At 37.7% G+C, this 144,179-nt stretch overlaps 1 protein-coding gene across 1 annotated transcript; it reads left to right on the forward strand.

Annotated features, from left to right (window-relative positions):
• Window positions 1-8,057: 8,057 nt before the first annotated feature.
• Window positions 8,058-112,746, forward strand: LOC122787203 (myeloblastin-like). The gene is made up of 5 exons (XM_044053793.1): window positions 8,058-8,181; window positions 34,294-34,447; window positions 63,249-63,390; window positions 65,802-66,029; window positions 112,229-112,746. The coding sequence occupies exons 1-5, from the start codon at window positions 8,127-8,129 to the stop codon at window positions 112,376-112,378; spliced, it is 729 nt and encodes a 242-aa protein (XP_043909728.1). The 5' UTR covers window positions 8,058-8,126; the 3' UTR covers window positions 112,379-112,746.
• The last annotated feature ends 31,433 nt before the right edge of the window (window positions 112,747-144,179 follow it).

Below are 144,179 nucleotides of genomic sequence, written 5' to 3' on the forward strand. Positions count from 1 at the left end.
CTTATTCACTCACCTCCTATGAAGATCATACTCTGCCTGCACATAACCATTACATCATACAAACTTTACCATCGTCTTTCACATGCTCCCTTAACCACAGTAACATAACAAGTACCTCCAACTATATACTACCAAAATATCACAGAGCAACCCACATTATGTACTTCAATACCAAAAAAAACTTTGAATAATCTCTATAAACTCCCAAAAGCTATACACTACCCCCAGCAGCACCCCCTACTAGACGGTGATATTCATCCTAACCCTGATCACACCAATATCCTTGACAAATTAACAGTGCCAATGGTTTCTACAATAACAAAACCATCTAGTTCCCTCTTGATAGCTCACCTTAACATTAGAAGTATCAACAATAAAATTTCCCACCTACATGCTCTCCTTGAAATCCACAAATTTGACATTCTATGTATTAGAGAAACTTGGCTAAAACCATCCACTCTAGACCAGGAAATTACCCCTCCCGGCTATAACATCCTTAGAAGTGACCGTAAAATCAAAAAAGGTGGAGGTGTAGCCATTCTCTATAAATCTAACCTCAGAATTTCACCCTTTAACATACCTCAATTATTAGATACCAAATCTGAACACCTATCTATCAAACTCCTAATTAATAACTCCAAATCTATCTATCTAATTTGCATGTATCTCCCCCCAGGTAATAATACCAATACTCTAGAAAACCTACCTAGTAACCTCTCCACCCAACTACCCCAAGAGACAATTGTACTAGGTGACTTTAACATCAACTGGTCCACTTGCAATTCTTCCAACCCTACCAACCACATAAACCTCTTTGGATTCTCACAGTTAATAACAACTCCAACTAGAATCCATAAACCTAGCAGTAAAGAAACTACTCTAGACTGGATCCTTATTAATAGTCACCATGAAACTTACACTCCAGGAACCCTTCCTGACGATATCAGTGACCATATGCTTACCTATATCATTAGACAAAAAAATCCACATTTCAAATACTCACAATATCAAAACCTCCTGCTTAAAAAAATTCTTCAATCCAGACAACTTCCTAAATGAATTACAAGCATGTGACTGGTCACCACTAACCCATCTTGAACTTGATGAGGCTGTCACCTACTTTAATACTAACTTTCTTAAAATCCTTGACTACCATGCACCATATTGCTCCACTAGAATAAGAGCCAAATTTGCACCATGGCTCACAAAACAAACTAGGCAAAAGATACTCCTCAAAAATAAAATCTGGGCTAAATGGAGAGCTACCAAATGTCCATCAGATCACCTCCTTTTTAAACAGCTAAGAAACGCCACCAAAAAGGATATTCTTAGAGACAAAAAAGACTGCTACCTTCACCTACAACAAACCAGTCATCAAACACCTCAAAAATTTTGGTCAGGAATAAACAAACTTCTTCAGCCAGGTCACACTACTACTCCAGACCCAGCCGGTTTCAATGATAAAAACTCCAACCTAATCCCTGATGCCTTTAATTGTTACTTCACAGAAGCCATTCAAACCCTAGCCAATTCCTTACCACCCTTCACTGCTTCCCCACTAAAGAACTCCATAACCTCATCTCCTACCTTTCAAATCCAACCTGTATCTACATCTCTCATCTGTAAGCTACTTCAAAAATTGAAACCTTGCACATCTTCTGCTGACCATCTCCCATCTGAATATCTCCAAATTGCTGCAAAAGCCATAGACTTCCCCCTCTCTATCCTTATTAACAGAACTATCTCAGAAGGCAAAATCCCTACTTTATGGAAAGTATCCCACATCATCCCTCTATATAAAGGTGGACCTTCTAAAGAGCTTTCTAACTTTCGCCCTGTTGCTTTACTCTCCCCATTAGCGAAGATAATGGAAAAATGTATTCAAAAACAACTACTTAACCACTTACTACAAAATAATCTACTAGCAAACTGCCAACATGGCTTTAGACCATTCCATAGCACATCGACTGCACTCTTATCCTTTACCGACTCTATAAAAAAAACCGGAATAACAACTCTTTTTCCTCTGCACTATTTATTGACCTGTCAAAAGCCTTTGATATGGTCAACCATAACTTACTTCTAGAGAAACTAAAAGCCCATTCTCTTGATCCTCACGCTATACAATGGTTCAGGTCTAATTTGGAAAATAGACAGCAAGCAGTGCTTTGGCATAACAATCTGTCTTCACTACTCCCAGTAAATATTGGAGTACCCCAAGGCTCCATCTTAGGTCCCCTACTCATTTCCTTATTTATCAACAATCTACACATGAATATACCTCAAGCCACCTGCATTCAATATGCAGACAACTCCACCTTAATCTGTACAGCCAAGAATATAGCCTCTCTCCACTCCCTCACCCAAACTGTTTTTCATAATGTTGAAAACTGGTTTATGCAACACTGCCTCCTCCTCAATCCCAAAAAAACTAAACTACTCATTTTTACTCCATCTCATAAATTACCTAGCCCATTCTTCTCTATAACCTCTAACAATGGCACCTACATAACCCCAGATACTACAACCCGCCTACTAGGTGTAACAGTTGATAATCGACTTGGCTATGATGACCACATCAACTCCACCATAAAGTCTGTTAACAAAAAACTTGGTACCCTCTATAGAATTAAACCCTTCCTTACCCCTTCTGCAAGGAAAACTATTGCCCAGACCCACCTCATTTTCACCCTTTTCTATGCCTCTGTTATATATACCAACCTATCCAAAAATAACCTCTCTAAACTCTCTACCTGTTATAATAGCATAGCTAGATTTGTCACATGCTCCCCCTTTAAAACTCACCACTGCAGAAACCTCAAACAACTTGAATGGCTAGAATTGCAAAACCACATACTCTGTCAACAACTACTCATCACTCAAAAAATCCTATACCACCCTAAGAACACCCCTATCCTCACCAATCTAATTACATCATATAAAAATCTAGCTACACTTTGCTCAACTAATAAACTTCTAGTTTCCTCTTTTAAATCTAACAACAAAGCTGGTGATTCACTTTTCTCAAACACTGCAGGTAAAAACTGTAATCAGCTTCCCTCTGAATTGTCAACCCTTGCTTCAACTTCCCTCTTTAAAAAACATCTTAAAGAGCATCTGAAAACTCATTGGCTTTGTCCATGTACTAACCCAGACTGATATCCTTTTCCCCTTCCTGCTCTATTCCTCTAACCTATGCCTCCAAAACTAATTATTACTCTTTTCTTCACTACATGACGATCAAATATAACTTCTTTCTTTCTTAACTGAGTTGTGCTCATAGCTTCTAGTGTGTTTGATATATTGTTTAGTATAACTTTTACTAAAATGTTTATAATCTATAATTTTTAGTGTTCTGTTGAACAATGCTGTTTCTGTATTGTGCTTTTATCATGTCCTTGTATAATTTTATTTTGTCACTGTTTATGCTTGGAGCTTTTCTCCCCGGGCCTCTACTGAAAATGGACATATATCCAGCTAGACTAGCCCGGTCAATAAATGTAGAAATAAAAATAAATTAAATAATAAATAATAAAAGAAAATGACAATATGAAACATCCATTTATAGTAAACACCAGAGTTTCTTTCACAGGAAATATTAAAAATAATACAGGCGGGCAGGTCCACACAGTTACAGAAAAACAATACTTAACTAATCTCACTATATTTTCCTGACAGATATAAAGAATTATTATTCCCTGATTACTTACTAGAGCAAAGCAAGATGAAGTAAGTGAGAGATCCTTCTTTGTCAGGTTACAAGAGCAGACTGCCATGGCACTTCTGTCTCACATAATATCAAAACATTATTTCTGTATAGAATGATATCACATGCATCTGGTCATCTGACTTCTGGTTCCCTTGCAACCCTCCCATTGCTAGAAACTGCCAGGATTTTGAACCTACATGTCAATAAAACACACACAGGAGCATTGCTCAGATCTAGTGCAGGTCCTGGAAGTCATAAAACAATTGCAAACTTCTACACTTCTCCTCCTACAGAGACAACAAACCATGCTTCTTATAGATATTGCATCTCTACAGTTCAAATGTGAGATAACATATTTATGACCTAGGCCCAGTAATTTAATTTTCTTACTATTTCTCAGAGTTACGTGGATTGAGATTAACCTCTTCTCTTCCAGTATCGTCTGTTACAATATATATATTTAAACAGAATAATGCATGTACATTTATTTACTACACAGCAGGGTACACTTTTGATACATTTTTAATGAAAGTGGGTTTACAAATGCATTTTTCAACATAAGTATCTGTACAAATCAGCCTGATATACAAATGACATATAATTCTTTACAAAATTCCAGCTGGCTATGTTGGTATATGTTACACATCCACTGCCCTACTTCTCCTGGCATAGCTGGCAATACCTCACATTGTCACACTTGTATAAGATATAGATAGTCTGTGAAGCTAGTTTTAGCTTATGACATGATGTTTTTCAATAAAGCATACTAAACCGATAAAAATTAAGCTAACTTTCCAATATATATTGTGATGCTGACTCATCACTGATGTATTACTAGCCTCACTTTTGACATAGTACAAATGAAATGTAACTAGTTTTTCTGTTTGCACAGGACCACTAAATCACCACTGAACTATACCTTGTATCCCCAATGTTAGTGTTTATGTCTGTACGGTATCATTAAATCACCACTAATATCTAACTAGTAATGCAGCAGATAACATTGTTGCTTCACAGCAAGAGGTTCTCTGGTTTGATTCTTGGCTGATGTGCCTTCTGTGTTGAGTCTGCCTGTCCACCCTGTGTTCATGTGGATTTTGTATGAGTGCTGCGGTTTCCTCTCACACTCCAAAGACATGCAGTAGATAGTTTAGATACTCTAATTTGTGCATTGGTGTGAGTGTATGTGCATGTGAGTGGTATGGAAGAACAACTCCAGCAGTGGTAGCCAACCAGCAGTGTGAACCTTGGCTCTAGATGATTGTCACTATTCAAGTGACACCCAGACCCCATGTGTAGAAAATGGGAAAAATGGGTTGTGGATGGATGGATGCAACTAGTATTTCCATGTAAACCGTGCCACTAAATTACCACAGACATGTAACTAGTCTTCCTGCCTGCATAGTATCAGTAATTCCCCACTAAATTAAGTCCTCCAGCACCCTCTCTGTGAAACCAGTGCTTCATGTCCCTGCCCCAAGTAGCTGACACGCACACTCTGACATTTAATTTTCACATGCACACACACACCTGGGAAAGGCTGGCACAGATCAGCTGTTGTGCCCCATTCTGCCCAGACTACAAGCTAGTATCACTGCCACCAGTCAGTTACTATAAGGCTCTTAAAAGTGTATCCAATTATACAGAGTAAAGTTAATATTAATACAAATGGCAATGTTGACCAAACAGCAAGGCTTTCAGGAGTGGCCAGATTAATCACCAAATAAATATGCACAAATACTCTCAAAGCTTAAGTATTTTCTATAAAGGACCAGCCACAATGAAAAGTTTAAATATAATTATAATAAAAGAACCAGAAAATACTAAATATCTATTTACAGTAAACACCAGAGTTTCAGGCACAGGGAATATTAAAAATAACACCAATGGAATGTTTCACACAGTTACAGAAAAACAGTATTTAGCTAGTCTCAGTATCTATTTCTGATTAATCTAAAAGAATTACTGTTCCCTAGTTAAGTTACTTACTACCACAAGACAAGATTATGTGGGTGAGTGGTCTTTGTTGTCAGATCCAAGGCAGAACGCTGAGAGCAAACTCCTACTAATATCTAAATATTATTTCTGGGTTACAGAATGACATCACACACATCAGGTCATCTGACTCTGTTTCCCAGAAACACTAGAAGCTGACAGGATTTTAGTACCTATGTGTTACCATACACACAGACAGAGCTTTGCTCAGATCTCCTGGAAGTCATAAAACCATATCACTCTTCCCATAGGAGAACAAGCTATTTTCTAGCACAGACATGGCATCTCTGGCTCCATTCAAAACTATGGGATAACATCTTTATGGCTTAACCCATAAAGTAATTTAATTTTAAGAATATTTTGCAAAATCAGGTGGATTAAGATTAACCTCTTCACTTCCATTGGAAGAGGAGACTAAATCTGTTTAGATTGCTGCTGGTAAGCTGCCCTTTCCATTTCCCTTTTCTCACTCCAAAATATATCAAGTTTTTTTCAAATTGCTCCAACTTTTCTAGCCTTTTCTACCCATTCTGGCTACTTTGTCTCCCCCCCAACACTTTCTCAGTGAAGAAATACTACATAAAGTCCAGGATGAATTTTGTAAATACTACATAAAGTCCAGGATGAATTTTGTTTCTCCTGGTAGGCATGCTTCCTCCTACCTAAGCTGTCTTTTGTTTCCTGTTAAATACTGTCACACTTCCTGCTATTATTTTGTGTTGCTGAAACATACATCTGTCTGTGTACTTGCCAAATGACTAGTGCTCCATTTCTCTATACTTCATTTTGTATAGTATTTCCTCTGTCCTTCTCACCATCATGCTTGCCTTCCTCTGTGCCTGGCCACCAGTACTTTCTTCCTGGAAAGCTACCAGACTGGTATACAGTACTATGGCTCTATTATCACAAAGACGTGATTAGAGAGATACCACCATCTCATCCCTGGAGGCTACACAAATGATGTGCACTGTAATACTTGACTTACCTCGTTTCTACTCTTTCACTCTGATTCTGATTGGTTCTACCTTCTAATAATAAACTCAAGGTCTTTCCTTTGTTCTTAAGTTTATACCCTTAGACAAAACATGTTGCGTACACTTGGATTCTCTTTCACCAAGTGAATCACCACATACCTTGAAAGGGTGAACTGGAGCTGCTTGCTACCTTTCAGACCATTTCTCTGAGCTTGTAACCTCTAATTCTCATGTTAGAGATCCCCTCCTCTCCACAACATGGTGTCCTCATTCAAGAGGTTAGTCCAGCTTTCTTTGCTTTGTGTGAGGCCAGTTTCATAAGTATTACCCATGCTGGCCTTAGAACAGATCCTTGCTCGACATGCCTGACTCCTTTTTCCCCACTGAGAGCTCTTTCCTTCCTTCCTACCACCCACTGCATCCTATCCTCCATGAATCCAGGTTACAGAACAGTAGAACATCAGCTAAGACCAAACAACAGCATTTTCAGTCTGCATGCTCTTCTTGCAGTTTGGTAATCTGCCTTTCCCTTTTAATACACTTGTGTCGTATAAAACAATGCACTTATACTGATTTACAGCTATACAGTATTGTTGTGGTATAGCACAATTCATTAGCAAATTTATTTTAACAGTAATTACTGCTGTTATTAAAACCTACAAGTTCTGAAATAGTTAGGCATGTTTTTCTTTGTTGTAATGTTGCCTTTGCCACAAATGTTTTTGCTTAGTTTTATTGTTTAGTAGCAATTTATTAACTTTTTTTTGTAACTCCTACTATGTAACCTACAGCTGCATGTTTGGTAATGGTTGTGCCAGGAATATAGCCTCATTCAAAACTGAATTTAAACATGATTAAATAAATAAATAAATATATACATACATACACACACACACACACACACACACACACACACACACACACACACACACACACACACACACACACATATATATATATATATATATATATATATATATATAGAGAGAGAGAGAGATGGATAGATATAAACACACACACACATACATATATATATATCTATATATATATATAGATGGATAGATATAGCTATAAACACACACACACACACACACACACACACACACACACACATATATATATATATATATATATATATACATCCACACACACACACACACACACACACACACACACACACACACACACACCCTGGGAAAACAAACATACTAACAAGGAGCAGGTTTGCAAAAACTGTAGCTCTTGTGTACCCTCATTTAAGCTCAAAACACTTCTCTGTCCTTACCAGTTATGATTGCTGTAAGTAGAGGATAACCTCAGTGGTGTAACAGTTCACATTTCGTCAGGTTTGTGGTTTCTTTGATATAAAACTCAGGAGGTTGCAGTGGTAGTAATTCTGGTTGAATGACAAGGCTGGCTTCAAAACATCCACAGGCACATTCTGCAAGATGAAAGTGTTTGTGATTTTATTCATGCTTGCTGTCTTCTTTTCGGAAAAGCTAGGTAAGAACCTTATATGGTCAAACTGAGTTGTTATGGTAAAAATGTTTTGGGTATTTACCTCTTGTGTATTTCTAGAGTAGTCAGCACATGGTATAGGTTATAGCAACCATGCTTGATGAAAGGCAATATGGAATTTTGCATTTGACTGTGTGTGTGTGTGTGTGTGTGTGTGTGTGTGTGTGTGTACACAAGTCAGATATTATTTATCTACATTTTTTAACTCTCATTGGAAATAAATAAAATACATATAGCAAGATGCGTACAAAATGACTAACCAGAAATCATACTGGAAGCTGTGACAGCATGTTTCAGATATGACATGGGGGGCATTCATGGAATTTAATATATATTTTTTGATAGCTGCCATGAGACTCTTATTTTTATTTGAAAAGTACCTGTAGGGTCAAAAGATACTTTGATTTAATATTATATTAAATAGGCAATACGACAACAACATAATATCTGTCCATTTTCTGACACCTGTGTTTCTGTTGTGGGGCTAGAATCTATGGCTTTGTAAAATCACTGTCCCAGAAATGAATATGCTTTCTATTGGGCTAACAATATCATTACAGAAGAGAGATGGGCCTCAGAAATTCTATCACATAACTGAGAAGGAAAGGTCAACCACCAGAAAACAAAACAGTGTGGGATTGCGTAGCATTGCTAATTTCATTATAAAAGTACAGCTAGAAATGCATATTCTGTTCTCCAAGTGAACCACGTTGAGGTTTCAGAAGGAAATCACTGTTGATGTACCCAGATCCAATCAAGCTGCTGTCCAAACCTGAAGTTACAGCAAAACTCTTATGACAGGAAATGGAAACAGTGTATTAGCCACACAGCTCTAGGGACTTGCATAGCTAAGATAATATCATGGATAGGATTAGCACTAACACTTGTATGTGTTAGCAGAGACTTTGAGTGGAAAGGTATTTATGTTAGGGTTGATCTATTACTGTTCTAAAGTCTTTAATAATAATATTGATAACAATAATATCTATTTGTTAGCCAGGTAGCCCCACTGGGCACACAGTCCTTTTTCAGAGGTGACAAAGTAGAATGTCTGGTTAAGTGACTTGCTAAGGTCACACAGTAGGTAAATAAGGGCTGAAGGGCACTGAACTCCTTACCATAGGAACTACTCTTCACAGACCTAACCCTCTATGCCTGTTGCTAGTTTAAATCTTTTAATACGCACAACTGTGATCTGTGCAACAGGATGTTTAAAATGTGTGCCATAGAGAGTTACTGCAACCTGGCAAAAACAAGTCAATCTATTTTGCCAAAGCATCATTTTGTGTTGTTTTGTTTTACTTTGGCTACTACTATAACTTTTTGTGCAATTTTCTCTGTCTCAGTTTGCATACTGTCAGAATTTCTTTTACATTATTTTGTGGTGAACTGAATCCCAAAGATTGTGCTTTGTTGTTACTGCAGAACTTACCAAGCTTTAAGGTTTGTTTCATTTCTTATTATCTACTGCTCCTTCCCCCTTTGAACTGTAACAAGAAATAGCCTGTGGTTTTGTAAAATTACTCTGCTTGTTATGAAATCAAACATCAGGAAGCATATTAAAACCCCAAAAACAGTTGCAAAAAATATGTAAGCAACCGCTACTCAAAAGAGACTCCACTGATGAAATGCCTTTGGAAGCAGTAATCAGACATGTCAGCTATACATTTTGGAAAGAAAAATATAGATTTTACACTTTTTTAATTTTATTATCACCTCGGGATAATAATCCATGCAATAGACAATGCGCAGCCCCATTTATTCTACATGTGCTATCTCACGTTCAGCTCTCCAGTCCAGGGTATGGGGACATCAAATACAGCTTTACTCATTTAAGGCAAATACAGTCACAAGAAAATCAAATAATTATGTTTTTTTGTGATAGGTTTAGGCAGTATGTGTTACCATACTGCCAGATAGAGTTTTGTGCATTCAAGGCAAATATAGTCACACAGCAGAATTTGCAAATGTCATATTGGTCATCCCAGTATCCTAATAAATTAGGAAAGAAAAAAAAATTGGATAGGTATAGTTTTATATGTGAGACATTTAGGCAGTATAATAAGTTGCCACATTGCCATGTAAGTAAAGTACTTAAATTTAAGTTTATATTTCTGTTTTCCACAGATTTTGCTTTCTCTCTCTTTATATGAATAATAAACTGGTGATACAGGATTTGCCCAAGTGATAAAACAAAGCCAGACTGCCTAAATCCTTCATTACCTACAAATGGGTATAAGTTATTGCTATTATACAATTGTATTATTTAAATAAAGTGATAGTTTAATAAAGATACTTCTTATTTAAAAAAGGTCAAGAATTGAATAATTTCTGTAATGTTGCTTAGGTTATATGATATATAGCAATATATAGGTTCATAGGTGTGCACTAGGCTAATGGCCCTGGAGCCTTTACAAACCTAGCCCATAGAAGTCCCCTGGCATCGTGCTGCCTGATGTTAGTTCCCAGTGCTTCTATCAAGTAGAGTCACTGGAGTGATTGCCGGGGTGAACTTTCTATTTCCCATCCACTCATCAAGACTTCTCTTGAAGAGGGCCAGTGAATTTCTCTGCTTGACATGTATGGGAAGTCTATTCCAGAGCATGGGCAGTCTCTGGGTTATGAACATGTCCCTCCAGCATGTTCTGTTGATTGTGGTAATGAGGTTGAGGTCTTTGGAGCGTGTGGTGTGGAGGGATTGGGATTTCTTCAGATGTAGCAATTCTAACAGAGCTGGGTCAGACATGGCTTTGTAAGTCAAGCAGAGATCACCTCTTAGTAGACAATATGAGACAGAGAATATCTGAAGTTTTTTGAGCCTGTCCGAGTAGGATGTGTGTTTATGGCCTAGGATCCTCTTTGTGAGGTACTTTTGTGTCTTTCCCAGCTGTTGCATGTGTCTAGTAAGGTGCATGCCAAATGGGCATTATACTCAAATTGGCCTAATGAAGGAAGAGTAGAGAGAGATGATGACCTCTTTCTTCCTGGATGCAAAACCCTTGGTAATGAGATGTGCCACATAGAAGGACTTTCTGACCACTGTGGCAATGTGGTGATCGAAGGAGAGGTTGCTGTCAACCTGTGTCCCCAGATCTCTTATAATGCCTTCAGTGTTCAGTGGGCTCCCAGTGATGAGGTAATTAGTGGGAACTAAGTTTTTCCCAAGAGGATGACAATGCATTTTTTGGCATTAGGCTTAAGGCCATGGTTTTGACACTAGTCACTGGTCTCAGTGAGGCCTTTCTGTAGAATGTCTACATCACTTGCGGAGTTATAATGGCTCTCCAGCTTGCACTCGTCTGTGAACATGGTTAGCCAGAGTCCCTGCGTGTTGGCCTGGACTTCTGAGAAGTAGATGCCAAACAGGAGAGGACCCAGGACCAATCCCTGTGGGACTCCACTTGTGACTGGTCACCAGTCTGACTTGGAGTCTGCTACTTTCACACTGTGGGTTCTTTCTGTGAGCCAATTTGCAACCCACCTAGTGATATAGGGGTTGATGCCTAATTTGGTGAGTTTATCAATAATTCCTGAGTGAGAAATGTTACCAAAGGCCTTGGCCAACTCGAGCCTTGCCCTCATCCACAGCTCTGGTGACTGACTCAAAGAAGTCAACCAGGTTGAGCAGGCATGATCTACCTTTCACAAAACCAAATTGCATGGGATCTAGAGCTTGGAGATTCCTTATATCCTTGTTAATTAGGTCCATGATGATGTGCTCTGCCTTACATATCAGACTTGTCAGGCTAATGGGGCGATAATTCCTAGGCTCTGTAGTCGCTCCCCCTTTATGGAGAGGGATGACTGCAACAGTGCGCCATTCAGTAGAGACAAATTCTGAGGTGAGGCTGTGATTTAATAGGGCACACAGATATGGTGCCAGTTCACTTTGTAGTTCATGTAGAACACATCCAGGGATATTGTTGGGTCCCATGGAAGTTGTATTCTTGACCTTGGACAATGCAGCTTTAACCTGTGCTGCAGTAATTTTGGGTGCCTGTCATTCCTATGGTATTGTGATTGGACCTTTGGGGGGGAGCGGTAAAGTTGGCATTGAATCTGTCGGCCAGTATGCTGGCAATATCTGTTGGCTCCGTATAGGAGGTACCATTGTGCAATAACTCAGAGCAAACCTGGGTATTGCCGTGGAGATTCTTGATATAACAATAGAAGACTTTGTGGTTGTTTTTAGTGTCTGCTGCAATTCTGCCTTCATAGCTGGCTTTAGAGGGTTTGATGAGAGATCTCAACTTTTTGTTGAGGCTAATAAGGGAGTTTTTCTAGTCTTGGGTCTTCACCTTTTTCTGCAACAGTTTCTTCCTTCTGTTGTAGAGTTTATTGATGGCAGGGGACCACCAGATTGCCTTCCTTTTTTGGAGGAGAGCATCTTGGTTCTGTTGGGTATGGCTAGTTGCATGCAATTGTGTATGTGTTCATACAGTGCATTGGTGTATGATTCGGCAGTCATGCATCTATTTTCCATTGACATGGGTGCCATGAAGTTAGCTAACTCTGTTTTTAGGATCCCAAAGTCAGCTTTGGAGAAGTTTTTCATGGTGGTTACCTTTGTGGGGGGTGTGGGTGAGGTGTGGCTTTCCATGGTGATTAGTTTGTGGTCAGAGCTGACCAGGGAGGCATTGACTATTGGTGTAGAGCAATGGTTGCCCATGTTAGTAATAACCAGGTCAAGGATGTTGCTTACTCTAGTGGGGGTAAGAATGAGGTGGTCCAGGGCATTGGAATTAATGAATTTCAGGAACTTTGGGCCAGTGTATTGGTGCATGAGTAGTTTTCCCAGTTGAAGGAGGGGTAGTTGAAATCACCTAGTATGAGAGTGTTGGATTGGACCCTAATAGTTTCCAGGGTGCTTAGGAATGTGGAGTGACAGTCTTGGGACATGGTTGGGGACCTATAGCAGGTGACAACCTAAATCGCTATCTTACCCAATGTTAGTTGTACCTGAAGTATCTCAGATGTGTTATGCTGGACTACTAGCCCAGAGGTGTGCATATCCTTTCATGAATATGGAAACACCACCACCTTTGGAGCTTTGGCCCATGTTCTGGGGCCGAAAGGTGTGGAATGAGTTATAGCCTGGTAGTGCAGGGGTGTTTTCTGCGGCTTTAAATCAGGTCTCCATTTCGAGGAGTGCTTTGAGTGAGTGCATCTTGAGATTTAGACTTCTAGCATTGAGCAGCATGATCCTCAGATTGCATTTATTTATAGCTGTTACAGTGGTAATTTGGTCTTTGAAACATCACCTAAAAAGGCACTATAGGGGTAGCAAGAGCCTTAACCAGTATCTGGAAACCCAGGGGTGACAGATGCAGGCCATCTCTGGCAAAGCATCGAGGTCTGTCAATCATGTCATCCCAAGCAGACAGATACTGGTTACCCTTAGAACAACACCAGAAACTTAGCCAATTGTTGAAGTCAATCATTTTCTGTTTGTACTGCGGTACAATTCTGGGTGACAGTAAGATGTTGCTCAGGGCTAGGGTCATACCTGCCTGGGCCACATAATCCAAGAGCTCCTCCATGTCTTTTTTCATATAGTCCAGGGAGGTGTATCTCAGATCATTCACACCCACATGTACAGTATGTACAGTATGTATTTGTTATGGAGTGACCTGAGTGTGTGTGTTATGTGTTGGATTCTAGCACCTGATAGACAGCTGACTGTTACCTTCTCCTTATTCAACCTAGTAAGTGGGACATCAGTGTGCCTCACTATCGAGTCAGCTATGATTAGTGTATTGGGCAAGCTGTTTTGCCTTGGGGGCTTAGGTTGAGCGGAACACTGTGTAGATGAGGTATGTGTCTTGTGGTTTGTGCTGTGTTGTGGTGGTTGAGTGCATTTCTGCCTTGGAGGTCTCTGCTGTTTGGGTAGAATTCTATTGAGAGCCTGCACAAAGGTGGGTGTGTGGTTTGTGTTTTTATGTGAGAGCTGTGATGGTGGGTGTTCTGGAAGGCTATGTGTTGCATGTGGTGTGGTGCAGGTGTTGACCTTCTCCTCTTGACCAGCTATTCCGTTCTTGGTTTGAGAGTGCGTGACTTCCAATTTGGATATATAAGTGCATATTTCACAAGTCTGAGTGTTGGGAGGTAAGAGGAAAGAGTTGTCTATGTACATGAGCCAGTTGCTACACTGCCTCAGAATGGCCAAGTTCACTAGGTTAATAGAAGAATGCACAGGGAACTGACCATTAGACATGCCAGGAGGGATGGTCATTATTACTAAGTACCAGAGCTATTTCTTTATATATTCCTTTTACAGGAAAAATGTCACTCAAGGTGTCTGAGTCTGTACAGAGCACTGCCAAACACTTGAGGGGAAACTAATACGTAGACCCTGAAAATTTAAGGATGAAGTATTTAGGCAGATATTGAAAGAAATCAACTGAAAAATAAAGAATTAGTTGTCAAGAATGATGAAAAGAGGGGAGTCGCATGGATGTCTACTGCCTGGCTACTACTAATGCTGGTCTCAGCACAGCTTCGCTCTGGTGGGATACAATACTCCTTTGCTTCTTCTCTCACCAGAAGCAAAATGTTAGCACCAATACCAAGAAGAGAAGCAGGCCATGGCCTGTTTGGTGATATGTGAAGTATAATATTTGTAAACATGAACTTGTTAATGCAGTTTGATTACTTTTATATAAATGTAAATTTGCCTATGTCACAAGTAATAATTCAGCAAAGGTGTTTAAAAAAGACTTTTCTTATGGACTTTATTCCTCTTCTGCCTCTTCAGTGTTCTGAGGGATGATTTAATGGCATACTATGAATGTGCTGGGCATATACATATCAAAGCCTATATGGTTGTTGTTGTTGTGTCTTTAGGCTTTTCCCGGTTAGGGGTCGCCACAGCGGAACTCCGGTCCACTAATGATTGGTAGTTGATTTTTACCTGCCGAGTTACCAGCCCTGATGCACAACCTTCAACAAAGGTATGCCCATTCACGCATGTCTCCACGCAGAAGACGCTCTAGCTGAGAATCGAACCCGACAGCATCTTACTGTGAGGTGACAATGCTACCGCAGCACCACTACTGCGGGTATCAATCCCTGTATGGTATGGTATTTAAATGCAGTTTCTATCACAGCAGTTTTTAAAGTAATCAGGAGAAAGTATGTGCGTTTTCCTTCCTGGTGTGTCATGAGTTTTTTAAACCTGTAATTACTGCATGCTGTCCTACTCTGAGGACTAGTATTGATGTATGTGGGAGGGTGGGATTTTTTTTTTCTTTTTTGGGTAGCTTTTGGTTTTCTGCTTAGGGGTGCAGAGAAAATACTGAATGTAGCTTCTTTGGGTGTGGGTCTGCAGATATGGGGGATTTCATTGTGATTACCCTTGTTTTTCAGGACTTTTTCAAACTATCAAGGCTGTATTTAGTATTGTCACACTGATTACGGTATCTAATCAGTCGGTTCTTTTTGAGATGCCCTGTCACAATTTTGAGGCTTGATAGTGTGAGTCCTGAAGCTAAAAAAACAAAAACAAAAAACAAACTTTAAATACAATTCACAGTAAGGAAGTATGACCTAAAGAAGCCTCTGTTAACATGGAAAATGTTTTTAACAGGTGAGTCGCTCTGCACTATCATGATAGTAACTGCACTCCAACACTCTCACCACTTATATATTCAATCTCTGAAGCTCCTATACATCTGAGAAAAGGGAATTTTCCAGGTTAGTGTAACTTATTAATTGTACTTAAAATGTTCTCAGCTCCAAGAATTCTACTCACTGTCCTTGAACTTGGACGGCAGCTCTGTTTTTGAATTATGCTGCTTTCACTCTGTAGTTGCCTTTCTATAGCTCTACCTGAGAAATGGTTAAGAAGACGACACATAATTGTAACACATTAAGGCGAGAATGTGTCCTTTTATAAACACTTCTCAGGGAAAAAACATACAAGAACAGTAACTAGGTGAAAGGAAATATATTTTCTGCATGTTGTGGCAAGAATGTGGCCATTTTTTTAAAGAAGTGGGCATGTGAAAATGACTTTGCCTCTGATAAGGAGAGAGAGATGCAAGCAAACAGGATTCTTTGGGCTAGAAAGAAGCTTATATGAAGAACTTCCACTGATTATTCTTTTATTGTTTTGCAGTGTTATCCAAAGCATATATTTGTTTAACATTTAAAATGAAACACCACTGATGTGGTACATTTAGTTTATGTTTTTTACAGCCCTTCCTGAGATTATGACCTTGTTGTGATCAAGTGGTTTGCACAACACTGTGACCCTTTGATCTCTGTTATCTTGAATTTTGTGCTCCTGTGGGCTAGTCTTGTTAAACTATTCAGACAGGAAGGGTCGGACAAACAATGATTCAAACAGTGACACCACTGATGTTTAACTTAAGGATTCAGAAATCCTTCTGTTGAGAGAAACAATGAGATCCCCTCATGGCTCCAGGTCTGGAATGGCATTCACCAGCAAGCACCTGTTGTGTGATTCATGTAGCCAGGTCTGCCTCATTCTGAGAAAAGGATGAATGGCATCACCCTATGAGCTTACAATATGCAAGGAGAAAGGTGAGGATTAGGTAAATTATGCAGCTAATCAGACTGTATAGCATGGAGCTATTCAGAGTATGTAATATGTAGCTTCTCATAGCATGTAGCATGGAGCTTCTTGGAGTATGTTGCATGAAGCTACTCGGAGTATGAAGCATGGAGATACACAGAGTATGTAGCATGGAGCTATTTAGAGTATGTAACATGTAACTTCTCATAGTATGTAGCATGGAGCTGCTCTGAGCACGTAATGTAGAGCTGCGTGGAGTATGTAGCAATCAGACTGCATACAGTTACACAGAATATTCAGTATTCTTGCAGACAATGCATGCAATATTAGATAGGATTGTGATGACCGTGCCCTGGCCCAACAATCAAGGAGCCTCAATCCTCACCACTAACACCAGGGAGGTTGTCTCATAGAAGAGAAAAGGATAACTAATACACACAGTAAAGTACAATTTCCCTTAAGTGCACACAGAGATCACAGTCAATCTGGGGCTGGTTGTTCCCTTGCTCACCAGGTCCCCAATTAGACTCCCCACTAGCACAGCTATAGGGTCCAGGTCTCAGCCTAGCTGGGCAAGCTAAAACCTCCAGTACCCTCTCTGTCCAACTAGTGCTTCGTGTCCCTGCCCAAGTAGCTGACACGACACACACACACTTTGAGATAAGTATTTATACAACTTCACAGACACTCCTGGGAAAGGCTGACACATATTCTCAATCTGTGCCCCTTTACCCAGACCATATGGTAGTAATCCCTGCTGCCACCCAGCTAATAATATCAGCTGCTAAAAGGCCCTTAAAAGGGTGTCCAATTATTACTGTGCAATATTATTATCCAATGGTGATGTGACTATTCAGTCTAGGCTTATTGGAAGGGCTTAGACAGTAAACTATAAATATATAATGTACTCTAAAGCATAATTTATCTCTACATAAACCAGCCACAGGTAGAAGGTTTTAAAAATATTTAATAATAAATACTTAAAACACAAGACAAAACTACTATACCACAGAGATATCTAAGAGTTCAGAGATCACACAGAAACTTAAAATAATACAGTAGGACAGGTCTGATTTCAAAGAAAAATACCTAATTAATCTTTACTAGCTTTAACTATTCCTAAAAGAAATCACAGTGCTAAAACTTACATGTGAGCATAAGGCAGAGTGCTGATAAATTGAATATCAAGATCCAAATGCTCCAAGTCACTTGTGAGAAATAGTATTTAAACATTAGTAACAAACATGTCTGCTGATTACCTCCCAAATTACATCATGTTGACACTTAGGTTTTCCCAGGCAAACAAATTGCATTATTTAGCAATCTAACACATGCTCAGAAACTTACAACAATAAAAGACATTTCACATGTATACTCTAAACCAGAGCAATAAAGCACATTCCACATGTAAATTCTGGCCCTTAACTTTAGCCTTAAAACAATGGGCATGAAACCTTCATCCAGACTCACTGGAGCTGAATTCTAACATGAAAGGGTCACAACATGCTTCACTGGACCAGTAGAGTGCAATGTTGTCACATATTTTGCAGTTCCACATTTCACAGTATTCTTTAACACTCAAGAAAACATGACTGTATTTTTACATTTATTTACAAATGCCAGAATTATATCAAATTATATTTAACTAGGCTGGCAGCCTTCGCCCATCTCTCCCCAATTGTCACAAGGATGTCACCTGATTACGCTGCAGTTGTCCTGAAAAACTTCAAAACTCACATGGGAAATTGTGACGCTTGATGGAGGAGCATGATGGGATGGGGGGGATGTGTGTTGCTTGTTCTCAACCTAAGTGGCAAATTATTTTCAAATTCTGTGTTACTCCTGAGTGGCCTATGACTAGCACCATGTTTGAGCACAAGGATACCCTTAAGTATGCCTGGCATGAGGGCACCATGGGCCAGGGATTAATGGCTATCCTTATCAGAGGCACAGCTAAGGTAGGGTGAAGGGAACAGCTAATCTGGGTGCAAGGCATTACAGGGCACATTTTACCAATGCTGATTCAAAGGTAGTGTAGTACTGACATTCAGAAATGAATGGCGATACTGTATTTGTAGTTATGACTGAAGCACTGAAGTGCTTCATGAGTGGCGTGTAGCTGTAGTAAGCTGCTTGTTACATTTGTAGTGAGTGGTTTGCTACAGTTTTCTAAGAAGAAGATTTTTTTTTCTTTTTGATTCACAACTTAAGAGAGGATTTTATTTTGGTCTTCAACTTTGACTTGAGGGGAGCACCAGATGCACAGGATGCCATATAATCTAATTGTGATTATTCTGAACCTTGTATTCATATCGTCAGAGCTGATGCCTTGTATTCTAGACAGGGATTCATATTGACTCACTAAAGGCATTCAGTCAGAAATAAAGTGCTGAAAACTACCAGCAATTTCAATGCAAATATATATATATATATTTATTTGAAATGGGCACCCCCCTTGCACTTCCCATGTGGGAGTAGAATGCCACACACTCCTAACTTATATAAACATAGATGCACACACACACACACACACACACACACACACACACACACACACACACACACACACACACACACACACACACATATATATGAGGTTGCATAACAGTGGGGGAAAAGTGCAACCTCAAAGATCTCTAAAAGTGTTTTTTTCTTTCTTTTTTTATTCTACTGATCAACATTCAGTGTGAATGCCTTCAAAAGATAAACTGTAACCCATGAACAATTGTGTCAAAATAGATGCTGAGCTGTCTACTGTAGTCATTTGATGGATAAGTTAAATCAGAAGGATGAAGTAATGACTTGACATACATGGAAAACCCAAGCTGGTAGTAATGGAGTCCTAGGAATGATGATGCTTCTCTGCAGGTTAAATTTAATTCCTACCTCTGGACAGGTTTCTCCTGTTTACCTGTGGAAATTAGAGTCAAGGAATCTGTATGAACCCTTTTCAAAGCCTCAGTAACTGATACAGTGACAAGAAGCCCTATCCAAAATGTGTTCAGTGACTTTCAAGACAGCAGCCCTACAACTTTGCTGACCTACAGACAACACCATTCATGGAAGCCATCACTTGAAAGACAGCTTTCATGCAGTGTAGCAGGGGCTGGCTATATCTGACTGATATGTGATGAAAGGCCATGAAGGTCAGCCCCTATGACACTGACCAAAGAAAAAGGGACGTTCCCAGAGATTTTTTGTTTTGATTCTGGTCTTTGTTTACATTTTCAGTCTAGCTTTTTGAGAATGCCACAGCTTTGGTGCTTACAGGAAGTTTCATTGTCTTGAAATTCCATCTGAAATTGCAGTTGTACTTATAGCAGCTCTCACTGAATCATTCATTAGTTTCACCTGTGCTTTTTATCCTCAAAGAAAAGTTGCCTTTAAGGAATTTTATTACCTTACAGGAAAGTATATGATTAATGCAAATCTAAAACATTAGTTAACAAAGTTTGTTGTTCATTTCATAGGTTCATAGGTAGGTACTAGGCTATTGGCCCAAGGGCCTATACAAGCCTAGCCAAAAAGGTACCCTGGCTTTCACCACAGAAGCAGAGCCACAGAAGTGATCCCCGGGGTGAATTTCCTATTACCCATCCAATCATCAAGATGTTTCTTGAGTGCTAATGTTTCATTTCATATTTTATTTTGTGCGGATTTCTGAATGTGTTATGATGTCATGCATGACTGCCACTTGCTGTGTAGAAAGCATCAGAATGATTCAGAATGATGCAAGTTTCAAACAATAGTAGAAGCAGTCTTCTTTATTTTTTCATGTTTTGTTTTTTGGTCCCTGAATACTAGCCAAGTGTAATGGTTTTATGACCTGCTGTAAAAAAAAAAAAAAAACGTGGACGACACAGGCAATAGTAATTTTAAATAGTGAAGTCCAAAAGTTACTGTCACAATGGGGGCTGTACAGTATGGCAACCTATGATAGTTATATATACTAATTCTGAGATTGTTTTACTACAGAGTAAGGGGAATACATCAAGAGACTGTTAAGAATGAGTATTTTGACTATACTGCTGACAATTACACTATGCAGAATAAATAAAGGAAATAAAGATTACACTATGCAGAATAAATAAAGGAAATAAAGAGTTGCACAATTAAGCTAAGCTTTTTGACGAGTTCATAAAAAGTAAACACTGAGAGTCTTGCCTAACTACCCCACCACAAACACACAGAAAAATGTAATAACCTTATTGTTTCCCAGTGATGGGGACTGAAATGTTTGACAGGAACTGAATATTATTAATTATGTTCACCAGAGGGAATAAAAACAGGGCTGCATAAAGTAAACTGAAACCAGGAGTAGCATTGATGATGATGTGGTAAGTGGGTGATGACAACTGGGAGGTATCGGGTCAAGTTTCTTTAGGTCATAATTTTAGACTCTGGGATTGTCCTTTTAAGGCTGGTTGGGGGGGGGGGGTTGCCAGGCTAAGAAGAATCACTTTCAGATGTACTTAAAGTCATTCTGCCAAACTACCTTCTGAGTCAGGACATATACCTAAGCTATTCTTAGCAAGAGTGAAGAAATATTCTCTTTGTGAGGATCAATGTCTGGAAGTGGAAGGAAACTTTTGAGGAACTTCTATTGAATCGAGTGGATGTGCTCTCTTACTAGGTGGCAGTGCCAGAAATGGGTCAATATTAAATCAGCGAATGCTTAAAAAAGCGAATGCTGATTTATCGACCCCATGTAAGCGAAAGCTTACAATCCCAAACACTTAGCACAGCGATTTTTTTCCAAGGAAAAAAAAATCGCTGTTCCACAAAAAAAAAACAAAAAACAAAAAAACAAACAAACTTTAAAACATTACATAAAGTGGGGGCCTTTACTCCCCACATCCCCCTACTTAAATATACCAACTCTGAGATCGCACAACAGTGATGAAAATGGCAAAGTAACCGAAGTGGCCAAGCGATTTCTTTCCCAGGGAAAAAATCACTTATATGCCATTTTGATATTTTGCCATTTCATGCGTTCAAGTTAGATCAAGACGCATTCAAAAGAATGCATCTTCGATCACATAATAGGAACCTGCCAGAAACAACTGCTGGGACTGGACACAGTCCTGTAGATTAGTTCAAAGACATGATTAGATAACTCTGCTATGACAAGCCTATGAAAGTGGCTAAGATCCAACTGGAAGTGCTGAAGGCACTAGACATTTTTGGGGGCCTTTGTTGAAGCATATTTTTTAATGTGGCATGAAAAGCAAGAGCAGTACTTCTAGATTAGCAAATTTGTACTGTGGTCACTGTTCACAAAAGGGGTACAGGCAGATGTGTTCCAGTTGTAGAGGGATTATACTCCTTAGCTACATCAGGGTGCCACAAAGATAATTCATCTCATGGGTAAGGCTCTTGATTCAGGAAGAGCAAGTAGGATTTCCTCCTGGCTGTTGAGCATTGGCTTTGCTCTTTGTCCTTGTAACGTTATGTGAAGGCTTCTTGGATTCTACCAGTGTCAACACTTGCTTTGTGGACCTTTTTATCCTGGAGTATCTTGTGGAAAGTGGTACAACAGCAGAGGTCAGAGGCTGCTGTTGGTTATTGCTCAGGTCCTGTATTTGTAGTAAAATGTGTTCAGAATCTCATTGTTAAGCTGAATGTGTTCAAGATAAGTAAGGAACACCACAAAGAGTGCATCTTGTCTTCCATTTTGTTTGGGAACCATTTGGAATTTTCAATATCAAGGCATACTGAAGAGCTGAGAGTATCTAGTTTGGGGACATAAGCATTTGCTATGTTTAACCTTGCCTGTCTCATACTTCTGTGCTGTAAAGTCTATATACATATGTATTGTCGGGTGGCATGATGCCAGGGCACTTCTATGGGCTAGGCTTGTAAAGGCTCCAGGGCCATTAGCCTGATTTGTACCTATGCATATATATTTATTTTATGACTATTACACTGTATTATAAAACAAACTTGTCAGTTAGACTGCTGCAGGCTATCATGTGATCGCAAACTTTTTAAGTTAGTAAATATTCCTGTTATCAAATTTAAAACTGTACAGCTTATAGACATGCATTTATAGATATACATTTTTATTAGTGTGTTTGTAATGTAATGCTTTCCATTGTGCTTTTTTTCCTCAAATTGTTGAAACAGTTCTCCCTAGGCCTATTCTAAAAATCACTTTTTTTGTTTTCTGCCAGATAATCTTTCCCAGTAAATAAGTGCCAATAACTACAATTTGAGGGAAAAAAGCACAGTGGAAAGCATTACATTACAAGCATACTGATGCAACAACTGGAAAGGCCACAAAAATACCTCAGTAAGAAGATTCTAGGCCTTAAACACATGCCCTATAATGACAGACTCAAAAAAACTCCAGCGATACTCAGTCTCATACCGTCTCCTTAGAGGCGATCTCTGCTTAACCTACAAAGCCTTGTCTAACCCAGAGCTGTTAGATATGCTGCATCTAAAGAAAACCCAATCCTGTCATGCCACATGCTCTGGGGACCTCAACCTCATCACCACAATGAACAGAACATGCTGGAGGGATAGGTTCCTAACCCAGAGACTGCCCATGCTCTGGAACAGACTCCCCATCCACATCAAGCAGAGCACCTCACTGGCCCTCTTCAAGAGAAATCTTAACAAGTGGATGGGAAATAGAAAATTCACCTCGGGGATCACCTCAGCTGCCCTGCTTGATAGGGACAATGGGAACTAACGTCGGTCGGCATGATACCAGGGAATCTTATTGGCTAGGCTTACATAGGCTCCAGGGCCATTAGCCTAGTACACACCTATGGGAGGATGGCCTAATGGTTAAGGTGTTTGCCTTACAAACACAAGGCACACGGTTTGAGGGATAATGGGCTAGGCTTAAAATGGCTCGCAAGGGCAATTAGCTTAGTACTAATCTATGAACCTATAAATAAATAAATAAATAAATAAATAAATGAAGATTAAATTGTGAAGCAACAGCACTAATTTGAACTGCCACTAGGCAGTATCTACTACCTGTTTGATATAAACCTGGGTTGTCAATTTCAGTCTTTCCTGTACAGCTTTTGACTGATCAAAAACCATATCCTTATCAGGTCTGTGGGTCATTACCTTTGTAGCAGGGAAACTTGAATATCTGAAGAGATTTGAGGGTAAGTTGATCATTATGCTATTTAAAATTACCTTATTTACGTGCAATGATTTACTATACTTAAAAAAAAATGAAATTACATTTGCACAGGGCCAAATTCCAAAAGAGTTACACTCAGTTTAAGTCTGCCCTGATTCTGAAAGACCCGCATCTATAAACACAGACCAGATTCCAAAATACCCACTGTCAACCTGCTTTCAGTGTATGTGGTCACATGCTGAGAGCAAGTATTTTGGAATTAGGGCCACAGTGCAACATCTGGAAAAACACAAATACTTTTTAAGTGTAATTTCCTTTTATTACAGTGATTATATTATAATTGTTAATGTTTTTATGCATATGTAAAATTGAAACTGATTTTAAGTACAGAAACCTCAATAAAACGCAATGACAATATGGATGGCGCAGTGGTGCAGCGGTAGCATTGTTGCTTCACAGCAAGAGGTTTTCTGTTTCGATTCTTGGCTGGGGTGCCTTCTGTGTGGAGTCTGCATGTCCTCCCTGCATTCGTGTGGATTTCCTCTGGGTGCTTCAGTTTCCTCCCACATTACAAATACATGCATCTGGAGCATTTCTTCCCAGGCCTCTGCTGAAAATTGGCTTTGTTCCAAGTCGGTCTTTTCTGGTAAACAAATATTAAATAAAATAATATTTTAAGTAAAGAACTACAAGTTACAGTGAATAAGTGACTTGGCCTAAAATACCAAATTCTGTTAAAATCGCATGCTTTGCTAATATTCAGAAAGTCCAGATATTTGATTTTTTATATTTTTCCCAGAAAATAAATGAAAATTGGTGCCCTTGCTCATTTACCTTTGTGATTTATAATCATGCAAGTTATATACATAAACTGGAATTCACTGGAAACAGTAAATGATTCCAATAGGAACAAAAAGGTAACTTGAGTCACTCAAATAATTGTTTTATGGTGACATATTATTTAAACAAAATTTGTTTTTAAGTATTTAATTTATTGTGTAGTAAAATTACAAAAATAAAATGTTACGTAGTGTGTGTGTGTGTGTGTGTGTGTGTGTGTGTGTGTGTGTGTGTGTGTGTGTGTGTGTGTGTGTGTGTGTGTGCATGATGGAGAAACGGGGTGCGAAACATAGTCAGGTATAGAGATGGATGTTAGACTTGGAAAAAAAAAAAGCACAAGTCCTACTTGCCTGCAACAGCAGATGTTTGTAGAACAGGCATTCAGGTAGTAGTTAACCTTAGGGGAACCCCTGCTCCCTTTAGGCACCACTTAGAAAACCTCAGCCATTTGTAAACATAATATTTTTGAGTAGCAGGTTTTCTAGCCACCTTTATAGGTTCATAGATTCATAGATTAGTACTAAGCTAACTGCCCTTGCGAGCCATTTTAAGCCTAGCCAATTATCCCTTGTGAGACTCAAACCCTGCACCTTGTGTTTGTAAAACAAACACCTTAACCATTAGGCCACCCTCCCAACCCAACACCTGCTGTACATCCTCATGAAATAAGTACCTGAACAGAGTCAAGACTGAATCATCTAGACTGCCAGTTGCATTTGCTCCAAATTGAGGTGCACCAGTCGCACCTGAGACTGTGTGAGCAAATTCAGATTGAGGGGAAATATGTGTTAATTGCACCTTGGCCAATACCATTAGAAGGGAGAAACAACATTCCCTGGACCAATATGGGGTCACCACAATGATCTTTGGCATTTATTTCTGAATGTTCAGAAGTACCTTGTAAATCAACGGAAAGGGTAGAAATGCATACAGTAACATTCCTGTCAAAGGGAACAAGAATTTGTTCTCCAAGCATGGCTGCAAGGATGTCTGGAGCAAAATTTTTCCGGCTCTCTGTTTTGAAAGGAAGTGAACGGATCCATTTGATGGTTTTCCCTACATCTGGACTAGATCCGGGAACAACACTGCCTTGAGCTGCCACTCGTGGGTCTGCCCAGGATCTGCTTAGACTGCCTGCCACAATGTTTTGCTCTGATGGGCTATATGATGCCTGAACAGTCAGGGAATCCTCTAAAGTCAGCTCCCAAGCCATCATTGCCAACTAGCACAAAGGATAAGACCTTGTACTTCCTTGTTTTTTTGAGGTACCTCATCATTGTGGTGTCCATAATCACAAAAACAGGACCCGGAGACCATAGATGGTGAAGCACTTTCAAGGCGTGGAACACTGCTAACATTTCCTTGCTACTGATGCACTTCCATGCATCCTTGAGCATCCAGATGGCCTGCATCTGCACTCCCATTGACACAGCTTCCGCAGCAAAGTTGGAGGAATCTGTCTGGACAGATTGTGATAGAACAGGTGGGAAGAAAGGAAGTCCTGGATTGACACTCAACTGCTCTCTCCACTGCTGTAACTCTTGTTTGATGAAGTCCAGTACTGGGAACTGGGCTTCCAGGGAATGTAAGTGTGGCTTCCAACAAAAACATACATACCACTGAAGTTTCTTCATCTGGAGATGAACCAGTGGTATCATGAGAAGCATGGATGCCATCAGTTTTAGAATTTTTAGGAAATCTATTGCCAAGGCAACATTTATCCTGGAGAATTTCTAAGAAGTCATCTGGTAGAACAGGACCTTATCTTTGGGAAGAAAGTCATTTCTTTTGTTATTGTTGATTACGCACCGCAGGAAGATAATTCTTTGCAAGGGTGCCAGGCACAACTTTCGAAACTTCAACTTGAACCCTAACTGGCAGATTTCAAACACATGAATATAGACTCTGCAAAGGTCAGCAAGACATCCAAGTAAGGAAAAAAGTGAATGCCAAGAGTCTGGTAGTGAACCACCACCAGAGTAAGGCATTTGGTAAACACCTGAGGTGCAGTGGATAACCCAAAAGGCAATGCAGAGAACTGATAGTGTGAAATAAGCACACCAAATCTCAGATATCACCTGAAGTGATGAGCAATAGAGATATGATGATAGATATCCTTCAGGTCACCATGAAGCAGTGGTCTGGCAGAAGAGGATGCACTGTCTGCAGGGTGAGCTTCTTTAACTTGGGGACCTTGACAAAAGTATTCAGAAAGGATAGGTCCAACACCTGTCTCCATAAATGCTCTTTTGTGGAGACCAGGAAAGTTCTGGAGTAGAAACATTTCATTCTCTTCAAAGAAAGGATTGGCTGTATAACCCAAGTCCAGAATTTGCAGGAGAATAGGAGAGAATAACAAAGTCTAGTCTATTGAGTAAGGGGAACCCTCATAAATGGAGGCAGATGTTCCTTCCACTGCTGTCTGTAACCTCTGTCAATGATGTTGAGCATACATTTGTCAGAAACCACTAACAGCCAAGCCACCTTGTTGAGAGCTAACTGTCAAGATGGGGCACCCAGAGGGAAACTTGGGAATGATGAGAGCTACGCCATGGCATAGTCATAGGTTTGTAGGGGGTATTCTTTTTGGGAAAGGATCTCCTCTTGTTAGGTTTGGAATTTTCATCCTGCCATTTCCTTTTGGTGCCTTGTTTTTTGTTCATCGGGGACTTCTGTTTATTGGGCTACCAAACATGTAACTGCTGATTTGGGGGAAACTTGGGGATATGGAACATTTTAGACACCCTTTGCATCAGTTTACATCTATCACCCCAGTGTTTCAGGAGCTGATTAGCTGTTGTAACAAACACACAATCAGAATCATTCATAATCTCATTTTAACTCATCAGAAAAGTTTTTGCACTGCAACCAAGCATACCTCCTAACCATCAATGACATCACTGCATTTCTAGACATAATATTGGCCTCTTTCAGGACAATCTTTAAAGCATTTTAGGGGAAATGTATCAACACTGGCAACAGATTTATGTACCCCTGACTTCCTCTGCATCTAAAGAGTTTGGTTCTCTAATACCTGAACCAGACGCTGGTACTATCCCTGAGGATGTGTCTGACCCTTGTGTCATGCACAGTTGTGGTACAACCACCACACCAGGGGACCTGGAGTCAAAACAAGGTGAGTCATCCAATAGCCTGCCTAAGGTTACTGTGGAGTCTCGAGTTGAAGGCTAAGGCAAATTTCTTGACTTACTTTTATGTTTTTAGGTGCACAAGAGATATATGGTGGTGGTGGGGGGGTATCAGAAGTCAAGGAACCAAAACTAGCCAAAGCAGTACCAAATAATGGCTGCATGGTCAGACAGTAAAACAGGAACAAATTCCACTATTCTGCTTCTTAATAGCAAACTAAAGTCTATTTCTGCAGGAGCAATATTCTTAGCACTGCACTGAATAAAATGACAGCAGTTTTACTAACATAGTACAAAGCACAAACTATATGCATACAATTCTCCAAGTTTTGCCCAAAAGGAACAGAAACAGTTTAAACAGTATTAGAAAAGAAGGAAAGCATAAACCTATGAAAAAACGTGTCTGAAATGTTTAACATCTAAAATGAAGCCAGAATAGTGATTTCAACAAGAAATCAATTAAATGCTGTAATCCTGCTCAGTTACCTAAAATAATCATAACCTCAAAAAAAGAAACTGCAACATCAACAAGATTTCCTGGCAAAATTTCTAAATTAAGCTTTTAATTAACACGAGGTAATGACAAGAACTGAAATAATCAATCTCATTTGAAGTAACTATCACACCTAACCCCACCCCAACTGCAACTAAACTAAAAAAACTTCTCCAAACCATTATTATAACTTCTTATGGCATGGTATAAATAGCTTTATTGCACCTCTTCCCTCGGATGGAACTGGCAACTATGCTGAGCTGTACACCAAAGCTTTATACAAACACCTGTATAACTGCATTGACTCAGCCATACCTGATAGGACCAAAACAAGCTGCTCAAGGAAGAGCAAACCTTCCTGGTGGGCAACTGCCATTAACAGGCTTTACAATAAGAGGAAGACATTGCTGTCTAAGAGTAGGAGAGAACGAGCCCTCCTAAACTGGAAACACTCTCTCCTCAGGTTAAACAAGCAAATAAGACTTCTTGTGAAGTCCTCTACAGCAAATTATGAGTCATAATTAGCTTCTTCAGCAAAGGACAACCACAAGGCATTCTATAGTTACATCCATAACCTAAAAGGAATGGCCCAGATTTGTGCAGAACTGGTAGTTCATGATGCCACATATACTGAGCCTGTTGACATAGTTAACCTGTTGGCCAACAGGTTCTGTGAAAACTTCACTCCCCTGTCCCCACCACACTTACCCCATGACATCCCTACCACCTGCCCCTACCTTGTATCTCTAAAGAGTATGTTATAAATGCCCTCCCTAAGGCCAAAACACAGCATCTATGGGACCTGATAACATCCCAGGCTGCATACTACATGGGCTCCAACATGAATTAGCAACACCACTGGGTACTCTTTTCAATCCTAGTCTAAGCACTGGCTTCATACCAGCTGAATGGAAAACAGCCACTGTTATTCCCTTGCACAAGGTTGGTGCTTCCACTGACCCTGGGAACTATAGTGAACAACACAAGCAAATAAAGAAACTAAAAAAAAAAACAAACAATGGAGCTGCCAATAACTGCAGAAATATTTAATAGTGTTCTGGTACCTTGGCTAAAGTACCATCAAAGGAATATTTTCAACACTACCATGCATTTTTTTTGTTACAAAAATCTTTAGTTGAATAATAAATAACAAATAATCAGCCCTTAAAAGAGCTAACACCATGGCCATACAAACCCAAAGGCCTACACATTCTCCACTATAGACAGATCTTTTTTAATGTACTTCATTTTAACAGAAAAAACAGTTGAGGAACTATAGACATATTAGCCTGACTAGCCTTATCTGCAAGGCCATGGAACGAATCATCATGGACCTTATCAACAAAGATATAGGTAGTCTCCAAACACTTCACCCTACTCAGTTTGGATTTGTCAAAGGGAGATCATCCCTGTTAAACCTGGTGAACTTCTTCGAGAAGTCACCAAGGCCCTGGACGAGGGGAAATCTGTGCATACAGCCTACCTGGACGTAACCAAAGCATTTGACACTATCTCCCACTCGGGCATTATTGACAAACTCTCCCAACTAGGCAACCCTTGTATCATTAGATGGGTTACTAACTGGCTCACTGATAGAACTCATATAGTCAAAATAAGGGAATCTACCTCTAACAGCAAACCTGTAACCAGTGGTATTCCACAGGGATCAGTCCTGGGACCTCTACTGTTTGAAATCATTTTCTTCAAAGTACAAGCAAAAACTAAAGATCTGTGGCTGACAACGTTTGCTGATGACTTCAAACTGGGAGCGGTCATAGAATCTCCAAATGATGTCAACATCCTACAAGAGAGTCTTACACAAACAAATGATTGGTGCCAAAGTCACGGCCTTAAACTCAATGCAAAAAAATGTACTATAATTCCTTTCAGTAAAAGCAATGTTCCAGCTAACTACCACATCAATAGCAACACCTTAGGTACGCACTCAGTGGTGAGAGACCTGGGCACACAAGTTGACAGCAACCTTATCTTTGACCACCGTGTCTCCACAGTAATAAGAAGGGCATTCTATATTGCTCATCTCATACATAAGGGCATTGCCTCCAGAAAAAAGAAGTTATTACCTCCCTGTACTCTTCCCTCATCAGGCCAATAATTGAATACAATGCCCCTTTTGGTATGTGCCTTTCTAAGCATCTGCAGCAATTGGAGAAACCACAAAGGTTCTTCACAAGGTAAATTCAAGATCCTCATCATCTGTTCTATGAGGATTGTCTAAAATCACTGTCACTTTATTTTGTTTCATACAGACTATTCAGAGGTGATCTCTGCCTTGCATATAAGGCAATCTCTGACCCTGCATTATTGGGAATGCTTCATATCAGAAAGTCAACTGGTACACAGGTTACTCATTCTAAAGACCTTAACGTGGTATGTGACATTAATAAAACTTGCTGGAGGGACAGATTTGTCTCCCAGAGGTTACCATACCTTTGGAACAGACTTCCACTTCATGTCAAACAGAGCACCTCACTGGCCCTCTTCAAATGCAGTTTGGATGATTGGATGGCTGACTGTAAATTCACCCCGGGGGTTCCACCTGTGTCAATTTTAGGAGGAATAAGTGGTCATGGAAATAAGGGTAAGAATTTGGCTAGGCTTGTAAGGGCCCTAGGGCCATTAGCCTAGTAACTTCCCATGATCCTATGAGCCTATATGACAGCCTTAGTACAGAAACTCACCTAAGCATTCACAAATGGCCATAAAACACGTTTGAAGGGTTAATAAAATCAACAGAAATCAACACTCAACTTAAAATAAAAACTAGAAGTCTTATACTGTGCAGTCAAAGTAACACCCAAAGGATATGCCAAATTTCAAAAAACAGTCAAAACAGCAAAATACACAATTCAGGCACTGACAAAAAAGGAGATGTGTTATATATTTTGTTTATACCCTCTGGTAATTTTGCTGCTTTTTCTTATAAACCAAACTCCTAAATAAGCCTAACATTGTTAATGCAGAACCAAACTTTATTTTTATTTTTTTTTTGCAATAAGTTAAGCCACTCCTAAGCCTGTCACATTATACAGACATATATAACTTACGTATACTAATTCCATAGCTACAAAATGATTCAGTCATTTACCTATTCATGATTTACTCAGACATCACCAAGTTAATTCTGGTAATACTCATATTTTATGGTGTAGTTTTTTTTGTAGCACTTTTACTACACTTAATTACTTAAAAGGGAACAGATATTATGTGGCCTTAAATTATATTGACATAACACTCACTAAATTCTCCCACCTTTAATCATATACTTACCTGCCTTCTTACTGTTTCCTGGCAGCAATTAGTTCCTTGTTCAGTTTTCTTTAATTTATCTTCCATCTTTTTCCTCTTATCTATTATGCTTTCCAATTTCTAATTATGTACTTTCATCGCTACTGATATACCTTATATACTCCTTTTCTTAACTAAAAGCTGATATCTTATATAGTCCTTTTATATCCTCTGGTAATGTTGCTGCTTTTTCTCCTAAGCTGAATAAATACACACAGCACTTCATTGTTCTTTAAGTACCGTTGCTGTGAAATATTCCACTGATTATAATACAATGTTTGTATTTGTTTCATAATGAATCCTCATTATTAGTTCTTGGCTTATATTATGCATGCAATTGCAAACTTTGGAGCTCTATGTATTTATTTATACTTCTATTGTGTTTCAGTTTTTTGTATCTATTACTAATTAACCTGAGATTTTCTGAGTGGATCTTCACTAAACAGGTGTTACCTGACTAGACTCTCCTGATCAACAACAAATTAATAGTAAGACAGGTATTACCCTTGTTGTTTTCCACAAATTGTATAAAGTGACTCAGATGTCATCACCTTTGTCTTCCCTTGTAAATGTAAAGCATTGGAAGTTGCATTGCTTAAACATTTCTGTCATTAAAATGACACAGTGTATCGAACATCCTCAGCTTTTGAACTAAAACTCAGAAGATCTCATGTATGCTGCTTCATCTGGATTAAATCTACACTTAATTAAGTGAGCTCTCATGAGCTGCTGCTGCTAAAATAGTGCCATCTTAGTGACCTCTGCTCCATTCATCCTTTACGCATTCATTAAATGGCAAATCTCACTTCAACACAATGTTCTCTACCACACTAAAAATAAATTATTCCCCAGAGTTTTACAAATCAGAAATGTTACTCCTGATGCTAGAAATGATGTACTCTATGCTGCTGACACTAGCAACCTGGTAGAAAACATTTAAAGGAATCGCACTGCCTAAAAAGCATGCATCAGTATGCATTTATTTATTGGCTATATAAGAAATGTAGAGTGAGCTATGTTAACACTGTAATCCATCAATACATTTTATATTAATCTAATTTTATGTGATCAGTATTGGCAGTTTTTTACTATTTTGTTTAGATGTTGGAACTGTTTGCATTGCTATTGAAAGTTAAATGAAAGTACACTGGAGATTTTACTTAGTTGTACTTGGAGGGATGACATGACGAATAGAAAAGAGCCTGACTTTGGCAGCCATGGGCATTCCTAACTTGAATCAAGCAGTGCAATGTGAAGGGGTGGTGAAGAAGTTCAGCATAATGTTTGGGTTCAGAGCTAGGGGGTTGGACTTGAGAAGTGCTGGGATCATCCACAACACTGATAAGGCCACATCTGCAGTGTTTTTTCTAGTTTTCCAGTTCTCTCTCTTTCTCTCTCTCCACCTCTATTTTTTTTCATTCATTAGTTAGCATAGTAATTCCACTAGGTCCAACTGCCTCTTTCCAGGGGGTGACCTGGGTGCAGTGTCTGGCTGAAATACTATCTTGGGGATAACACAGGCAAATCAAAGGTGAGGGATTCAAACCCAGTACCACAGGATAAACTCAGGACTACAGAATGAAGATGATTAGCAGCTCATAGCCTTAATTTCCTGTGTTAAACTTCTTGTTCTGATGGCCATACAGAAAAATAGAAAGGGAGCTGTTTGAAAACATGCAAAAGCAAGTTAACAAAATGATGAAAGGTAGCAGAAAAGCTTAGAATGAGTGAAGGCTTAGATATCATGGTATGAATCAACTCCTTGTGAGGCAGGAAGATTTGATTTGTGAGAATTATATTGTTACAGAACAAGTAGAAGGATTGGAGATTAACTTGAATATTGTGAGGGAGAAGACGGCATAGTGACAACTAGATGTAGCACTCAGGCCTCATTTAAGGTGCTTTTATCGCAGAGGTCATATCTCAGGGTCATCCGACAAATTACCAGAAGCACTGGTAGCCTATCAGTTGAAGGACTCTGTGGATGCTTTGGCTAGTTAAACCAGGGATTGGGGTATGGCTAGAGAAGGGTGAAATACTCTACTAGTCTCAGAAGACTCCGACTTCTTTTAGGACTTTTGTGTATTTGTACTTTTTTCTGTTTTTTTTTTTCCATTCATTGTTTCAGTACTTATATTTTTGGATTTACCATCAAAATGTCATATGTCAGTTACATGACCTTGGAAGGATGAAAGGCACTTTCTAGAGGTATCATGACATTGATTTTAAAAAATGATGAATCCACAAGAGCGAATGCTTGTGTACATCTGCTCTTGTGGATTTGCTATTTTGAATGGAGATTGCACTATAGTGGGGATCTTGAAATTTACCCTTTCGTTCACTGTAGTGTGATCTCGGAGTTTGTAAATATAACTAGCAGGGGCATGGGGGTGCAGGGGGGCTTGCCCCCCTATAAAACATTCATAGCACATAACCGACAGTGTAGGTATTTTTGGTAAAGTCGACATTCCTGAGTTGTTGTCTTTCCTTAATTCACACTTTCAGTTATGTAAATGATCAGTTATTGGATTTTACTACATTTCGGGTCGAATATATGAGCACTCGCACTAGTCAGTTGCCAGATTTTGATAGTAAAGCATGTTTTTGTATGACTGATGAAATGTAATCTGAATAGTTGATTAATCACTGTTTCTTTATCTTTAAGGGACTTTTGGTGCAAAAGTTGTTGGTGGTCATGAGGTAAGACCTCACTCCAAGCCCTACATGACTTCCTTTCAGGTCTATGGAAGACACTTATGTGGTGGTTTTCTAATTAGCAAGAAATGGGTCCTGACAGCGGCACACTGCTTTTCTGTTCAGTAAGTCAACTGACATTCCATAATGTTTGTTTTACTCATAGTTTATTATAGCAGGCTAGATTTTGTGTCACATTTTTATATTATTCTAACCCCAGAACTTCCCATTGTCTGTGGCGTATGTTTGGAATTGGGGAGACAGAGCAAAAACAATGAGAACCGAACACAGCCCTGCAGGTTGAGAAACAAAACTAATATAGCATTAGTTATACTCTGTAGCAATCAACAATACTTGAAACAAAATGTTCAAATATATCCTTGAATTCATTTAAATTAGTGTACATTTTTTCCTGAGAGAAGACTCAGCAAAGAAAAATGTTATTGTAAACTGAAAAAGTCACTACTGCAGTCCTTCTATAATACAAACTTAGAAGGTGAACAAATGACAAAATCATTCTTGTAGGCTAATACAAACTTAGAAAGTATGTTCTTGTAGGCTAATACAAATGTAGAAAGTGAATAAATGACAAAAACATGTTCTTGTGGACTAATACAAACATAGAAAGTGAACAAATGACACAAACACATTCTTGTGGGCTAATACAAATGTACAAATTGAACAAATAACAAAACACATTCTTTTGGGCTAATACAAACATAGAAAATGAACAAATGACAAAAAACATGTTTTTGTAGGAGGAGAAGGAGGAGGTCAACCCTCTTGCTCCCCATGTGATTCCCCCCCAAAAATGTAAATATTCTATTTCTGATATTGTTGCAGATTGGAGAAAGATCAACATGCAGCAATATACACAAAAATGCATTTTTTTTTTTTGGGGGGGGGGTTAAAATGAAATGGTGAGACTGTGTTATGAGAATAATTTAGTTGTAGGATATTGGAGTCAAAGCTGCCCAGATGAGGATGCAGGTAGACTTTCCTCATTTAAAAATATGCGTATAATTCAGCAGTTTTGAGTTACGTATTGCAAATCAGAATCTGTTTACATAAACTGTATGAATTAACATATTCAGAGCTTTGTGGAAACATTTTACAATCCCTAATCTTTTCAGCAAAAAATGTGTACAGCAATTTTGATTTAGCAGATAAGTTTTAAGCAGTTGTGATTCCTGTAGACAGAATGTAACTTTTAAAGACTACTTTTCTGCTTCCTCCAAACCAATTCCTGGACTGACAATGTATCTAGCAAAGTGATGTATTGAACTTTCAGCAGACCTTTTTATGAGAGATCTATTACTGATGAACGTGGGCAGTACCTCTGTGTAAAGTCCGTTCTCAGCAGGGTATGTAGTAATTTTACCCATTCAAGTGCTGCTGGTCTATGCAGAATGCAGTAAACGTGCACAAAATGAGCCACCACTGTGGAGAACAACATCATTGCAAGGCACAGCTTGATGCAAGGAATATGCTGAATAGTCACATGACATAAAAGGAATGGAACACAGAACCACATGATGTAATATTCTGTAGTGCTGTAGCTGTACCTGCATCAATTACTGATTTCTGCTATAACTACAGTGTTAAACTTTGTGCATTCAACAGTCAGAACAATTACAAAGAAGCATGCAAATCAGATATCCTATGAGCTCGCTTTTACAATCTGACCCCTGAATAATGGCTGTGGTTTTGCAGACTCTTCTGGGATATGGAAGTCAGCATGGAGTTTCACTGTATAACTTCTGGTATTTGCAGTCTCTGTGTATTATTTCTTTCATATATTGAGAAACATGATGTTTGTGCCAAAGGCAGCACTTTATATTTTGGGATTTTATCAAGCGTACATGTCTTAACAGTGCAGAAACAGTCTGTAAGACCTAAATGGTACAATATAGCCATCCTTTGTTGTATGCATGTACTTCCCTCTCTAGTTCTGGTTGTGGCATGACTTTGCTTTTACAGTATGTAATTCTCTTTATGCACACTGTCACCAAAATTGCTTTATAATGCATGACTGGTGATAATACAGACATGGAGGGTGTGGCCAAGATGCCAGACTGCTAGCAACACAAAATTTTAGCTCTGCCTATAATACATTATTCTGTCAGGAAATTCTAGTTAATTTGTGAAGAAAACTACTCAAATATATATGAGAAGATACATAAGTGCAAAACTTTTATTATTTTTCAAAAATTAGTAGTGAAATAGAAAGTTTTATTATTCTTTCCTGTCAAGAAGTTTTTCTACAAAGGATTCAAATATGAGGAACTTGAAGAATTCACTTCAGGAGAGTGTGGTGAAAAATGATTCACAAGCTATAATAACAAATATTCAAGAACTTTTTCTCAAAATGGATAAACTGGAAAATAAAATTGACCACATAAAACAGGATTGTAGTAAGCAGTTGGACATTCTAAATGAGGTAATCAAAAAACATTCAGAACAAATATCTTCTATTGAAGAAACTGTAACTGATATGGATAGCAGATTGACTGAGTGTGAGAGCCACAATGATTTTCTTTTGATAAAACTACTAGAAAAACTGGAAGACCTAGAGAGTAGGTCAAGGAGAAATAATATCAGAATTTATGGAGTACCTGAAAAAGAAGGCAATAATATAATACAATTTCTTAACAAATGGTTACCCACAGCATTAAATCTGCCAGAATCTCTTTCATTCGGAATTGAAAGAGGTCACCGGTCTTTATCAAAACCAACTTCAACTACTGAGTCTTCTAACCCTAGATCCATCAGTGTCAGATTTTTGTCTTCCCAAGATAAAGATTTGCTACTGAAATCTGCATGGACAAACCCTCCTATTAAAATAAACGGGAAAAAAAAGCATTCATTTTGACAATGATTACACTTCTTCTGTCATCTCTAGAAGAAAATAATGTGTTCCCTTAATAAAATCCCTCAAAAAGTCCAACATCAAGGCTCAAATACATTTTCCATCAGAGGGTGAGAAGATCTTCAGCTCATTACCGGAAGCCATGTATTTTATCTAAAAGAAAAAAATATTAACTGATATAGAAGATATGGATTGGTCTACACAAAGTCTGAAGAGACATGCAACAAAAATGGATGCACTATCCAAGGAAGGAGCAAATAAAACATTAAAAGACAAATAAGTAGGATATTTGAAATGTAAAATACCTTTACTGCAAAATTCATTACCTAGTTTATTGCTGAGAAACTTCAACAAGTCAAAGGTAAAAATGTTATTTTTTGTGTGTATTATCTGATTGTTCTAATTAATTTACTAATACATTCATTTTCTTATTGTTGTGGTACAAAGCTAATTAGTGGCATCATTGTTATATGATATGTTAAGGAAACTATATTCTGGTATGTGAATAGTGGGGTAATGCTATAGTACACACTAAACATATATTTGTGGTCATACTGTATCGGGATCCTGTGTCAAAATAGACTTTACCATTATTATGTGCACTTAAAGCAACAATGTTGTGTTTCCTTAAATGTATGAAAGAAATGCTCATTTTTATGCTTTGTAATTATATGATTGTTTATATAACTGACTACAGTATGGTAATATCTGACTACAATATAGTAACAGAAGTTGTATTCATGCTGGCTGATAGCTATAAGTTGTTTTATGCTAACTGATAGGTTCAAAAGACATTAATGGTGTTAGTTGTTGAATAGAAGGGAAAAAAATGGCTTTGCTAGCCTGTACAGCCAAGTGACGTCTACAGGCATTTCTGCAGTTACCTCCTACTGCTCCTCTAGGCGTCAAATATTGCCTGTTCATTTTTGCATTAATAATTCCAAAATCATGCTACACACAAGGCATCAGAATATTTTATCTTGAAGCATATATGATGGCAAATGCAATTGTATTGATATAGGACCTCTGTCAATAAGTATTTGTTAGAACTGTAAGGTGACAACTTCATATGTTAAAGGCTGAAGCCACATCCACAGGGAGTTAAAGGTGCACACTCAAAAGAGCTCTACTGGAGGGAATGAGTTAAATGTTGGCCATTAGTGTTTTACACTGCTGAAGGTGCTTGAGCACTTTTTTTTCCTCACAAGGACAAAAAAGCTTCACATTTTGTATTTCCCACTGAAGGTCATTTTTTAGCTTTTGTGACTGTTATAAACTAGCACAAGCAAGTACAAGGGACTAGCAATGAGTTTGAGAAGCCAGCTGTAAGGAAACATGGAATAGTAACGTCATGCGACCTTTCAACCCACGCACAGCTTAAAAATGCAGAAATGGAGCCAGAGACGAATTTCGGAATGAAATTAAGTGAACATTAAGGGAAATCTTGGTTCAGAAGCTTTAAAAGGTACGGAGATATTATAAAGAAGTATTTTAAAGACATTAAAGAGCCAATATTGTGAATATATGTATAATTTAGAGCTTAAAATAAAGAATTAAAGCCAGTGAAAGCTAGTTGTTATATAGGAAACAGTGAGGGAAGGTGGGAGGTAGGGAAGATGACAAATAGATAGAATGCCCTTAAATGAAAACAAATGGTAATGTTAGATATATAAATGGACAGTATGTACAGTAAACATAAATTTTAAATATATACATGTCCTTTTTTATTACTGCAACCATAACCAAGCAAACGTATCTTTTATAAGGACATGTAAAAGTACCTGATAAACTGTAATACATTCACTGCTAGTTGTACTGTAAGATATATTGAAATGATACAGATTTGACAAAGGAGTACAAATGCAGATTTGATAAATGACCATAAATATAAATAGTGGTTATTAAAAAGATCATACTTTTAAACTGTTTAAACATTATCAACAGAGTAGTGCTTTTTTTCATTGTGTATTAACCTTGTACAAATCAGGAACTATATAAGTACTATCTCTCTAAGTTTTTAAACATATAAGGGAACAAAATGTAATTAGAGCCTCACTTCAAGATAGGTTTCATATTTTGAAGATGACTTCACATTGTTACATTAGAGTGGTTGGTTTTATGTATTATTGAAAATGGTTCTACTGTAATTAACTCGTTTGAGGCGGCCACGGTGGTGCAGCAGTTAGCGTTGTCACCTCATAGAAGAGGTTCTCTGGTTCGATTCTCAGCTGGGGTGCCTTCTGTGCGGAGTCTGCATGTCCTCCCTGTGGTCATGTGGATTTCCTCCGGGTGCTCCGGTTTCCTCCCACATCCCAAAGACATGCAGTAGGTGGATTGGACACTCTAAATTGGCCCTAGGTGTGAGTTTGTGCATGTGTATGCCTTCTGTAGAAGGTTGGGCATTGGGCTGGCAACTCAACACCGTAAAAACTCCACTGCCAATCATGAGCAGACAGATGATTCGCTGTGGCGACCCCTAACCGGGAAAAGCTGAAAGAAGAAGAATAACTTAAGTTCATGTTTGATCGGGTTACTTTAAAAATGTTTTATGAATCATACTTTATATAACTGAAGCAGAAGCTAATTGTGATGTAATTGGTGTGCGAGATGTGGAAAGTGGGTGGTTTGGTTAAATTTGTAACCAAACCTGAAACATTATGTTGCATGTTTGTATTTATATATAGTTATTTGTTTCAAAAGTCATTAGTTAAATTTTTTGATTCATCCATGATAAAAAAATTCTTGGAGATATTTCAGACTATTGCATATGAGATGTATTATAGATGTTCTAAATATAATCCAAGTGTATCATCATCATCATCCCCCTTTTTCCCATTTTTCTACATGGGGTTGGGGTATCGTGTTAACTGTCGCCAACTCTCTCAATTCAGTGCCACTCTCCTGCCTTCTTCAATACTCATGCCTGACTGTCACAGACCTTCTTTCACACAATCCATCCACCTCTTTGGATGTCCTTGCTTCCTCTTACCTTCTTCCTGTCTGTCCCAAATCTTCCTCACCAGAGTGTCTTCTGCTTTTCTACATATGTGCCCAAGCTACCATAATCTGTTCTCTTAGATCTTTTCTGCAATTGGAACTACTTTGGCTTCTGCTCTTATATCCTCATTTCTTTGTCTGTCCCACAGTGTGCATCCCATAACCTTTCTCAGGCACTTCATTTCCATCACCTCTAGCTTCTTCAACTGTTCTGCCTTTACTGCCCAGGTTTCTGTACCATACAGTAGTACTGGTCACACTACTGTCTTGCACACCTTACTTTTCAGCTTCTTTGGCATTCTTCTGTCATAGACTATACCTGATACTCTATGCCAGTTGGCTGCAGCCCTTCTGATTCTAGCTTTGACGTCTTCATTCAGACTACCCTTCTCCTCAACTACTCCTCCCAGATACTTGAAGCTGTTTACTTGTTCCACTATCTTCCCTTCTATCTCTATTTTCAGCTTTTTCTAATTTTCCCAATTTGCTGCCATTACCACCATCTTATCTGTACTTAGTTTCATCTCATATGCATTCAGATTTGTATTCCATTCTCCTATCCTTTGCTGAAGTTCTAGCTCAGAGTCTGCCTGTACTGCCACATCGTCTGCATACAGCAACTTTGTTGATCCATTCTCTCCAACCTGTTTGCTAATGTAGTCCATCACCAGTATGAGCAGCAGTGGGCTCAGAGCTGAGCCCTGATGTACATCCACACCCCTCTGTGAGGCCGAACACTGTTTGTACTTGAGTCATTGGGTCCTTGTACAATAGCCTGCACTAATTCTACTAATGCTTCTGGGACATCACACCATCACAGTTTGGGTCTATATTGAATCATCAAATGCTTAGAAAAGTGAACGATAATCTATCGACCCCATGTAAGCAAAAGCTTACAAACTGGAATGCTTAGAACAACGATTTTTTTCCAAGGGAAAAAAATCGCTGTTCCAAAAAAAAAAAAAAAACAAACAAAAAAACCCACTTAAAACATAACATAAAGTGGGGCGCTTCACCCCACCCACACTCCCCAATGTGGGAGGCTGTGCCCCCCACACCCCCCTACTTAAACATCCCAACTCCGAGATTGCACTACAGTAACAAAAACAGCAAAGTAACGGACGTGGCCAAGCATTTTCTTTCCCAGGGAAAGAATTTGCTTATATGCTGCTTCTTCATTTTGCCTTTTTGTCTTTTCAAGTTTGACCAAGACGCATTCAAAAGAATGCATCTTCAGTCATCTAATAGGAACCCTCACAGTACTGCCCAGATCAGCTTTCTTGGGACCTTGTCATATGCTTTCTCCAAGTCTAAGTATGTCCAGTTGGACTCTCTCCTCATCTCTAGCTTCTTCTCAAGTATCTGTCGCAATGCAAACATTGGGTCAGTTGTGCTGCATCCTGATCTGAATCCAAACTGCTCATCTCCCATCTTACATTCTACTACTCCTTGTATCTGTTTATCAATCACCCTCTCCAGAACTTTCATGCAATGTGATAGGCCTCTGTACTGCCCACAGTTGTGGATGTCCCCTTTGTTCTTGTACACACTGGCACAAGTATGCTTATTCTCCAGTCATCTGGGATACGCCTTTCTCTCCACACTGATATTAATACCCTCATGAGCCATTTCTCCCCTATCTCACCCAGCATCTCTATCATATCTGCTGTGACTTCATCTGAGACTGCTGCTTTCCCTGACTTCATCTTCCTTAGTGCTGTTCTTACTAGGGTGGGGCTCCTCTTCTTCTCTCATTGTAGGCTGTTTCTGGGGCAGTACAGCTTCTGTGGGGTTTTCTTCATTCCGAAGCTGCTGGAAATACTCTTTATATCTTCCTTTGATATCCTCTGGGGTGGTGAGCAGGTTATTGCTGGCTCCCCTTATGGAGGGTGTCTGACTATCTTCTTTATCTTTCTGTCTTTGCCTTGCAACCTGATATAGTTTTTTTGTGCCCCTTACGGAGTCACTTTCCAGAAGTTGGTAGAGTGCCTCCGATGCCCTATTCTTTGCTATTGCAACTTCTTTCTTAGCTTCTTTGTTAGCCAAGCAGTAGTCCTTCCTAGCCTGGTCAGTCATTTCTGTCTCCCACTTATTTCTGCACTCCTTTTTTCAAAATATGATGTTTTATAAATGCTTATCGCTAAATGTTAATGGCTTAAATAACAACATCAAAAGAGATGGTTTGCTTAAGTTTATCAAAATCCATAAAGCACAAATAATTTTATTGCAAGAAACTAATTTATTGAAGAAAGATTTAGATAAACTATCCTTTAATGGTTATACAGTCCTGTCTTCTTTTAGATTTATAACAAGAATCAGTGACACCTTATACTGTGGAATGACACTTACATAATCCTTAAAAATATTAAACTAATTTTCAGATAAGGATGGAATGTCAAGTTTAGTGGTGCTAGAAATTAATAGGAAATACTACACGTTAGTAAATTCTTATTGGATCCCTGAGTTAGGAACTAAATATGTGAACAAATATCTGGATACTATTACATTATATGCAATGGGTGAAATTATATTGGCTGGAGATTTCAATTGCTTATTAACAGATAGGGATAAGGCAGCCATGGTGGTGCAATGGTTAGTTTTGCCGCCTCACAGCAAGAGGTTCTCTGGTTCAATCCTTGGCTGGGGTGCGGAGTCTGCATGTCCTCCCTGTAGTCGTGTGGGTTTCCTCCAGGTGTTCCGGTTTCCTCCCACACCCCAAAGACATGCTGTAGGTGGACTGGACACTAAATTGGCCCTAGGTGTGAGTGTGTGTATGTGTGTGCCTCTGTGGAAAGTTGGGTGCCAGGCTGGCAACTCTACACCGTAAAACTCTACTGCCAATCATGAGCGGACAGGTGATCCACTGTGGCGACCCCCAACCAGGAAAAGCTGAAAGAAGAAGAATTAACATATAGGCATACTTCTGGAACCAGTAAAGTTAAATTAACAACACAAGCTAAGAAATTAAATAATTTTACTGCCTCAATGAATCTCAGAGACATATACAATTTAAAATTGCAAAATTCACTTAACTACATACATTACTCATTTAAATTTGGCACACAAACAAATATTGACAAGATTTTCATTTCAAATGGATCTTATTCAAAAATAAGTAACATTTAAACAATGTCATGCCCACTTTCTGACCATAATGCCCTTTTTTAGTTTGTCTGCAAAGAATGATGATTTGATAATTTTACAAACAATCCCAGCATATATAACAATAATAAAAAGTTTTAGGGAATGGATTCTAATGGAAATAGATACATTCATAGAAATCAATAATAATGGGGAGGTAACAAACACTATATTATGGGACGCATTAAAATTTATCTCTATGGTAGAGTTAAAAATTGGTATCTTCAAAAAAGAAAAGAACAGGACAAAGAACTATCAGAACTACAAATCAAAATAGATCAGTTGAAATTAAATTTAAAACCCAATGATATAACAGTACATATGGAAATATCAAACTTAAATAAAAAATACTTAGAAATATTAAATCACAAAGTTGCTATAAACTTAGAAAATTACAATCTTATCCTGTAAACCCTAGGCATTTACATAAATTGGCTAGTAGGTCCAAACAAATCAGTAAACACAACCATATCAATGAACTCAAATATATCAGTAATAACTCAGTAAAAAAAAAAACAACTATTTAAAAGGTATATTAGAAGCATTTAAAATATATTATAGATCAATCAATGATGCATCTTCACCTCTAGAGACAGACAATATAATGGATAATTTTCTTTGAGAAAATATGAATACTAAGTTGTCAAATCAACAAAATAACATTTTAAATAAACAAACAACATTAACAGAAGTGAAAGAACAAATTAAAAACCTAAAAGACAATAAAGCCCCACAATTAGATGGGATAATCACAGAAATATATACGATTCTTCCAGATCACATACTAAAGATCTTATTAAACACTTTCTCCATGGTTAAACAAGAATTAAAAATTCCCCCTTCTTGGAAATAGTCAATAATGTTCCTATTTTGAAACAAGGTAAAGACCCCAAATCATGTTCATCCTATAGACCTATTTTCTTATTAAACATTGATTATAAAATGTTTATGCCCATTTTGGCTAAGAGATTAAAAAATATACTGCCTAATTTAATACATTATGACCAAGCAAGTTTTGCTTTACATAGGAAAGTCCACAATAATATTATTAAATTATTATCTTTAATAGATATTGTGAACAAAACCAAGAAGCAACAAACTGTTATAAGTTTGGATGTAGACAAGGCCTTTGAGTCCATTAGTTGGCCATATTTACATAAAATTTTTGATGGTTATAATTTTCCCCCAGAATTTACTAATTTAGTTTTGAAACTATACAAAGAGTCTCACGCATATATTAAAACGAGTTCATGCTTATCACCATTAAGAATTCTAAAAGAAACTAAACAAGGATGTCCGATGTCCCCATTATTATTTGTTATATTGGTTGAACCTTTTGCTACATATATTAGAAAAAGATACTGAAAGAACAATAGCTCACTGTCTTTTCACTAGCATGAGTATTAGCTTGAATACAAATTGCAAGAATGATATGAAATATAAAGGGTTAATTTAGAAATAGTATAAAATGCTGAAAAATAGATAGTAAGTGTGCTGGCATAGCTTAATTAGATATTGGCATCCATGTAAAGGAGTATGTTATTGAGAAACAAAGTCTGTAAAAATAACTACGCAGATGGCAGCTGGAAGGACATCAGCAAAGTAAAGAGTTGTAACATCTAACAAGATAAAGTTGGAACATCAAGTTTCAGATAGTGCTGGAACACCACGTTTCAGATAATGCAAGACTGAGTTTCCTTGGACCACCAAACTTGAAAGAATCAAGGACAAATCATAAATTAGAAGAACAAAGAAAAGTGTTATACAAAGGAAAATTGTAATACATAAGACTAAGAAAAATATCAGGCTTTTGGTATAAATATGAGAGTTTGCAAACAAGCTTTAGGAATTTGCCATAGAGAGCTTGACAGCATCTGTGTTACATGCTTGTAGATCTGAAAGGAAAATGTAATAGTAAAATGCATATTAACTGAAGCAGTTTGTTTCAATGTATTTATTGTACTTAGTACAATACAGTAATAATACTAGTTGGTCACAATAAATAGTTAAATATACTTTGGTATGCATGTATGTAAATGCAAGTAACAGCAAGAAACCAACAGAAGACAGTATATAATTCTTCAATGGCAAGCCACAGTTGACGGACCAAATGGTTTCTTATTATGACAACTACAGCTTCTTTTTCATTTTATTCAGTTAGTACATCCAGTTGTAGTGCAAATGTATGCCTCCTTCTTATGCACAGTATCCAGTACCAGAACAGTGCATCTCTGCAAGTTCCACAGGTCCTGTACATTCACACAGCTGAATTTGCCAGCTGTGTTTGACCACATTTTGGGAGAATCAACGAAGAACTTTCCACACTTTCTTGACAGGAGATTTGGCCACTTTCCACACATAAACTGGTAATTCTCTTTTTGTTTCTCATTCTACAGCATAGATACCATAAGACAGAAAAGTATAAAATGTAAGATTACCTTTCAGGTAGACAGTAATAGTCCATCACATGTATGGTCAGGATTTAAAGATTGGTATAAACATAACTGTAGCACATGTAGTCATTTACTAAGTACAGCTGATCTTAAACAGCAACATCACTGGTATGACAATAAATGTTTATTGTGCAAGTCATATGAAACTGCTTTCTGTGCGCAATGTTATAAAAGTAATGGTAAACAACCAGATGTATTATATCCTGTCACCACATGTTGTTGTGTCTTTCGGCTTTTCCCGGTTAGGGGTCGCCACAGCGGAACTCCGGTCCGCTAATGATTGGCAGTAGATTTTTACGTGTTGGCTTGCCAGCCTAGCACACAACCTTCAATGAAGGAACACCCATTCACGCATGTCGCCACACAGAAGACGCTCTAACTGAGAATTGAACGGGCAACGTCTAACTGTGAGGCGACAATGCTACCGCAGCACCATCCTGTCACCACATGTAAAATGTTAATTTCTGAGTTACAATATCAGTCAAGTCAGTTATTTACAGACTCTACTGTACATTTTGCTTGACAAAAGTGGCATAAAACCACTGCACATTACAAAACAGATAAGAACAGAGGCGAGGTTTATAGTGAACTGACAAAAAGATTTAATAAACTTCTAAGACACAGTTAGAGTGAGTTCAAAAAGTTCAGACAACATATGCAAACACATTTTCAGAAGTGCATGAGAGCTTTAAAGTCAGCAGAACAGAATACTGACAAATATAATCTGGTTAGTAAAGAGTTAAAGCAACAGCAGTTAACTACGCTGATAGAAAATAATTTATGAAGTACTATTCTACATTTAGAAAATGGTTAAGCATACACAGCACAAGCTTTCATTCAGTTAAAGTAAGGCACTTAAATGGTGATTTTAAAACCATTTCAAATAACAAAACAGTTCTAGGGCATAGAAATCAAATGAGAGTAGTTAAATGCAGAAAAGACATGACGTCACAAGACTGACATGCATGTATTTTTTTTTCACCTAAAAAGGCAGACAGCAAATGTAAATCATGTAAATATATCTGTTTTAAGCATGTGTTAGTTATAATAGCATCACAAATAGCACAGACTCCAGCAAAAACAGTATTCAGAAGCAATATTATGCATAGTTAGGCAAGTTAATGTTTATTACAACTGCATTCTAATATCAAGTTGCAAGTATATTAACAAATGACTGAAGGTACAAGTAAGTGCTGAAGGAGTTATGGGTTAAGTGTCTGGAATGCGCAGAAAGAAAAAAGTAAGTAATGTGAGCTCAAATATTTCCAGGCTGGAATGGGTAGTTACAAGAAATGTTGTATAACATAAAATGTTACTGGTACTGAAATTATTAAGGTCAAGGAAACAAGACTGGTTGCCAGGCCAAATGGCTTACATTTTTCTAAAACATTATTGTTAAGTATTAACGTACAGCATTAAGCAAAAAGCACAAAAGTCTACAAAAATCCTGTTTAGTAATTGTAATAAGATGTCATACTTGTGCATACATGTCATTAATAACATGTTCGCAAGTAAATACTACACCGAGTACAGTCAGTACATGGGCTATGGTATGCAGTGAAAATAAATGATGCAGGTCCCTTTACAAAAAGGGAGGGTACAAATAGGTAGTAGTAACAGTAAATGTCTTTTCAAAGTGGGTAAAAGCAATTCCTAGTACAACATTGACAGTATAGGCAACAGCAAAAGCTTTATAAAAATATTTTTTTGTTTTTGAAAATAGCCAAAAAAATGGGCACATGTGTGAGACCAAAGTGCCACAGTCTAGGTGACAGCCAAAGGGCAAGCAAGCATATATTCAACTCTCACAGCATAAAGCAAATAAAGAATACTGCAATAAAATTATGTATACTACAGGGGGAAGGGCATGCTTTCAATTTTACACTAATTGTGTATACAGTACTGTAAAAGGAACTCAAATAAAGGTGCAAAGTGGTAATACCAAAAATACATTTTAATGTTTCGAGTAATGTAATTAGCAGGCTTCAGTTTAATGTTAGGTTTGAAAACTGGACTGAGTGTACATTACAGCCATGTATATACAAATGCAAAAATGATCTGTATAAGCAAGTGCATTAGGTTCATAGGTAGGTACTAGGCTATCAGCCCTGGGACCTATACAAGCCCAGCTAAAAAGGTACCCTGGCTTTTGCCACCCAAGAAAATTATTTTCCTGTGCCACTGTTGAGCAGCACCACAGAGGTAATCCCCGGGGTGAATTTCCTATTTCCCATCCAGTCATCAAGATTTTTCTTGAAGAGTGCTAATGAGGAGCTTTGTTTGATATAGATAGGTAGTTTATTCCAGAGTATGGGAAGTCTCTGGGACAGGAATCTATCCCTCTGGCATGTTCTGTTTATTGTGGTGACAAGGTTTAGGTCCCTAGAGCATGTAGCTTGGAGGGATTGGGATTTCTTTAAGTGGAGTATGTCCAACAGCTCTGGGTTTGACATAGCTTTGTATTTTAGGCAGAGATCACCTCTGAGTAGGCGATATGCGACGGAGTAAAGCTGGAGTTTTTTGAGACAGTCTGCGTAGGGCATCTGTTTGAGGCCAGTAATCCTCTTTGTGAGGTATTTCTGTGGCCTTTCCAGTTGTTGTAGATGTCTTGTGAGGTACATACCAAAAGGGGTGCTGTACTCTATAATGGGTCTAATGAGTGATGAGTAGAGGGGAACAATGACCTCTTTTTTTCTGGATGAGAAACCTTTTGTGATGAGGTGTGCCAAGTAGAAGGATTTCCTGACTACTGTGGCAATGTGATTATCAAAGGAGAGACTACTGTCCACCTGTGTCCCAAGGTCTCTTATCACACTTTCGATGTTAAGTATACTCCTGCCTATGTTGTAGTTCATGGGTACAGAGTTTTTACCAAAGGGGATGACAATGCAATTTTTGGCATTGAGCTTGAGGCCATGGCTTTGACACCAGGCATCTGTCTCAGTGAGACCCTTTTGTAGGATGTCCACATCGTTAGGAGTTTCGATTATGGCTCCTAGTTTGCAGTCATCTGCGAACTTCGTTAGCCAAAGACCTTCTGTGTTAGCCTGTACTTCAGAGGAGTAGATACCAAACAGGAGAGGACCCAGGACTGACCCCTGTGGTACTCCACTTGTCACTGATCTGAAGTCTGATTTGGAGTCTGCTACTTTCACAGTGTGGGTTCTATCAGTGAGCCAGTTGGCAACTCATCTTGTGAAATAGGGATTTATACCTAGTTTAGTGAGTTTATCTATAATTCCAGATTGGGGTATGGTGTCGAAAGCCTTGACAAGATCTAGATAGGCTGTGTGAACCACCTTACCCTTGTCTACGGCTTTGGTGACTGCTTCAATGAAGTCTATCAGGTTTAGGAGACATGATCTGCCTTTTACAAACCCGAACTGGGTGGGATCCAGAGTATGGAGATTACCAATGTCTTTGTTTATAAGTTCAATGATGATATGTTCCATGGCCTTGCAGACCAGGCTCATCAGGCTAATGGGGTGGTAGTACCCAGGGTCTGTGGTGGCTCCCCCCTTGTGGAGTGGGATAACCGTTGCTATGCTCCATTCAGCAGGCACAAAGCCTGAGGTGAGGCTATGAGTGAACATGGTACTTAGGTGGGGTGCCAGTTTGTTCTGTAGTTCATGTAGAACACAGCCTGGGATGTTGTCTGGTCCCATGGATGCTGTGTTCTTGGCTTTGGAGAGTGTGGTTTTTACCAGTGCAGCCGTGATTACAGAACTTTGCATTCTTCTGGTATAGAGATGGGCTCTTTAGGGGGTGAGAGGGGGGTAAAGTTAGCACTGAACCTATCTGCCAGGATATTGGCAATATCAGTTGGGTCTGTATATTTAGTGCCATTGTGCTGTAACTCAGAGCAGATCTGAGTGCTGCCATTGGGATTCTTGACATAGCTATAGAATGCTTTGTGGTTGTCTTTAGAATCAGTGGCTATTTTGTTTTCGTAACTAGCTTTGGAGAATTTTATCAGGGATCACAGCTTCTTACTGGGGCTGACCATGGAGCTCCTCCACTCGTGGGATTTTACTCTCTTTTGCAAGAGTTTCTTCCTTCTGTTGTACAGTTTGTTTATGGCAGGGGACCACCAGATTGGCTTCCTTTTTTTGGAGGATAGCATCTTGGTTCTGTTTGGGATAGTACGATCCATGCACTCATGTAAGTGCTTATAAAGTGCAATTGTGTAGGATTCACTAGTCATAACTGCATTGTCCATCTGCATGGGTGTCATGAAGTTCACCACTTCTGTCTTAAGAAGCATGAAGTTGGCTTTGGAGAATTTTTTTACCATGGTTTCCTTAATGGGGGGGGGGTGGAGGCAGGATGTGGATATCTAGGGTAATTAGCTTATGGTCGGATCGGACCAGTGAGGCGTTGACTTCAGGTGTGGAACACCGGTCACTCATATTGGTAATGACTAGATCTAGGATATTGGTGCCCCTGGTGGGGGTGTGGATAAGTTGATCCAGGGCATTGGAGTTTATGAATTCCAGAAAGTGTTGAGTTGGTACATGAGTAGTTTTCTCAGTTAATGGTGGGGTAGTTGAAATCGCCCATTATTAGGGTGTTTGGTTGAACCCTAATATTTTCCAGTACATCAAGAAAAGAGGAGTGGGAATCCTGGGGCATGGTGGGTGATCTGTAGCAAGCTACAATTTGGATTGCAGTTTTGCCCAGAGTTAGTTGCACTTGGATAACCTCGGCTGCATTATGCTGAGCAACTAGTCTGGAGGTGTGGATATCCTTAATGAATATGGGCACATCTCCGCCTTTGGTGTTCCGGTCCAGGTTACATGGCCAAAAAGTGTGGTATGAGTTATAGCCTGGTAGTGCAGGGGTGCTCTCTGGAGCCTTGAACCAGGTCTCAGTCACTGCACAGATATCGATGTTCTCCATTTTAAGGAGTGCCTCGAGTGAGTGCATTTTGAGATTTAGACTTCTAGCATTGAGTAGCATCACCCTCAGTTTTTGCTTGCCTGTTCAATTTTTTACAGTCTGTTCTGTACAGTATATAGTAAATGGTTTATCTATGTAAATAGAGTAACAAGTCAAAGCTTGATATTTGTGACATATGTTTTTTTTTTTCAAAAAACAAGACTGTAATGCCTTTGCAATACAATCCTCAAGCATTGTCAATAAATTACTGTATAGGACATCACTGTATAGAGTCATATTCAGATTCATCCAGTTCTAATAGTAATGATTGTCATCATTGTGTTGACATTATAAAACTGTGTTAACTTGCTGCATTAAAAGAAAACTAAATGTTTTGTTTCCTAATGTGTTTTTAGTTAATAACAATATAACTTAACTAAAAGGTACATACTAATATAGACAGTTTTGTTTAAAATAAAACAGAGGGAATGTATACAGTGATAGATATGTTTAAAAATATATAAATGCATGTGCACATCTATTTGCTAGTTAGATGCATATACACATCTGTTGCTATAATATATGTAGAAATAATATAGTTATGCATGTATTTCTGTTTGCTAGCATACATATATTCTGGTACAGCTTGAGACAAGCTGAATGTTCAGTATCTGGAACATGATTCAAGGACTATAGATAAAAATGCAGCTGCGAGACAAGGCACGCACCATTCAACACAGACATCTGCATTTCATTTGCATCATTATGAACATCAAAACAGAGGGAATTACAATATTTCATGAATAAAACTTAGGAAAATGCTACACAAAATAGAACACAAGACAATTTCAATTGTAAAAATCATACAGCATGTACCTTTGGGAGGCTAACATTTAACACAAATATAACAGCATGGTTAGCTAAACATGGTCAGGCATACATAAAAGTAGAAAAAAAACAAAGATTGACATAAACATTTCAGTAAACAGCTCTATCTCTATTAGATGCTATACATTACCTCAAAAATGTACAGTTCTGACAAGGAAAGACATCATGTAAAAATGTCACAGTGTGTAGACAATAACACAAAAATAAGAATAAACTCAACGGGAAAAAGGGTGTGATCTCTACCAATACTCTGTTTACTTGTATAAACAACACAGTAATACAAAAAAAGGACCATGGGTTAAAATACTTACCATTTTGGGTAACAGGCCAGTACTTCATACAGATCAAATGGTAAAAATACCATCCACTTGTACTATGACAGGACAACAATACCAAAAACCAATATTGCACTTCAATATTACATTTCCATGTTTTAAATGCAGATTTAAAAGAGCTTGGTATGAAAACTAGTAAAACAAGATATCTCACAGATTGTACATTTATAAGCATAATGGAAGTAAGTCATTACAAGTATATTTGATAGATTTGATAGATTACAATTTAGTACTAATGTATCTAAAATTGTAAATTGAATAAATGGACAATATTGCCTTCAAATTTCAAAACGTTTGTTAAAGTGGCACCACACTTTGTATGTGTGGTTTCAAATAATCCAGTGTTAATAGTAAAAGACAAAAACAGAAGCTGACACTGCCCATAATTGGTGGGACATATTAAGAGGATGGTCATCATCTGGGACAAAATTGCTAAATTGGTTAATACATCCTGTGTTGATAGTGTTACTGGCCATAATACTAATGACAGCTTGGAATTGTTTTATATGCTGCAGGTTATAAAGAGTTGCAATAACTCAGCAAACCATAATTGTAAACATGAACAAAGTGGTAAATGCTATAAATAGAGATGCTAACAAAACAAATGCAGTCTTTTCTTTAACTGAAGTTTAGTCCGTTCCTCCAAAAATAAATAAAATAAAATAACAGGAAACTGAAAGAATAATAGTTCACTGTCTTTTCACTAGCATGATTATTAGCTTGAATAAAAAGCTGCAAGAAATATATGAAATATAAAGTGTTAATTTAGGAATAGTATACAATGCTGAAAAAAATAAGGTAGTAAGTAATTCATTAGATTTAATTAGATATTGGCATCCATGTAAAGGAGTATGTTATTGAGAAGCAAAGTCTGTAAAAATAACTGTGCAGATGGCAGCTGGAAGGACATCAACAAAGTAAAGAGATGTAACATCAAGCAAGATAAAGTTGGAACATCAAGTTTCAGATAGTGCTGGAACACCACGCTTCAGATAATGCAAGACTGAGTTTCCTTGGACCACCAAACTTGAAAGAATCAAAGACAAATCATAAATTAGAAGAACAAAGAAAAGTATTTTACAAAGGAAGCTTGTAATACATTAGACTTAGAAAAAATATCAGGCTTTTGGTATAAATATGAGTGTGTATAAACAAGCTTTTGGAATTTGCCATAGAGAGCTGACAGCATCTGTGTCGCGGGCTTGTAGATCCAAAAGGAAAATGCAATAGTAAAATGCGTATTAACTGAAGCAGTTTGTCTCGATGTATTTATTGTACTTAGTACAATACAGTAATAATACTAGTTGGTCACATTAAATAGTTAAATATACTTTGGTATGCATGCATGTAAATGCAAGTAACAGCAAGAAACCAACAGAAGGCAGTATATAATTCTTTAAATACAAATATAAAAGGATTTTATTTAAATAAGGAATATTGTCCAAAAATTCAATTTGCAGACAATATTTTACTAACATCTGGTGATATAAACTTTTCCATGCAATATATTATAGATGCTATGAATCACTTTTGGTTGAATTTTAGCCTGAGAATTTCCCAAATAAAACCGAACCACTATTAATCAATAAGAAAATATGAAACATTTAATTGGGAAAATTATATAATAGATTATTCAGTAATTAGTATAAAATTACACGGAAAGAGACTGTCCAATTAAATTATACTAATCTATTAACTATAATCAGTGATTTAACTAAAAAAATGGAACAACATGTTTTTCACTATAAACGACAGACTTACAGTAATAAAAAAATGATTATTTTGCCCAAAATTATATTCTATACACAATCACTGATTTTACCCCAGTTAAAAAATTCTTTAAACAAATAGATTCCTTATTACTTAAATTTCTTTGGTTTCCACGAAAACCAAGAGTAGCATACAAATAGCATGTTAGGAATAGTAAAAGGATTGGATTCCCTAATACAGAATTATACTCTAAATCTGTTATTATTAACATATTACATTGGATAACTTCTATATATACTTCTAGTTGGAAACAGCTGCATGAGATCCATATAGCTGCTACTAGAAATGTTAAAACCCAATTTAATGATTAATTTGGAATCAGTAAAATATACTGAGTACTTTGTGAGTATTGCTTATATAATAAGATATTTAGCCACTTCTCATATGGTATAAATCAATTTTTTGCACCTTTAAAAACATAATAGATAATTGTATTTTAAAACAAACACTCTTTCTTATATTCCCCATAGCCTACACTCCAGATTGTCTGGATTCCTTTAATATTAATAAAATGCCAAATCTTAAAGATAACTAATTAAAATTTTGGCACCAATTTATAGATAAAAACAAAATTCAGTCAAGAAACTTTCTTTTAGTCAGATATAATGTTAGCCAAGATAACTGGTTATGTGTATAATCATTACCATAATTTATTGAATGTAAAGTGAGAGTATCAATAAATCTAGAAACAGATTCTATACCAAAGATTTTACAATTATTTATGTCCTATAATTCGATAAACATGTAACATAAACTGAGCATATCACTCATATATAAAATCTTATGTGATGAATTGCTTTCATTTGACTCAGCTTTTTGGAATTACTCTATAAAGGTTAATGGAGAATCTTTATCAAATGCAAATAAGAAACAGTTACTAAACTCAATAAATAACACCACATCATCATTATATTGGAAATTATATACCTGGAAATGTATTCATAGAAGTTTTTATAGCCCACACAAGATTGTATCTATATCCAAAATTAAAGAAACAAAATGTTGGAGATGTGGTGAAATTCCTGAAGCCAAGTGGGTTCATATGTTCATCAAATCTAGAACTCTTATACATTATTGGAATGACTTTAGACATTTTATAAAAAGCTTTGTGGTCAGATAAGTGCCAAATTACTAGCTTTTTGATCTTATTTAATGTACTTAACCCAAGTGCAATTCCCAAACATCAGTTATTAGTTCTTTGGTCAATTTTCGCTATTGCCAAAAAGATTATTACATTGAATTGGAAAAATAAGCAAGATCTTATGTTTGCTGATTTTATTAGACTAGCAAAATGTGTATGTAAAAAAGAAATGCAAATCATTTGTTATAGAACATGTACTGTAACACATACAAGAATAGCTTGGCAGAAACTGCAAAACGTATTAGATAAATATTAATAGTACCCAATGATGAAGCTAATGTTTTTCATGGATGACTGTATGTAGTGTAAATAGTTGTTTATTCAGTATATATTGTGTGTTTTTAACTATATTGATTGTTAATGTCTAATAGAAAAATAAAATAAAAAATTTTGAGAAAAAAAGAGAATACAGACATGTTATATATAGCAGTTCACATGGAAATTATCTTTCCAGATTCTGTATACTCCTTGAGAGGATTGGTGGGAATAAAAAAATATTGTGCTACAGAGCTGTTTTCATTCATGTGCTGCATCCAAAAATGCCATACAGTCTCAACAGAGTATAGAATTTAACATGTATTTTTCAGACTTTTTCTGGAACAGTTTTACACTTTATGAGAGAGGAAGAGATTTCTCTCATTTACTCTGGCCTAAAGTGCTTTGCAGCTCAGGAAATGGGTGAGAGAAAGTACCAGTTTCAATGCAGTATTTTTTAGGCAAAAAGTAACTGGGCAATTCAGCATCATGGAACAGAAACTGATAGGTTTAAATTCATTGTCTACTTTCTGTTCTGTCAAGTACGGAAACCCACTGAGTGACACTGTTTATCATGAGAGTCAGGGAATGCCATGCTTAAAGAATTGTATCTAGCCCCCAGATACATGTCGTTAACACTAATATGTAGGAAGCAATGCCTTTCAAATTCTGCCTCTAATTTAGTAGCTTTTCCTCAAAAGGCTGGCACCCATAGATCAATACTCTACCCGAATAAGTGAATATAATGAGAACAGGCATGGCAAGGTGACAGGAATGGAATGGTGAAATTACAGCAGTTCAGATTCATTGAAAAGAAGTAATAAACCTGGGTAATGAAAACCTTGAAGAATTACATAATAGGGCAGAGAGTCTAATGACAGCAAAAACTGAATTATAGTCACCCTCACACACACTTCATCCACATAGTCTGCCCCTTGTCTCCCCTACCTGTACCCAATCTGCCTATTCTTTTTTCCAACAGGAGGGTAAGAGTGAAGACCATTCATTTCCCAAACAGAATGAGTGCTGTAAGGCCCATTCGTTCTCATCAGGCATGAGGGTTGCTTATAGGGAAGTGGACCAGACTGCAGTTATGTTGTCAGAAAACCTAATCCCTTACCTTTGTAGCAGTGACTTCTGCAAATGCTTGCTACAGAACATATTCCTGTGTGCTGTCAAACATACTGTTGTTCTCAGTACGTAGGGAAACACCACAGGCATGACTATCCATTACTACTAATAGAATCAGGCATGAAGTCTTCCTCTAGGATAGCCAACCCATCCTCCCCTTGCCAGCTCCAATAGATGCCCAAACCACTAATCACATCTGGGTCATCTGGCTCATAATCAGAACTTTATTCCTTAATGCCAATGAAGCATGATAGAATTTTGATTGAAAAGAAACAGAAAGTAGGTTGTGCTGAAATATTATTAAGCTGCAGACTTTAAGGATAACGCCTATTACTGCATATCCTAACACTTCAAAAGTTTAACATTGGTATATCAAAAATAGTGAATACTAAAACTCACATTTAAAAAAGTTTTGTTGGGATGGTGCCTGAATCCCCCTGATACGAGGGTGCTGCATAATTTGTAATGCAGCTTGTACAGCACATGTCTCATTTTATAATGGGAAACTTAACAGAAAGCTAAGAAATTGGTTACATGAACTCTGCCATGACATTAAACTTAAAAAAGTACAGTAAACACTCTCTAGAAATATACTGAGGTTTGAAAGATTTTTTGAAATGTTTTTATTTTATGTTATCGACCACATGAACGAAGATTTTAAGGGGGAAGTATGTGTGATGAGTTATAATACAGGGAATATCAGCAGCAAATAAGATTAGTCGCAAGTGTTAGTCGAGGGCTGAATGAACAACATTAGAAGAAGAATATTATGTGTATGTTAATATGATTTGTGCTAGTATAAAAAATCAGTCTGAAGAGAGATTTTATGTTAAGATCAAAATGCTGATGGATTTATTTATTAAAGCATCTTTTACTGATTTAGAGCTTGTTTCTTTATTTTCTGCAACACAATTTGAACAGTGTTTTGCTCAGTATTTTTGGTTTATGGAGGTTGGAGATTGTGATTTATTTTGATGTTAAAAAGAGTATCCAACTGATGCAGAGGGAAAGGTAATGAGGTAAGAATTAAAGTTGGAAATATACTTTCCTTAACCACTTTAGTAAATATTTACTATACGTATAATGTTGCAACATTATTGGCTGAAATGATAGCCAAAGTTCCACTGCCCAGTGAGCAAAAAAGTTTCCCCTACCATGGTAGATTACACAGATGATGACTTTATTTTGTGAAGGATATGATTAAGCAGTTAAACCCTGGAGATTTAGAACAGTTTTGCTGAGAGGGTGGGATAGTAACTGACAGTAAAATGGAAGTTTTTTATATCGGTGTGAATAGAAATAACATGAATTATGAAGTGATTTCCTGTTAGTAAGACATTAACATTATCTGAGGGATTAAATTTAGTAGCAGAAATTTTTTATATGAAATTGTTGAAATTAAGTTCAGAAAAGTTAAAGGAGTGGTCAGGAAAAGGGCAGTTAAAATAGCAAGAATACATTTTATTAATGATCAGCTTTTTATTATCAAAGCTTTCATATTTAATATCAGCATGTCTGTTATCTGTAAGGTGAGAGTCAAGGAAGTGTGGTATTTTTAGGGGGCTATAGGGTAACAGACTGAACTCTACAAAGAGATATATTTACTTCACTAAGGTTCAAAAGGGAGATCTTGATATAATAAACCAAAATATTTTCCGTTTTTACTTTGTGTTTTAGGTCTTTACCAAAGAATATGAAAAATGTAGAGTTTAGTGGACCCTTTAGTACAAAAACATGTAAAAATGAAACAGAAGAACAAAAGTGAGAAGGGAAAAGAGTGGATGAATGATCTAATAACATTAGGGACTTGCAGGTAAAGGTATGTGGAGTTAAAATAAAAAAAATATATTGCAGAACTAGATTTAAAAATAATTATTTGCAATAAATCTATGGTTGTACACAAATAAGAAAAATAAAAACAAGATTAGGATTAGACAAGATTTGATTAGTTGTTTGTAATTTAACTGTGCGCATAAAGCATTTTTGGTTAGTGAGTTGGAAATGGCAGATGGAATGCTTGAGTAAATTTTATATGGGAATATATTTAAATAATGGAAAAGAACAGTGGGTGTTAAAAAGGGACACGGCGTTATAGATGCAGTTATATATGTAGCTTGAGTTTTTTTTCTGCTGCAAAAAATAATTACATTGGAAACATTACATTTTCCTGTAATAGTGATCTCAGGAGAAAAAAGAAAATAATGTTTATGAAAGTTGATTGACTGTAGCACTGCTTCTTTTGATTTCTTTTCTGTTTGGTAATGGAAAAATATATATTGTTTGTTTTCTAATTCAGTAATCATATTGTGATTTTGTTTTAAATAAAACTTTCTTTGCCATTTTCCTGTGTTGACAGTGGCAAGTACACTTCCAGGAGAGGGTGACTGTTTGGTTGGATTAAAGGAGAAGACTTTTTTTGGTTGAGATTGTGGAACATTCATCTGGGTTGCCTTCCGTAATCATGGACTAACTCACGTCAGTTACAGAATCAGTGTTGGGTGGCATGAAATAGTTGAAGTCTGCTGTCAGAGGTAAAGTTAGAATAGCAAACTGGGTGAAGAAATACAGCAAGAGGAAGAGGACAACTTACTAGAAATAAATGTTTTGTTGCACAAGCCTGTCTTGAGCTATGTGGATGTACTTTTGGGACAAAACAAAGATCTGGTGAAATGAGCAGAGTGATGTTTTATAAAAGACTATGAGTGAGAACTGGTACATAATTGACATACGCAGTTTAGTTCTAGTCAAGCCATCTACAAGAACATCTCCTGATCTCTGCTAATTTGGGGGCAAGATTATGAAATCATGGAATTAAAACACAAAGTTCATTAAAGTACTGATGAAGTTACATAATAATCGTGATGAACGCTCTTATCTCAGTGAACTACCTTGTTTTTACTGTTCATATTTTAAGGTAATTTGTGAATTTTCTGGTTTTAGTTGTTTACGTGGACTACTAAAAGAGTTGCTTACCTGAACAGTGTTTGGCTTTCTTCATTTTTTGGAGTTTGGAGTTTTTTCTGGTTTTAAAGGTCTTATTTAGGCATATAGAAAACTAGCTAAGACATAGGAATGAAACTATAATGATTAGCAGATAATTGTCTAGTAATAATGTTGAAAACTAGTGTATAGCAGGTATTGTAGGCATAACATATTGCAGTGACATAGTTAGAATAATGGAGGTCATGATCACCCACTGAATGACAACAAGACACTGTGGCCATCAGCAATAACGTGTTGGCATTAGAACGTCACTAAGTCTTTAAAAGTCTAGAATGGTAGGTAGATAGATGGCAGACAGAATTCCATTTAAAAATTCAAAGTTGTACTGCGGTGGTGGTACTGCGGTAGCATTGTCGCCTCACAGTCAGACGTTGCCCATTTGATTCTCAGTTAGAGCGTCTTCTGTGTGGCGACATGCATGAACGGGCATTCCTTCATTGAAGGTTGTGCGTTAGGCCTGGCAAGCCAGCACGTAAAACTCTACTGCCAATCATTAGCGGACCGGAGTTCTGCTGTGGCGACCGCTAACCGGGAAAAGCCGCAAGACACAAACAATTCACTTTGATAGTGGGGGTGGTGCTGAAGTATAGACTGAGGGAGTGGATTTAGACAAAGACAAGGAAAATATATGTGAGTTGCCAAACAAACTAAAATAAAGAGTCTGGATTGTTGGTGGCAGTGGCCATGAAGATGCTGTGTTGTAAGGTGCAGCCACAGCTAGAATGTCATGTATTCTTTTGTGGTTTTACAGAGTAAAGGGCATTACTCTGCTAGAGACTTTGCAGAGGTGGACCAGTAAGATGATCATGGGTCATTCATAGGTTACTGGGCAGGTACATTTCGATCAATGTCTGAACTGATGAGAAATGAGATAAAGTCACCATATTGTCAAAATGATTTGCGTGAGCTGGAGCTAAGCCAAAAAAAGTCATAGTCAAAGTAAACTTTATTGTCATTTAGACCCACACATGAGTGCAGGGTAAATGAAATTTTGTTGCTTCGAGCTCAATGTGCAGGCAAAAAAATATAAAAAATAGAACATTATAAATGTAAAAACAGAACTACAGACTCTATATATGACATTAACACTGACACAAAAACAGAACTACAGACTCTATATGTGACATTAACATTGACACGACACTAGGATATAATTACAATTTTTTGTATGTCTGTCTATAGCAGAACTTAGTATTGCACACTAGATATTGCACTTAGAGGCTTATGCACTGGTAGACTAGAGACCATTCTGTCAATTGCATGGAATGTAGCTTGTATTTCAAGTTATTCCACAAAAGTAATTAAGCATTTGGTGAGCTATTGCACAAATGAGAGAACCTAGTAATGAGTTATTGCACTTTAAGAAATGATATTTGCTTCAGCCTGTGTTGTTACTGACTCGGTGACCTGTTGGCTTGGCTTGCTACTCAGGTTTAATAGTCTGATGGCCAGAGAAAAGAAGCTGTTTCTGAATTTAGTCATTTTGCAAATGTGTGCTTCTATAGTGCTTGCCTGAAGACAAGCAGAAGAATAGTCCCTGAGCAGGCTGGGTACAGTCTTTAAGAATCTTTGTGGCTCTTCAGAAACACAATGCAGAGTGCAGATGCTGTATAGATGGAAGCGTGGACCTCTTTATTCTCTCTGACACGTTCACCACCCTTTGGAGGGCCTTAGATCCATGTCCTTGCAGTTTACATACCATACTGTGCTATTGCTTGTCAAGATGGTCTCAGTGGTGCCTCTGTAGAAGGTTGTGACCATTGAAGATGAGAGACAATGTGATTAGTATTGATGGACCATGACAAGTTTTCTGCGACATACGCCGCTAGGAATTTGGCACTGTTCACCCTTTCCACTGTTTCTCCCTTGTTTGTGAGAGGGAGCTGTGTCACCCAGTTTTTCCTGAAGTCTACATTTACCTCTTTTTTTATGTTCAGAGCTTGGTTATTTTTGTCACACCAGTCAATCAGATGTTTCACCTCCTCCCTGTATGCTGTTTCATTACCATTGCTGATTGGGCCTACGGCTGTGGTATCATCTGTGAATCTGATGATGCGATTAGAGTTGAATCTGATTATGCAGTTGAGAGTCCACATGGTGAACAGCAGAGCACTGAGAACACATCCTTGAGGGAATCCCATGCTCAGTTTAAGGCTCTTTGAAGTGTTATTGCCAATTCTTATCTTTGTGGTATGTCAATAAGGAAGTCCAAAATCCAGGTACACATTGGAGTACTGACCCCCAAGTGAATCAGTTTCTCTATCAGATATTGTGGTATGACTATGTTAATGGCAGAGCTGAAGTCATTGAATAGCAGTCGGACTTAACTGTTCTTGTTTTCCAGTTGAGCTAAGGATGTGTGGAGTGCCATTGAGATGGCATCTGCAGTGGAGCAGTTGGACCGAAAAGCAAATTGGAGTGGGTCCATTTCTGCAGGAAGATTTGTTGTTAGTTTTTGACAAGCATTTTGAAACACTTCATTATTGTAGACATGAGAGCCACTGCACGATAATCATTCAGGTTTGCTGGCTGAGACTTTTTGGGTAGTGGTAAGACTGTTATGTTCTTGAAGCACTTGGGTGCTATGGCCTGACATACAGATGTATTAAATATGTCAGTAAGAACCATGGTCAGTTGGACAGCACAGTCTCTGAGCACTCATCCCAGAATGTTGTCTAGTCCTGCCACTTTCCTTGGGTTTACCAATCTTAGAAGTCTCTGAACATCGGCTGGGTTGAGAGAGAGTGCTATTTCATTTTGCCTGTTGGTGAGTTTTGTAGCCTTTGTGTCACTCCCTTTGTGAAACCTGCTGAAGTAGGTGTTGAGCTCATTATGAAATTCAATGTTATCATCACATTTGTTGGATACCAGACTGTAGTCTGTCAAGGATTGTACCCCCTGAAACAGATGTTTGGAGTCTCTTAGGTATGAGAAGTGATTCTAGATTTAATGAAATGATCAAATGGAAGGTGAAATATATATATCAAACATAAAGAAGCAATTCCTTACAGAGAGAGTGGTGGGGCCTTGGAGTGATTTGCTGGAGAAAATCATGGCATGAAGTCAACTGAAGAATTCAAGGGCTTTTCAATGGGTAAGGGACTGGGGATACTAAAGGACCAGACACAGATTGCTGGCAGACTTAGTGAGGCACTATCTTCTTCTACACATTTGTCCATTTAATAGAAATTTTTAAGTTTGTCAAATAAATTAATGAAGCTCAAGAGAGCAAGGTGCAGAAAAAAGTGATGTGCCTGAACAGGACAAGGGAGGCAGTGGTGGGGATATATAATATAAAGACAGATGGTTGGACAGTTTAGAAATAATAGGAACTGACGGATTTCTTTCATATAGTTTATATACTTCCCATGAAATACTGTAGATCATTTGAACTGGTCTCTTGAACTCTCTTCAGTTACTAAGCTTAACTTACTTCCCTGTCAAAGTAAGTTGTTATGTGACAGTAGAGGTGGGGGACAGGACCCCTGATTTCCTTTATATGTTATATGTGATATTGCCAAAACAGTTGCCATCTTTTTTTTAAATTTGTCAGTAGGGAATGGAGCAAACCACTCCTTCACTAGGTTAAAATCAGATAACGTTTTTCCTCCAACAGTTGAGAACAGTGCACACTTATCAGCATTGTGCGTCTCATATGAACTGATATGAAAACAGTGGCATTATTTCAGAGTTGGCTGCAATGAGTCTGTGAACTTCAAGATCCAGCTACTAATCTGCACATCGATCCCTGATTCTGGGGAGAAAGAAGAGGAAAGAATGCCTTTCTGTATTTAGTATTACCATTATTCATGAAAGAGATAGATTTTACCTTATCTTCATTTATCAAATGAATGCTGATAGCAGAAGTTGCACCTGTTCATGGTTGGATTATTTAAAATGGCGCAGCACAGTATGATGTCTTTTTATTGCTATTTTTTTTTTAGTTAAAATATATATGAACATAAGAAAGCTGATATCATGTTTAATGTGACCAGCTGCATTTACATTTACTTTTTTCATATGAAAAAGATTTATGTGTCTTTTTTTTTTTTTTGTTATCCACAGTCCTGTGGAAACTATCACAGTGGTCTTAGGGGCACATAATATACAACGCCATGAGAGAACAACTCAGCGTTTGAAAATTTCAAAAGTCATACAGCATCGGTTCAATCCCAGGACAATTCGGAATGACATTGTTCTTGTTAAAGTAAGTCATCAGAATTTTCTGTATCTGCCTAACATTTGCTGCTGTGTTTGAAATGTGACGTTTTCTCCATTGTTTACTGTTTCCTTACTTTTTTTATGTGGGGGGGGGGGGGTGAAACATTGCACTTTTTTGTTAGGAAAACTTGAGCATTTTTGACAACAGGCTTTGAATTTTGAAAGCGGGAGGACCAGTACACCTTACCTTGGATTCACTCTTGATAACTGCTTTGTGGTTTTGCAACAGATATATAGACATGTGGTTCGGTTCTGTGGGTCACCAGCTTTATAATTATATACTGCCAGGCTATCTGATGGTGGTAAAAAAAAGTAGCTTGCTTGCTGGCTTCAAATTAGAAACAAGTCTAATTTACTGGGTCCCTATTATTTTAGCAAATGCAATGAAGTGCGAACACTGTTTAGTCGAATGTCATTATGCGAAATGGCAAAATACCAAAAGCACGGAACAGTGATTTTTTTCCTAGGGTTTTCGGGGATTGTGGGTCGATTATATATCGTTCGCAATTCATTGCATTCGCTTATATAATATAGACCCTAATTAACTTGGGGTAGGAATGGACTGTAGGTTTTACTGATGGGAAGTTGGCATAATGGTTAAGGTGTTTACCTTACAGAGAGAAGGTGCAAGGTTTGATTCTCACATGGGGTTACTGGCTGGGCTTAAAATGGTCCACAAGGGCAATTAGTCTAGTACGAACCTATGAAGAAGCTATCTTCTGGTTGACACAGGTGGGTCTATAATCTAGGAAATGTAAGTGAAAATATGTTTTACTATATTCTTCTTCCCTTTTGCATCTTTATGATATCCCCATTATTTTTTTCAGTGGGGCAATGCATGCTTTTATATACATATGCGATGGCAAGGATGCTTTTCTATGTGCCAACCAATCACATCCATTATTATATGGACCACTCTATGCAATGCACACAGTGCTGGTTTTGACATGCATCATGTGCATGCGCTTTCAAACCTTGCCTGCATTGTCTTCAGTCTGCTTAGAGTATGTAAGACCCTTCTGGTAGGAGTTCACTTCCAGGCTCGCACCAGGATGATGATCAGTAAGCAGTAAGGGGTAAGAAACTACGACAACAACAACAAAAAGTGAGTCGCTCCCATTTTCTTGGGCAGTGACTCAAGCACACAGACTCACTAGCTGAACCCAGGTTATGGTTAGGACTAAAACTGTGTGGGATTCATCTCTTTGAGTAGCTGTTTGCATGTTCTAATGCCATGATACATTCTATCCCTTCACATGTGTGCAGCCGGTCAGTGTCCCAGGGGTTAATGAGCTTTAGCAAACAGCTAGTAGGAAATAACTACAAACACTAAACATGCAGTGCCTTACCATTCACTCTCAGTACCCAATTCTTGGTCCAGAACAGGCATGAAGGAAGATCAGTTCACATTGCTGACCCTGCCCTGGGGAATCATCAGCAATATGAAGGAGCCAGGGGTGACACTAAGTATTTGTAGGTTGTGAGGTTGATTGGGACAGTTAAATGTTAACAGACAAATAAGAATGTAAACTACAAATTTTACCAGGAATAAGGTCAGATGAATAAACTTGCTTTTAATTGGAGTACAAAATGTCGCACTCTGAAGAGTCATGAAACCATATAATACAACCAAATGGGGGGGACAGCCATTTGCTACTTTATTTTGTGTCATTTCTTTCACTGTGTATAATAAAAAGGCTACTTTTGCATTATTAACCAGAGAATTGTTAGTTAAAACAGCACACTATTATTCTCTGAATGGGAATTCTCCAAAACTGATTGTGCATATCTTATCCAAAGTAAATAAATGCATGCGTCTAAACAGTTAACAAATGTTGAACATAAAAAAAAAAAACTAGGTATAAATGGCTGTATAAAAATATGGCAACTATTCTAGTATATGCCTAGTTGTAGCATTATTTGATTTCTGTAGGATGAAAATAATGATTGCTTATAAATAATGGACTACACCATTAGCAATTTTTTCACAAACAGTGCATATAATAGCTAGCTGAAAGTGTCGTCTAAAAGGCATTGCCTTATAAATACCATCCATGAACTGGGAGGAATGCTAAACTGGTGGTTTTTAACCTTCACGTTTTTTAAAACAGTATTCCTAGAATTACTATATTAATGGTACTTTAGGGCAACTCCTCCCAGTTAAAATGCTTTTCCAATTCCGATTTTTAGAGTGTTTTTATGTTTCTCTGTTATGAAGTGCTGTCTCACACAGGACTGTTTTTGTAAGTCATGAATTCTATAGCTGATGTGATGTGGATTTCGTGCTTTTGGTTGTTAAAACCTGTCTGTTAGTACTGGTCCACAAGTTGATTATTCTTTTGAACTCGCAGTCAGTCTACACATAGCATAACTGCTTCTTTTTTTCTACTAAACCAGCTTCAAAGATCAGCCCGTCTGAACAAATTTGTGAAACCAATCACCCTTCCAGCCCAAAACAGAAAGGTGAAGCCTGGAACACGTTGTCAGGTCGTGGGCTGGGGTAGGCTGCACAACAATTTGCCCCTCTCTGCCACATTGCAGCAAGTAACTGTATCTGTCTTCAGTCGGTGTAGGAGGAACATGATCTGCACAGGGACCTTTGGGGTACGCAAAGGAGCCTGCAAAGTAAGTATTGGTAGAGATTTTCATTCTGATTATTTTCTAAATGAGATAAGCTTCAATTACAGAGCAAGTGACAGAAATGAAAACAAAATATTCCCTTCTCATTTAAAATCACTTACTGGTAGTCAAAATTAATGAGCATTTGATACTCCAAAGGACACATCCAAAATTTCTCTTCTTTCACTTGTACAGACAGTAGGTTTACTCTTCTGCAGTAGAAATGGTAAAATCTTGACCTCAGGGTTCAAACCAGAACAGACAAGGAAAACTACTGTTTCATCAGAATGGGCGCAAACCTGAATATTCCTAGTCTAACTTAAGTCTTCCTAACTTTCTTTGGTTTTGATCAGCATAACCTGGCATACTATGACCAGTCAGAAGCTGTACTAACAGAAAAATGTGACATCTTTCCCAAAGAAAACATAAAACTTCCTCCCAGTTCGATAACATTTCCCAGTATGGCAATATGTAATTAACCAATAAGCTATTTCAAGTCATGTCTTATTGAGTGGCCATTAACATTCAAAAACAAGCATGCTGATTGGTCAGCCCAACCAGCATGAACATTGTAATTAAACATATACTAACAGAAAAAAAGTCTGGTCGCCTGGACTTTCTTCTATTAATATATGCTAAAACTTTTTTTAGTTTTCTTGACCATAAAAAATATAATAATAAAATTTGAAATCCAGACAATCTGGATGTACGAGTGAGATAGGAGAAAATACTAGGAAAATTAGGTACATTATTCAAAACTAAAGAAATGTACCAAATTTTCCTAGCATTTTTTCCATCCTGTCTCTCTTGTACCTCTAAAATGTCTGAATTTCACCCTTTATTAAAAAAAAGAAAAAAAGGGAGCAATGGAGATCTTTCTTTTTCCATTGCTTCCTTTTCAAAGCACTGATGTACTGCATAGACGTGGGAATGAAAGTCCCATATGCATGCACATCAATAAAGCCCTCTGATATGTAAACAAAGAGGAAGAACACCACACCTCTGTTATACAAGGACATTATTTAAGAAGGGTCTCTATCATATAATCGAACACTGAGAACTTCGAATACCAATATCCCGAACTGAAAACTCCGAAGTGTAAGAAGTACGAAAATCTAAAATGTCGAATATCAGAACTCCGAACAGCAATGGTCGGCCAGCTTCACACCTGTATGACAACGCAACAACACACAAACACTTCACAGTATTACTAATGTGGGGGGCTTTGCCACCCCACCCCACCCCTACTTAAATATACCATCTCCGCACCACAGTGGAGACAAACAGAGTACAAAAGGTCCAACTATGACCATTTGGAGTTCCGATCTTCACAGTTTTGCATTTTTAAACTTCTTACACCGGTGTATTCAGTTCGATATTTTGGTGTTCGAAGTTCTCAGTGTTTGACTTTATGATATAAACCCATTTAAGAAAAATAAGTAATTTTTTTTTTCTTAAATAATGTTATTGTAAAATAGCAATAACCCATGGCTGGGTGTGGGTAATGCTGGTGTACCCACAATTGGCTTTGTTTAGTTACTTGGGCTTCTCCCTCGTGACCATACTAAATCAACCGTGGGTGAATACAGCATTACCCACACCCAGCCATGGGTTATTCCTATAATAACCTCAGTCCTAATGGAATCAGAACATGAGGTAAACCTGAATGCATTTGCTTCATCTAGGAGTGAGGTCACACACTCACAGATGGTTGTAAAATGCGTCCTTAAGTTTTTTTAGCTAATGGTTCTTTTGACTCAGGAGTCTACCTTCTCTTCAAAGCAAAACTATAGCCAATATTGAGAGAACTGCCTTTGATTTTCAGTTTTCACACTTTTCCATTAGTGGCGCCAAAGATTTTGTTTAGAAAAAAGTCTGTGTTGCAACTATTGTTCTATAGTTTCATAACTTCAGTAACAGACTTTTGACTTAATGGTTGTCTAGCAGCATACCTGCTGCTGTCCTGTGTAGAAATGGTTATGTACATGTGGCAGAACTTTGTGGGCTCTGTTCTGACCCCAGGTGAATTAATTAATTTTCTAGTCAGGCACTCTGTGTGTAGGATTAAGTCTAAGAGCAGTTATTAACCTTCCTTCTGTGGTACAGGGTTTGATTCCACAAGCCTTCATTTGCCCACTGTGTGACCATGAGCAAGTCACTTAACTAGACAGGGCTTTGATGCAATTAAGAAGTTGAACTGAGGTCTTCAATGACCTTCTGGATTGCATGCCTAGTAACTACTTATGAATCTCCTTTTGAATGTGTAATTATTTAAAGGGTTGCAAAACCTTGTTCCAGAGGCGAGGGATCTTTTAAATGTACTCTTCCTGAGAAATACTGTGTAGATACCTTTCACCTAATAATAAACCTCTATGTTACAAGTACTGCACAGAGTAAAAAAGATTTGGTGTTAACTATTTTGAGGCAGCAGTGTTTTGCTTTCATTGCTCATGTGTCTCAGATATTGGATTGATAAAGAAAATCATATGCAGAATTCAGACTTTTGCATAAGTAGCACCTTAGTGCAAATGCTAATACCAAGTGTTTTATTATGAGATTGCAGCTACATCTGCATCCCAAACATGTTTAGCCTCAGGCACAGACAAAATAAGTGGCCACCTAGAGTGTAACATATCTAGAACTTTTGCAACTTATTAATTAATTGTATTTATTTATTTTTCACAGAGAGAAAAATGCTGCTGCAGCAGAGCTCCTCGTTAAGGGAGCTGCGGCTGCGGTGCCCTATAAAGAAAACATTTTGCATTACTTAATATCTATGCTTTCTTCTTGGTCCAACCCAAGATCTGCACAATGCTTGGCAAGGCAGAGCTGAAATTTATTACAGGAATATTACCAATGGAAGCAAGGTATTGGGAGCAAATAAGAAGGTTGAGAAAAGTCATAGAGTGGAATGAGGTCAAGCAGAAGTCTGGACTGCAGATTGGAGACTACCTTCCCTACCAGGGATTGATAACAGAATATAGGCAGAGAGAAAGGGATGGGGAATGTTAAAGGAAAGACCATCTCTGGCGGAGTTTTTAGTTGAGTCTAGAACAGGAGCTGCAGTCAAAAAGATAAATTTATAGGACATATAAAATAATGCATAACTATAAGGATCATTCACAAGAGGATAGAAAAGAATGTGAAATGGGAACGGAAAGGTAATATACAAAGGAACAATGGGAGGATACCTATTTGACTCCCAAGTATGCAAGACAATCTAGAAGATATAGGATTTTTGCACAACAGTGTTTGCATAGGTATTTTTATGCCCTAATTAGACTTCAGAGAATTTTTCCACAGGTAGACAGCAAATGTTGCAGGTGTGGTGGGAGAAGAGTGGGGTACTTAGGAATATGTTTTTTGTGATTGCAATGCGCTGGCAGGTTTTAAAAATTCCCTACTGAATACTCTGTTGAAAATATTGGGGGAGCAAATTAGTGTAGCTAAGGAAATTATTATTTTGAGCTGGGATATAGTAACTGAATCTACAGGACATAGTAAGGCCCAAAGGCAGGAACCATAGGACAGGGGGCAAGTGCCCCCACACTTTAAATAAAGACATAAACTATACTCCCAGCTCCTGGCTCAGATTTTTTTTAAATAAAGAAAGCTGTGTCAGAGAAAAGAGAAAGTGTATGTGTTTGCACGCACTCACATGTGTGTCCGGTTGTCTGTGATACCTGTGAGTGAATGTATGCTACTTTTTGCAAGTGGATGTATGTGGATGTGCAAGAGTGCATGTGTATATATGGGTGTGCGCGAGTGCATGTGTATATGTGAGTGTGTGTGAGTGCATATATATGAGTGTGTGCAAGTGCATGTATGTGAGTCTATGAGTTCATGTATATGACTGTAAGACAATACATATGTATATGCGAGTATGCGAGGGTGGGTGCATGCGAGTCTGTTTTAGTGCACATATGCAAATATGTGATTACATGTATATGGCTGTGTATGAGTGCATGTTTATATGTGAGTGTGAGCAAGTGCCTATATGTAAGTATGTGTGAATACACATGGGCATGCATGAGTGCTTAGAGGGTGCAGAATCAGAGATAAGGGAGGTTGCTGCAAAAAAACATATTTTCATTAAACTTTAAAGCATGCATCTCTCAACTGTACAATTTTTTGCAGAATGTCCAGATTTTTGACTCATATTTTTGGTCTGTTCTCCTCGTAAAATTTGTGTTTTTCTGTCAAATAATTGAGGACTGAAATCCCTAAATAATGGCATGCAATTGCATTTCAGACTTCATTTCCTTTGGAAAATGCATGCTAACACAAATCCTGTTATTCTAGCAACTTTTTAAGTTTAGAGCAATATTTAAAATCTGTCCCTACTATTGGCCCTTTGCCTGACCATTATTTTAGGCTTTAACCAGATTTCTTATACTAAGAGGTTGAGAGGTATTCACAGCTATTCAAGGGAAACAATTTTTCATTTTATTGCAATATTCCTTTTTTTCAGTTAAAGCAAAAGCTAGCAATGTAAAATTCAGCAAATATCACTCAACAGATGCATTTATTTATTTTATTTGTCTTTGTTTACTGGGAAAGTCTGACTGGGTAGTTAACATTTTCAGAGGAGGCCTGGGGAGAAAAGCTCCATTTACTTACACTGCATTATACTAAGTTCCAGCGAAAGTAGTTATTAGTATTTCTATTTACATTTATACACAAACAGTAGTTATATTTATACATTCTAAGATTTTACAGAGTGGGAAGTTACTAAAGAGAAAGTCTATCTGCAACTTAGTGGATTGTACAGGCAGCATTTATGTATAAAAATTATTTTGGCATTTCAGTGAGAGGTTGAGAGTTTGTATTTGGAGAGTATCGGACGGTGAACACAAAGTCTTAAGCTTGTGATGAGCATTTGCAGGACCAGGACTGCTTAAGATGCTGTTTAAGCAGTGATTTAAAACTACTGAGTTTGTTGGAGAGTTTTATTTGTGTGGGGATGCAATTCCAGAGTTTAGCAAGGTATTGGGAGTAGAGTGAATCTCCTACAACATTATTTGCCTTATTTGTAAGTAATATTTATAAGTAATAAGAATCTGTAATTAGAACAGAAGTCTGTTGCTGGACAGTAGAGCAGTAATAAGTTTTGTAGTGCAGCGGTTATTATTGTCGCTTCACAGCAAGAGATTTTCTGGTTCGATTCTCGGCTGGAGAGCCTTCTGTGCAGAGTTTGCATGTCCTCCCTTGTGGTTGACTGAACTTTAAAGACATTCAGGTAGGTGCGTGTGTGTGCCTTCTGTGAAGGCTGGGTGCCAGGCTGGCAACTGGACACTGTAAACCCTCCACTGCCAGTCAGTAGCAGACTGGTGATCCTCTGTGGCAGCCCCTAACTGAGAAAAGCTGAAAGAAAGTGCAGGGCATTTTTCTGGATGATTAATGCGTCTGTGTGCTGTAGTTAGTTGTGAGTATGTCAGGTAATTGTGCAGTTTAAACCAGTTTAATTGCTTTTTTCTATGACAATGGTGGGTCCTATGAGGGATATTTGTGGCAAATTTAGCTATTTTATTGTAGCAGGAGGTATTTCTGTGTAAATTCATCCTATCAAGAGACCAAATCTTTCTTTATTGGGAAGCAGCAACTTTGAGAGATCATAATTACCAGTTCATGTGAGGTGAAGTGGTTTTGACCAAAAAGAAACAATATTTTGGAGTGTTTAGTACTGCTCAGGCAACACACTTTTATCTGAGTAATTGCAACAAATATTTTGTTATATCTTGCAGTTGCAGGCCCTTGCTAGCAAACTTAAAGCCACTTGTCCTAATGCTGAAACCCCTAATCCCAGTGACATTCTCTCCTTTAGCTTCCAAAAAGTTCTGACCACTCATTAGAGCCCTAATTAAAAAACTCAAATCAACCACCCTTTCAGCTGACCTCCTCCCTGCAGACTACCTGCAAAAAGATGCTGATGTTATAGCGTACCTGGTCTCTATTTTGATAAACAGAACCATAACTGAAGTCTCTATCCCCTCTATCTGGAAAATATCATGTCATACCACTCTACAAAGGAGGCAGCTCCATTGAGCTGTCAAACTATAGACCAATAGCTATCCTTTCCCCTCTGGCTAAAATTATAGAAATGTGTATCCATAAACAACTCTTACACTACCTTATTTAACATAATTTTCTGGCCAACTCCCAGCATGGATTTAGACCACAGCACAGTAGCACCACAGCCCTCCTCTCCTTTTCTAATGTCATAAATTCCAACCGTAACAACAACAAACTATCTTCTGCCCTGTTTCTTGATCTTCCCAAGGCCTTCGACATGGTTAACCACCAGCTACTCTTACTTATCGTAAATAAAATATCCCTAAACAACCATGCCATACAATGATTTCACTCTTATCTTAGTGGAAGACAGCAATTTGTCCTTTGGCAGGGCAAACTACCCACCCTTCTCCCCATTACCCTTGGTGTCCATCAAGGCTCCATATTAGGTCCCCTTCTTTTCTCCCTCTTTATCAATGACCTCCGCACTGTAATCCCAGACACAACCTGTATACAATATACCGATGACTCCACCCTGATTTGTTCAGCCTATACCCCTACAGATCTTCTTAGTTAAACCCAGAAAACCTTTAATAGAGTAGAAAACTGGATCACTAATCAACAGCTGATATTAAACAATAATAAAACAAAGCTATTGCTCTCCTCCCCTACTCCCAAATCCTCTCAACCTCCGTTTACTATAACATCTAACAATGGGACCATAATCTCACCAGATATGTATACCAAACTCCTGGGTGTTATAGCAGACAACAACCTCAAATATGATATGCACGTAAACCAAACTATTAAAACTGTTAATAAAAAACTTGGCTCGCTATACAAAAACAAACCTTTTCTCACCCCTCTAGCTAGGACTGCGATTGCCGTACCCATCTGCTTTCAACTCTACTCTATACCTCGCCAATACTCACTAACTTGAATAAAACTGATCTCAGCAAACTCTCTAGCTACTACAATCAAATTGTGAGGTTTGCCACAGGAACTCCCTATAGGACACACCATTGCTAAAACCTAAACCTCTGAGGATGGCTAGAACTCCCCAGGATAGTTCGATATAATCAACTTACTGTAGCATTCAAGGTTATTAACCATCCAGAAAAAAACACCCTCCCTTAAAAACATTATCCATCCCTACAAAAACACTAGGCCACTTTGTTCCACTACAAAACTTTTGGTTCAAGCTGTTAAAGCTAACAACCTATCTGAAGAATATTTGCAAATGCAGTAGGCAAAACCTGGAATTCGCTCCCATCTGACCTTACTCTGAACCCCTCCCTCAATCAGTTAAAAAAATCTAACCCAGTATTTTAAAACTCACAGGTTATGTCCTTACTCTCATCTCATCTACTTCCATATCCCTGCAATTTTTATTCACAGCGATATACCTCTTACACTAAATGGTTTGAAAAGAGAAACTGTAACATCTTTGCATATACTCTGTATATAGCTGCACTTATAGGTTTCATAAGAGAAACTGTAACATATTTGTATATATTTCTGAATATAAACTGTATAATTCATAGGCTTGAAATGTGAGACTGTAACTTGTATGTTAATACAGTATGTTTGCGCATATACTGTAACTTGCTTGTCTTTATCTGTTTGTAAGTTTGGAACTTTCCTCCCCGGGCCTCCGCTGAAAATGGACATGTATCCAGTCAGACTATCCCAGTCAACAAATGTAAAGTAAAATAAATAATAAATAAAATATCTCAAAGATCATTACACATAATTCTTAGCTGGTAGAAGTTATTCACGTGTTTTTTTTTTTTTTTTTTTTTTTTTTTTTTTATATAAATGCATCTTTGCCTATGTCTTAAGAAGTGATAATTCAATAAAGGTGTTTGCAACCACAGCAGGCTGGTAATTTGCCTCAGATGCAGCTGACAGACTCTGCTGTGGCCAAGCTGGTTTCTCAGACCACTATCCTTTTTCAATTGATCCCTCTGTGTGGCAAATGCAGCCACTATGCACTGGGGGTTAGAGATGTTCACTGGAGTTTTTGGGCTCCCCTTAGTGGACAAAGGAGAACCACATTTGTTGGTGTTGCAAGAAGGGGCAGGGAAAGTGCCCCTGTTTAAACAGAATGTTGTGTCCATCCCTGAGGAATCTACTCCTGCCATTAAAAATGTGTTTGCCTTCATTTTCCTGTCAAAAAGAAACAGAACTAAAAGTATAGCTTATCCTGCTCCAGTTTCGCTGGACAGGAGTAGTTTAAGTCCAGCACAGGGTCTTGTGCAGGCTCTTGACCTTTCTTATCAGGTGGTTTCTGATAAGAAAAAAAGTGATTCCTCTTTTCTTGAAGAGAATGGAGAAATTAAATCCAGAGAGGAATGTGATGTAACAGATACAGGTTTTTCCCCTCAGAATTCTGATTCGGGCTCAGTGGAGACTATGTCACCTGAATCTCCATATCAATCATTTTCTTTCTCTGAGACTGTTCCAGAATGTGCAAGTGTATTCAGTGGGACAGCATTCAGGTTTCTTAGTCTGCCAGAAAATACTATCAGCTGTTACAGAAAGAATTTCCAGAACCTTCACCCATTTCTGTCAGCTCTGAAGGAAGTATGTGTCACTGTCTGCAATTTTCCTAATACTCAGCCTACTGCCCCTAAGAAGTCCTATTATAATGTATAAAGTTCCTCATTCTTTTGAGTTTTTATACACTCTTCCCAAACATGACCCAGCAGCTATAGCTTTAGTTAATTCACCTGATACCAAGCATTTTAACTCTAGTTCTTTCCCTTTTGATAAGGATGGAAAACAATTTTTAAGTATTTTGGAAATGACTTTGCTTCTGCAACTTTAATTTTTATAATTTTGAGTTGTCAGGCTCATATGCTAAAGTTTATTGTGACTGTGGAAATATGAGGAATGTTTTATCTGCAGTTCCTCCCTGTGAGGAAAAAATCTACTTTGTGTGGTTTGGTTTATTTTATTTTTCAGATCACTAGTCATTTAAAGTATGTTTATGAAAGTAGCTATTACATACAGTGAGGTTGCCACAGGTATTGTGTTGAGAAGGTTTGCTTGGATTCATTGTCAGAACCTCCTAGAGGATGTAAAAACGAGCTTTTAAAATCACCTTTGGAAAGAGATTCTGGTCCCACTGCTGCAAAGTTTATCAAAATATGACGAGAGGATTAAGCTGATATACAGGTAATCTCTCATATATTTTTTTATCTCTACCTCTTTAAAATTTCCAAAGGTTATTTTGTTCCCTTGTCCAAGTGCAGCAAGAAACAAAACAAACAGTCTTAGCAATATGCTGGTAAGCAGACATTAAAAATCAATGGTGGGGAGGTTCCCTAAAAGAAAGCAGGAACCCCCCAGAACAAAGGACAGTCAAAAAATAAAGTCAGAATGAATATGTAAGGGGCCTTGTGCCACCTCCCTCCCTGGCTGTCTCTTATCCCTTCCAGAAAGTCAGATTCTCCATTTTTCTCTCTTTGGCAACAGGTTGTTTCAGAAAAATTGTTTCTGAGACTGACTCAGTGGAAAGAGATCCCTCCTTTGCAGGAAATTATTCCACATCCCCAGACCAACCCCCCCCCTTTGTTCCCTCCCATCCTACAGCACATGCTTTATCAGGAGGGGTGCAAAAGAAATAGTTCCTTCTCCCAGTGGGGAAGATGTTTTTATTCAAAAATGTTTCTGATACCAAAAAAAATTAAAAGAAGAAAAAGAAAATGCCTGGAGATCAGTTACCTTTTTCTTAAACTAGTTTGTGATAATGCCTAAGTTCAAGATCCGTTCACAACACAATCTCTTACCCCTTTCTGCCCCATTTGAGATTTTTTGGTAACATTTGATTTAAAAGATGCTTATCATATTCCTCTCCATTAAGGCTTCAGGTGTTTAGTTTTATGTATCCGGATCATATTATCTATTCTATGCCTTACCCTTTGGGCTATCCATTGCCCCAAAAGTGTTCACAAAGTGTCTAGCTCCAGTTATAGCACATTGCAGGCTACATGGCTTCCACATTTTTCCATATTTAGATGCCTTGCTTATCTATGCAGACTCTTTTTCAAAGTGTCAGGATTCTCTCTCTTTGGTGAGAGATCTCATATGCAGGCTGGGATTCCAACAGAACCTCAGTACAAAGAACTTTTCTTCCACAGGAAAAATATATCTACATTTAGATCTATTACACGGTTTTCCCCTGATCCATAATGCCACACTAAAACAAAAGTATAAGCAATCACAAAGGCCAGTAAAATTCCAAATCCTTTATTCAAATACATGATAGCTTTAGTGCCTAGGCCAGCTGGCCTTCAATAAGTCAATAATTACCTATTAATCCCACTCTTAAATATTCACAACAATTAAAATAAAGAATAAATTAAATAAAAAAAAACAGTCATTCATTCTATTATAACAGCAACTTCCAATTCCAATTACATTCAAACCAGCAGGTGTTAGTGTTCCATGCTTTAAAGTAAACACTGTTTCTTTATAAAACAATTTATTTTTTAAATCTACATTTTTTTGCACTTTTGCTTTTTTCTAAAATGGTACCCGTTAAACAATTAGAATTCCCTCCATGATATAAATTAAAATGTACTGTCAATGGGCTATCAGACTTTCTTATCCTGTATGTCTCTCCGGTGTCCCTACATTCTTAATTTGAAAGTCCTTTTGCTCTCCCTCACATAAAAAGGTTGTAAGAAAATCTTAAAGCATATATAATGTCTTCAGTGTTACAACAATATATATCTCTAGGCCTATATATAATATTATTAATTTTGTTAAAATTCTTAGCTATATATTTACATATTGAACAATCACCACAGGCCAATGTACCCATACGTTCAGGTTCCCTAACTAACATAACTTCAGGTTTAATAAAATAACTATGAACAATCACATCTTTAATACTTCAACTTCTTTTTAGAGAAATAAGTAGTGTATCAAAGAAAATATTAACAAAATCCTTATTTTAGTAAGAAGCCTCAATAAAACCTTATAATACCCAAAACTTTTTCAGTAAAACATTGTAAAATAGATAGACCATTTTATAAAAGGTTTCAGTATCATCATTTGGGCCAACTCTATTTCTCTTACTATACTGAATTATTTTTGTTTGTTCACCTCTCAACAATCTATTCATTGCTTCCATAATGACCTCTTCCTCATAACCTCTCTGTTTAAACATCCCACATGTTTGTAATAATTATTTTTCCATAATTTCACTATCATTACAAAGCCTATTTATATGTAATAACTCACTATAGGGGAGTGATTTTATTAAATGTGGAGGATGACTGCTCTTGCCATCCAAAAAAATGGCTTCCATTTTCGAATTTCCTATGTACTTTAGTGATAATCCTGCCATTTTCCTGTCCCTCCAATTCTACATCTAAAAATATAACTCTCTTCCCCTGTTGTATACCATCAAACTGCAAACCAAATCTGTTTTGTTGTAACTCTTATATAAAGATAGTAACCAATTCTTGACCATCTTTACACAAAAAATCAAATCATCAATAAATGTAAAATACATAATCACACGATTCCTAACAAAATCTAAATTATAAATATATTCTACTTCAAATAAACCCACAAAAGGTTTTGCATACATGATCCTGATGCCTCTGGTGTTACACTTAAAACCACTATGGACTTGGGTTAGCAATGTCGTCTGTGACTGTTGGGGTCCCCTTAATGGGCAAGGGAGGGAATACCTCAGGATTCTGAGTCTCATGGCATCTATGATTCTCATGATACCATTAGCAAGACTCCACATGAGAAAGATACAGGGGTATCTGAAGTCTGTTTGGTCCCAGCACCAACACCTGTTATCCTTTCAGATTCCAGTACTGGTATGTATGAGAAAATAAATCACTTGGTGTAGACATCAAGTACCCTGAATCCAGGTCCCCCCCCACTCCAAAACAGTCACCACAGTTACCTTGCACTTTGCTAGTGGGATAAAAGTGGAAGCTATCTGTGGCAACAAACACAGACACACACATATAAATGTAAAGGAGGGCAACAAAGACCGACACAAACACATAAATCTAAAGGAGAAATTTTCCCTTATCAAGGTACTCAACTCTATAAATCACTTTTGGTCTCCTGGACCACTTCAAGTTGTTATCGACAATACCACAGTGATGTGGTACATAAAAAAGCGAGGGAGAACCAGACTAGACATGTTAACATGGGATGTAGCTTTACAGCAGAATCTCACTCTACTTCCTACATTCTGTCAGAGCAGAACTGTGTGGCAGACAAGATGGGCAGGACAAGGACAGACCTACATGAATGGAAACTAGATTGGGAATCTTCCAAGATCTGATCCATCTGTGGGCAGTTCCTCAAGTAGGCCTCTTTGCCTTCCCAATGAACAATCAACTGGCAAAATTCTGCTCTAGGGCTTCAAGCAAGAAGGATTAGAAGACAGATATCTTTTTCATTCCTTGGACAGGAATATTTCTGTATGCTTTTCTAGCCTTTATGATATTCAAGGTAATTCTGAAGATTGAAAAGGAATCCCCCAAGATCATTGTGGTGGCTCTCTCCTGGCTCAGACAACAGTGTTTAGCCCTTATTTTGGAATTTGCCAGGGGCAATTACCACAAATCTCCTCACAGACTGGATCTAGACACACAAGAACAGAGGTGAAAGACGTAACTGAAAACATAGTTTTTCAGATTGTAATGAATTGGCAGACTTTAAAATTTCCCTGCAGACTACTCTATCAGAAATACTGGGTGAGCAAATTGGTGTAACTAAGAAAATTATTTTTTGATCTGCGATACAGAATTGGAATTGCCTAGACGTAGGCCTTGCTGACTTTAATTCTGGTGGCTGCCAAAAAAGCATTGGCTAGAAAATGGAAATCCAAGTCTAAACCAACTGTACTAGAAGTAGTGACTATAGTAACAGAGATAAAATAACTGGAACTGGGATCTTTAGAAAAGGGTAGGAACAAATTACGTGGAAAAAATATGAATGTTGGGAACAATGCATGCAAAATAATATTTTGAAGGCGGAATGAGGTTTAAGGGAAGCAGGATTTGAATGAGCTTTGTAATGTTTGACTGATAATGACTGGAGTGTTGTATAATGTTTGCAACTGAAAATATATCAATATGGTTGACATGATTGCCAAACATGATAATTTAAAAAAGATGTTTCTTGTTTAAAAAAAAAAAAAGAACGTGGGCATTTTATACACCTCGATCCCAAACAACTTTAACTGACTGCTTGGATCTTAAGGAGTTAGTACCTTTTAGGCACTCGTTTACTGAGGATGTCAGGAGGTACTAATGGGGGCAAGAAAGCCTTCTACTAGAAAATCATATATTAACAAATGGAAAATGTTTTCTAGCTGATGCCACAAACATAACTTGAACCCATTCAGAGTAGAGTTTCACTTGTTTTACAATATTTGTGTGAGTTGCTTTTCTATTTGCCTGTATTACTCCTCTATCAAGGTTCCTTTGTTTGCAATTTCAGCCTGTCTGCCCTTTGATCCCCCTTTTTCAAGGCATTCCCATGTCAACATATTTTTAAAGGAGTCTGCATAAGAGAACTCCAAGAAAACCAGTGGCTCCTTCTTAGAACGTTATCTTTGTGTTACAGAAGCTAACATGTGCTCCATTTGAATCAGTTCATCTGTCTGACTCGAGGTTCTTAAGATGGAAACAAGTTTTACTCCTTGCTCTGACCTCTGCAAGAAGAATATCTGAGTTATATGCTCTTATGGTAGGTCAACCTTATTTCAGTTTCCACATGACAGGGTTTCCTTGAGAACTAATCTTTCTTATGCTAAAAATGGCATTCATATTTACTTAACGCCAAACTATCCATATCCCTGAGCCCCAAAATGAGGGAGAAAGGATACTCCATACCTTGGAGGTCCACAGACAGTTCAGGTAATATCTTAACATTATAAACTTTTTCAGAACTTCTGCTCAGTTGTTCATTTCTCATTAGGGTAAGGAGAAGGGACAACCTGTGTCAAAGCAGACTGTCTCCAAATGGATATCTTGGTCTATTACCTTTTTTATTCCCACTGCAACAAAACTATTCCAGGCAGGGTCAAGCCATACTATGTAATGCCGTGCTTTCGTCTATGGCTTTTTGGGAAGGGTTGAATTATATATATATATATATATATATATATATATATATATATATATATATTTTTTTTTTTTTTTTGTTATTCCTAGCAATCTCTCCTCGGGGCTCATTCTCCCTCTCTCAGATAGCATGAAAGCTCTGAAGATCATGGTGCCCAAACTTGTCTTAACCAGCTCAGCTCAAGCTAATAGTTTGGGTGAGTGGAATGTGCCCTGAAGCTTTGCAAGATATAAAACATATAACTTAGGCTACTGCAGCAGGGATAATTTGAACATCTACTGTTAAAGTAAATTTACCTATACAATAGTACTTTTCTACAACCCAATTTGATTACATGCAAATTTGCATTTTATTTTGATATTTTCTACATTTGGACTGAAAACTCATAATGCAGATTTAAGTTGCAATGTCTGTGACTATGGCTGTCCATATGTGTATATGTCTTTTAATTAAATTCAGAAACCAGCTTTTATTGTCTCCAACATGCTATGACATACCAGGGAAAGCAGAAGTAAGGACACTGGTTTTAGTCTATTTCTAACTATAGTGCTGACAGCTCACTCTATACCGTTTTATTCTGAATTTGGAAATGGCCAACCTATCTTCACTGTATCCACTTTCACTATATAAAGTGTACATTAGGCTGTCTGGACTATGGCCAGAAACAGACTAAAACCATAGAGTCCATGCCATATAGCAATTATAATTGTTCACCACTATGTAGTTCAAGTGTTGGAATGCCCAAGTACCACATAGAAGCCAGAGTTTAACATTGCCTATTAAAACTTCTGTCCTCTTTTCATTTACTCATTCAGGTTTTTAGCACACAGGCAGTCTTTCTGAATGGTATACTCAAAGGCCATGCATTGAGGTGAACCTACATGTCCCATTCACATTTGTAATGGGAGGATGACAGACAGTAGTTTCATTTCTAATTTTACTATAAAATTTATGTGGAATTATTCTTAATGCAACAACAGCTGGCCATATATGCAGCTATTCAACACATATCATATCTGAATATCTTTTATCACAATTAACAGTAGAAGAAAAAAGTAAAAAAAAAATGTCCCTTTCAGGTCACTAGATGCCCTTCTGGAACTCCACTCCCCCAGCCTTTAGCATCTTCCGGCAATTCTGGTAAGGCCCTACCAAGTTTAACACTGTTTGCTATCAAAAAAAGCACCTACTAAAAATGGAAATCAAAATCTAAACCAACCATAACTATTATTTTAAAGGAGGTAAAAGAACTGGAGGTAGGATCTTTAGAAAAGGCAAACAGTAAACTACATAGAAACAATTTAATTTGTGGGGATAATGCTTACAGAATAATGTTCAGAAAAAGGCATGACATTTCACAGAAAGCATGACTTGAGCAAACTATGTAATATGGAAGTGAGTGATGATTATTAAGAAAGAAACCATATAAGCATAATTCATGAAAAAGAAAAGTGTTTGTACTGGATTGTTTTATTTTTTATAATTGCGTGTATTCCTCTGCCACCATGCCATGTGTGACAGTAATAAAAATGTTAAAAAAGATGTAGACAATGAGTCACAGAACCTCAAACTTTCTGTGAATTCATTGTTTCAATTGCAGTAGGTGAGACCAAGAAGAAAGCCACAAAAACTTTAAATAATAGAGGGTAACAGCTATGGTGAAATTTGCAATAGTGTCAAGAGGCTGTCATCATCTGTACTGGAGAGGTTTAAGAGAATGCTATGGCTTGGGTGCAGCTCATGCAAAACAGACTAGTTTCTAGCAGATCATTTTTTCTACTCTGGCAAGCAACCAGATATTACAGGCAATGGACTTTGCAAGACTACCTTGTATTGTATGAAATAGGAGTTGGAAATGTTTATTCTATTGTTGACTTCTACATGTATGAAACAGTTAGATTACATTACTTTGGCCCTTATTAGTAGTACTGTCCATCATTGGAAGTATACACAAAGTTCCTATAATTACTGGATACAGGGAGTCTGCTTGTGGATGAAAGTGACTGACCCTGAGCTATTTTCATTTACTTAAATTAAGTATTATTCTGACTTTAAAGTACTAATATATATTTGTGTGGAGTAAGATAAAGTAGATTATTGTGGTTGGCTACAGTGTGTTTCTGTGAGACAGAGATGAAACAGATTTGTGTGGCCATTTCTGTTATAATTCGACAACAATGTGGAGACAATTAAAGGATATGGGCTGCTTGTAGTTTAAAATGCCTGACCATGCTATCATTTGCTCTAGTGAAACCATTATTATTCTGGTTATGCAGGGCTAAATTGTATTTATGTGAAGCAAATTGGAAGACTTTACTGTGACTACTTATGAGTATATCAAAGTTGAAATGCATTAATGGGGACATTATTTTTATCACAGACAGACATCTCAGGTATGCATAGTCAGCAAAGTGCCTATACCTGTTCATGTGGATGCTGCCTGTGGATGAAAGTTATGGATCTTCCATTTATTTTCCTCAGGTTAAATAGTATTAGTGTGCCTTTGTTTTAAACAAATTTAAATTACATTACTGTAGCCATTATTTTTTCATGCATAGTCAACAAAGTGGCTACAAGTGCTGGGTATGGGGGCTGTTTATTGTTAAAAATGACTCGTGGAAAAATAATATGAGCAATTTTGTTTGTTGTCACACAATTCCAATGGTATACATGGATAGTTGCTGCCAGTCATAGATACACAGCATGGTTCCTTACTCCTGCTCTAAAAGACCTTCCTCTTTAATTCAACTGGCCTTGCTCAGAGGTGTGTACAGAATATTGGTATAGCCAGAGTACATCTGGTTAGCAGTAATAATAATAATAAGTAATTACTTCATAAAATTTGTTGCTTATCTTTAGATATGATTATTTCTATCATGCCTCTTCCTCTTTCTTCAAAGTGTACTTATTCAGCTCTTTTAATTTCTTGTTCTTATGGAAATGGAATTTCTATATCTCCAGTAGTTCAGATGGGTTCTTAGCAGTTGTACACAGAAAGAAAAACTATATCTTTTTTCATGATGTGCCCTACATCCAGATATCGTCCCAGCTTTTCTTCTTGTCTTCTCCCATTACTTAACTCCTTTAAAATGTCTTGCAAGTATCTTGGTGCCTATCAGTGTTTTGTTGTTTTCTCCTCCAGTATATACTTTTACTATGAGGTTTTCTTCTTAGACATGCTTAACACTTGCTGGGAAACAATCTAAGCTTAAACATTTTAGAAGAAGCTCTGATCAGACTTGTTACAAACAACAGTAGCAAAAGGCAAATGAAGTACAACACAAAGGCACATGTTCAAGCTTTAGCTAATACAGAACAATTTTTACTGTATGAAAATACACTAAGTGGTGCAGGGGTTCAGAGGTTAGCATTGTTTTTTTCTCTGTGCTTGGTTTTCTGGTTTACTTCTAGGCTGCATGCTTCTGTGCAGATACTGTAGGTATCCTATATTGCATTCATTTTCCTCTTTTTTCTCTGAAGGGTTTAAATGTCTTGAAGTTAGTCCAGGGGACTAGCATTCCAAACTGTTAATGACTTTCTTCTGGTAACCAAGGGTATGTGGTTTGATTTGTTTGCCTCTATATGCCTGCTGTGTGACTCTGTACAATTGCTTAACCAAGCAGAGCTTGTGGATTACCCTTGAAAAAGGATACTTCTGTCCAGTGCCCGCAGTTGGATAACAAATGTACAAAAATATCATAGGCTGGAATGTCATTTCACTAATCCCTAAGCAGTCTCATCGGAATACATAGTTATCATTGCGGTGTATCTGGAAATTTGGTTTTATGGGTTTTCACTTGTGAGGTAAGGTCAGTTTTCATGAGGACCATGAAAGGTATTAAACAGCTATAAGAAAATGAATGAATGAATGCATGAATACTCAGCATTCATTATGAGGATAAGATGATATTAGGGAATGAAAGATAGAATGAGTAAATGAATGAGTGTTGAACACTAGGTGCTGTGTCCAAGAGATTATTCATTTCAGGGGGTTTGTTATTTCCCTGTGGTTGTGTGATCATGGAGGTTTTCTAAAGTAAATCATATGGGGGTTTCATGGGGAGGGGTTGCCCATTGCAAACGACATTTTAGAATGTTACTTTTATTAATTTATTCAAATGCTTTTCCATGCATTTTTCATTCCATATTTGTGGGTTCCTAATTGCTGTTAATCATTATAAGTGTCTGTCTTTTATCACTTTGTGATGTTTGGTGTTTGTGGGTTTTGCATTCATTGTTTTGACATGAATAGTTTTTATTAGGTTCTCTGGTTTCCTCCACATGGGTTCATAGGTGTGTACTAAGCTAACGACCACTAATACTAAAGACATTCCAATCATATACCAGTCATTGTACTGGCAATACTCCAACCTAGGTGTGTGCGTGCGTGTGTGTGTGTGTGTGTGTGTGTGTGTGTGTGTGTGTGTGTGTGTGTGTGTGTGTGTGTGTGTGTGTGTGTGTGTGTGTGTGTGTGTGTGTGTGTATTTGTGTGTGTGTGTTTACTTTGAAGTATGTAGTTTTAGCAAAATCTTTTATGTATGTCTCTTTATATTGCTAATTATACTGAATAAGAGTTTCACCAAATGTTGTATTCATGTTTTTGTGTAATACGTTGATACATGTTCTTTAATGTCTGAAATGCTTTATGATTTGTTGAACTGCTGCTATAGTTCTGCTTTTTCTAATGTCATATCCCAGTTTGCTACTACAGGAACAGGATGTACGTTTGATGAAGGTGGTCTTTACCCTGTCTTTACGGTTGTGTATCTATGGATTAGTATATTTTAAGTATGGGGAGTATATGATGTGTATGGGTGGGTGTTTAAGCCAACCTGCAAAAATAAAAATTACTTTTAGGTGTTTCTTTTATTTATTTAGTTTTGATCAAACTATATTTTCCATAATATAATGCATTTTTGACAGTTTTGTTTTGCTTTAGATTGATTTATTTCCTAGTGTTCTGTGTTACAACATAAATCTTCTACTGGTGTTTGTGTGTGTGTGTGTGTGTGTGTGTGTGTGTGTGTGTGTGTGTGTGTGTGTGTGTGTGTGTGTGTGTGTGTGTGTGAGTGCTTACATGTGTGTGCTGTACATGTATGCATATTTGTGTCTCCTAAGTTGATCTGGTACCTTTTCCAGGGCTGGTTGCACTCCTTATACCTGTTACTTGCTGGGAGAGGCATTGGTCCCCCTTGACCCTGAATATAATAAAGCGGGCATTGGAAAATAAATGAATGATTGAAAAAAAAGTTTCACTTCACAGGTCATACTCACTATGGTAACCCCACATATACAAACAGGAAATTATTCCACGGGGAAATCATCTAATCTGGCTAATTATTCAACAAGTACATGCATGAGCTTTTACCCCAGTTAATATAACAATCCTAGTCATGATCATGTCTCTTGAGACAAAAATAAATGTGAGGGTTGCATGCACCAAATCCAAATCTTCTCCTCAAAAGGAGGTTTATACTTTATTTATCTATCTATCTATCCATCCATCCATCCATCCATCCAAGCATCCTTCATTGACTATGTTAGTCTCATTAGCCTAGTGGCCTCTCTTTAGGAGAGATTAGAAGTGGTATTTTTGCTTACTAGGGGAATTTTCACCAAGGCACTAGACAGATTCCCCTCCTTTTTCCCCTTTTTTCAGTAAGATCCACAGAATCTCTTACACCCACCTGAGCTACCACCAACTCATAATTAATCCAAACCAAAAGAAAAGCCATTAATAAAAAGAAATGGAAATGACAAAAGTGCAAAAAAGGTCGCCAGGTTTATTGAACATTCTTCACTCTAGTTCCTTGGCAGTTCACTGGTTAAGGCTTTAATTACAGTTAACCACAACCCTGTTTATATAATGCATAGACCCAATTAATCAGTTAAGTGAAATGAAATAAGCATTTATCAATACCAAAAATGTAGATAAACAAACATAAAATTTTTAAAAATTCGATAATAAATACACTTTTCTAATATTTGAATATTTATATCCACTTTCTAGATTAAATGCATGATTTAAACCACACAGAACTAATGTATCATGTCTCATAGTCATCCTAGTTTCTTAAGATAATAAGGCTAACTCCAAATCCCACCATAAAATAAAGTAGGTTTCGTCAATACAGTGAAAAATAAATTCATAACATTACCCTCGTATCATTTCCAAAAATGGGCTGCCACAGAGTTTTCCAATATTTTTCTTTCTAATGCCCCTTATTTGTTTCATAAGTTTAACTTTTATACATGCTTTGTTTGTCTCACATACTATCTTATAGAAGTATATGTACAACCAATACAACACAAGTAAAACCATTATTTGATTTATGCAGCACTCCATTTGTTTTATGACCATGCAAAGTACTCCTCGTATTTGTTCTTTCAAGGTTCACCAACATATTATGAGCTAAAAGGTCTTTAAAATGTCTTCATTTTTTTATAGCAGTTTTCAGAAATAATTTGTTGCAAAGCTAAATTGGAAGTTACAATATTCAAATTTTCCTTAACACCCTCCTCAAAAATTGCAGAAAAGCAGTGTAACAAAATATATACAAGAATAATTTCTAACATTTGTGACATTTTTTACATCTCTCCATTCCTTAATAATAAATAATACCACTCTGTTTCTCTTGTAATTTCTTCTTGGCATTCATTAACTGTACATCAGCATAACTTCTATATTATAACCTCATTTTAATTTTAAAAAAGAAAATGTTCACGTTTTCTTTATCAGAAGTTTTTCTAAAGGCTCTAAAATTAACCAAATGGCAAAGAGTTCACAAAATGGAGGAGAGGAATATGCTGACTAGTTGCATGCAAAAAAGTATTTGCTGCTATAGGTTTCCTGTAAAGTTCATATTTCACTTTATACCCTGCTTGAGCCTCCAAAATAATATCCATTATTAAAATTCTGTTTCCATGTCAAAAATAAGACAATTGCAAATCATCTGGATTTCTTATCAGATTGCTAAAACTCAATACATTTTCAAAACTACCTGTACAAGCAAAAGTCAAACCAGTATAATGCCTGTACAGTATTACATTTCCTGATAAAACTGAGTACCATATATAAAAAGATTTTCAAAATGCCCTATATAGGTAGAGATACACACTGGGGCATATGTACCACATTTTTGCAATTGTATCTTATTGCCAAACAGAATATAATTGTGAGACAGGCAAAATTCTAACAAAGTCAGTGTAGCCCATAGTCTAACAAGCTATTCATTACTTCCAACTCCACCTATGCCAATGTTGGTATACATTGAATTAAGGTCCATAACTACCCACTAATAATCTTCCTGCCATTTCAACATTTTTTAGGCAGAACTACAACTCAGACAGGTGGTACCGTGATTTGATGTTTCATCTGAGGGGGAGCATACACACAAATTTGCCCATCAGAGCTGTACTACTTTTATGTAATGTCATGAGTTTACCCATCAGTGCTGTATTACAGTATCAGTAATGTCACGAGTTTAATCATCAGTGCTTACTACAGTATCAGTGATGTCACAAATTTACCCATCAATGCTGTACTACAGTAGCAGCAATGTCATGAGTTTACCCATCAATGCTGTCCTAAAGTATGAGTAATGTCACAAGTGTACCCATCAGTGCTGTACTACAGTATCAGTATAGTCACGAGTTTACCCATCATTGCTGTACTACAGTATTAGTAATGTCATGAGTTTACCATCAGTGCTGTACTACAGTATCAGTTACATCACTAGTTTACCCATCAGTGCTGTACTACACTATCTGTAATGTCAAGAGTTTACCCATCAGTGCTGTACTACAGTATCAGTTACATCACAAGTTTACCCACCAGTGATATACTACAGTATGAGTAATGTCACAAGTTTACCCATCCATGCTGTACTACACTATGAGTTACATCACTAGTTTACTCATGAGTGCTGTACTACAGTATCAGTTACATCATAAGTTTACCCATCAGTGCTGTACTACAGTATGAGTAATGTCATGAGTTTACCCATCAGAGCTATAATACAGTATCAGTAATGCCACAAGTTTACCCATCAGTGCTGTAGTACAGTATCAGTTACATCATGAGTTTACCCATCAGTGCTGTACTACAGTATGAGTAATGTCATGAGTTTACCCATCAGAGCTATAATACAGTATCAGTAATGCCACAAGTTTACCCATCAGTGCTGTAGTACAGTATCAGTTACATCATGAGTTTACCCATCAGTGCTGTACTACAGTATGAGTAATGTCAAGAGCTTACCCATTAGTGCTGTACTACAGTATCAGTAATGTCACAAGTTTACCCATCAGTGCTGTACCACAGTATCAGTAATGTCATAGGATTACCCATCAGTGCTATACTACAGTATCAATAATGTCATGAGTTTACCCATCAATGATGTACTACAGTATGAGTAATGCTACAGGTTTACCCATCAGTGCTGTAATACTTTTGAGTAATATCATGAGTTTACCACTCAGTGCTGCACTGCAGTATCAGTAATGTCATGGATTTACCCATAAATGCTGTACTACAGTATCAGTAATGTCACAAGTTTACTCATCAATGTTGTACTACAGTATCAGTAATGTCACAAGTTTACCCATCAGTGCTGTACTACAGTATGAGTAATGTCACGAGTTTACCCATCAGTGCTGTACTACAATATGAGTAATAACATGAGTTTACCCATTAGTGCTGTACTATAGTAGCAATAATGTCACAACTTTACCCATCAATGCTGTACTACAGTATTAGTAATGTCACAATGCTGTACTACAGTATCAGTAATGTCACGTGTTTCCATGAATGCTGTAGTACACTATCAGTAATGTCGCGAGTTTACCCATCAGTGCTGTACTACAGTATCAGTAATGTCACAAGTTTACCCATCAATGCTGTACTACAGTATTAGTAACTGCACTAGTTTACCCATAAGTGCTGTATTACAGTATCGGTAATGTCACAAGTTTACCCATTAGTGCTGTACTACAGTATCAGTTATGTCACTAGTTTACCCATCAGTGCTGTGCTACAGTATAAGTAATGTCACAAGTTAATCCATCAGTGCTGTACTACAGTATCAATAATGTCATGAGTTTACCCATTAATGCTGTACTAAGGAATGAGTAATGCTACAAGTTTACCCATGAGTGCTGTACTACTTTTGAGTAATGTCACAAGTTTACCCATCAGTGCTGTATTACAGTATCAGTAATGTCACAAGTATACTCATCAGTGCTGTACTACAGTATCAGTAATGTCACGAGTTTACCCATCAGTGCTGTACTACAATATGAGTAATGACACAAGTTTACCCATTAGTACTGTACTACAGTAGCAATAATATCACAACTTTACCCATCAATGCTGTACTACAGTATTAGTAATGTCATAGTGCTGTACTACAGTATCAGTAATGTCACATTTTCCCATGAATGCTGTAGTACACTATCAGTAATGTCACGAGTTTACCCATCAGTGCTGTACTACAGTATCAGTAATGTCACAAGTTTACCCATCAATGATGTACTACAGTATTAGTAATGACACTAGTTTACCCATCAGTGCTGTACTACAGTATGAGTAATATCACAAGTTAACCCATCAGTGCTGTACTAGAGTATCAAGTAATGTCATGGGTTTACCCATCAGTACTGTACTAAGGAATAAATAATGCTACAAGTTTACCCATGAGTGCTGTAATACTTTTGAGTAATGTCACGAGTTTACCCATCAGTGCTGCACTGCAGTATCAGTAATGTCTTGGATTTTCCCATAAATGTTGTACTACAGTGTCAGTAATGTCATGACTTTAGCCATCAGTGCTCTAGTATAGTGTCAGTATTGTCACGAGTTTACTCATCAATGCTGTACTACAGTATCAGTAATGTCATGACTTTACTCATCAATGATGTACTACAGTATCACTAATGTCACACATTTACCCATCAGTGCTGTACTACAGTATCAGTAATGTCACAAGTTTACCCATCAGTGCTGTACAACAGTATCAGTTATGTCATGAGTTTACACATCAGTGCCGTACTACAGTATGAGTAATGTCACAAGTTAACACATCAGTACTGTACTACAGTATCAGTAATGTCACAATTTTACCCATCAGTGCTGTACTACAGTAGGAGTAATGTCACAAATTTACCCATCAGTGCTGTGCTACAGTAGCAGTAATGTCACAAGTTTACCCATCAATGCTGTACTACAGTATTAGCAATGTCACGAGTTTACCCATCAATGCTGTACTGCAGTATCAGTAATGTCACAAGTTTACCCAACAATGCTGTACTACAGTATTAGTAATGTCACATGTTTACCCATCATTGCTATACTACAGTATTAGTAATATCATGAGTTTACCCATCAGTGCTGTATTACAGTATCAGTTAGGTTACTAGTTCACCCATCAGTGCTGTATTACAGTATTGGTAATGTCACAAGATTACCCATTAGTGCTGTACTACAGTGTCAGCTACATCACTAATTTACCCATCAGTGCTGTACTACAGTATCAGTAATGTCACAAGTTTACCTATCAGTGCTGTACTACAGTATGAGTAATGTCACAAGTTAACCCATCAGTGTTGTACTACAGTATCAACAATGTCATGTGTTTACCCATGAGTGCTGTACTAAGAAATGAGTAATGCTACAAGTTTACCCATGAGTGCTGTACTACTTTTGAGTAATGTCACGAGTATACCCATCAGTGCTGCACTGCAGTATCAGTAATGTCTTGGATTTACCCATAAATGCTGTACTACAGTGTCAGTAATGTCATGAGTTTAGCCATCAGTGCTCTAGTACAGTGTCAGTAATGTCACAAGTTTACCCATCAATGCTGTACTTCAGTATCTGTAATGTCACAAGTTTACCCATCTGTGCCGTACTATAGTATGAGTAATGTCACAAGTTAACCCATCAGTGCTGTGCTACAGTAGCAGTATTGTCACAAGTTTACCCATCAATGCTGTACTACAGTATCAGTAATGTCACAAGTCTACCCATCAATGCTGTACTACAGTATCAGTAATGTCACAGGTTTACTCATCAGTGCTGTACTATAGTATCAAAATTGTCACCATTTTACCCACCAGTACTGTACAACAGTAGGAGCAATGTAACGAGTTTACATATCAGTGCTGTATTACAGCATCAGTAATGTCATGGATTTACCCATCAGTGCTGTACTACAGTATCAGTAATGTCACAAGTTTACCCATCAATGCTGTACTACAGTATCAGTTATGTCATGAGTTTACCCATCAGTGCTGTACTACAGTATGAGTAATGTCACGAGTTTACCCATTAGTGCTGCACTACAGTATCAGTAATGTCACAATTTTACCCATCAGTGCTGTACTACAGTATGAGTAATGTTACGAGTTTACCCATCAGTGCTGTGCTACAGTCTCAGTAGTGTCACATTTATCCATCAATGCTGTACTACAGTTTCAGTAATGTCACTAGATTATCCATCAGTGCTGTACTACAGTATCAGTTATGTCATGAGTTTACCCATCAGTGCTGTACTACAGTATGAGTAATGTCACAAGTTTACCCATTAGTGCTGTACTACAGTATCAGTAATGTCACAATTTTACCCATGAGTGCTGTACTACAGTATGAGTAATGTTACGAGTTTACCCATCAGTGCTGTGCTACAGTATGTGTAATTTCACAATTTTACCCATCAGTGCTGTACTACAGTATGAGTAATGTTATGAGTTTACCCATCAGTGCTGTGCTACAGTAACAGTATTGTCACATGTTTACCCATCATTGCTGTACTACAGTATTAGCAATGTCACAAGTTTACCCATCAATGCTGTACTATAGTATCAATAATGTCACAAGTTTACCCATCATCGCTGTACTACAGTATTAGTAATATCACTAGTTCACCCATCAGTGCTGTATTACAATATCAGTTACATCACTAATTTACCCATCAGTACTTTAATACAGTATCAATAATGTCACAAGTTTACCCATCAGTGCTGTACTACAGTATAAGTAATGTCACAAGTTAATCTATCAGTGCTGTACTACAGTATGAACAATATCATGAGTTTACACATCAATGCTGTACTGAGGAATGAGTAACTCTACAAGTTTACCTATGAGTGCTGTACTACATTTGAGTAATGTCACAAGTTTACCCATCAGTGCTGCACTGCAGTATCAGTAATGTTATTGATTTACCCATAAATGCTGTACTACAGTGTCAGTAATGTCATGAGTTTTGCCATCAGTGCTCTACTACAGTATCAGTAATGTCACAAGTTTACCCATCACTGATATAGTACAGTATGAGTAATGTCACAAGTTTACCCATCAATGCTGTACTACAGTATTAGTAATGTCACTAGTTTACCCATCATTGCTGTACTACAGTAGTAGTAATATCATGAGTTTATCCCTCAGTGCTGTACTGCAGTATCAGTTACATCATGAGTTTACCCATCAGTGCTGTAGGACAATATGAGTAATGTCATGAGTTTGCCCATTAGTGCTGTACTACAGTACTAGTTATGTCATGAGTTTACCCATCAGTGCTGTCCTACAGTATCAGTAATGCCACCAGTTTACTCATCAGTGCTGTACTATAGTATCAGTAATGTCATAAGTTTACCCACCAGTACTGCACGACAGTAGGAGCAATGTCACGAGTTTACATATTAGTGCTGTACTACAGCATCAGTAATGTCATGGATTTACCCATCAGTGCTGTACTACAGTATCAGTAATGTCACGAGTTTTCCCATCAATGCTGTACTACAGTATTAGTAATGTCACGAGTTTACCCATCAATGCTGTACTACAGTATCAGTAGTGTCACAAATTTATCCATCAAAGCTGTACTACAGTATCACCAATGTCACGAGATTACCCATCGCTGCTGTACTACAGTATCAGTTACATCACATGTTTACCCATCAGTGCTGTATTGCAGTGTAAATTAATGTCATGAGTTTACCCATCAATGCTGTACTAAAGTATGATTAATGCTACAAGTTTATCCATCAGTGCTGTCCTTCTTATGAGTAATGTTACGAGTTTACCCATCAGTGCTGTACTGCAGTATGAGTAATGTCACAAGTTTACCCATCAGTGCTGTATTGCAGTATCAGTAATGTCATGGATTTACCAATCAGTGCTCTACTACAGTATCAGTAATGTCATGACTTTACCCATCAATGCTGTACTACAGTATCAGTAATGTCACAAGTTTACCCATCAATGCTGTACTACAGTACCAGTAATGTCACAAGTTTACCCAGCAGTGCTGTACTGCAGTATCAGTAATGTCATGGAATTACCAATCAATGCTGTACTACAGTATCAGTAATGTCATGACATTACCCATCTATGCTGTACCACAGTATCAGTAATGTCACAAGTTTACCCATCAATACTGTACTACAGTATCAGTAATGTCACAAGTTTACCCATCAATGCTGTATTACAGTATCAGCAATGTCACAAGTTTACCCATGAATGCTGTACTACAGTATCAGTAATGTCACAAGCTTACCCATCAATACTGTACTACAGTATTAGTAACATCATGAGTTTACCCATCATTGCTGTACTACAGTATTAGTAATATCACAACTTTACCCATCAGTACTGTACTACAGTATCAGTAATGTCACTAGTTTACCTATCAGTGCTGCACTACAGTAGCAGTTATGTCACTAGTTTACCCATCAATGCTATATTACAGTATTGGTAATGTCACAAGCTTACCTATCATTGCTGTACTACAGTATCAGTTATGTCATGCATTTACCCATCAGTGCTGTACTATAGTATGAGTAATGTCATGAGTTTACCCATGAGTTCTGTACTACAGTATCAGTTAGTTCACTAGTTTACCCATCAGTGCTGTACTGCAGTATGAGTAATGCCACAAGTTTACCCATCAGTGCTGTACTACAGTATGAGTAGTATCACAAATTAACCCATCGGTGTTGTACTACAGTATCAATAATGTTGTGAGTTTACCCATCAATGCTTTACTACAGTATGAGTAATGCTACAAGTTTACTCATCAGTGCTGTACTACAGTATAAGTAATGTCATGAGTTTACCCATCATTGCTGTACTACAGTATGAGTAATGCCACATGTTTACCCAGCAGTGCTGTACTACTATTGAGTATTGTCACGAGTTTACCCATAAGTTCTGTACTGCAGTATCAGTAATGTCAAGGATTTACCCATAACTGCTGTACTACATTATCAGTAATATCACAAGTTTACTCATCAATGCTGCACTACAGTAGCAGTAATGTCATGAGTTTACCCATCAATGCTGTACTGCAGCATCAGTAATGTCATGAGTTTACCCATCAGTGCTGTACTACAGTATCAGTAATGTCACAAGTTTACCAATCAGTGCTGTACTTACAGTATCAGTAATGTCACAAGTGTATCCATCAATTCTGTACTACAGTATCAGTAATGTCACAAGTTTACCCATCAGTGCTGTACTACAGTATGAGTAATGTCACGAGTTTACCCATCAGTGCTGTACTACAGTAGCAGTAATGTCACAAGTTTACCCATCAATGCTGTACTACAGTATTAGTAATGTCACAATGCTGTACTACAGTATCAGTAATGTCACATGTTTTCACATGAATGCTGTACTACACTATCAGTAATGTCATGAGTTTACCCATCAGTGCTGTACTACAGTATCAGTAATGTCACAAGTTTACCCATCAATGCTGTGCTACAGTATTAATAATGGCACTAGTTTACCCATCAGTGCTGTATTACAGTATTGGTAATGTCACAAGTTTATCCATTAGTGCTGTACTACAGTATCACATACTTCACTGGTTTACCCATCAGTGCTGTACTGCAGTATCAGTAATGTCACAAGTTTACCCATCAGTGCTGTACTACAGTATGAGTAATGTCACAAGTTAACCCATCAGTGCTGTACTACAGTATCAATAATGTCATGAGTTTACCCATCAATAATGTACTAAGGAATGAATAATGCTACAAGTTTACCCATGAGTGCTGTACTACTTTTGAGTAATGTCACAAGTTTACCCATCAGTGCTTCACTGCAGTATCAGTAATGTCTTGGATTTACCCATAAATGCTGTACCACAGTGTCAGTAATGTCATGAGTTTTGCCATCAGTGCTCTAGTACAGTGTCAGTAATGTCATGAGTTTACCCATCAGTGCTGTACTACAGTATCAGTAATGTCACAAGTTTACCCATCGGTGCTGTACTACAGTATGAGTAATGTCACAGGTTTACCCATCACTGCTGTGTGACAGTAGCAGTATTGTCACAAGTTTATCCAGCAATGCTGTACTACAGTATCAGTAATGCCACAAGTTTACCCATCATTGCTGTACTATAGTATCAATAATGTCACAAGTTTACCCATCAATGCTGTACTACAGTATTAGCAATGTCACGAGTTTACCCATCAATGCTGTACTACAGTATCAGTAATGTAACAAGTTTACCCATCAATGTTGTACTACAGGATTAGTAATGTCACAAGTTAACCCATCAGTGCTGTACTGCAGTATCAACAATGTCATGAATTTACCCATCAATGCTGTGCTAAGAAATGAGTAATGCTACAAGTTTACCCATGAGTGCTGTACTACTTTTGAGTAATGTCACGAGTTTACCCATCAGTGCTGCACTGCAGTATCAGTAATGTTATGAATTTACCCATAAATGCTGTACTACTGTGTCAATAATGTCATGAGTTTAGCCATCAGTGCACTATTACAGTATCAGTAATGTCACGAGTTTACTCATCAAGGCTGTACTACAGTATCAGTAATGTCACAAGTTTACCTATCAGTGCTGTACTACAGTATTCATAATGTCACAAGTTTACCCATCATTGCTGTACTACAGTATCAGTAATATCATGAGTTTTTTCCCTCAGTGCTGTACTGCAGTATCAGTTACGTCATGATTTTACCCATCAGTGCTGTACTGCAGTATGAGTAATGTCACGAGTTTGCCCATTAGTGCTGTACTACAGTACTAGTAATGTCAAGAGTTTACCCATCAGTGCTGTCCTACAGTATCAGCAATGTCACAAGTTTACTCATCGGTGCTGTACTATAGTATCAGAATTGTCACAAGTTTACCCACCAGTACTGTACAACAGTAGGAGAAATGTAACAAGTTTACATATCAGTGCTGTACTACAGCATCAGTAATGTCATGGATTTACCCATCAGTGCTGTACTACAGTATCAGTAATGTCACAAGTTTACCCATCAATGCTGTACTACAGTATTAGTAATGTCATGAGTTTACCCATCAGTGCTGTACTACAGTGTCAGCAGTGTCAGGTTTATCCATCAATGCTGTAATACAGTTTCAGTAATGTCACTAGATTATCCATCAGTGCTGTGCTACAGTATCAGTTATGTCATGAGTTTACCCATCAGTGCTGTAGTACAGTATGAGTTTACCCATTAGTGCTGTACTACAGCATCAGTTACGTCACTAGTTTACCAATCAGTGCTGTGCTACAGTATCTGTAATGTCACAAGTTTATCCATCAGTGCTGTACTACAGTATCAGTAATGTCACAATTTTACCCATCAGTGCTGTACTACAGTATGAATAATGTTACGAGTTTACCCATCAGTGCTGTGCTACAGTAGCAGTGTTGTCACAAGTTTACCCATCATTGCTGTACTTCAGTATCAGTAATATCAGAAGTATACCCATCAATGCTGTACTACAGTATTAGCAATATCACGAGTTTACCCATCAATGCTGTATTACCGTATCAATAATGTCACAAGTTTACCCATCATCAATGTACTACAGTATTAGTAATATCACAAGTTAACCCATCAGTGCTGTACTACAGTATGAACAATGTCATGAGTTTACGCATCAATGCTATACTAAGGAATGAGTAATGCTACAAGTTTACCCATGAGTGCTGTTCTACTTTTGAGTAATGTCACGAGTTTACCCATCAGTGCTGCACTGCAGTGTCAATAATGTTATTGATTTACCCATAAATGCTGTACTACAGTGTCAGTAATGTCATGAGTTTTCCCATCAGTGCTCTACTACAGTATCAGTAATGTCACTAGTTTACTCATCAAGGCTGTACTACAGTATCAGTAATGTCACAAGTTTACCCATCACTGATGTAGTACAGTATGAGTAATGTCACGAGTTTACCCATCAGTGTTGTACTACAGTAGCAGTAATGTCACAATTTTACCCATCAGTGCTGTACTACAGTATCAGTAATGTCACAAGTTTACCCATCAATGCTCTACTACAGTATCAGTTATATCATGAGTTTACCCATCAGTGCTGTACTACAGTATCAGTAATGGAAATGGAATCGAATCACTTAGGTTTGGAATAGTACCCACAGCCTTTTGATTTTACATGGCATTTGGGATCCCTGTTAAGGCACTGACACCTGTGACACTTACTGAAGGCCATTACCACGCTATAAATATTTCCGTTTTGCCAAATAAAATATGAATCTGCACAGCAAGTCTGTATTCTCTGCAGCAATCATACCACATCTCCAGCAAGAATCATTTGACAACATTTTCATGTCAATGTCACTGCGTGATTCATTACAGAATGCTGAAATAATAATTTGGATCATTATGTATCTTTGTTTGTCTATAATTCATCTTTATTGACTTCTAGTTGACAATAGCCTTTCTACATGAGCTTTCTAATCCACATATCTACCCTCAATCAATGAGACTGACTGTGAAATGAGTGCAGTTTTTTAAAGCCTTAATAACTGAACCAAACCATTCTAAGGCTCAGCCTTGAATGCAGTGTTGTCATTTTTCATTATCTGTTATTATCATTATGTTAAAAAGGACTCCACTGCTGTTCCAGATGGCTTAAATAAATACTTCTTGAATTAAACTGCATTTCTTTAATACCAGTCTTAGCACATTTATTTAAATAGGCATTATTTGCAGGTAATATCCCATTCCCGTTTCAATGAAAATGTAATAGTAATAGTAATAATAATAACAATAATAATGCCCATTTGCTAAGCAGCCTTAACCATCTGTACCAATCATACAGCTGGCAAAACAATTGTTGGACAACTATAAGACAATAAGCCTCACTAGTATCATCTGAAAATATTTAAAGGGTATTGTTAGCATATGTGCACAACACGGATAATAGCACATATTGCGATACATTTTAACATGGTTTCTCCACTGCGAGATCAAGCACATATCCTTTCATTCAGATTTAGTTATGACAAATGATGGTGATATTCCTATCAATATTATTTACATGAATTTGACAAACACCTTTGATTCTGTCCTGCATTCCTCAGATACTAAGGCACTAGTATAAAGTAAATGGAATATATACCTCACAAATGGATAAAAAGCTGGCCTTAGGAAAGGACATCTGTGATGCAGATAGATGACATGCAATCACATTCATATTTTGTCATTTTAGACAAGGGTCAGTTGGTGTCCATCCTTCTTCTATACAGTTATGCCCACTTAAAAACTAATTTTGGGTCTCAAAAATTTGCTGATGATGTAAAAATAACAACCATGGTAACATCAATGAATGACCAACAGGTACTGCAACGCTATATAGACACCTAGTATACATGGCCTTCAAGTAAGAAAATTACGTTTAACTGTAGGAATGTAGTGTCCTATATGTAGACAAGGAAACTGTATTATCTACATGGAATAAACAATAAAATAATTCTCCTGTGTACTAACTTGGATAATCTAGGGGTTTTAATAATGAGTGACACAAACTTTACTGGATATGCTAGAATACAAAACTAGAAAGTCTTATGTTATAATGAAGACAATTCTAAGATGTATATCTTCTATATATAGTATTGTGTTCATTCTACTATATAAAATTATTATCAGACCACTACTTGATAATGAGAGATGAGTATGGCTTTTGTAGCTATACGTGAGCCAATATTATTGCTTTGGAAAAAGTTCAAAGGTATTTGTGTATATACATATATAAATGTATATATATATATATATATATATATATATATATATATATATATATATGTGTGTGTGTGTGTGTGTGTGTGTGTGTGTGTGTAGAGAGAGAGAGTGAGTAAATAGATCAACTCATGAAGATAGACTGAAAACATTACATTTGTATTCACTACATTTTCACTTGTACAGGTGATATTTAATTTACATTTTTAAATTATTACACAATGAACAAGACCATATCACCACAAACCAAGTTGGAAGCACTAACTCCGTTTAATAAAAAATAAGAAAGCAATCCACAATCCATGTGGAATGCTTTCTTATTTTTTATTAAATGGAGTTAGTGCTTCCAACTTGGTTTGTGGTGATACATTCTTGGTTATTGGCTTTCATCAGTATCATCGATCCTTTGTTTGGTTATTACACAATGAAGTCATTGCATGGGAAGTATGATAAATTAGACAGAAATATAAACCTTTTAGTAACTTTTTATCAGACAAGAAAGAATAGTGGTCCTAATGTATTCAAACAAAGGAAAAAGTTATTGGAATATATTATCGGTTTACCTTTAAAACCTCGAATCACACTTGTGCGAGTGGTCATATCCTCGCATCGTAAAAACGAAACTGGAAAAAGCGACAGTTTCTAATGTTCGAAAAGCAGCAAATCGAACAGCCGATTCACTGTTTGTCAAACATGAATGTCGACAACAAAAGTATATGCCGTGTAATGCAGGGGGCAAGCCCCCCTGCAACCCCCACACCCCCCCTTCTTTATTATTCTAACTCTGAGATTGCACTACAGCGGGGAATGGAACCATTTCCAACTCCCCACTATAGTGCGCTCTGCCCCTAAATGTCGAATGTGCAATGAGCGACTCTCACTATGCATTTGCTCATTGCACATTCGAACCTTCTTCCATTCGAAGTTTTCAGAACTTGAAAACTGTCTTTCAAACATTTGACGGTCGCCCGTGTGCAATACGGACCTGTAAAGGTAAACCATATTATCATTATTATTATTAAGGCACACAGAAAGATTAACAGAGGTTAAAAAGCAAATAGATTAATGGTTTTGGAAGATAGTCCATTGGAGATTGTCTAGATATGACCTCTTTTGATGTCTCTTAACCTGTTATGAACATTGAATATCAGGCTGTTCTACTTTTACAACATGTGTTTATCTATTTTTCAAGCATTAAACTGGAGATTATTATTAATAGATTGTCCTTTGGTCAAATTAAATTTATAAATGATCTAATTTATGAGCTTAGTCCATTCCTCTTTATTCTCATCAAAACCTTCTTTACTGAATAACAAAAGTTGACCATCATTTTTAGTAAGACTCAATAATATCCCATCTTTTACTTTGTCAAGCCCTGATAATTATGTTCCATACTTCTCCAGTCTGTTATTGCATATCGCATACTTAGTTTCATCCCATAGTTATCTAAAGTCATAATCTAATCTAGATAGATTCAAGTACAGTAAATGAATATGATTGCCACTTATAAAGTTTAATAACCTATTCTGTGCTTCCTTTCTATAGGTTGATAGGTAGGTACTAGGCTATATGCCCAAAGGCATTTATAAGCCTAGCTAGAATGTGTTGCCTTTCGCCGCCCCCTTAAATTAGTTCCCTGTTCTTCTGTCCAGCTGAGCCATTGAAGTGATCCCTGGGGTAAACTTTCTGTTTCCCATCCACTCATCAAGGTTTCTCTTGAAGAGGGTTAGTGAGGAGCTCTGCCTAATGTAGATTGGAATCTTGTTCCAGAGCATGGGAAGTCTCTGGGACAGGAATCTATCCCTCCAGCACGTCCTATTGTTATGGTGAGATTTAGATCCCTGGAGCGTGTTGCTCGAGGGGATATGTTTTTTAGGTAGAGCATGTCCATCAATTTTGGGTTGGGCATGGCTTTGTATATCAGGCAGAGATCACCTCTGAGCAGGCGGTATGCAACCGAGTACAGCTGGAGTTTCTTCAGTCGAGCAGCATAGGGCATTTGCTTGAGGCCAGTGATCCTCTTGGTGAAGTACTTCTGTGGTCTTTCCAGTTGTTTCAGGTGTCTTGTAAGGTACATCCCAACTGGGGCATTGTACTCTATATTGGTTCTGATGAGTGATGCATAGAGGGTCCCAATGACCTCTTTCGATCTGGATGCAAACCCTTTTCTGATTAGGTAAGCCACATAGAAGGATTTTCTAACCACTTTGGCAATGTGATTATCAAAGGAGAAGTTACTATCTACTTGGGTCCCCAAATCCCTTATTACGTCTTCCGTATTTAGGGGGCTACCACCTATGTGATAGTTTGTGGGTAGTTTGTTTTTTCCAAAGGGGATGACTATGCACTTTTTGGTATTTAGCTTGAGGCTATGGTTTTCACACCAGGTATCTGTCCCAGTGAGACCCTTTTGGAGGATGTCTGTGTCAGACGGACAGTCAATTATAGCCCCTAGTTTGCAGTTGTCTGTGAACTTGGTCAGCCATAGTCCTCCTGTGCTTGCCTGTACCTCTGAGAAGTATATGCCAAACAGGAGGGGTCCTAGGAGTGAGCCCTGGGGAATTCCACTTGTAACCAGTTTATAGTCAGATCTAGCTCCCACAACTCTTACCATGTGGGTTCTGTCCGTGAGCCAGTTGACAGCCCATCTCGTGACGTAGGGGTTTATGTTCAGGCTGGTGAGCTTGTCTACATTTACCTTAATTTATACCCAAAATCAATTATCAACATTTCTTTTCTGTTGAATTCCACAGTCTGCTTTTCTCCATCATCCAAGATAGTTTATTTTGCTCATGTATGAATACCCCATTCAAAAATATGTTTATAGAGTATATTTCTGATTTATTATAATAGTTTGTATATTTGCAGGCATATAGCTCAAACATTCTATATTTAACAATAACATTAATATGTTTTCCCTCAGGTCTCATTTAACATCAGGTCCCTCTCTCCAGGAGGTGCTCTTTTCATCACAAAACTCAGCTATATGTCACCTCCTTCCATCAGAATTGTCAGGTATATTAGTATAACCATTGTGAGACATAACACATCTTAATCCTCTACTGACATTCAGTAGGGAATAAGAGACTAATTACATCAAATTTCTTACATTTAAAGTCATTCATCATTCTTTCCTCCTTCAGAATAATAAAGCAAATCCTAATCAGCTTTAAAGGACATCCATTAAGTTATTCAAAGATCATCACTGTAACTTTTCCCTGTTGTAATACAATCACTTTGTTTTGATTTATCACTTCATTTTCAGTACAATCGCCCCCTTATGTCAGGATCACCAAATGCCTGAAGTATACATGAACAACTTGAAGGAAAGCCACCTGTATCTATATCTATGGGTACGTATCACTTCACCTAAAACTCATTTCACCTAAACTCATTTCACCAAGACCATATCACCTAAAGTTAATTTCTCCTAAAACTCATTTCACTGACAAGTAGTACAATAAGACAAGGCAAAGGTATATGTCCCTTTCCCACTGTAGTACGATCCTAGTGTTAGTATATATAGTAAGGGAGGGTGTGGGGGGATGCAGCCCCCACAATGGGGTGTGAGGGGGCTGTAGCCCCCCACCTAGTTGGCTTTTACCAAATAATATAAAACAAAACCAGACACCATAAAACCAGCTGCACTCCCCCACACATCCCTAACTTTATATACCAACACCAGGATCGCACTACAGTGGGAAAAGGACATATACCTTTGATTTGCCTTATTGTACTACTTGTCAGTGAAATAGTTTTAGGTGAAATGAGTTTTAGGTGAAATGAACTTTAGGCGATTTGGTTTAGGTGAATTGAGTTTAGGTGAAATGAGTTTTAGGTGAAGTGATACATACCCATATCTATTAGGCCAACCAGTTTTGCATTTAGCATCTGTTGTGTTCATCTTGCTCTACAAATTTTCTTTCTGAATGATGTTGCTGTCTGGTGGTTTAATTCTGTTTAGAAACCATTTGCCATGACATACTGATTACCCTTTTCTGGCACTGAGAGATATGTCTGTAGTTCAACCAATTAAAATTCAAATTTAACTCATTTTTTAATCCTACATTTGTTCCAGTGCATATTTCTTCTAATTAACACCTATAAGAATAGTTTTATAAACAGTCCTACCTACAAGTAATAATGCCACTGAGTCTCATGTCCAATCTTATGCTACAACTTAGTTACTAATGAATGGCTCTATTGCTGGTCAGCCATGCTTGTTGGACCTAATATAATGCATCTATATACACTAATTCCATTTATCTGTGAACTTCAGTTTTGTAGTATTAATCACTTCTTCATTATTCACCTGCAGTATCAGATTTACCTTGATGTGTTTGAGGTTTATATCAATTAACCTTTGTTTCTAATTCCATATTCATAACTACTTGTTTAATTTATCATCTATATCCCTGTCAAGTATGACACAGGGAATTCATTGATTTTCTGAACCCCCCCTCTAATTTTTTTATATTTATCATTAAACACAATTTTTCTTTATATCTATGGATTCTACTTACTCGCTGTAGAATACCATCACATATCATTTTGCATAATAATTTAAATATAGCACTCAAGAATTATCACATTTTATAGGGTAATATTAATGCTAAATTAACAATCTATAAACAGATCCACCCATTACAGCATAATAGATCTTATAATGAAATTACAAAGCTTATCTTTTGCTTCATAAAACTAATCATGAGGCTAGCAATATTTAACACATATTATATACTGCAAGCATCTTTAGTTTATCTTGCCTAATATCAAATTCAATCTCCTTGTGAAGGTCATCACAAAATATCTGTACTCATTATATAGTAAATGTAAAACAAAGTTTGGGGCACTTGTGTATATCACTGTTTACATCTCTAGTTACATCTTAGCTGAAGGCAGCACACATTGCAATGATATCCTGTCTGTATCCTCTTTCATGTTGTATCCGTTATTTATTCTAGTCATTAATATATTATGTGTCTTATCAATATAAATCCACTGTATACTTTATTTTCTTATTTTAAGTAAAGTAAAAAACATGTATGCAACACTTTTATTACCTTTCTTTAAATCAATGTTACACACATTTAAAGTCTCTCTCTATATCTTGTCCAGTAACTTCCATTGGTTTCATCTTTACAGACTAAGGAAGCCCAGCTATGGGTCATAAATTACATATAGACCCTCCCCCTTTTTCTAACATTTTATTATGGAAAAGAAAAGCAAACTCACTAAATATCCATTATTTTCTGTGCTCATAGAGGAATTTGTACTCTTTGCATACGTGTCTCATTGTCCACCCAATATAGACCTCTCAGGCCATCATTAAGGACCAGTGGTACTTACATAAACTTCCCCTTGTCCATCATGATTAACTGGTCTTTCCATTACCTTCCATTTTCATAGAACTTGAGGGATTAAACACCTTGGGAGAGCTAAACTGTTCCATTTCTTCAACTTCAGGATTGGTCATCTGAAGGAATTTGTTCTGCTTAGTCATTACCTCCTTCAATCTGGGCAACTGAATGTGCCAAAAAAACAAACCAAAGAATATAAGGTGAAGGACCAGATGAGAAGGCAAGAAATGTGGAAAAAGCATAAATATAGTTGCAAGTATAGAAAACTTCTGGAAGAACCTCATGTTGATTAGGAACAAATGCAGGAATGGTTAAGGAGATGCAAATTCAAACCAAGAGATAAAAGGTTAATATTGGCAGCCCAAGATGGAGGGCTACGTACGTGTTAGTTTACAAAGTCCATTGAACATGTGGGAGAAACAGACAGATGTAGGTTTTGTAAAACCAAATTGGAAACAGTTGCACACCTTGTTGCTGGTTGCGACATACTAATGGCAGAAGGACTGTATACTGAAAGGCATAATAATGTGGCAAGATTGATGCACTGGGGATTATGCAAACATTATGGTACTGAAGTGGCTGAAAAACACTGGGAACATGAGCCACAAAGCATCACAGAAAATGATGAAGTTTATGACACATGGGATCACCCATTACCAACAGTTGAAAAGATAGATGCTAGAAAACCAGATATAGTTGTCCAAGAAAAGAAGACAACCCAGTGACTACAGTGTTTTGTGTACAGAGAGACACAAAGTCATAAAATATCAGGATCTGCAGGCAGAAACGAGTGCATTGTAGAAGAAAGATACCCAGACAATTCCATTAGTAGTAGGAGCATTGGGTTTTATAAAAAATAATCTATAATTATATTTAGATATGTTACCAATCCATGTAACTGCATACAAATTGAAGAAGGAGTCATTACTGGGCACATTGCGGGTGCTGCAAAGAGCACTTTTGGCTGACATCAAAGACTGAAACAATACTAATTTCATGAACTTTAATCGTACTTTAACTTAGGAATGGGGTTCATTCCTGTCATGATATTAGAAACCCAAAAGATTTGGAGAAATTAAAAAGAGTAAAACTAATATTGAAAACAGCCCTGCCATCTAGGAATAAAGTTCAGGCTATAAACCAATTTGCTCTTCCTGTTCTAACTTACAGTTTTTGAGTGACTGACTGGACCCAAATGGTGTTTGATCAGTTGGGCAGGAAAGCAAGAAAAATGCTTCATACTTTTCAAATGATATATAAAAAATCAGTGTATTCTAAAATTATGTATTCCTCATTCTGAAGGAGGTATAATTACAGCTATGGATTTAAAATCATGGGACTGCATACATATCTTCTGACCTCACCAGATCCAAACATAGTGAAAGTTTTAAAACATGAGGAGAGAAAGTCTAACATGACTTCCCTGCTTAGTTTAGCATAAGCACATCAGTGTCAAGTGGGAATGGAAATCAAACCAAACGTAGACAAATCAGGCAGCAACTGAATGTGCCAAAAAAACAAAAAACAAAAGAATATAAGGAAAAGTATTGGGTGAGAAGGCAAGAAATGTGGAAAAGGTATAAATATTGTAGAAAGTACAAACAACACCTGGAGCAACCTTTTGCTGATCAAGATTTGACACAGGAATGGTTAAGGAGAGGTGAATTTAAACCAAAAGATGAAAGGTTAATATTGGCAGCCCAGGACAGTGGACTACATACAAGTTGGATTGAAAAGTCCCTTGAACATGTGGGAGAAACAGACAAACATAAGTTCTGTACAAAAGAACTGGAAACCATTGCACATCTCATTGCTGGGTGTGATACACTAATGGCAGCGGACCTGTATACTGAAAAGCATAATTATGTGTCAAAACTGTTGCAATGGGGATTGTGCAAATATTACAGCACTGAAGTAGCAGAAACACGAATCACAAAAAATTATAGACAGTGATGAAGTTTATATCACATGGGATCAGCCAGTACCAACAGTTCAGAAAATAGATGTGAGAAAAGTAGATATAGTTTCTTTGTCTTTCGGCTTTTTCCTGGTAAGGGGTCGCCACAGCGAAACTTTGGTCCACTAATGATTGGCAGTAGATTTTTTACGAAATTCCGAGGTGCAAGCTCGATGCCCAACCTTCAACGAAGGCACGCCCATTTACGCACGCATGTCTTTCGAACACTACCCAACCGTGGAGGGGACATGCAGACTCCACACAGAAGGCACTCCCAAGCCAAGCCAAGAATCGAATGGGAGAACTTCTTGCTGTGAGGTAACAACGCTACCAGTGTACCACCGCGGAATCAGAAAAGTAGATATAGTAGTCCATGAAAAGAAGACAAAAGTAGCATCGATCATTGAAATTGTTACACCCAATGACTACAGTGTCTTGCATACAGAGAGACACAAAAGTCATAAAATACCAGGATTTGCAGACAGAAACAAGAGTAATGTGGAAGAAGGATACCTAGACAGTTCCAATAGTAGTAGGAGTAATGGGTCAAATAAAAAAAAACTTTACCGTCATATTTAGCTATGCTAATAATACAAGTAACTCTGTATGAATTACCGAAGGAGTCAATTCTGGGCATATTGCAGGAGCTGCAAAGAGCACTTTTAGCTAACATCAGAGATTGAAACAATACTAATTTCATGGACTTTAATCCTACCTTGACTTAGGAATGGGGTGTGTTCCCGTCATGATATTAGAAATCTAAAAGATTTGGAAAAATGAGAGTAAACACCTGCATGCCCTCTGGAAAAATGCTTCCAGTGCCAGTAGGCAACTCATCTTATACTTAATTGTCCTCCTTCTACACTTCTTGTTCACCTTAGTGAATTGTTATCTCTGGTGAAGTGTGACTTCTAAAAAAACATTTCTATAAACTGTCCAATCTGTGACATAATAATCTTACCTCTATGAAGCCAATCTTCTAATTGTGAATATATGTTAAACTCTAAATGTATTAGTATGACATATTTTAGTATGATTAGCATGGCATGTTTTAGTATTATATAAGTAACTCTAAGTGCTTGTTTACAAATTTTGTAATTGAGTAGTCTCATAGAAGTAATCCAATTGTATAAATCTGTACAATACAATCTTCCATTTGTAAGAGCTCTCTCTCGGTCTCTTTCTTTCTCTCTCTCTGTCTTTCTCCCTTTGATGGGTCAATTAAGAGATAAAGCACTATTTAACAAACTTGCTTTTGTAGATTTATTTACTTATTTATTTGTTTGTATTTGTTAACTGGGGTAGAGCACTGATCGACATGGACCTTTTTCAGACTCTGCCCAGGAGCGCTGTCAGGTTAACTGATTTATTCAGAGTCGCACAGTAGAAAAATAGCGACTGAAGGAATTAAACCCTGGATGATATATCCACTGGCAGATGCTACTCACTAGATGGTCACAGTCTTTCTGTCTTCCATGGGGTCAGGGGAGACCGTAGACCCTTTTGTAGTATTGCATCCTTTACAGATACACTGTGAGTCCCACCTTTCATTAGTTCATAGATTGTTACTAGGCTAATGACCGGGGGGGGGGGGGGGGCTAGCTAAGTTTTTCCAAAAGAATAATGATGTCCTGTATCCAAGAAGGACATTGAGGGCCAGGCATTTATAAGCTACCTCTGTCCATAAGGGACATGGGTGCAAGGCCTGGTGTAAAGTTTCTATTCCCCATCCACTGGTCTAGGTTGCATTTAAACTGGGTAATAGATGAACTCAACTTCACATGGATGGGAAGCCTGTTCCATAGGAGGATCAGTGTCTGGGACAGATATCTGTCTCTCCAGCATGTTCTGCTTAAGTCACAGACAAAATTCAGGTCCCTAGACCTTGTATTTCTGTTACTGTTTGACTTATGAATATGCAGAAAATTCATAAGTGTGGGGTTTGTGGATGGCTTGTAAGCCAGGCATAGATCACCCTTCAGCAATCTATAGGAGACTGAATAGATTGAAAGGGCTTTAAGGTGCTCTACATAAGGCAGGTTTGTTACACCTTGTATTCTTTCTTTAAGGAACCTTTGAGGTCACTCTAGTTGCTGCAAATGCCTGGTCAGGTACATACTAAATGGAGCATTGTACTCTATGATTGGTCTGATAAGGGTGGATTACAGAGGGATAATGACCTCTTTGGATCTATATGCCATGCCCTTACTTATAAGTTGTGTAACATAAAAGGATTTCCTCACCACTGTGGGCATGCACTGGTTGAAGGTAAGGCTATTGTCTATGTGTGTACCCAGATCCATGACCAGTGGGTTGACTCTTAGGGGTGTATTATCAACGTGGTAATTAGATGGGATGGTTGACTTCCCAAAGGGTACAATTTTCCATTTATTAGCATTGAGTTTAAGACCATGGCTTTTGCACTATTTGTTAGTCAAAGATAGGCCTTCTTGAAGAATGCTAGTGTCTGCAGTGGACCCGATAATAACACCCAGCTTGCAATCATCTCAAACTTGTTGAGCTATAAACCTTAAGCATTTGCTTCTATTTCAGAGAAATAGATGCCAAAAAGGAGCGCCATGCCCTGGGGGACTCCACTAGTTACTGGCCTCTTGGTGGAGGTGGTTCTTTTGATTAACGTGATGGTTTTGTATGTATTTCTTGTGATATACAGAAGGTAGACTAGCACACATTCAATCCCTAGAAATGAGACATCTCACTATCTAGCTCACAGCCACTCCTCACCCTCAAATGCCCTTTTAGATCATAAAGTCCAAAGAACCAGGTTGCCTCTTACCAATTCATTTTAGATTTCTATAGATGAAGTCCCACATTTGTTCCTGACACACATACATGTTTGAACACATTTAGTACCATTTTTCCAAGCGGCCTTGAAGAGCAGAATAAACCTTGCTAATACTCATTGAGTTATAGCTGGCACTTTAGTTCGTGTCTCACAAATACCAGCCACTCGTATATGAAGTTCTGCCAACCAAGGACAGTGGCACTGCTGCTGCTGTGGGAACAGAATATGTGACAGTAGTAAGGCCCTTTGATAACAATTGAACATGGCTTACCTAAGCCACTGAATATAACACGGCTGATTACAAATATCATGTAAAAGCTGTAGTTTTTGCCAGATGTAGTAATGTGCATAGCAAGGATTAGAGGGTACAACAATAAATGTGAATTTGTGGTAACAGCAACTAGGAGAGTAGCATAATGATTAATAGTATTGTCATCATCTGCAGAAATGAAACCTGTGCCATGGATTGAAGATGGAAGTTTTCTCAACTTGCCAACAAGGCCTCTCTGAGAAATTATGCCATAAATTGGCCACATCTGAGGCAGCAAGCCAGTCTGATTAATAAGTTTAAATAACAGGGAATAAGCACCACCAGCACATTTATTTTATTTATTATTTTATTTTACATTTGTTTACAGGGAAAGTCCAACTGGACAAAAAGTCCATTTTCAGTGGAGGCCCAGGGAGAAAAGCTCCACATAATACAAATCCCACATAAGCAGTACATATCTACAGTTTTAAAGAAAAGACAAAAAAATCTGTATATAAAAGAGATAAAGTACAATATATATATCGGAACTGACATATATTAATAAATGCCCAAAATTGCTCCAACCAAGGAAATAATTACCATATTAATCAGATCATTTTACATTAACAGTAGATTTAAATATGACCGTGAAGAGGATCATATTTGTTGTAACAAGACTGCAAGATTTAGAGAGAGGCAAAGTGGAGAGGTTATACAGTTCATTGGAAGTTATTAATATTCTAATTCGCTAACCGTGGTCAGTACACGAGCAGATCCATGTAGCTGATAGGTGATTTTTCAGTAGTTTTTTAAAGTTAGTCATGCTATTGGTGGATCTTATGTTCAGAGGTAGGGAGTTCCAGATTTTGGCTATGCTATTACAGTACAGGGAATCACCAGCAGAATTGTTACTTTTAGTAATATTTATCAGCACTTTGTAGAGTGAAGTGCCTGATTATGTGAGTAATGAGATGGCAGGTTTTGGAGAGCTGGAGTTTTTTCAGGTTGGTTAAGTATTTGATAGGCCATGGAAAGTCAGTTGCAAGCCAATTGATTGGGGAGTTCTAGTCAAGAGAGTTCTTTAAGAGCAAGGCAGTGATGGGATCTATAACAAGCATCTATAGCAACTGTTGCAGTTTTATTATAACAACTGTTTAGTTTATTTATGTTAGATTTCCTTAGGTTAGTAAGAATGGGAGATCCATATAGGAGTGTTGAGATAAGGCAAGTTCTAGCAATGGTGACCTTTGTATTACTAGTAAGTAAATATTTGCTCCTGTAGAGACAATCAAGTTTTTTGTGTACTTTTCTATTGTTTGGGCTATGTGAATATCAAAGTTCATGTTATGACCTATTATAATTCCAAGGAGTTTTGGTGTGTGAAACTGGAGTTTTGATGGTATTGTTTGATGAGGTGATTTTGAATAAAGGGAGGGGGTCTGGGGCTCTTGTCAATGAGGATGAGTTTTGTTTTGTTGGCACTGAGTATTAGCTGAGTATTGTTTTGCCAAGATTCAACTGAGGAGAAGGACTGCTGTGTTATTTGCTGGAATTGGTTGAGTGTTGGGGCAACACATATTAAGGCAGAATCATCTACATATTGTATTAGAGTCACGTATTGGGTGTCAGTATGGAGATTATTAGCAAATAATGTAAAGAGAAGAGGGCCAAGGACAGAATGCTGTGAAACTCCAAAAGTAACATGCAGCAGAGGAAGTAGGTTATTTTGCCGTTTTACTGCTTGTTACCGCCCAGTTAGATAATCCTGGAACCAGGCAAGCACAGAATGATTTGTTTTGAGCTCTCTTAGTACATTTAAGAGTTTGGTATGTGAGACTGTGTTGAATGCTTTAGAGGGATCCAGAAAGATAGCAGAGACAAGGTTGCCTTAATTTTGAAGATGGTTAATGGTGTTAGTGAAGCTCAACAAGGCATTGGTTGTACTGTGGTTAGGGTAGAATCCATGATGAGTGTTAGAAGATTATTAGCTAAGACATAATCTAGGAATTGTGATTGAATGCATTTTTCAAGAATTTTAGAAGGGGAGATAAAATAACAATTGGACAGTAGTTTTATAACTCAGTTGAGTTTCCGCCTTTGTGTAGAGGAATGATGTGTGCTATTTTCCAGATTGCTGGAATATGTTGCTCAGAGATGAATCAATTTATGAGACTGGAGACTAGGTATGAGATAGCTTCAGCAGCTATTTTAAGATAGTCTGAGGGTAGGATATCAGCTGCAAGGGTAGTTGGTTTGAGCTTTTTAAGGTCTTTTTTGTAATAGCTGTTGGGACAGGGTGGAAGGAAAAGTAATTGGAGTTGTGTGTTGGTGGAGAAAACATAGGAGGAGGTGAGCCTCAGTATTAAAGGAAACAGTTTAATGCTATTCCAGATATTTCTTCAAATTTCCCCATAAGTTTAAGTAGTAAAGGATACAGTCTGCAAATGGTACCTAGTACAATATATTAACAGTAGTTAAGGAGACCTAACAGAACTCCTTCACTTTTTGTTGGAACTGGTTTGTGTGAAAAGACATAAGGATTCAGTGGTAACAGTCAACTATTTTCTGATAAGAGATTTCAAGTTTATGTCTGTGTATAGTTTGTCTTTGCTTATCACTCCATGGTATTCTTCATTCTGTTCTGTATCAGTTTTAATGTGCTTTGTCTTCTGTTCTAGGGTGATTCTGGAGGCCCTTTGGTGTGCAATGGTGTGGCATATGGCATTACCTCTTTTGTCATCGGTGGTTGTGCTAATGGCATGTATCCAGATTTTTTTACCCAGATTTCACGATACCGCAACTGGATCAAAAAGGTCACACGTGTGTAAAAGAAGATGAAATACTTGCCTGGTATTGAGAAGTCCAGGGACATTATGATTATCATAAGTTCTTTCGCATTCCCAAGTGGACCTACTACATCAACCTATTGGAACATGTAAACATTAATAGCAGAGGCTTTCCTAATAATTTTTAATAAAATATATAAAAAAATAATAACAAAAGTTGCTGAACATTGCAAAACATTTTAACTGAAATAATGAGCATGCTATAGACATAACACACCTCAGCAAAGAAATATCTCAAAATAAATGTAACTAAAGCAGGTGCTAGCATTAAATATGATATATTTATCTTTTAATATAATTATTTCATCTGTTGTGGAGTGCAAATAAACTGCTTCTTTTGTTATTCTTGATCAGCAGGTATGTATTTCTATTCATATGCAACTATGATTTGCCACTCTCACTCTCATAGGTTCATAAGTAAGTACTAGGCTAGCTGCCCTTGTTGACTATTTTAAGCCTAGTCGACTTCCCTTTTGGTGCTTACATTAACCTATCCCATTTGGTGGACGATTGGCCTTAATCATCCCTCGGGCAATAATTACATATTACTCCTAGTGAGAATAAGTGGGATCATACCATGCACAATTTGAGGGGACCCATGCATGTGATAAAGCATTTAGGATTTGCCTCTGTATATTAGTAGTACAAGGGACAGTTCTGGGGTAAATTTTCTGTTTCTCATTCATAGATCTAAGTTGTGCTTGAATATGGACAGGGATGAGCTTTGTTTTATAGGATGGAAACCTGTTTCACAGCAGTGGTATCCTCTGCAAGATAAATCTGCCCCTCCAAATCATTCTGTTGATGTTGCAGAAGAGTTTTAGATCCCTAGACTGAATATTGCTGATGCCATTGCATCCCATGCTTTTGCTAGTGGCATTTAATATATTGGTAAAGAGATGCAATGTCACAAACAGGTCATTTTTAGTCTTGCCTGTAGCACTGGCTCTGCATAATATTAGCCCAGGAAGTCAGACCCCAATCTTTTATGTAAATGTTCCTATATATGCATAGTTAGAACTATTGTCATTTATGCATGTTTTTGTTCCGTCATTTTTATACCAACTGCTGTTAATATTGCGTTTTTTGTTTGCCTGTATACTGCTGCCATCTTTTTGATATACATTTTTCTGCAGATATTATACACAACTGTTTGTAAACATCCTGTAATGAGATATTTGTAGTATTGTCTGCACAGCCAAGGTGATGGCTAAAAATTGTCATTTGGATCTATTCACTTACTTGGTTATAATAAATACATAAAATGAGTTAAAATTGCAGTTTAAAATTGAGAAGTAGAGTTGTAATGAAACTAGACAAGTAAACCAGGCACAGATTCATAGGTACTTACTAGGCTATTGATCTATGAGGCTCTTAAGACACCTAGCCTTCCATGGGAGTGTTTTGACTTTATATTTTGTGCGCAAATATATCTGAGATGAGCCAAACAAGGATATATTGGAGATTTACATTTTGCCCCATCCTTGAGAGACAAGGGTGCCAAACCAGGGGTGAATTTGCAGTTATCCATCCATTCGTCCTAATTACATTTGAGCATGGTAAGTGAAGTCTTTTTCTTTATGTGGAGTAGAAGGTGGTCCCATAGAAGCAGAATTCCCTGTGATGCATATCCTTCCCTCTAACATATTCTCTTTCTTGCAGAAGACACCACATTTCCTTAAGCCAACACTGGACTTGTTAATGTGTAATAGCTCTGATGCTATATACCCAAGGCAGAGGCTGCCTTTCAGTAACCTGTATTATCCCAGGATGTGGGACAAGACTTTGACATGGCCTACATAGTTTTTTTATGATTAAGCCCCTTGATTTTCTTATACATCATCTTTCATTCTTACAGACTGTATATGCTACAATTTTTTTATTTTACAACAGCATTTTTGTTTCTAATACAATTCAGGTACACAGAAATGTCTTTATGTTTTTCCCCTAAAAATGGATTCTGTGGGTCTAAAAGTGCTCACTTGTTAGTAGTGTGTGTCACACTTTGTTGCTGCCATTTTCTGTAATTAGCAGGTGGTCTAACTCCCACTAGCACAATCCTAGTGAATTATCTAGCCCTCCCACCATTAAAACTTATTTACTACATAGCCCTAGCAGAACTCTAAATTTTTAATTTATTTTATTTAACATTTGTTTACTGGCAAAGTTCGACTGGGACAGAGTCCATTTTCAGTGGAGGCCCAGGGAGAAATGCTCCAGATGCATGTCTTTGGAATTTGGGAAGAAACCAGAGCACCCAGAGGATGCAGGGAGGAATGCAGATTAAGTCTAACCGTACAACTCCCAAGGTTCCTCACCCTAACAATAGTACTCTTCTCCCTAACAGTAAAGGCCCATATTACTCTCTAACCCTAAAACTCCACTCCTGTTCCCTATCTGTAAACTTCCTTCCCACTCTGTAAACTTCCTTCCTGTTCCCTAAACTTGAAGTCACTGATTGTTCCCTATCCATAACCTTCCCTCCTGTTTCCTAAACTTAAAGCCCCCCTCTCTAAACCTAAATCCTCCTCCTAATCATTGCTTAAAATCCTAACCTGCTCTCACACCCCCTCCAACTCCCTCCCCATGGCTGCTGCACTAACCTTGCAGGAACTTGGCTGGTGGATTTGGGTGAGGTGCGGCAACTTCAGTCTTTCCCCACCTGAACATGAGACAAGTTCGAGAGTGAGCAGCAAGCTATGTGAGCTACAAGATACCAAAGTCTCTGGCTGTGGTATATAAGTGTGTGGGACTCAGGTGCCTGATGCAAACTCAGATGCTTTATTTAATCTAGAAACAGGATGCTGCTAATGAAAAGTAGTTACATTCAAAGGTTAGTATTTCAATAAGGCCAACCGCTGTCCTTATGGGGCTTGTTTGGAGGGTTTCCTCATTGTCAGTGGCCCAGAGGAAGGGTGTCTTTTTTGACTATCCAGAGAAAAGGCTAGGGTATGGGGTGGAGCAGTATTGTTCAACATGATCAGAATAGCATGCTTATATAGCCATGCCATTCTGTGCTGAAATGGTACAGTTCATAAAGAAAGTAATTTTACAGTGCATTACTGTACATAGTGTACAGGGATGTCCTCAACAATGTAATATGCTTCTCCCATGGGAAGGCAAGAGATGAGCCATATATTATTTGGATCAGAAACAGGAAGTCTTGTTGTTCATTGGCATGCTGGTTAGGTTTTTTGAGGAATGACTGATCACTAAGCCTGTGGGGAGTAAAATCACCCCAGATAAGGTGCAGAATGAGGCAGAGGCATCTGAATATTGCTAGATTGGATGGGGGTAATCTAAGGGCACAGATAACTACCAGCCCCGGACTAGGAGAAGGCTTCATGGGTCTAATTCTCCAGTATTCTTCACACAAAGTTTAGACTCCTTTTTTTCTCTGCTCTAAACACACCGTTTAATTCTTTAACTCCACAAGCTTTGATACTGCAACCCCATGTAAATATTTTATATTAAGCTCTACTTTAATTATCTCCTCTTTGTTATTATTATCAAGCTCTGCTTTAATATTTTCTCTTAAGATATGTCATTTTCTAACACTGCTTTTTCTTCCTATTCTCCTACCTAATTTTAAAAAATAAAAAAAGTAATTAATTGCATCCTGCAAATGTATTGATTACTACAAGTTTTTAGTGTCTTTTTCTGTATTCATACATAGTTCCTTTCTGTATTCATAAATATTTTTGTGAAATTATTACTGCTTACTCATCTGTAAATCTCTGTAAAACACTGAAGCTTTTCGCCTCGGGTCTCCATTGAAAATAGGCTTCTGGCTCAGTTGGACCAACCCAGTTAACAAATGTCAAATAAAAAAATAAATAAAAATAATTATTGCCAGAATTGGTGGGAGGAGGTTGAGGGCTATATCTCCTATCAACCAGAATGTGGGTAGGCAGAAAGCTTAGATGAGTGCCAGTCATAACTCTCAATTTCTTTGTTCAAGAATCAAGGACAAAGCCTAAAATAGTGGGGGTAAAGGACCAATATCAGGAAAAGATTTTGAAATATTACTCTAACTCACTTAAAAAGTTGGTTGACCAACATGTACTTTCTGAGCAATATGAAGTATGAAATTCTAATGTCTGGCGTTACTGACAAAATGTAATCCTCAGTGATTTACTAGAAAATGAAATATTCTGTGAGGGACAAAGCAAAAATATGAAATAAAATCAGGTATATTCTGCAAAATCAGAGGCATTTGAGAGGTATGGTGCCAAAATGGGTTGATGTAGACTGAAGGTTCTGATCATATTCAGGCTGGGTGGGGGGTGTAGTCTGAGGACTCTAATCATTGCCAGTTGGGTGTGGGTAGGCTTGGAGCTCTAAACATTCGCAAGTGGAGTATGGGTAGGCTGTTGAGATTGGATGGTAGCAGACTAAGGGCTCTGATTGCTGCTAGATGAGGTGGATGTTCAGTGAGGGCTTTTATTGTTGCCAGGCTGGATGGAGTAGGCTGAAGGTTGTTATTATTGCCAACTTGGGATGGGGGTAGGCTAAGGCCTCTGAGCACTGTCAGTCTTGATGTAGGTAGGTTTAAAGGATCATCGGATCATAGCATCTACAATTCAAAAGAGACTACTAGCCATGAGCACATTGCCAACACCCACACTCAAGCTCTACCACCTTTTCCAAGGAAGGTAGTGTCTATATGTCCAGGGAAAAGTTTAAGGATATCTATCCATCTTTTTAAGCTATGTTTGAATGATAACATTGCTTGATGCTAGGTGAGTCTGTTGCAGAGCAAAGGGAGATACTGGGTGATATACATTCCTCTCCACCTAGTTTTATTTTACTCCGTGATAAGATCTTTACTTCTGGTATTGGATTGTTACGATTTGATTTTTTCAAGGAAAAGGAGGTTAAGAAGATCTGGATTCCTAAGGTCACAGTAAACTAGGCACAAGTCAATCCTCAGGAGGCAATATGACACTGAATACAAGGACATGAACGCCAGTCTCTTCTGGTAGCTAAGGTTTTTAATATTAGAGATCACCTATTTTATGAATTTCAATACTTTTGTTGACTTTTTTAATGTGCTTGTCCAGATACATGCTGAAAGGTGCATTATATTCTCCAATAGGTCTGACTAGGGCAAAATATAGAGAATGAATGATTTCCCTGGTTCTATAAAAGATACCTTTGACAGTTTGATGCAAAATATGGAAAGATTTTCTAACTACAGTTGCCAAATGATAGTCAAAGGAAAGGAAGCTAACAACCCAGGTGGCTAGATCTCTGATCACTGATTCATATGGTAATGAGATATTTTCAATGCAGTAGGTTGCAGAGTCTTCCTGCTTTCTAAAGAAGATGATGCTACATTTCTTGGCCTTTCATTTGAAACCCTTTTCAAAGCACCAGGGATAACTTTTAGTTCCTTTTGGAGAGTGTATGTATCAATCTCTGTTAACCAGAGATCATTGTTCTTTATTTACAGATCCAAAAGTTGATGCTGAACAGGAGAGGGCCCAGTACAGACCCCTGGAAAGACTACTGGTCACCCTCTCTCCATCTGAGGCATCACACACTTGAATAATGTGTGTTCTGTCCTTAAACCAGATGGCCATCCATCTTAATATATAGGAATTTATGTTTAAGGCCTTCAAGCTAAGCACTATGAATGATGTAACCATTGTCAACAGCCTGAGTCTCCTTAAATAAGCTAACAAGATTCAGTAGGCAGATCTTTCCCTTTACAAAATCAAACTGCAGTGGGACAATCTTAGTCAGTAATCCAAAAACTCCAAGGAAAGGGTGCCACAAAACCAAGAACCAGTAAAACCACAACAGGCACCCAAAGAGGCAGAAGGTAATAATAAAACATGAGCCTGTAGGTGTAAGCAGCAGCAGGTTTAATCCATAAGACACTTCACTGTCTTTCTCAACATCCCGGTCATTAAATATAAAGTTATTGTCAGTACCTTGGTGACTGGAAAAAGACTTGTAACTAACAAGCCATGAAGCCAAAGAGGAAGAGTCCATCCACTCGTGCACTCCATTGTCACCATTAGCCATACTATCAGTCATTTCCACAGGAGCATGTCCCTGAACACCACGTTCCCCTAAAAGGGAGGACTGTCCATTCAGACCTTGGTTCTGGGAATTCAATGCCAAATGATTGTAACAAAATTTAGTTGCAGCTCCCTTCTGTAATGCAGCCTCACCTCTAGTGCCCCTCGACGGCAAACCAGAAGAAGTTGCAGTTATTTCCTCTACAGGCACATCAGCCTGTCTGCGATCCAGATAGGCTTCCTGATTGCATGCAGGAGTGGAAATGTAATCCTACCTGTGGGTAGGCCTCATAGGGTTGATATCAAAAGAAAAAGACTTGTAACTAACAAGCCATGAAGCCAAAGAGGAAGAGTCCGTCCACTCGTGCACTCCATTGTCACCATTAGCCATACTATCAGTCATTTCCACAGGAGCATGTACCTGAACACCACGTTCCCCTAAAAGGGAGGACTGTGGTTTTAATGGTTCTTGGTTCTGTGACAATGGAGTGCACGAGTGGATGGACTCTTTCTCTTTGGCTTCATGGCTTGTTAGTTACAAGTCTTTTTCCAGTCACCAAGTTACTGACAATAACTTTATATTTAATGACCAGGATGTTGAGAAAGACAGTGAAGTGTCTTATGTGATTAAACCTGCTGCTGCTTACACATACAGGCTCATGTTTTATTATTACCTTCTGCCTCTTTGGGTGCCTGTTGTGGTTTTACAATCTTAGTCAGATTTCACATGTCATGATTTATGAAATTTTATGATTGATGCACCCCATGGATTTACAGATAAGTCTCTTAAATCTAATGGGTCTATAGTTCCCCCAGGTCTGTGATGGGTCAACCATTATAGAGAGACATTACTACAGCAGTGTATTACAATTTAGCAATATATCCTGTAGCAAGAGTTAGGTTAAACAGTTTGAAGTAGGGACCAGGGATGGCATGTTTAGCGCTGTTTATTAGACAACCTGATATTTTGTCTAGGCCCATGTAGAAAGTCATCTTCATCATTGAGATTACTATAAGAACATGTTAATTGGTGATAATAGGTGAGGGAATGACTTGGGGATGGTTTATGAGAGGATGGTGGCTTCAGGAGAGAAAATTTCTGTGAACAGGCTACCCAGTGTGTTTACAATGTCTTTTGTGACTGAATGGGTAGCATCACTGCAGAAAGGTTTGATATACTGAAAGTTATTCCCTATTTTTCTTATGTAAGTGAAGAAGAGTTTGCAGTTATGCTTTGTTTCAGTTGCTATGGTCGCCTTTTTTTTTTTTAGTTGCCTTCAATTTCTTAAGGGAGTCGGGCAGAAGGGCCATGTTTGTGACTACCAAGTTGAGATTGTTTACACCCCGGTGGTTTGAGGACAATCTGATCCAGGTCATTTTTGTTTACCCAATGTAAGAATCACTGAGTATGCCCAATATTGGAAGTGTAGATGTTCCAACCAATGGAAGGGAGGTTGAAGTCATCAAGGATTAATGAGGCCTTGCTTATAGGGATATCCTTTAGGACTGTAAGGAATTTATGGTATTCACCTGGGGTGATGGAAGGTGATTTATAGCAGGCAATGAGTTAAACATTTGGTTTCCCTAGGGTGACTGAAGTTTAGTAAGCTTATTGGAGGGTCTTTGGGTAACTGTTTTGAAGAGATATTATCCACGATGAGCACAAAAACTCCACTGAATTATCTATGGATCTGAAAGGGTGGTAGGCACAAAAAACTAGACACAGAATAGGTGTTTAAACAATTGCTGAACTGAATTAATTTTCTTGAATCTAGGAATCATTATAGGTGAATGGAGGATTCCACTCAGAACCTGAAGCTAGTGTGGTAAGCTCCAACATGTCCTTTTGCATGTCTAGAGGGGATTGCATGCCAGGTCATTTACACCCACATGAAATACTATCAAGTTGTAGTCATATTTGCCAGAGGAGATGGCATTTAGGCTCCTAGTTATGTCCACTATATTGACTCCTGAGAGGCAGCTGACTGCAATCTTGTTGTATCCCAACCCCTGGTGGCTGGTGACTTCAAATCAAAGAGGGGGACTGCAGGAGACAGCTGAATAGGTGGGATCAATGGGGAGGGGTGTGGGCCAACTAGAAAGGGATGAAGCTATGATCAAAACCACAAAAACTGGGACGTTAATTAAATATGCTGCCCTGGGTGCCAAACCATCATTATGAGAGTCCAATGAAAACAAAATAAAGTGGAGAAGAAAAAAAATATTTCAATGCATTGGCTACATGACAGCTTACTTAATATCTAGATGGAAACAAAAAGGTTGTGATGTATGAAAAATAAATTACTTTTTAAATACATTACTGGAATGCCAGTCAAAATCAAATATAAAAAACAAGCAGCACTCAACTCAAGCCAGTTCTCTTTGCACTGCACTTCTAATTATAATTTATATTCAGCTTTCTAAAAGTACCAAGTAACATGCTGAAAGTAGCAACCTCTGTGATACCCCCACTTGTAAAAATGTTTCTTATCCAAAAAAGACCTGCTGTTTGATAGCAACTATCTACTCATTTCATGGAGTAAACATGATCAAAATAAAAAATGAACAGCAAACAAGAAACAAGCTCAAGATAAATTGCTTAAATGATTACTGCACAGGTTATGGACCACACATGATAGATTGGAATTCTCTTTAGTTTACGGGTCAAGCCTGCAAGAATGACTGCAAGTCTCCAACAAATGTAATGAGTTTCTGAAAATACTGTAATTCTTCCCTTTATTACAAATACTGTCATATGCATTTCAATACCTAAGGCTTATACATTATCTAGTTATGTAAATATTCTCTGCATGGCAACAACAAAAAGGCTTTCAATGTTGCTAATTCTTTAACATTATGCTTATTAAAGCTTACTTGCATCTCACAATCACAGACAAGCTTACCTGATGGTCATTAAAGTATTGCTACTTAAACACAGAGCAACAGGCACTGCAACAACATGCATTTTCTGGATAATAAGAAGCATAAATCAACAGTATAAAAATATGACAGAAAAGCAGAACATTCTGCAAAATCAAGGACAGATGAAATGCCACTGTAGTACTTGGGTCTACCTTGGATGGGGGGATACTCTGCTCACTTACACTGCATAATTTGCTCCTTGCCTTGCTTGGACACATCCAGAGTCACTACATGGGGAAGTGGGGTACAACAAGTATGTCACAATTTGAAATGTCTCTGGCTGACGGTGATGGCCCTGACACATTTTTCATACCACTCAACCTCAGAGCAAGAGATCTGGACAAAGCCATAAATAGAAGTGGGGGCAAAGGCCCAAAAATAAGGAACATTTTTAAATATTGCTCTTATAAACTTAGAAAGATAATAGAATAGTAGGTCTTGCATTTGTGTGAATTTTCTGAAGGGTATGAAATCTGAAACTCAAATGTCTATCATTATTTTCTAACTTCATTCTTTAATTATTTGCCACTAATTTGCCAGAAAACCAGAATTTTATGAAAATAGACCAAAAATGTGATGCAAAAATATAAAATAGCTACATAATACAGCTCTGAACCTGTCAAAGAAGGGACACTTTTTTAATATTAGTACTGTTACATTGAGCAGCTGACAAAATAAGAGAATCTACATGCATTTCTGAAATAATAGTAATCTTTAACTCTGATCATTACAATTATTTATTAATTGTAAACCCTCCATGTTTTCTTCCAAAATTGCCATATTGAGGAGGGATTATTCAGGGTAAAGCAACATTTTGAGCCAAAATTGGGGACAGTTGAGAGGTTTGGATATACCTAATTCAATAAAGCGATTTATTTGCATGTACCTCTCAACCTCTTAACACAGGAAATCTGGATAAGGCAAAATATATTGGGGGTCATACAAACAGTACTAAAAATTGCTCTTGCATAAACTTAGAAAGTTGATAGAATAACAGGTCTTGCTTTAGCAGGCATTTTTCTGAAGGATATGAAGTCTGAAACTCGATGTCTGTCATTATTTAGTGACTTCATTCCTGAATGATTTCCTAGAAAATCACAAATTTTATGAGGAACAAATCAAAAATAAGGAAACATCTATTCATTCTATGAAAATATGGACAGTTAAGAGGTATAGTTCAGCCGGGGCTGTCTTTGAGTTTGCCACCCTTCCCCCCTCACAAAATCATGGTTGAATGGGGCCTCCCCCTGTAGCCATTCCAATACCCCATTACTTGGCTATTTTGCCCCTTTTACCATAAACACTGTAATGTGCATACTGCTTTACTTCTACGATAATTTGGATTTCATTTAAAAGTTTTATTTTACATTTTACAGCACAAACACTAATAGACATCTGCTAAACAAAGCAATGCAGTCTCACAATGAAAATAGACTTAGCATTAAAACTTCTCTGCCCTTGAAACTCACATTCATTGAAACCGCATTGAAACCCACATTCAAAGAAAATTCATCTGGCCAGTGGCAGATAAAGATTAACTTTGGGCTATTTTCAAATCATAGGCCCCTTACATACAAAACATACATGTGCTCTTTGATAGACCTTCCTGACTGTATTAAATTATATTTATTGTATAATACAGTACAGTTATTAGGGGGCATTTTAAATGTATTGTTTTGAACATTTTTCCAGTAAACAACTAAACAAAATGCATGCACCAATAATGACAAAAATGCCCATTTCAGAACAGTTCCATCATAAAAGTCTACTCAAACGTCTACTGCCCACCAGTATCAGTAAATATGTACAATCTCTGCAGACGTAAAAGTCATCTAAATAATTCCACATTAAAGAGATCTGTAACTAATGAAGAGGTTACTGCTAGCAAACAACTTTGTTTCATTGTTTCATCTACAAATAAAATGCTTGTTGCCCTTGAGGAATAAATTGCCTATGTTACATTAAAAGAATGATAAGCTAGTAATATTGCAATAGGGAATCGATGGCAAACTGATAACAGGTTCATAGTTACTAGGTATGTCTGGCAAGGAGGACTTTCTCAGGAATGCAGCATCCAAAAAAGTACAACACAGTACAGTATCAGCAATGCATCTACATAGCATGAAAGTAGAACCCACAGCCTTCTGCATCAAATGCAAGTATTCAACCTGTTATGCTATTAACAATGCAAGCAGACTCAGCATAAGCAGCACTAAACTTCTCTTCCCCTGAAGCTGTATCTGTATCTCTGTACTGTATCTCTCAACTTTGCAGCACAAGAAATCTAAAAAAAGCCAAAAATTATTGGGGGGGGGGACAAAAGCCCAAAACCTGGGGACACATTTTAAATATTGTTTGTATAATCTTGGAAAGTTTCTAGAATAAAATGTTTTTATCACCGTGCATTTCACTGCCAAGTCTTGAACCCAGGACCCTGTGCACTATAATCAGAGCAACATCCCACTATGCCAAACAAGTTGTTTCTTGAAATACAGGAAGACTGAAATTTAAATGGCTATCATTTAGTGAATTCAGTTTTCACCATAGCTCTCAACCTCTTAGCACAAAACACCTGAACAAAGCCAATAATGGGGGAATACAGCCCTCCAAACATATTCCGCAAATTCAGTTCTCACTATAGCTCTCAACCTCTTAGCACAAAAAAAAACCTGGACAAAGCCAATAATGGGGTAATATAGCCCCAAAAATAGGGGCAAATTTCAAATATTGATTTTATAAACTTAGAAAATTGCTAGAATAAAAGGTTTTGTTACCGTGTACTTTCTAAAGAATATGAAGTCTGAAATTCAAATGCCTGTCATTATTTAGTGAATTTAAAATCCAGAAAACTACAGATTTTATGAGAAACAGAACAAAAATATGAGGCAAAAATCTAAATAGCTTTCACAAGTGGTGGTGGGTAGGAAATTCAGGCTTTGCTACCTGCCCCCAAGGTACAGGGTTTGAGCCTGAGTTATTCTCTCTCTAGCCACCATGTATATATAACTTGGGCATTACACACACGCACACACACACACACACACACACACACACACACACACACACCAGTACCTGGGTTCGAAATTGCAACAGCTTCCTTCTAGAAAGTCCCATCTTCCTGCCGCAGCTTTGTTCTAAATAATATAAAGTCCCTTATTCCTGTGTACAAAGTCCCATCTTCCTGCAGTTTGAAATAATACAAAGTCCCTTCTTCATCCATATGTGCCTGCAGACATTGCAGTCCGATCCCCTTCCAGTCTATATGGTTACACGGTATAGACTTCTGGGCATCTGTACTCTGATGTCTTCTCTTCATAATCCAGACTGGTTAAACAGCAGTCCAGATTCCCACATGCATGCACAGAGTTCTGGGAACTCTATGAACATGCATGGGCAGAGTTCCAGGACTCGCCATTAATTATTTTATTTCTTTTTTCTTTTATTTTACAGCTGGGGGGGGCTGCAGTCCTGCAGTCCAATAGCACGAGCTACCCCTGATCCCAACCTAATGAGTGTGGGGTCTGTGTGCCTAACAATAGAGTTACTAAAAACTAGGATAGTCCCAGCAGCTGAATTTTTTTCCTACCAGATATAGGATTGGATAAGCTGTTGGTGACATGTTGATATTGGTGTTGATGAGAAGGAATGCAGAGTGGAGATGACAAGGAATGCAGAGTGGATGTAGTAAGGGATTTATGATAATGCCTAGTCTTAAGAGTTCTAGGAGGCCTGGGCAGAGTTTTTTTTACAGTATCTGTGCAAGACAGTTTTTTATCATTAGTATAATGATACTTTATTTGCATGGGTGTGGTGTATCAGTAATAGCCTCACTGGAGGCAGTGCCTGGGTGTGACTGCTGCCAGAAGGGGTGGTTGTTAGCTGAAAGCTCAGATTACTATGAATTAGGGTGACTTAGGCTGTGGACATTAATCTTTACCAGGCTTTAGGGTAGGTTTGTAGCATGAACTAAAAGGGTGCGTAGGAGAGTTGGGAATGATAAGGGTGATATTTAGACTAGAAGTGCCAAGGGGCCACCTACTTGACATTTGCTGGTGGGCCCTGCAAATTGCTTACACCAGCCCTGCTTACACCACACACAGGAAGCTCCTTATCTTGAATATCTCAGGGCAATACTGTTCTGTGACTTACCTGTGATACATCTGTATACCAAGTAAATTAGTTACTAACACTGATTCAGAACATAACACTCTTTTCAGTTCCTTAAATGGTCTATCTGTCCCAAGAAACCATTATATAGGAGCTGTTTATTTTGTGAGTTCTTTCAAAGGACAGGCAATAGTTGCAAAATTAGATATAATTTTTTTGTAATACTCAGCTTGTCCAAGAAAAGCTATCATCTGACTTTTAGTACACTGTACGGGTCAATTTTTACATTTGCTGTTTCATCTAGTTGAGATTTTACCAGCTACCTTCCTATAAGGTATCTCAGAGATATGGCCTCTTTCATGTCCAGCCTACTCTTAAGAACCACAGTCAAGCCTGCCTGTCTTATAGATTCTGACACAGCCTGCACTTTTGGTCAGTAGGACTCTCAGTCCTCTGAATGGATGACCACATCATCCAGGTATATAGTGACATGTCATGAGTGGGGCTTCAGTATTTTAGTCCAAGCAAAAAAACTTATTTGAAACATTATCTGTTTTCTGAGACAGACTGCATATTCCTTAATAATGTGCTTAAGTTATTATGTGTCTGTAGACTTATTCCTTTGGGATAGAATGAATACATCTTTTACAAACTAACATCAGATTTAAATTAGAGTGAACTGTCACTCTGTGCTAATATGCAGACCGTCGAGTAGCTGGGGCACAATAAAATGAATTTGTGGCCAGTATGCGACAGGTTACCTCAGTCCTGTTACAGCAATAGGAAGCTGAATTATGCAGATTTCAATCCTTCTTGTCTTGATTGTCTTGTACTATTTATTGTCACCAAGTGGATGCATTTAAGAATGCGGAGCTTAATATGTTCACGGCTTTGCTTTTCTGTGGACAAACTGAGGTATTACATGTAACTTCAGACAACAAAAATCCAGTATCACGAGGCAGTGTTTTTTTGCATGCTTATCATTTGTCAAATATGTTGACATATAAAGTTCCTTTTCAGTTCTAAAATCCTCTGTGCTACTACGTTTTGAATTTCATTGTATAGATAGATGGTCCCACAAGAAAGCAAAACTGATGTTTGTTCAAAGATTTCATACATAAAATCAAAATAATTCTGAACAGCAATGTTTATTACATATGTGTTATGATAAATTATTTGATGTTTGACTACAGCTTACTCATTTTGTCCATTTGTCATCTAGCTTTTCATAACTTAGGTTATGAAGGGCCAAGAGAAGTATGTTGTATGTATATGACTGCATGCTCTGTATATAAATTCACTACTTGGTAACAAAACAATTCAAAAATCTCTGCAGCTTCACAAGCTAGACTCTATACTGCTGCAGATCTGAAGTTCATGACTGTTCTGTGTTAGCACTGCAGATGAGTTAAACACACATAGTAATAATAATGATATGGAATAAAGGGTGGCTTAAACTCTACCACTCATCTATATTTTGAAAGATTAGCACTGACTTACCAATATCCAAAACATCTGACAGCTACTTGATTGCACTGAGGAAGCCAGGAAGATGAAATCCCATGATCAAAGTGATGGTTTTCAGAGACTCACACTTGTCTACATTGTGTTGACAATGGCAGAAACTTGTGTCTACTATGCCTTACCCACTTAAAAGATAATAAATAAAGAAACCTGTGCAGCAAATGGATTAACAGATATCAGACTTTTTTCAAGAAATGTGTTGATTCAGTGTTTTTTTTTTTACAGGTACAACACATTTTTTTTGTTTTCAATGGTCATGCAAAAACAAAAAACGTATTTAGGTCATAGAAGAATGGTCACAAAACAGCACAGATAATCAGACTTCCATATATAAGATCCAGACTCATAGCATAACTGCTCATTAACAAGTGTTCCATTTACTTGACCAGCCTGCTGGTGCAGAGGTATGGTTCCCACCTGTGATGCCAAACTTTCTAACCCGGAAAAATAAATAAACTCACAAAACTGGGCATAAATCCCTATGTCACCAGATGGCTAGCCAACTGACTCACCAAAAGGGCACATGTTGTTTAAAGTAGGTAGATCCAGATTGACCAAGAGGCCAACTACTAGTAATGTGCCACAGGGCTCAGTACTGGGACCTCTCCTGTTTGGAATATACTTCTCTGATGTCTAGGCTAATGTGTAAGGCCTCTGAATGACAATGTTTACCAGTGACTGCAAGCTAGGGACAATCATTGGATGATTCAGTGATGTAGATATCCTTCAGGAGGGTCAGGATCAATCAAATGATTAGTGTCAGAAGAACCATGCTCTAAAACTAGATGCAAAAAATGCATTATCATATCTTTCAGAAGTCAAATACCCATGCAAATTACAACATTAATAGCACACCCCTTAGAGCAGACTCAGAGGTGAGAGCTCTAGGTATACAGATAGATAAAACTAAGAAGAACAAACTGTAAAACTGTAATCCAAGCCAAATGACTAAAATGAAGAAACCAGCAGAAGTTTTAAAGATTTATTTCGTTAGCACTTTCATTCACAAAATGTGTGAATTTCTTCAGACCCGGTCTGAAGAAATACATCTTGTGATTAAGATTTTGATTTAACCTGTAATGAAATAATGACTAGCTCAATTAAAAAGATGATTTTCTAGTGTGTTAGAAAAAAAAAGCTTTGTTATGGGCAGGCTAGGTAAGAATAATAACCCTGGACAGGCTCTGGTATTTATCAGTAGGCAATACCCCCCAAAAAATGATAGGATTTTTTCTTTTATGAAATATTTGAAGATATTATTATTGAAAATTGGCAATTTTTAATGGCATATCAAAGTTTAAAGCAAATTCTTTTATCTAAGTTGAGTTTTTTTTTTTTTTATAAGAAGGCTTTCAGTTTTACAGAATTTTAATCTTCTGAAGTGCCATTGGTTAGAAAACAGAAGTCAACATAAAATAGTGTAGCTCATTTGGGAAGCAATGTGTGCCATATAGTGGAATCATCAAGGAATACAATCACATCTGACTCCTAAAATAACCCTGTGAATAGTCACTCTCATTCATGGAGTTTACCAGGTAAATAAGGAAAAAAAGTAAGCTGCCTGTCCTTTCCTCTGTATCAGACACACTTAAAAATTACCAGTCCATATACTGCATGTCTTTGGGAGGTAAGAAGAAACTGGAGTACCTGAGAAAACCTATGTGAGCACAGGGACGACATGCAGATTCTTACAGAAGGCATCCTAGTAAAAATCAAACTATAGACCCTCTGTTATTGTGATGATAAAATGCTACTCACTGTGGCACCATTAAAGTGAAATGAGGTGGTGTGCAGGTAATAACATCCACTTGTCATCCAGGTAGGCCGAATGGACACACAGTCCCATTTTAGGGGTGGCCCAGGAGCAAAGTCAAGCTAATTGGCTTGCTTAAGGTCACACAATAAACAAATGAGGGGTGAAGGGATCAGATGCTGTACCACAGCTCATAGCCTTAACACACTGCTCCAACTGCACGACAGATAATGACAGCTGCAATTTGAGTGTCAGAGCAGTAGCTCAGCTGCCCAAAATCCATGTATTTACTAATTCAGATGTTACATTGATTCAAAACATTGATTTTCAAAGGTGTTTACTCACATACCAAAAACAGTTACATATACCATCATTTTACATGTAATACCCCCTTTTGGTACATCGTCCAGTCAAGAAGAATAGAAAAAAATAAATTCAGGAATACGACTGTGGTACATATGAGGAGTAATAAGCCAGTAAGTGGAACTGCAAGTTACCCTCATAATTATCACAATGGTTGAACACAGTGTTTTAGATACCTGGTTTTGGGGACACCATATTTGTCACAAGGGGAGATATGATTAAGACTTTGAATGTTGTGGACATACTTTGTACACAAGTTTGGCACAGTATACCCAAGAGGTTTAAATAAGAAAAAACATGGCTATCTTTCATTCACAGTTAATACATACTATGACAGGCATAATAAAAATGTATACTTAATAATATGTTTAACAGATGTTAATCAATCATACATTCCTCTAATGTTGGAAGAACGTAAATACGTGTCTTCATTTTCTTTAATAAGGTATTTTATTAACTGATATATTTAGCATAACATCCGATTAAAATATACAAATGATTTAACTGATGCATTTGGAATTCATTTGGAATAATACACCTTAAAATGCTGTTACTGGCTTAACAGATCTTTATTGTATTCTGTACTATAAGGCTTGTCACACAATAAAGTAACTTTTTATCATCTAAAAGTCTTCTGATGAGGCATAAAGAGTTATTGTTTCAGCTATTTCTATTTTTCCCGTGATCTTATGGATGGTGCGATTTATATTACTTTCTCTATAGACTGTTGACAAAGTAATAGGAAGGAACTGCATGTAACATGTAATGACATCATGACAACTCATATGCTTCAATGCATGAACCCCATTTCATCTGTCATAATCTCACCCATTTGGCAGACTACAGAATAAGATAATCTAACATCTTCTGCAGGGAGGCAATTAACAAAGAGACATCATGACCCCTGCCCTTGCCAGGGTGGATTGAATACACTCTCTCTGCCCCATCTGTACTGTAAGTCCCAGAGCTCTCTCCTTAACTTGGGCCACCAGCAAGGTGGGCATCATCCTACCCTTGTGCCACTGGTCTTGTGGTAAAATAAATGCATTACAACATAAGTAAGTGTCTTATGTAGAAGAAAAAAATGCCACAGTAATACTAAAATTGTGTTTTCTGTTACCCTGTCACCAATGAAAATACATACATGTTTAGGAAATTACTGAAAATACTTTTGATCCACTTTTTTATCAAATGTTTTCTTGATTATATGAAAGTCAAGCTTTTTTTTCCTGTGTCGGTCTGACTATTAATTGATTTTGTTTATTCTATTTTTGGCTGGGATAATTTGGCTGGGCACAGCCCAGTTTTCAGCAGAGACCTGGAGGGAAGTACTCCAGAGGAGTAAGTTATTTATTTATCTTTGTTTAGTGGGATGGTGGACTGAACATCTCCAATTATTTTCAAATACAGTCTGTGTGACGCAATTACAGAACACAAGTTAGTAAGCATATAAAAAATAACACACAATTGATTGCAAACTAGAAGACAGATACAGGAACATTCATGGTAGTAGTTTTAGTAGAAGAATGAAAATGGGTCAGCTTTATAATGGGACCCAGCATAATAGCCTAAGGTAACAGAAGGTATTGGAGTGTATGAAGGGCCTTAAGGGCTGTTCATGTTGTCCACATCCCTTCCCCATGTCCAGTACCAAATACATTTTGGATGAAAATTAAAGCAGATATTATAACAACTTCAAATAACGGAGTTCATATGTTAGTATAAACTTAGGGCCTAACAGCCTTTGCAAAGCCTAACTACAACCCAAACTGGAAACTGTGTGGAGAAAATCCAGTGAACTACAGACCTATTAGCTTAACATCAGCATCAGGGAAAGGCATGGAGAGAGAGACCTGAGAGAAAGACAGATTGCTTTCCTAGAGGCTAGCAATGTCCAAGACAGCAAGCTGTAAAATTTACTTTCAGTACCTTCCACAATTTATTCACCCCATACCAATGATGGATTCTGTGTTCATCACAAGGGATGCGTTTAAACAGTTAATGAATACTTATAGCCCATACAATCAATTACTGCAAACAGAGAGTTAAACTGTCTCTGCATGTGTATCCTTTTATTTATCTTTCTTTTGGACCTTGTTCCAACTTTTTCATGTCTTTCTCTTGCTTTAATAACAAGTTTAGAAATCATATGGCAGCCATTGTGTTTAATACAGCAGTGTGCCATCAGTAATGTACAGAAATAAGTTTGAGTCAAGTGGGGGGTCTTCACGTTGAATCACAGCACTTTTTCTCATTACAGTTTCAAGCACAGACAGTTCTTGGAAAAAATGAGCTCCACTAGATGTTATTACCATTTACTGTAGTGAAAGGATGGCTCTGAGACAATATTTGCAAGCAAACTGAGCATGGAGGCCTCAGTTTTCTCTTTTCAGTAAGTAGCTCCATTACAGTTTACATTACACTGCAGAATAAGGTACAACACTGACAGAGAACACAGATTTGAAACTAGAGAACAGCTACCAGCAGTTGATTTCTTCATAATTTACTGTTCAGTGATGCTGCATCTCTTTCAGGCAGATATTTTTGCCTTTCTCCTGTTGTCTGCTTCTATGTAAGAAGAAAAAAAAACACAGAGTCAGAATGATTCTTAAGTTATTTCCTTTTGATTATTGTGATAGAGATGTGTGGCTATCTTTCCCTAAAGACTGAAGTGTGTGATGCTGTATAAAAATGTTAAAAACATGTTCCAGTCCATTCCATGCATTTTTGTCACTTCAATCTTTGGGTATATTTCCAGATCTGTCAATCAAGAATAATATAATTATGACATACTGCACTACTGTATGTTGATTTCAACAGACACACTTAGAGGTGTGTAAACTTGGCCTAAGTTTAATAAAAGTAAGGTTCATCCAATAACCAACATGAGTTCATGGCCAAAAGGAGCTGACAGACAAACCCAGTCCAGTTTTAGGACCAAGCTAGAGGAGAAATTGACAAAGGGGTATCAGAAGATGTGGGTTACTCGGACTTCAGCAAAGTAGTTGACTCCATCATGTAAAGGAAAACTCCATGAATCACGGGTAGAATAAAGGGTTTGAAACTAGAATTTTGCATTGTTAAATGAAATAACAGAGAGCTATTGTAAGAGAGACAGTACCAATGTAATGACATAGAGAGCTGTGGTAAGAGAGACAGTACCAATAAAATGACATAGAGAGCTGTGGTAAGAGTGACAGGGCCAAGAGTATGGAAAGTAACTAGTGGAGTATCACAGGGGCTGGTCCTGTGTCCAGTACTCTTCAGTTTGTTCACTTTAGGCATCTTTTCAGAGAGCAGAGAGAAGAAGCAAACTTCTTGCTGATGACATAAACGTATATGCAGCCATGAATGATTGTGGTAACACTCTAAGGAATGATTTAGATAGGTTGAGCAAGGGTTGTTGAAAGGTTGCAGCTAGGTTCAGTGCAGGCAGTGTTACTATAGCAACTCATTCAACCCTGATGCAGGGTATCAGCTGGGGGTCATGAAACAGTTTGCAATAAAGTGGGATAAGGATCTAGTAGTGTTCGTAACACATGCCCTATACAACCAGAAGCATAGTGAGAGAGCAAGGGCAGCAGCTAATAGAATGCTGGTGTGTTTTCTAGGAGGACAGTCTCTAGAAAAAAATAGGTACTGCTTCCATTACACGTTTGGAATGGTGACACCTTGAATACTGCACTAGGGGCAAAACAAGGTGAGGAATATTGGGCCACTGGAAAGATGCCAGAAGAAATCTACCAGAAGGATGTAAAACCTAATGGATAACTGATATAACTAGATTTATAGCTCATCTCACCTATGATTGAAAGAGTCAGGGCCAACATGAGACAGAGCCAAAAACACAGCCTTCATGAGTCCCAACAACATTTCAGGAGGCTTCTTATCATGGCCACTAGAATCCTTCTTTAACCACAGCCTCAGGATGGGCTTTATCCCAGAGGAATGAAGGACTGCAGCAGTCATCCCTCTGCACAAGGGGGACCCATCAACTGACCCAAGGAACTACAAACCCATAAGCTTGACCAGTCATATATACAAGGCCATGGAGAGAGGTTTATGTTCCAGGTTACTTGTCTTGCAAATCTAGGCATGTAGTGTATTTAGTGATTTGTTTGTCCTGCCCAGCATATTATACAGGCAGGACAACTAGAGAATTGCATCAAAGAATATACGAGCATGTATATGCTGTTCAGATAGGGGATAACAATAATGCTTTGAGTAAACATTATTCTGAAGGAAAATGCAAGCTTCAGTTTAATTTTTTGGTTTTAGATCAGGTAAAAAAATTCCATGAGCAGGTGTGATTCTGAAGATGAGATAGATTGGAGGGAGTATTGCTAGCAGATAAGATTGGAAGCTTGCAACCCCCAGGGGTTAATGATAAGGAAAATGTTAAAGTTTTGTTTTAAAAGGAAAAAGGGTTAGACATTAATCAAGCAATTAATTTAAGTGATGTGATGCATAAATTGTATTTGTTGTATTTCATTCAGGCTGAAGAAGTCTTTTCAGACAAAAGAGCTTACTGAATGTTATTAAATGTTATTCTCATTAAAAACATATTATTGTAATTATTTTGGTCGTCGTTGCAATATTCATCTAGAAAGTCACCAGAGCCTTGTGTGACTACCCACTCTGGGCTAGGAGTCTGAATCCTCACCACTGATACTGAAGAGGGATGTTCACTTGGAAAAAAAATTGATAGACACTATTTCCAGATGCATCTCTCTGCATCAAGTGCAATTTCCCTTAAGAGTACACAAGGAACACACTCAGTCCAGGGTCTAGATTTCTGTCTCTGTCTCCCTCCAGGTCCCCAATAAGATTCCCCACTGGCACAGCTATAGAGCTGAGTCCTTAGATGAATATCCAAACCAAGTCCTACAGCACACACTCTGTGAAACCATTGCTTCATGTCCCTGCTCCAAGCAGCTGACACACATATTCTTTTGAGATTTGATTTTCAGACACACACACACACACACACACACACACACACACACACACACACACACACACACACACACACACTCCTGGGAAAGGCTGGAACAGATTTTCTAGCTATGCCCCCTCTGCCCAGATTATGGGGTAGTTACTGCCACCAGACACTCCACAGCCAGCTACTCTATGGCTCTTGCAAGGGAGCTCAATTATATTGAGTGAAAGTAATATCAATACAAATGGTAGTTTGACCAACAGCAAACATTCAGGAGCAGACAGAGTTGTCACCAAATACTTATATGTACTCTCAGAGATTAAAATATTCTCTAAAAGACCAGGCATAATGAGACATTTAAATATATTTAATAAGAAATAAGAAAAGAACATGAAAATACCGAATATCTATTCACAATAAACACCAGTGTTTCAATCACAGGAAATAATAAAAAAAAAACACAAAGGAATAGATTCACACAGATACAGAAAAATGGTACTTAACTAATCTTACTATATTTTCCTGACTGATGTAAAGAATTACTATTCCCTGGTTCACTTACCAGAGCAAGGCAAGATGAAGTAGGTCAGGGGTCATTCCTTATCAGGTTCCAAAAACAGACTGCAATGAGACTTCAGTCTCAGTTAGTATTAAAACATCATTTTTGTCCTAGATTACAGAATGGCATCACATACATCTGGTAATCTGATCTCTCATTCCTATGCTACCTTCCTCATTGCCAGAAAATGTCTGGATTTAGCACCTTGGAGATGACAGTGAACTTTAGGAGTGGTGATACAATATTACCCCCCCCCCTTTATATTTAATACTGCTGTGTCAGTTGTGGAATCCTTCAAGATTTTGGGATCTATAATTTCCCAGGACTTGAAGTAGGAGACCAATATAGGGTCCATCATAAAAAAGGCACAAAAGCGAATGTACTTTCTGTGACAGCTGAGGAAGTTCAACTTCCCACAGGAACTGTTTATTCAGTTCTATACATCAGTCATTGAGTCTGTTATCAGCTCATCCATAAGAGTGTGGTTTGGATCTGTGTCTAATCATGAGAAAAATAGGTTACATCGAATAGTTGGTTCTGCTGAAAATATCATCGGTGATAGTGTGTCCTCCTTACGGTAACTGTACTATTCCAGAGTCATGAAAAGGGCAGGAAAAATCTTCACCAACCCTTCACATCCAGGCCACCAACTTTTTGAACTATTACCATCAGCCAGATGTTATAGATTAATATGCACCAAAACAAGCAGATATAAGAACATTTTTTCCCACAGGCCATCAAGTTCATAAACAGTTAACTCAGTTTATTAGGTTGGGGTATTCTTTTTCCCAGGCCTCCTAGGATTCTGCAGTATTGTTTACATATTGTTAATACTTGTTTCTTTCAGAGTTTATTTCAGTATTTCATGCACTGAGTTGCACTTTGCACCTTGTATGTATATGTATATTTACCTTTTTGTTTTTTTCTTAATAGTTGCATGTATGTCATTTGTCTTGTTATTAATAGTTGTAAGTATGTCGTTTATGTAATTCATAATTGGAGTCTCATTGAAACCGGAGTCAGATTCCTTGTATGTGTGCATACTTGGCCAATACATGTGATTCTGATTCTTATGTGTCAATAATACACACACATAGAGCTTGCTAAGATCTGGTGCATCTTCTGGAAGTCATAAAACAGTTTCAGACCTCCACCCTTCCAGAGTAGCAATTACTTCACTTCAAACACAATACAGAAAGCTTCCTAGTATTGACTTTTTATCTCTGTTTGCATTGAGAACTGTAAGATACAGTCTTTATGGCATAGGCCCAGTAATTTAATTTCAAAACATTTTTCAAAGTTAGCTGCAGCTGGACTGTGATTAACCTCTTCTTTTCCAGTATTGTTGTTACACTATATTCATGTCAAGAGTTACAATAATACATGTATATTTCTTTTCTGTCCAACAGGACCCACTGCTGATAACATTTTCAACACAAGCAAACCTCACAAATACATTTCAGCACAAGCATCTGCACGAATCAGTTTGATATATAAATGGCATATCATTCTTTACAAAATTTCAGCTAGCTGTGCTGGCATATGTTACACATCTACTGCCCTACTTCTGGCATAGTTGTCAATACCTCAAAGCCATTGTCACACCTTGGATGAAGGTTAAATGGTACACATCACTTATCTATACCTGGCCAAAGCTTTTGACACAGTCCCACACTCTGGGATCATAGATAAACTTATTGTGTTAGGCATAAACCCCAACATCATCAGGTCGATAGCAAACTGGCCACTGACAGGACATATGTTGTCCAAACAGGTAAATCCACTTTTGATAAGAAAGCTTGTTACTAGTGGTGTTCCACAGAACTCAGTCTTTGGACCTTCCTGTTTGGTATATTCTTCTCTGAAATGAAGGCCAATGTTGGGGGTCTCTGATGACTGTAAGCTGGGAGCAATTATCGAATCCCCAAATGAAATCCCTACAAATAGGCCTAAAATGATAAAACAACTGGTGCCAAAACCATGGTCTGAGACTAAATGCTAAAAAATGCATAATCATACCTTTTGGTAAATCAGATATTCCTGCAGATTATAATGTTGATATCACACCCCTAAAAGTAGACCCAATTGCTGAGGGGCCTAAGAACTCAGATAGTAACTTAAACTTTAACCACCAGGTAGCTACTGTAGTGAGGAAAATCCTTTTGTGTGGCTCAACTTATAAGTAAAGGCATGGCATCAAGGTCAAAAGAAGTGATAGTGCCATTGTACTTGGCATCATCAGGTCCATAGTAGAGTACAATGCTCCCTTCTGCATGTACCTAACCAGACACTTACACTAACTGGAGTGGCCCCAGAGGTTTCTCCCTAAAAAATACAAAGTTTAAGACCTGTGCCTGATGCAGACCTACTTTTGTTTAAGTGTGGCTCAACAAGTTATAATACACAAAAATGTTAAATAAAAACAAGAAAGTAAACTGAGGCTTACACAAATTTCTGCAAGTTTTATATATATATATATATATATATATATATATATATATATATATATATATATATATATATATATATGTGTGTGTGTGTGTGTGTGTGTGTGTTAATTGGAATTTGTTAGCTAGTATGCAAATTGGTTTGTAGAAACTTTTCATAAACATCCATATAGGAATTACTTTGTAGGAGGTCACAGAACAAGGTGGGGGGGAGTGGTAATTTGCCCTTTCCCTGCTGTTGCACAATCTTGGAGTTAGCGTGTATAATTAGCAGATGTACCATTCTGTGCAAAAATGTGAGTTTTTATTAATTTATTTTTTCATTGCTTTGAGTTTTGATCCTTTGGCATAAGTTTTTTTTTTTGCTATTCCCTGCTTTTGTACTTTGGAATTTTGAAGTATATCCCCTGGAATATATGGGCAGATAGAAGAATAATACAATAATTACAATAAACAGAAGCATAAAGACATCAGTTGCAGTGCAGATAATAAACAGTAGCAGTGTTAAATACAGAATTTAGGCATAATAAACCAGGTCAATATGAAGATATGAGACTTAGCTATATATATATATATATATATATATATATATATATATATATGGGAAAAAAATTAACGTCCATAACACTGATGCATAAACATTGAAGAATGGAACACTGACACCTACTGAGCATGCTACAAGGATTAACTTCAGACCATGCAAAATCAAAAGTGAGTGTTTTTCCAGGTGGGCATAGCAAGTGCCCCTGCAGCCCACTCCCACACCCCCCTGCTAATTATATATACTAATTCTGAGATTGCACAATCCCTGGGTAAAGGGCATATTCCCCTACCTGGGAATTGTTGACCTTGCATACATGTTGATCATCTGTTTCCCAACCAAATGGTGTCGACAAAACAGATATTGATGATATGTCTTTTCAATTTTATTTATTTATTGACTGGGAAAGTCCACTGGGTTAGGAATCTATTTTCAGTGGAGGCCCAGGGAGAAAAACTCTCCAACTAAAATATACATAGTAGAAGGCATTAAATAATTTTAAACAAAGTGAGATAATAAAATTAACAGAGTTATTTTCTACAAATACAACTGTCAACAATTGACAGAGTTTTTGTATACATATAATATAAATACTAAGCATACATGTACTATGCACAAAAAGCCAGAGATTGTCATATACAAGTGTCAACAACTGACAGAGTTCCTATATACATATAGTACACATACTGTACACAAAAGTCAGAGATTTTCACATAAATTATTAAGGTGTGCTCAAAAAGGACTTTTGAAATTGAGAGTATAGATGGAAACAGTTAAGATTATAAAGTTTTGAGAGAAAGAGTAGGGAGGTAGTGGAAAAGAAAAAAAGAGAAGAAAAGTGAGGGGATGTAAGACATTTAGGTGTAAGATGTTAGAGGCAAGAGAAGGTAAAACATAAAATGGAAATGAGATATGGAAAAAAAGAGTTATATTAGCTTAGTGGCTGAAAGAATGAAGAGAGAAGGACAGGAAGTGCAATATTTAGTGATGAGGCTAGTGGAAGGACAGAGAAAAAGAAAGGGGGAGTAGGACGAAATAAAAAGAAACGTGCATGATAATTTATGGTGGCCTATACTTTTGGGCAGAGGAACATATCTGATTGCTGAGGAAGTATTCTTCAAAGATAGTTTGAATGCTTTTAATGAGTCTAGGAGGGTGATGTCTGGGGGAAGTGCATTTCATTTTCTAGGAATGACATAGGAATAAAGGTGCTGATGGCCTCTTTTGTTAGGTTTAATAGTGGTTAAAAGTAGTTTATTAGCAGATCATAGGTTATGGGCTGGAGAATATGCTTGTAGGATTTACTATAGGGCAGAACAGCTGTCTGGTTTATAAATTATTTTGTGAGCTAGAGCTAGTTGGGTGGATTCAAGGTAGTGTTGGAATTCAAGGCAGTTTAACTGCTTAATAGCTTGGCAGTGGTGTGATGGGTAAAGTATGCCAGTTGCAAATTTGGTAGTTTTATGGTAGCATGATTGGAGTTTATTTTTAAGAGACTCGGGAAGGTTGGTTAAAATGGGTTCCCCCGTACTGGAGGAATGGGAGCAGGAGGCCATTGGCAAGTTTCTTTTTGATGGTCTTTTCCATGTAAATTTTGTGTCTATAGAGTCTGCCAAGTCTGACATGTATTTTTTTAATATTACTTAGTATGTGTTGTTCAAAGGTAAGTTTATTGTCTATAGTAATGCCTAATAGTTTGGCATGTGTTACTATTTCAATTTTTGTGTTGTCTTGTGAGTATATGTTGAAGTGTTGTATGTCTGATTTAGTTGAGAATAGTAATAGTTTAGATTTTTTAGGAGTGGTAGAAGTCATGCTTCATTTAACCAGGTTTCTATGGATGTAAAGATAATTTGTGTTATACTTTGTGGGTTTTCGAGATTATTAGAGGAGGAGATGATGGTGGAGTCATCTGTATATTGTATAAGCATAATTTGAAGGGATGAGTTATGCAGATTGTTTGTGAAGATATTAAGGAGAGGCCCAAGAATAGACCCTTGAGGAACTCCTGTTTTATTAACTAGATATTCAGACAGCCTACTTTAACATCTGACACACTACTGTCTATCAATTAGGTAGCTAGAGGACCATTTGAGGGTGGATTGAGAACATCCTACTATTAATAGTTGCTGACGTAACTTGTGATGTGACACTGTGTTGAAAGCCCTGGATAGCTCTAATAGAATTACTGATGTTAGCAGTCCAGAATCCAAGGCTTTGTTCACAGTGTCTGTGAAGGAGAGAAGAACGGTGGTGGTGCTATGTGCTGGATGAAAGCCATGTTGTGTGGGTGCAAGGAGGTAGTTTTCAGTGAGTTATTTTATTAGTTGTGCGTGAATACATTTCTCCAATAGTTTGGATAGAGGAGGGAGGCTAGAGATGTGGCTACAGTTGGTTAGTTCGTTGTTTTTGCCACCTTTGGTAATGGAGTTATGATGGACTTTTTCCAGAGTTTTGAGAATACTGGATTATATGATGGATCTATTATTGAGGATGCTGACAGAATAGGCTATAGCATCAGCAGCAAGTCTGAGATATTCTGAAGGAAGGTTGGTGGCAGAAAGGGAGCAGGCTTTTAGGTTTTTAAGGAGTTTATGCACTAGTAAGGTGGGTACTGCATGTAGAGAAAAGGAAGAGTTTGTAGGGTTGTTTATCAAGATTCCTGTAGGAGGGGAGTTATTTGCATGGGGGTTTGCCATCTATAGGGTTTGGATTGTCTGTAAGGCTAGAGAGGGTATTGGGTGGAGAGTGATTTATAAGGTTTAGAATACTATTGATGAAATGGGAGTTAAACATTTGAGCTATTTCATGTGGCTGTCAAGGGCTGGTGATGGATTTTCTGATGTTCCAGGATTAAGGAGTGAGGAAATGGACTTCTAAAATTTGTTAGGGTTATTTGCTTACAGAATAGTTTTTGAGAGTAATAGTTTTTTTTTTGTCTGTGATTACTATTTTTTTGCCAAATTCCATAGCTGTTTATATTTAAGTTTGTTGGCTTTATTTTTATTTTTGTGCCATTCTTTCCAGACTCGAACTCTGGAGAGTTGCAGTTATCTGGTGGCTTTAGTTAACCAAAGGGCATGGTTTAGCTTAGTCCTTTTGATTCTGATGGTGGTAAGGCTGTTTAGGGTATCTAAGAAGAATTTATTAAAGTGTCTTACTGCTGCTTCCAAATGTAATGTTTTTAGTGGGGTCCAGTTCATGGATTTTAGTATATTATTGAATGTTTGTTGGTTAAAGTCAGTTAGATTTTTGGATGTTTGATAAGTATGAGGTTTCAAATCATGAATGGGAGCTCTGTAGTCTTATATCTTATAAATGATCACTTAAGATATTAGGGAGAGTGCCAGTGTTTGAATATTTATGGGAGTCTGTAACAAGGATCGAGTCTAAGGTTGAGCAGCATTGGTTATTTTGCATTTGTGTAGGGCTGGAGATAAGTTGTGTGTAACCATGCAGATTTATTTATACTATTTATGGGGGAGTCAGAAATCTGGTCTATCCGGTTAATGTTAGTATCACCTAGAATGATAGTTTCATTGGTTAGATTTTGGGTTGTTCAATAAAGAAAGTTTTCTAATACAGGGATGTTTTGGCCTGGTGGAATATACAGACCTACTATGTGTAATTGTTTGGAGTTACTTATTTGTAAGGTTGCTATGATTAGTTCAGTCTTTTGAAAAGATGGAACAGATTTAAGGGTAAGGGTCAATGTTAAATGATTTCAGTAGATTAAGGCTACACCACCGCCTTTTTATGTGTTCTATCATTTCATAAATTATTGTACCCTGGGGGGATTACATTAGGGGGCACTGTGTAAGCCATGCATGAAATTCTGTAATTTTGTTGCAGATACTACATATATTTAATGTGATAAACAGTAATTATTTTGTTGAAGGAGACTGGAGGGAGGTTGGTGGATAAGCAGGTCCTGGGTTGGGATGAATATCTCCACACTTGGATAATTTCAGGAAAAGATCTAAGAGAAGAGGGAAAATGGGTGGATTTAGTGGTATGTTTAGGTGCTATATGTATTGTTAGCTTTTGATTGGTGGTGTAAGGTAGTATTTGAATTTTACACAGTGTGTATTGGTAAGGTTGTTTAGAGAGGATGCTATATCTGAAAAACTTACTGCATGTTGTGGTAGGGGTTGAGTAGAAGTTTTTATGTTAAATGGAGGCAAATGGTATGTAAGTAATGTGACTTGCATTAGAATACCTAATAATGTTAAGAGAACTATTACCGACATGGTGACTCTTATGGTAATTGGCATGGTTCAGTGACTTTGGGTGGGAAGGGAAAATGGAATCTCTAGAGTAATAATGCAGGTGTTGTGGTGAATTCTGAGTTGGGGCAGTGGCTAATGAGAACAGTAAGTTAGAGGGTGTAGTGGTAGTATGGGATGTCAATTGGGTAATCAATCCAGGGGAGGGGTCTAGTGAAGTACCAATCTAGTGAAAGATAGGTGGGAGGGAATGGGGGTAGGGTAGGGGAGCAGAGTGAGCCTGAATACAGTGGGTTGGACCCAAGTCCTGAAAAAGCAGTTGCTAAGAAAACAGTCAGTGAAACAGTTAATGGAAATGACAGGTACGTTTCAAGGTGTGTATATATATATATATATATATATATATATATATATATATATATATATATATATGCACACACACTAAATAAGGCAGTAAGGCAGAACAAGTGTGAGAGGAGATAATATAATCTAAGAGAGACAGGAAAAGAGGGAGATTGGAGAGAAACTATAGGGGAACAGGAGTGTAGCAGAGGGAGAGGTAGAGGCTATGCAGTAGGAATAAAAAAAAAAAAAAAATATATATATATATATATATATATATATATATATATATATATAGACATGGGGAGATGGGCAGTGGAACAAGAGCTAGAGAAGGGGTGTGTGTGTGTGTGTATATATATATATATATATATATATATATATATAGAGAGAGAGAGAGAGAGAGAGGGGGGAGGGGAGATAAGGTAGATATAGATAGATGATATAGATATCTATATCTATCTATTATACATGTGTATATATATATATATATATATATATATATATATATATGTGTGTGTGTGTGTGTGTGTGTGTGTGTGTGTGTGTGTGTATGTATGCAGGTTCATAGGTGTTTGCTAGACTAATGACCACAAGGGTCTTTTCAAGCCTAGCCATGCATCCAAAATCTCTGACAGGTTCTGGTACCCTTAATAAGTGTAAGCAGGGGTCTGGGAGTTGAACCATTTACAGGATGCCTGTGTCCATTATATACAGAGGTGCCAAACCAGGTATGAATTTCCTGTTCCTCATCAATTTGCCCAAGTAACACTTGAATTGGATTAGGGAGGAACTCTGCCTCACATGGATGGGGACCCTGTTTCAGAGAATGGGTAGCCTGGGATATATACCTATCTCTCCAGCAGGTTCTATTTATATCACAGGCAAGGTTTAAGACTTTAGAATGGGTAATTCTGGTGCTGTTTGTTTTGCAGATATGTAGGAGGTCCATCAGAGTGGGTCTAACAATGCCTTGTATGCCAGTCATAGATGTCCCCTCAACAGCCTGTAGGAGACAGAATATAGTGATAGGTCACTGACATATTTTACATAGAACATGTTACTTATGCCCTGTATTATTTTATTGAGGAACCTCTATGGACATTCCAGTTGTTGGATATACCTGGTTAAGTACATACCAAAGGGTGCCTTGTACACAATAATAGATCTGATGAATGCTGAATACAGTAGAAGAATGACTTCCTTGGATCTAGATGCCATACCTTTGTTTATAAGTTGCATAACATAGAATGATTTCCATACCACTGTAGACACGTGATGGTCAAAGGCTAGATTACTATGTGTGTCCCCAAGTCCATGACTACTGGGTCAACTCTTAGAGTGTGTTGTGAATATGATAGTTACCAGGGGTGAATGACTTCCTGAAGGATACTATTATGCATTTCTTGGTATTTAGTTTTAGTCCAAGTCTCTGGCACTAGTTGCCTGTCTGTGTCAGCCCTTCTTGGGAAACATTTGTGTTGGTGAGCAATTCAATGACAGCTCCTAATTTGCAATCATTTCCAAATTTAGTCAGCCAGAGGCCATTGATGTTGCCCTTGATGTCAGAGAAGCAAATGCCAAAAAGGAGTGGTCCCAAGACTGATCCATGTGGGACTCCACTTGTGACTGGCCTCTTTGAGGAGGTGGACTCCCCAATTCTAACTTCCTGGTTCATGTCTGTGAGCCAGCTGGCTATCCACAGGGTGACATAAGGGTTTCTACCTAACTTCTTAAGTTTGCCAACAATGTCCAAGTTGGGTTTGTATCAAATGCCTTGGTCAGGTCAAGGTGCACAGTTTGAAACATTTTGCCCTCATCTATTGCTTTGGTGACCTTTTCAAAGAAGTCCATCAGGTTGAATAGATATGTCATGCCCTTAATAAAACCAAATTGGGTTGGGTCCAGTGTCTGGAAGTTTCCTATATCATTATTGATCATGTCCATAATAATTCTTTCCATGGGTTTGCATATGAGACTAGTGAGACTTATGGGTCTGTAGTTTCCAGGATCTGTAGATAGCACACCTTT

Source organism: Protopterus annectens, chromosome 13.part0, assembly GCF_019279795.1.
Source record: "Protopterus annectens isolate FY-2018-M chromosome 13.part0, PAN1.0, whole genome shotgun sequence".
Taxonomy (NCBI): domain Eukaryota; kingdom Metazoa; phylum Chordata; order Ceratodontiformes; family Protopteridae; genus Protopterus; species Protopterus annectens.

Coding starts and splice junctions, on each gene's coding strand:
- LOC122787203 (XM_044053793.1), top strand. CDS start 8,127: ATGAAAGTGTTTGTGATTTTATTCATGCTTGCTGTCTTCTTTTCGGAA. Junction 8,182..34,293: donor CTTCTTTTCGGAAAAGCTAG/GTAAGAACCTTA, acceptor TTTATCTTTAAG/GGACTTTTGGTGCAAAAGTT. Junction 66,030..112,228: donor TACGCAAAGGAGCCTGCAAA/GTAAGTATTGGT, acceptor CTTCTGTTCTAG/GGTGATTCTGGAGGCCCTTT.